The following is a 142,225-nucleotide window of genomic DNA, read 5'->3' on the forward strand; positions in this document are numbered from 1 at the left end:
CAGGCAAAAACTTTCTCCTCTAGGGCTTGTTTTGCATGGTAGTTTTGTTTCTGCACTACTCTTGCTGTGTTGTAGCCTATACTGTATACTTCCTGTAGAAGCTAGAAGAGGAGACAACTGCTTTCATAATGACTAGTTACTATCACCTCAAAGAAAGGTTAATTTGTTGATATTTTTAAAATAAAAGAGGGATTTAAAAGTGCTCCTTTCCTCGACATTTGCTTCTAAGAACACTGTCTGCCTGGACTGTTTTATTATTTCAGAATAAATAGAATAAACCTCCCCCCTCCCCCCACCTCCTTAGTTACTATAGAAAAGAAATTATTTATCAGTCCTCCCAGGGCTTCTGAAAATAATCACTGACATATTAAGTGCGTTTTCGATCTGGTTAATGTGTGATGCGGGGGGGATAGGCTGGGGGATAGCATTGTTTGGTTTGGGAAGTATTCTCTCCGTCGCTGAGCAACCAGCCCTTGGAAACGGGAGTGGACTGTGTCACCCATAGCAACCGTTGTTACTCGACAAACAATGTGGGCCAGTGCAAACAGAGCCAAGACTGTAGGCTCCAGTTTTTAATTGAACATCTGCATGTGTTTTTCTCTGATTAAATGGTGTTTCAGTTTGATTTGTCTGTGACAGATATGCGTGGGCCAGTTTTGTGTGGTTATTTACAAGGTGCATGATTATCTTGTCCAAATTAATACCTTTTGTTTATTCTTATGTGAAGTCGAGAGGGCATTTCTCCCTCCCATCTCCTGCAATCCATAAAAATAGTCTCAAAATAAGAACCTTTTATCTATTTCTACCAAGAAATGTCTCAAGTTTCCTCCTGGCTGGGTATGTATTGCATAATTACTTAAGGTCTGTTAATCAGCTTGATAAATTATAAGCACAATCTTGATATATTAACATTGTGACATATGAAACTTTTATTTCTTTTTTAATCCCAGTTTTATATTGCCCTTTATTGGATATATAAAATGGAAGGGGTTTTGGTTATCCGAATCCCTCTTCCCCTCCACAAATTTGGAACCAGAGAGGTGAATGGGTCAAGGCTCCTCTCGTAACCCACAAAACATTAGCTAGAAGAATTTTTTGCCTGGGTAAATGATACAACACAGTATTTACTTCAAATTCGGTGACACAGTTCATCCTTTTTTCTGTAGACGACACAGCTGTTAAGGGAGGACTGTTAGACCAGTGCACAGTCTCACAGGCCTTGGAATGCAGTCGGTCTTACTACCATCCTAACCCAAAAGGCTACAATGGCTTCTTCTAAGAACTGCATCTCTAGTGTAGCTAAAGCAGCCCTTCCATTCTATCTTCCTTCCACGAAGGATCACATCTCAGTTTATGGCTAATACAATAAATAGCCTTGTATTTTCCTTTTACTTGGGTGGGTTTTGTTTAGCCCTGAGTGTTACAGCATATGCCTAGTTACCAAAAGCCTAATGAACAGCTCCAAGGACCTAAACAGGCTTTAACTTTCCCTCTGCTTGTAACGGAGCAACAGTCTGGAAAGTGATTTCTCTTGTTGCATTATTCGCATTTGGTCCAGCAATGAAACAGGTGAAGTAATTAGCAACCAGTTGTGACTGGTGCCGCTGGGACCACAACACACAACCTGGGACTCTGAGATGAATGCACTTTTAAAAGTGATATGTACTTTCTCCAGCTGAATTTATCGCAGAATTATTATTAGTTAATTTATACATTTAAAAAAAACCCCAAAAACCTCTTACAAGAAGAGTTTCTCTTCAGCATCCCATTGGTCTGGTCTGATACCAGCCCCAATTCCCTGGATGGACTTTACCATGCACTCTGAAATTCTTTTAGTTGGTTGGATGTGTTTCTTTGAACTGGCCCAACCCTTCCCAGTTCCACTCCATAATGGAACTGTCTCTGCTTGGTTTGGGCCACACCTGACAAATGTGTTTTGAGCTTAGTTCAGGCTTCAAGAGGAAGCACATCTATGTCTTATGTGCAAGTGGGTAGGTTGAGAAAGAAGGGACAGAGAAGTCACCCAGGCAATTTAAATGGACAAAGGAAAGAAACTTGCTCCCAGTGTCGGAAAGTAAACAAGACTGCTTACCCTGCCTGGAAAAGGGGCTTTAGGAACTTTTCTCTTAAATAAAGCAGTTCCTTAATTGATTTTATCCTTGCTTAGTCTGCCCTGACTGACTTTTGAAGCTGTCCAGCACAGGCCCAGAGTTTATGTAATAATAATACTGCTGCCATTTGCTCATCCCAAATACCATATTTTTCAAACCTTTGCTGCCCCTATGGTAGAATCTCTCCCCAGAGAGCTCCAGTGTGCTGGGCCAGTTGCTATTTTAAAATCTAATTTGAAGATTTCTTTTTATGAATGACCACAATTTATGTTTGTGGTTTGTTCGCCCGAACTCTGAGCACTCATGAATGGTGCTATATAAATAACAATAATGTGTTGGTAGGAGATACTTCTGTGTTTGTTGTTCACCAGATAGGCATGACAGGGACAGCTGCTGCTGCCCACATCTAAATTGAAATACAGAACTGAGCCTTCCACTTCACACTTAACTTGACCAGGGGCTGGCCAGCTTTCCTGCTCACTTAAAAAAAGATTGTCTGACCTAAACAAGCATAAACCAAGTACAAATGACCAGATAGGTTTAGATCAAGCTGGTCTGTTGGAGTCAAAATAAATAGAGCAGTAGTTGTCAAACTTTTGGACTAGTGACGCCTTTCACATAGGAAGCCTATGAATACGACCCCCCCCCCCTTATAAATTAAAAACACTTTTTAATATATGTAACACCATTATAAATGCTGGAGGCAAAGTGGAGCTTGGGGTGGAGACTGACAGCTCGCGACCCCCCCATGTAATACCCTCGTGACCCCCCGAGGGGTCCCGACCCCCAGTTTGAGAACCCCTGAAATAGAGTGATTACTATTTCTCACAATGTGTAATCATCCTATAGAATTCTCTGCCATAGGAGAACCTAGAACAGCAGGGTTTGAAAAGGGGCTCAGTTTTATAGCCAATATTTGTAGTTATGCCTCCTAAAATGAGGGTAATCAAATTTCACGTTTAAGAGGATAAGTTGACCACCACATGGCTCAGGAAAGAACTTTCCTCACCTTGCTCAATTAGCCAGGGCCATTTTCCCCCTCCCCACTTCCCTTTGAAATATCAAGTACTCTTCACTGCCTAAAGCAGGATACTAGACTTGAAGGCCTGATCTGTGTTCCTGTCCTGTCAATATCTTCTTGTTACATGTACAGTGCTATTCTCCTTTCCCCCCTTTTCTCATTGTGATGTGATAACAGTTCCTGTGTAGTTTGTATTGAAGTTAAATATGATTACCAGTATGAGGATCTGAAACCTAGGGCTGGTCCACACTAAGCCCCCAGTTCGAACTAAGATACACAACTTCAGCTACGTGAATAACGTGGCTGAAGTCGAAGTATCTTAGTTCAAACTTAAAGGTACATACCCCTGGTCCACACGCGGCAGGCAGGCTCCCCCGTCGACTCCGCCTACTCTCGCGGAGCAGGATTACCGGCGTCTACGGCAAGCACTTCCGGGATCGATTTATCGCGTCTAGACAAGACGCAATAAATCGATCCCAGAAGATCGATTGCTTGCCGCCGAACCAGCGGGTAAGTATAGACATACCCCTACTCATTGGCACCTATGTATCCCATGCCCCCTTCCAGATATACTGTATATCCAAAAATAAGGTTTCCCTCCAGGGTTTTAGTAAAAGAAGGAAGGCAAGTCACAACACAGTCTAATTGACCTTTCCAAAGTGGGAGATGTTTAGAAACGTGAGAGGCAAGCCTGTTCAAATTGCTTAGAGTTGGTACTGTGATTCGGGAACGCGGAGGGGCAAATAAGTGTATGTTAATTTCTTTGGGCGAAACCTTGGAGGCTTGGAAAAGGGAAAAAACAACCCGATTACCTAGGGCTTCATTGTTTCTGTAAACTTTCATCCCAATCTATTTACTTTCAATGCAGTATGTGTGGTTATGGTATGGGACACTGTTGAGTAGTTGGGTCCAAAGTTCTACAGAAACTAATCGTTATTAGACATGTTTGCAAGTGTATAATCAATAAATACCATTTGTTTGTATTTAGACATTCCTCTGCAGTATTTGCAACCTAAAATTGTGCTAGTGGAGAAAAAGGTAGAAATTGAGACTGACTAGCTTATTTTTCTTTGTCCAAGATAAGAGAAGCTTAAAGAAAAAGAGCATGAATGGTAAAAAGTGAATTAGATCTTTAAAAATCTTCCAATATGAATACTTTTCAAATGTTTCTCGTAACGCAGGTGAGTAATTTTTAACCTGACAATGTGTCTTAAAGATGTATAAAAGTGTATTTGAAGAGTAATATGTTGATTTATAAACTGCTCTTGATTAGTAGCTGTGTCATTAACATAGATACATAAAGAAACTATACTGAAAAGAAGCTATGTCTTAAATATAAATGTATGGAAACAAAACAAAAAAAATAGTTTGAGACTGCAGCACTTTAGCCATCCGCTAACTTTCTCATTACCAGTAACTACAATTTAAAGGTGAACTGAAAGGCCTAGGCATACTGTAAATCTGAGTGCATGGTTCTGGTTTCCCTAGCTACAGCTGATAACCCCACTGACACCCAGTACAGCACAAGAAGCTGCATTTCTCATGCTACATTAGTTGCCTTCAGTTGTAGCAAAAGAAACCTCTCTCTGAAATCAGGACTTGGCAGACCTATAGAAAAGGAACAGACTTATTCATGTGTTCATTTATCAAGCGTGCTCAAGTCTGCGTATGTATTGTATTAACAATTTGGGAACTGCTTCTGTGTCTATCTTTAAAAAAAATAATTCAATTTTCCTTTAAAATTAGAACCCTTAATTTTCTGTTACTTAAAATATCACTGTAACTTTCTTTTAAGGGCACTTCGTTTTAGTCAGTGGAGTACTGTGGTTGGATGAACGGTTGGACAGCACAGTGGTGAGATAGACAATGAGCGTTTGGCACCTGATCTCTCTTGCAGTATCATTTTTGAGTCTTCTGAGCCCTGGAGTTCAGATAGTTTAGGGTACTGATAGCCTAAGGTTGAAACTCAGCATGGTAGCAAACTGGGTGCTCGTTAGCTTCTGTACTTCCAACAGCCACTGAAGTGGTGTGTTCTGGATATGGCTACTAGAATTCAGGTCTGAAGGAGTTAAGTTCTCCTTCTGACATTTTTAAAGTTCTCGTCCTCAAAAACGAAAAGCATGTAAAATGGATCACTTTGTGTATGGGAACTTCCTTGTGGTTTGACTGCAGCTCATAGTTACTCTCCTTGCATTTAGGTTTGAGATACCACACGTGGGGACTCATCAACCATCCTCTTGGCAGCATATGCTGTTGCTGCTTCTGCCACACATGCAACTGACTCTTAAGGAAACCCCTTTTAAATTATCAACACAAAAAAGTTCCTAGCACTCTTCCACATCAGTGAAAGGGAAACTTAAAGAAAACAATGAAGACCATTAAATTTCCCTGGCTCTATGATAATAGAATATCTATATTGCATGATTCAGTTCCATGAAATTCAATTCAAGACTGAGAGTGTATTTGTAGTATTAACTATTGCTATAAAAAGTCCCTTCCAAGTTTGTATTTTTCCATGAGGACCATGTTCCTGAAATACGGATATACTGCTTGGTGACCTTGAAAGCCTTGAAACCAGTGTTTTGGGTTCATCTGTGTTTCCAGGTAACTGGAGCTCTTACAGAAGCAGTGTTTTGTCTCTTTTAATTTAATTTAACTTAATCAGTGGAAGGTTCTGGTGCCTTCTGTCTTTATAACATTCTGAAGCAATTTAATCAATTAAAAAGCAGCGATTCCAAAATCAGCTCATCATCAGGTTCCTTGCCATTTTCACCCTCCACTTACCTCAGGCTGTTGAAAGAGTAAACGCCATAACCCATAATTCACAAGAGCCCTTGGATGAGCCTGTTTTGCATGCCATGATAATTCCACCTAATTTCTGATTTTGAGGAACAGAGAGGGAAAGATCAGCCACAATTGAGTGAACTATTTCAAACAACATAACAGTGTGCTCGGATACCATAGTGAAGGGCACGTTAAAACCACACAGATATTTATAACTGGCTCCAATCTTCACCCAACTCTTACGGTGAATCAAGGGAAGGATTAAGGAAGAATTGTTGGGACCTGGACCCAGTGGTCAGGGCCGCCAGATGCAACCATAGGTCTGTGAATAGCTGGTGGCACATGAGTGCTTACTGCCGCTGCTGTAGGACTTGCAGACAAGGATCTTGGGTGCCCTCCCACAATACCTCAAGTTGTGTGATCTGATGAAAGTAGAGAAGCACTGGCCAATCAATGATTGTTCACTGCAGACACGGTTGACTGGGCTGGGGTTGGGGTGGCAGATCTTGGCATGGAGGCCAGGATTCTGATGGGCCTAGATTTAGTATGTTCTTAACATACTGCTGCATTTCCTGGTTTTATCTGAAAGGAGACATAGGAGAGGCTATTCTTTCCTGTTTTCTTTTTTTCTTCAGATCTGTCCATAAATCAGGAAATACTGTAGATCTCGTGAGTGTACCTGATCTTAGGATTTTCAGGCACATTGTGTTTTACAGAAACATTAAACCTCAGATGCTTAGCTGCCAGACTTTCAAATATTTTGAGGTGTGCTTATTACTAACAACCATGCTGGGAGCCTTGTCTCTTTATAGGCACCCTCCATGTTCTCTTAAACTGGAAAGTAACCATACTGATTAGCTTTTATAGATTGGATCCATAGGTACAGAGGTTTGGCTTACTTCAGCTGTCAGAAAGTAATAAGGGTTTCGTTTCAGGTCAATAAGCTTTTAGAAGTGGGTAAACTGGAGCCAAACTTTGCCAAAGTTTTGGGGGGGATTTGGCCCTGGATTCTGGTTCAGAGTCATTTGCTGGCAGTTTGAAAGTGTTTGCTAATGTGCTCCTCCTGCTTTTAAGTTCTATGGACTGTGGAAAAACTTTCTTCCCTTGATCTGAATTTTAGGGAAACTCCTTGTATTTTTGTGACTGTGTGCCCTGGAGAAAAAGACAGATGAATGTGTTGGGTTGAGGGTGCAGGCAGGGAATAATCTATTTCTGATGCAGATATCTTACATAGTTCTGCCTTAAACTGGCTTAATTACTTGAACTGATCTTGGTTTCATCCATTGCAAAATCATTGAAGAAGGTTTATCTCCTATACTTTATATGCTTCAATCAAAATGCAATTAATTCAATTTCAGGGCAGTTTTTTAAATAGAGCGCAGGCCAAAAGTGGCAAGTGAAGTGGAAAATATTTGTCCACATGATACCTTCTTAAATAAGTGTGGCATAGTTGCTGTTGGAGATGCATAGTAAGCATTTATTGGTGAAGGAATGGAAAAACAGCAACTCTCTGCTTCCTTCTTACTACATATTTTTGATTACTGTGGAGGGTATTGAGAACTAATATCTTCCATATAGCGTATATATTGAAACTGTTTTAATACTTTTCATTTTTATATATGTACCTGGCTACAGACACACACTTTGGAGAAAATACCCTCTTAATGCCTGTTGAGAACATGATGGCCTGATACTTGAAGTTATTTCTTCTGATTTCGGCTGTTACTGGTTCCTTCTTTACAGAAATAAAAAAAAAAAATGCTCTAAGCAAACTAAACCTGGATAAAAACTCCAGAAGCTGAATAGCTTAGGCTTTTTTTTTGTTCTTTTTAAAATGTACTCTTCCTTAAAAGTTCCATGCAAAGCAAACCCTGGTGTTAGTTTAGATTCTAGCAGCCAGTGTTAACGGTGAGACATCATTCAGGTCAAGTAATTCTAAAAGTTAAGGCTGTAGTTTACATCCGTCTACATATACTTTTAAAATATGATCTTTTAACATCATTTTATGGTATTTGTCAAATGATATGGATAATACAGACTTGGTCTTGCTGACTCCAAGCATTCAATATCCATGAGCCAAGCCCCCTGAAAATCATGATATTGGCTTAAAAATATTGAGATTAAAATATATTATTTACCTTCTGGCTTTTTAGCATGCACTTGAATCACATTTTCAAGCTTTTCTTTGCAACCATAAGGGCTAGAAATCTTTAATATTTTTTTTAAACGAAAGCTGAGATTCTCACATAACCACTTGTTTCCAAGAACTGGGGCTTTAAGTGAAATGCCAAATATTGTGAGACTCAGGATACAACCGGAAATTCTTTATACAACCTTGCATGCAGTGAGCATACTGGACTAGAAGTTTAACTAGACTACTTTAAATTACGCTGGGGCCGTTTTGGTCTCTGGATGGCTCAGACTCAATGAAACAGCACAGGCTCTGCACAGCTGAAAATCTGGTATGTACCTTGCAGTTAGGAAATATTACTTTAAATTAACGAATGTTAATGATAAATACAAAGGTTATGTGCAGCATTGTTTTAAAGAGAAATTGAATATGAGGAGGTGTTCGGAAATGCTGATCTTGACCTTGCATTATTGAATATGGATGCTGCTGAACTATCTTTTTGTTGCTCTGTCATGTCTACCTGTCCAATTTTCCTTCCTAATAATTTTTATTTAACATGGCTTATGTTTTTCCTTGGGACTCTATTGTGAACTGAAATTAAAAATAGGCAAAGGTCTGTGTCTGAGAGCCTCTGCTGTCAGCTACAGGTGGAGTACAGCACTTCATGTGAATAATTGTAATTGGGCTGTTTTCCACTGTTCTATCTTAATTTGAAATCCTCAGATGAAAGGCATGAAGTGAAGACTTAGTATTTTTTTAATATTCTGCAGTTCTAAATATTTAGCTTTGCTACTGGCGCACTGTGTTTCTTTGGGCAAGTTGCTTAACCAACTGCTTTTTATGCCTTAGTTTACCATCTGGTTGTAATAACTTGTCCTCAAGGAGATATTGTGAAGCTTAATTAATAGTTGTGAAGTGCTTTAAAATCCTTAGGAGGAAAGAATGAAATATAAAGTAGTAGCATTCTTTAGTATTCTGTAAAAGTCTCAACCCAAATCTTCCCTCGCACTACTGAATTGTCCTTTATGTGATGTTCCACTTTACAAACTTTTCTTTAAACATTTGCCAAAATGATAAGAAAAGGATTAAAAATATGCTAGAAGTTTAAAGAAAATCTGGTCGCCAAATAAACTTTAACATAAAGGTGAACTGAATTTTTTCCCCACAAAATAGTTTAACATAAATTTTGTCTCCCAAAATGCTCAAATAACTTTCTGAAAAACAATATTAATTCTTGTACTTTATAATGTGATATCTACATTGATTGATTGTTTTGGATTGGGGAAGGGAGACATTCTCTCTACTGCTTGATTATTTTTCCTTATGTATTTCAGGTTAAAAAATAATAGAGAATAAATTAATACCGTTGCTATGGTATATGTCAAATCTGCTATTGGTACTCTGGTTTCCATGGGCATCAGTGTTAGTGCCTCCCAACGATATATAATCCTTGATCTTTTTTGATATTTATATGTTCAGTACAAATGGCAATACCACAACTTTTTTCATATACTTCTTTGTATAAAAATAGTGTGTAAATAGGCACACCATTAAAGGAGTACCACAACAATTCACTTATGCCCTGGTTGCGAAAGGAGCTTAAGCACATGGGACTACTCTCCTGCTTGAAGTTAGTCATGTGGTTGCATATGTTGCTGAATAAGGACCAGAATACTGGAGTTAAGTGAATGAAATATTTTCTCATAGGCAGACTCCCTGCCCTGCCTCCGATCAGCAGTGATATTATATGTTGGAGGCCTCAGCATGTAGCTTAGAAACTTTAGTTTGGGTATTCGGGAGCTGATGCTCTGTTAAAACATTCTGTAGACAGATACTTGCAGTTCTTCTTTAAGGCCCCAATTCTGCAGTTGGGTATCCCCACACAGAGTCCCACTGACTTCAGTGGAGCGCTGTGTGGGTGCTGGGGTGCACCCATAGACAGTCAAGTGTAGGATCAGGGCTAAATTTACCTTTTTGTTTGTTTATTTGTTTTTAAGCCTGGGAACTGGTAGTGAGTGGGGTTTCCCTTGTTACAAAGTTAAAATAGACATGCATGAGGAAAGCTATGTAGTATTTACTCCTAAGCAGTCTATTTTTACTTTTCCTCACTGCAACACTGTGTGGAAAGTATTTTGAAACAGTCATCTTTGTTTTCCTAGCGTTTTAAGGCACGCCCAGACAAGATGGATTAAAATCGACAAGACCAATCATACTAAGGCAGTGTGGTTTATGAATTAAACAGTAAAAATTGGAATGTATGAAATTGCCCTGTGTCAGCAATTTTTGAAGTTTTTAATATTACTAGTCTTTCTCTAATGCCTTTGAGTGTTAACATTCTGAGGTGGATACCGTAAAAACACCTTAGATAGGAAACTAATTATCAGTTTTTTCTTTACAAATGGGAAAATTGAGACATAGGAGAGGGGAAATGACTTGCTCAAGGTCAAAAGCAAGTTGGTGCTAGAACCAGAAATAGAACCCAGAAGTTATTAGCTTTTTCTGTATTTCCTTTCCTGTCACTGCTGTTTGCTTGGATACCAAGATAGCTGTGTGTAAACAGAAGGTTTCCAGAGTACAGCAGCCTCCTGCATCTGCCTTATTCATTTAATGATGTTGCAATCCTTTCCAATCACTTCCATAGTGGGGAACTGTGATGTCACAAGCACTGTATTGTCGCATCACTAGGTGAATTGGACAAGCAGAGTTTTAAAGCTTGCCTTAATCTGAAAATGAATATTTTTAAAAAGGCCCCTTCTTACTACAGAGCTGTGCCCCGTGTGAGTGCTCAGAATCTGGTCTGCTGACTTTACTGACAACAATAATTTACTTCTTTTTACTCTTAGCCATGCAAGAGCCAACACAGCTGAGAGAGTCAGTTTTGGATTCTATTCCTTCTTATGCATCATCAACTGATTGGAATTACAGTTGTTAACAAATCATTTTCACCTGTACAAATCTATTCAGACAAATGGGATTGCATAGGTGTCACTTCATTAGTTGGCTACCAGGGTCCATCGATCACTTTAAATAGTCCTGTTACTCTTTTCTGCTGATAGCTAACTTCAGTGTCCTCCTGATATCAAGATCATATGGCTAATGTGGCTTGGCTGTGTGCATCTTTCTATTCTTTATGCCAAAACTAATAAGGATAGTAGCAAAATTTGCATCATTGAAATATAGCAGAATTTACATTTGAGCAACTGAGTCTGCATTAGGCGCAATTGATCTAGAATGCCATGGAATTGGTGCACCGAGGACAGGTCAGAAACCAGATAGAGGGATAAAGTGAGTCCCTTTACAACTTGTAGCAGGCATCAGTTTCATAGAGGTGAGCAGAATTTCCAAAGTGCTATGTGAGAAGTTAGCAGCTGTACTCCTGTTGACATAAATCAGGGTAGAGCATCTAAGACGAGGCTCTTCCCTTTAACGCTCAGGCTTTGTCTACACTGGGAGATGGTGTTCCGACACTGACAGAAAAATTCCTTCCATTGGTATAGGCTGCGTCTACACTAGAAACATAGAATCTCAGGGTTGGAAGGGACCTCAGGAGGTCATCTAGTCCAACCCCCTGCTCAAAGCAGGACCAATTCCCAACTAAATCATCCCAGCCAGGGCTTTGTCAAGCCTGACCTTAAAAACCTCTAAGGAAGGAGATTCCACCACCTCCCCAGTGCTTCACCACCCTCCTAGTGAAAAAGTTTTTCCAAATATCCAACCTAAACCTCCCCCACTGCAACTTGAGACCATTACTCCTTGTTCTGTCATCAGGTATCACTGAGAACAGTCTAGATCCATCCTCTTTGGAACCCCCTTTCAGGTAGTTGAAAGCAGCTATCAAATCCCCCCTCATTCTTCTCTTCTGCAGACTAAACAATCCCAGTTCCCTCAGCCTCTCCTCATAAGTCATGTTCCCCAGCCCCCTAATCATTTTTGTTGCACTCCGCTGGACTCTTTCCAATTTTTCCACATCCTTCTTGTAGTGTGGGGCCCAAAACTGGACACAGTACTCCAGATGAGGCCTCACCAATGTCGAATAGAGGGGAATGATCACGTTCCTCAATCTGCTGGCAATGCCCCTACTTATACAGCCCAAAATGTCATTAGCCTTCTTGGCAACAAGGGCACACTGTCGACTCATATCCAGCTTCTCGTCCACTGTAACCCCTAGGTCCTTTTCTGCAGAACTGCTTCCTAGCCATTCGGTCCCTAGTCTGTAACAGTGAATGGGATTCTTCCGTCCTAAGTGCAGACACTAGCAGGCTGGGCCAGCAAAGTTATGCCAACAAACCTATGCCAGTTGAGGCTCTGTAGTGTAGACATAGCATTAGCTCTAAATGATGAAGGGGGAGGGAGGGCTTTCAGTGGCATAAATGGGAGTTATGCATCCAGCCTCTATTTACTTTCAGTGGAAATTGGGTGCTTGACTTCTATTTGTGCCTCTGAAAATCTCCTCTTTGTCGCTCGATGCTGTTCTTCTTGCCACTGCCCTGGAACATCCAGCTCCTGTGAGTGCAAATGTCCTCCCAAGATACAGGGCAACATTGTGAACAGCTCTTCAGAGAGTAGGAATCATCACTATGTGTAGGAGTTCTGTTTATGTTCTAGCCTTGTCAGCAGCACAAGTGAATCTTAGCAGCAGGCATCAACATATTTGCCTCTTCCGTTCCCAAGAAGCATGGAACAGCTTTGAAGGAAGGTGGAAATTATCCAAGGAGGTTTTCACTCTGTTAAAAAAAAAATCACTATGTAAAATGTCATTCTGGGGCTCCAAATCACATTTGCTCAGTTTACATATCAATGGTTTTTCTAATGGCCAGTGCTGCAAACTTCACTTGGGATCTGAAAATCCAGCTGGGTTCTCTGTGTTTATGGCATCATCCTCAGTAGTAAAGAGTCTGCAGTTGTAACAAATCTGACAATGTTGATGATGCAAGTGTGAGGAAAATAAGATCCAGCTCCCACCCTCCTTCCTATCCCTTTTGGATGTTCAGGGTCACTGGGAGAGAAAAACTTTTCAGTAAAGGTGAGTACATGTGACTTGAAGGCACAGGGAGTAGCAGATATTTGAGATGGTGCCACTTTCACATGGTTCCTCTTACAACTGTAGCTACACTTTACAAATATTTCTTATAGACCAGGTGCTTCGGGATCTGACCCTGCCAAGGTCCTGAGCATCCCCTGCAAGCATCAGGCCCATAGAGGGCAATTTGATACTGGAGCAATATACTACTACTCCACTTGAGATGTAGGCTCATACAACACTGTGAAAAGTCCTTAGGAAAAATGGAAATGAGATTAAGGTGCAATTCTGATCCTACTGCATTACAAAGGAGCTCACAAATGAGATTGTTTCTTCTCCTTGAGACAGTTTATTCCCCTGTTTATATTAATGTATACATTTATCTTCTTCACCAAAGGTCTTGTGCTGGCCAGCTGTTTACTTGCAAATAACGTGGGCCCCAGGACTAGTACAGATGTGATGCTATTTCGTAACTTCGGAGAGAGAATTATTCTTATATCTATAAATTTGTCACATTGTACTGATGCAACTAGAATCTTTTTATAAATAAAATTTTTTAGATACCTTTCAAAAATACATTCAGCCAGGGAGGCAAAGCAGCCGATACTTGATATAATGGAGTTGTATGTAGGGTTGTCAACTTTCTATTGGCACAAAACCGAACACCCTAGCCCCACCCCTTCCCCTGAGGCTCACTCTCCCCCACCCTCACTCACTTTCACTGGGCTGGGGCAGGGGGTTGGGTTGCGGGAGAGGGCTCTAAATGGGGGTGTGGGCTCTGGGATGGGGCCAGAAATGAGGAGTTCAGGGTGTGGGAGGGGGCTCTGGGCTGGGGTAGGGAGTTGGGGTGCTGGAGGGGGTGAGGGCTCTGGGGTGCAGGAGGGGGCTGGGGGTTGGGGTGCAGGAGGGGGTACAGGCTCTGGGCTGGGGGTGCAGGCTCTGGGCTGGGGCCGGAGATGAGGAGTTCAGGGTGTGGGAGGGGGCTCTGGGCTGGGGTAGGGAGTTGGGGTGCTGGAGGGGGTGAGGGCTGGGGCTGTGGGCTCTGGGGTGCAGGAGGGGGCTCCGGGTTGGGGGGGTGATGGGGGTTGGGGTGTAGGAGGGGGTACAGGCTCTGGGCTGGGGGTGCAGGCTCTGGGATGGGGCCAGAGATGAGGGGCTTGGGGTGCACAAGGGGACTCCGGGTTTGGAGGTGCTCAGGGCTGGGGCAGCTGGCCGCTTCTGGGGCGCAGCGTGGGGCCCCAGGACAGGTAGGGACTAGCCTGCCTTGGCTCTGCAGCACTGCTGACCAGACTTTTAACGGCCCGGTCGGCGGTGCTGACTGGAGCCGCCAGGGTGCCTTTTCAACCGGGTGTTCTGGTCGAAAACCGGACACCTGGTCACCCTAGTTGTATGCAAACCTATTCTGCACACAGTTCCCAAGGAGAATGGAGTGTATATATGATTTGGTGTCTAGGAACAGGATATGAACTATGATCAAGAATATGACTTGGCCATCTCTTGTATCTGCAGTATTTGGTTCTTGGTCCTTTAGCTGTATTTTGAGCAGTGAGCTGAGAATATATTATTCCTGTAGCAATTGTCTTGTCCTGTCCCTGTCCAGGAGAAACATAAAAGAGAAAATGACTCACAAGCTGTTTGGGGCTGGGTGGAGTTGAGAGAGAAAAAACATGATTGCGCAGGGTCAGAGCTGGTTAGAAAAATGGAAAAATAACTCTGAAAAATATTGAAGTTGTTTCTATTTTGCGTGGTCAAAACAGAACAATCTCTTGTTCAGTTCTCCAGCTTCCCCAACTTTTCTGTGACATTTTTGAAAAAAAGAAATTTTTTTTTCATATTAGATATTTTAAAATTTCAGTGTCCCGTCCTCCCCCTTGCTTTCCTTTTTTCCTCTTTGTCATGGAGTGCAATACAATGAATAATATCCAGAGTTTGGGTTTTTTCCTCCATTTTCCTTTTTTTCCTTTTGCCTCAAACTTTTTTTTCCAGAGTTGAGGAAGTTTTGAGACGTTAGTGTCCGACAGAAAGATCTAAATAAAGGGAAAGAATGAAAAAGAGTGTTTGTGTGTGAAGAGACTCTAGAAGTCTTAATTCTGTTGCATTCAGTGGCAAAAGGGGAAGAAGAGAGAAGAAACAAAACCTCAAGATTTGGAATTTCTAAATCTTTGGTTTTGATAAGAAACCAGAAAGGAAATATGAGTGTGGGTTTTTATTTATTTATTTATTTTAAGCTTTCAGTTTAGAGATAAAAGATCACTTTGAATTTTTTTTTTTTAAACAAAATCTGCTCTAGTCAGGGTATCCTCACCATTGCAGGAACATATTACTGTCAAAAGGGGCATGGCTCTAGTACATGTACCCCAGAGGGTACGCAGAGGTCTTCCAGGGGGTCCATCAACTCATCTAGATATTTGCCTAGTTTTACAACAGGCTACATAAAAAGCACTAGCGAAGTCAGTACAAACTAAAATTTCATACAGACAATGACTTGTTTATACTGCTCTGTATACAATACACTGAAATGTAAGTACAATATTTATATTCTTATCGATTTATTTTATAATATGGTAAAAATGAGAATGTGAGCCATTTTTCAATAATAGTGTGCGGTGACACTTTTGTGTGTTTGTCTGATTTTGTAAGCAAGTAGTTTTTAAGTGAAATGAAACTTGGGGTATGCAAGACATTAGACTCCTGAGAGGGTACAGTTGTCTGGAAAGGTTGAGATCCAGTGCTCTAACCCACCGTGTCATTGTTACATTGCTGGGTATATAATCAAATTGTTTGGCACTTGGCTTTGTTTAAACACGTAGAGGTCGCTAAATGTGCTAAGACCGGGTAGGAAAGAAATTGTAGTTCTTGATCTTCGAGTATACTTCTGTCCCAGTGAGGAGTAGTTGCACTTCTGCTATGACACAACAATTTCCCAATGCTATTTTTTGTTGTTGTTATATTTATATTCAGAAACACATTTTCTGCGCCTTCCCTTTCCTTCTCTTTCTGTGGAACAATTGTGTACATTTATCTTAATATAATACAGCAGTAATATAAGAACCCAAACTAAAAAGAATCCTCCAAGTAGGCTGGTAGTTACCTTTCTCTGACAGGTCATAGACCTTCTACTGGGATTTTATTCGTTTGGACTCTGATTACATGAGCTCCTTTTCTTTGAGAACTGCAAATTAGTGAAGTTGTCTCTTCTCTATCTGATCTCCTCTGTGCTCTCTCTAGCAGTGAGCATGCAGAATTCAGAGGGCGGATCAGATTCAGCGACTTCTGTGGCACTGCGTACTTCTGCGTCTGCTCAAGCTCCAGTAGTGCAGCCAGTGCCAGCCTCCCAGCAGGTAATGTTGCTACAGCAGTTAATGCTGTCTCCATGGAAAATAAACCTAATTTTAATGCTGAATATGCTTTAACTCTTGGCTCAAAGGATTTTGTTAAAAAATCAACCTGAAGTGTGTGTGTGTGTGTGTGTGTGTGTGTGTGTGTGTGTGTGTGTGTGTAAGTGGTGATGAAGCCTACCTAGATATTGCATTGATAAATGCCATCGAAATGTTTGTAATAAAAACATACACTTTGATTTAAGGCATGAGACTTGGATTTTAATTTAGCCATGTTGCTAAGAAAACTCTTTCCTGCCAATTTGGGTTTTTGATCCATTGCAGTGTCCTGATGTCATTATTTGATGTGTCAATAAAAGCAATAAAGATGCAAATTGTACCACGTCGTTTAAAAAGGCATCTCCTGGAGTTGAGATATATCAAAATCAGCAGAATTTTGTATGTGTCTGTGTGTGGGGGGAGGGGGGGGAAATCAGAAAAAACCCCATAGTTGGGTTTTTTGGCGGAGAGGGAGGGATTTTGGAGGTATTTTCTTCACTTTTTGAGTGTGTATTGCTTTGACACGTTTACATACATATAACATGTCTGAAAGTTTTTGTGATACTAGAAATATTAGGTTCTAATTTCAATCTGTGAATGAAAATTTTATTTGAAAATATTAAAGGGAAGTGATGAGAAAATTGAGGGTCCACTTATGTCTCTTAGGGAACCATGAGAAAGTTTTTATAGAACTGTTCAGAAAGGATGGGGAACAGGTGGAAGGATGGAGTGATTGATTGGAGAGAGAGGTGTAGCTAGTAGGTAAAATTAACTATCATTGGATGTTGAAGAGGGGAGAGGATGGAGTCGGGAACTGCTTGGACACTTGGTTGGCTAGAATCTTGCGCTGCCCACCTTGCAGAGTATAATGTGGTCCTGTTATGAAGTTGGCTCGCTCATCATATTTTTTGATCTTCAGTGTTGATTTCACCAGAAGGTTGTTTCTCATTCTAACGATTAAAGGATAGGAATATAATTAATGCCATCTACATGATTTAATGGAAAATAGCTCTTGTCAAGCAAACCTGACTTCATTCTTTGAGATTACAGGTTTGGTTGATAAAGGTAACTGCGTAGATATAATAAACGTTTGTATGGCATTTGACATAGTGTCACACAAAATTCTGATTTAAAAAATTAGCATGGTAGAATATCAATCAAGCACACATTAAAATGATTAAGAACGGGCTAACTGACAGATCTCAAAAGTAGTTGTCAATAGGGAATCATCATCAAAAAGTGGGGTTGTTTTCTAGAGGGGTTCCACAGGAATTGGTACTAGACTCGACACTCTTCCGCATTTTCATCAGTTGTGGAAATAAATATAAAATCGATGTTGATAAAATTTGTGGATGACACAAAGACTGGGGGAGTAGTAAATCATGATGAGGACAGGGCAGTCATACAGAGCAATCTGGCTCGCTTGTGGGCCTGTTTGAACAAAATGCGTTTTAATACAGCCAAGGCAAGGGAACAAGGAATACAGGCCATACCTACAGAATGGGGAACTGTATCCTAGAAAGCACTGAACAGGATTTAGGGGTCATAGTGGACAAGCAACTGAACATGAGCTCCCAGTGTGATGCTGAGGCAAAAAGGGCTAATGTGGTCCTTCAGTGAATTAAGAGGGGAATAGTAAATAGGAGTCGAGAGGTGATTTTACCTCTGTATATGGCATTGGTCAGACCAATACTGTTTACACTTTTGCTGTCCATATTTTAAAAAGGATTTTGAAAAATGGGAGGGGGTGGGGAAAAAAGAGCCACAAAAATTATTTGGGGGCTAGAGAAAAGGTCTTAGAGTGAGAGACAGCAGAGTTCAGTCTCTTTAGTTTATCAAAAAGAATGAAGTGACAAGATTAGTGTATAAATGCCTTCACCAGGAGAAAATACTGGGTACTAAAGGGCTCTTTAGTCTACCAGAGAAAGGCAGAACAAGAACCAATAGCTGAAAGCTGAAGCCAGACAAATTCAAATGATAAATAAGATAGAAATTGATGACGGTGATTAACCATTGGAACAAGCTACCAAGGGAAGTGGTGGATTCTCCATTTCTTAATGTCTTCAGATTAAGACTGGATGCCTTTCTGGAAGGTATACTTTAGCCATATGTACGTTATGCCTTAGTCAAGCACAAGTTATTGGGCTCAACACGGGGTAACTGGGTGAAATTCAATGGCCTGTGATATGCAGCAGGTCAGACTAGATGATCTACTGATCCTTTCTGGCCTTAAACTCTATTTGTGTGGAGTGAAGTAATGAAAACAGATGACTCTTCTTAAGTAAAATGTAAACTTTGTCAAGAGTCCAGCAGCAAGATAGAAAAGAATCATGCCTCTCTTGAAAAAGTCTAGTAAATCAGTTTATTCAGATTCATTTAGTGGCCCATTTGACCCTGAAGAAACATTGTTTATTAAAGGATTAGCAGAATATTACTCTGGAGGAGCAGAATATTGAGTTTGATCCTGGAACATTGATTTTGGATGCCACAGATGTCGTCGAAAGATACCCACACTAAAAATTTAAATTCCTCTTCCAGGCCTTCCAGCAGCTCTTCAACATTAGTTTCTTTCTAAAGCAATCTCTGTTCATCATCAACAGTTCAAACATGTCACAGGTCAATCTGTGATTATGCCATTAAGAACAACTGAAAGGCAAAGCCTTAAAGGTTTCAACTTCTTATCAAGTTCTTTTATGCTAACATCACTTTTAATGTAGCACAAAAAGAGCAATTTGAAGAAGTGATTGTCCAGGTCAAATTGCTTCAATCTCCTCCAGACAGACTTAAACTTGCAGACCCACTACTAGATTCTGCAAGCGAATAATAAGAGAAAAAAAATTAAAGGAAGCGGTCGGAAAATCAACTTTGACATTAGTGTAGAATGGCTGTTCGGACATGGCAAATTATGCAATAATGGCTTCAAGGATCCAGAATTAAAAATGCATTTCAATTTAATGTTATTGGCTCTACATCTGAAAAGAGAGAACTCAGAAGGGGTTAGTGCTCATCATGGCACTGAATGGAGATCAATAAATGTATTTGCTTTGTTCCTTGTAGGGATTATGGCAGAAGTGAACTTTGAAAAAGGGTAGTGGCCTGGGGTAGCAGCTTTTGAAGAGTTTTCCCTGCATAGGAGAAATGCAGGCATGGGGAAAGATGCAGAGATTTTCCACGATAGTTGTGGTTGACCTTTTGTTTTAAGACCAGTTTCTGCTAGTCCCTGGGGTGGCTGCTTAAACCACGTTTCACTTAAAGATGGGCCCAACCAAACCATTTGGATCCACATCTGAGCTCTCCCCAAAGTTTAGGGTATTGGGTTTGGGGCCCATGTCCAGTTTAACTGTAGTTTAGACTAAATGGAAAATGTGTGGAGGGAGCGTATGTGGGTAGCCATAAAGTATGGTGGGGCTGCTGCCTTTATTTGGGGATTTGGAGCAAATCCTCTAGTAAGTGTATTGCAGGAAATGGCCTAGACAGAATGGGGTGTTCTTGGTCTAACTGTAACACTGTGTCTAAATGCATATGTCTCATTTATTTTTTCAGAGGGTTTTGGTTCAAACAACAAGCTCTTCTCCCAAAGGAGCACAGATGCAGCAGATCTCCATTCCCAGAGTTCAGCAGGTCTCACAGCAGGTAAGATCAATGGAGTTGGGGAGCAAATGCTATTGCTATGCAGTCATTTGAAAGCAAAAACAACCTGCAGCCCCTCCCTTACCCACATGTCCAGCATGGGCTGCTTGAAACTATATAGGCTATCTCTTTAATCAATTAAAATATGGATTTTTTTTTGTAGAGCAGTGTCTGATCAGAGAACTTGAGATGGCAGGGAGAGCCGTTTCCTCTGTTCTTTCATGTGATCATTCCTTATTTTAGGCTGATGATAAAGGAGATTCTCTCAAGGTTGTTTAAAGTTTAAAATCAAATTCTCCTCGACACCTGTCTTGCATCAGGTTTCACTTTATAGAGTCTAGGGAGAGATTTATTTTAAAATTATTTTTATAAATATTAAAAAATAATTATTTCACTCTTCTGAAAAGATGACTGTCTAGAGCCAATGGTTTTTAAAAATATCCTGACTTGCATACACATAGTAGGCCCAAACAAGCAGTTGTGCTGGCGAAGTGTGTGTTTGCATGTACAGAACGGATGGGTGTGAGAACAGTGTTGTTTGTGCAAAGAATTGTCCGTGTGTATTTTAGTTGTGTGAACTTTGATGTGAAATTTTAAAAAAGAAGGGCTTTAAAAAAATACATTCCAAAAATAGGACAAATATAAAGTTAAAAGTTAATATTCATTCTTAAACAGCTTTGAGTGCCCTTTTAAATGCTAATTGCTTGTGTGTGTAGTGTCTTCCATAACTGCTTGTCAATAATTCATCTATAAACCCAGGATTGTCACATTTGTTTCAGGTGCAAACTGTGCAGCATGTATACCCAGCCCAGGTCCAGTATGTGGAAGGAGGAGAGGCTGTCTACACCAATGGAACCATGTAAGAGTCTCTGTCATTCACATTACTAGGGCCAATAAATGCCACCCTGACAGATGTAAAAGTTCATTTTTCTTTCTTTGAGAGACAGAGCACAATTGTGTCTGCCCTGAACGGTGGAGAGAGAGTACACAAAAAGCCTTATTCTCCACTTCATACACCCACCTTGCAGCTGGGTACAGTGTCGGTCCTTACGCTCGCCCCTGTAGCAAGGTTTGCTCCATTCTAGTGCTGCTGCCGGCACTAGCTCCCGTAAAGGGGAGAGTGAGCAAGAGGAGAAGCAGCACGCACTACCCTATGTAACGGGTGTGGCAGTGGCCATACTGCTTCTTTGATGCTGGAGACATTGTGTGTGCGAGAGACACAATTCCTCAAGGAGATCCCACCCTAAACCACATGGAGCTCACTCTATGGGCTGGTCTCTACTACCGCGGTAAATCGATCTAACTTACGCTACTTCAGTTACATGAATAACGTAACTGAAGTCGACATAGTTAGATCCACTTACCGCGGTGGCTACACTGTGCTGTGTCGATGGGAGAGCGTCTCCTGTCAACTTCCCTTACGCTTCTCGGGGAGGTGGAGTACACAAATCGATGGGAGAGCACTCTCCCATCAATTTAGCATGTCTTCACCAGATCCTCTAAATCGACACTCGCTGCAATCTACTGGTAAGTGTAGACATGCCCTATGTAAATGGATCCTATATTCCTTCTCCAAACCCTTTTGTATCTGTTAGGGAGCTGGGGTAAATAGAGCACCTAAAGGACTTAAAAACTTCAGTCTCATTTTCAAGAGAGACTTAGGCACTTAGGAGCTTCAGGCCAGTTGTACAATAGAAATTTTTGCCAGGACAGTAATGTTAGTTAGGGTTGTGAAGTTTTGTTTGTTTTTTAAAACAACATTTCTATACCAGAAAAAGCCCTGGTATAGATGCAATTTTTGCCAGTTTAGTGTATTTCATTTGGGGAATTGATACCGGAAGAAGCCCTCTTTTGACTTTATATAAACTGTGTCTGCACTGAGGGTTTGTTGGTAGCAAACATTTGTCAGTGTTGACTAGGCCTCAGTCTCATTTAGGCGTTTTTGGAAATTTTCCCCTAATTTCTGAAGAGCCAGGCTGTCAGAAGGCTCCTTCTTGGGCTCTGTGCTCTCTCATGCTGTACCCAACATTCCACCGCTGACAAAGCAAATGTTCCAAAGGGCTCTGGCGTGACGCCTGCTTCAGGGCTGTCATTGGAGAGATTAATGTTGTCAACTGACTTCTATATCTGAACTAAATTTTAGTAGAGCAAATCCCGTCCGCAATGGAGTCGAGGCTTTTTAAAAAACTTACTGAAGATCACAGTGTGAGAGTGAAATTAGATATTTAAGCTCCTCTCCGTTCACGGGTGCTTCACATCCTAACCGTATTGTTCCTTTGACAGCCGAGCCGCCTACTCCTACAACACCGAAGCTCAGATTTATGCCCCCAGCAGCGCAGCTTCCTATTTCGAACCGCAGGGAGGTGGAGCACAGGTGACTACAGCGGCATCCTCTCCTACAGCCATTCCCTCTCACAGCATGGTGGGCATCACTATGGACATTGGGGGAAGTCAGATCCTCTCCAGCTCAGGAGCCTATCTCATTCATGGGGGGATGGAAAACACTAGACACTCTCTGTCACTAACTTCACGCTCCTCTCCAGCAACGGTATGTAGCCCTGAAGGTATTGTCACTACAGGGCCAGGAATTGTTCATGGGAAACTGAAAGGACTTCAGAAAATAAATAAGATGTGTGTGTAATATATATACTATAACATGAATGAGAGGAAGAGAACACATGCTGGTGTGGTGCAGGTGTTTTATTAGCATGAGCTTGGGATGTCTCCTTACTCATGAGATTAAGGGGTAACTTGATTACAGACTCTAAGTATAGACTTGGGGAAGAAATATTTAATAATGGGCCCTTTATTCTGGCAGAGAAATATATCACGATCCAATGGCTGGAAGTTGAAGTTAGACAAATTCAGGCTGGAAATAAGGTGTAAATTTTTGACAGTGAGGGTAACTAACTGTTGGAACAATTCACCAAAGGTCGTGGTGGATTCCCCATCACTGATAATTTTTAAATCAAGATTGGATGTTTTTCTAAGAGATCTGCTCTAGGAATTATTTTGGGCCGTTTGATGGCCTGTACGATACAGGGTGTCAGACTAGATGACCACAATGATCCTTCTGGCCTTGGAATTTGAGTCTATTGGTTTGTTAAGTAGATCATCTCAAACACATGTTGATAATATCTTTATGCTGCCCTGTGCCATCATGTAGTCTGTATATGCCATATAGCAAATACAATTTCAGAATATTTTAGAGTTTTAAAATATTTTTTATTGGGACTATATTTTTTGTGTTCCTCCACCTGTGAAGTCTCGTGCCGAGTTCCCATGAGCCCAGCTGTACTGGACTCAATGGGATAAAAAAGCTTTTTTCTTTAATATTTAAAAATATCAGGGGTGTTATGTCAGAACTTTCCAGTCTTAAACGCAAGTGCTAATTGGGTGCTAATGTCCTGTTAGAACACCGGTCATCTCCTTTCCAAACGGCTGGTGTGTATATATAAATATGTAGATTTTATTAGAAATGTATATGGCTAGCACCCGCTACATTGAGGAAAAATGGGAACTGCTAATTGGAGAACGCTCTTGAAAACATGGCCAATAAAATTCTCATTTCTAGCCCTGCATGGTTTTGAAATAAGACTTTAAATTTTTTGCATTTTCATGCCTAGAAGAGCTGTTGCTGATCCACAGCTGATTTTTGCCTGGTCTGGACCTTGGCAGGGGTAATTTCTTTTTGTTTTTTGGTGGGAATTTCCACATTTCGGGAGAAAGAAGGAGGAATCTTCTCCGGCAGGTTGTTTTTGAGATGAGGGGGGGAAGCCATTGTTGGAAGCTGTTAGAGTAAATGCCAGGTGGAACAGGAATGGTAGGAATTCATTTAGCACATGGATATCACCTCCACCTATGTGGCTTGTAGGTGTGTGTAAATACATAGATTTAATTTCAAATGCATTTGAAAAACAAAATACAGGGCCTTCCACTTATTTTGATCATGTCTGTTCTTGTCATTTTGAGTCAAATAAGTGCTGATCTTGTCACCTGAGTGGGGATGTATTTTAGTCTGCAGAGCAACATGGGATTACTCATGCGTCAGGTGCTCTGATACAATGGTGATGGATACAGTACAAGAACCTTAATAGAATTAAATGTCAATAGTATCATCTCACTGACAGGTCTAATTGCTGTAGCTGTCTTATCTTATGGGATTTTTCTTGGCTTTCTCTCTTCTTTGGCTTCATTCAGGATTTAGGCCCTTTACTGTTGAGACAGACCAGCAGGAACAATTCCTGCTCTAAATAGCTCACCGTCTAAGGACAGATAGACAAGAAGACAGGTTAGCAGTTAGAAGAAACAACAAATAATTTTTAAAAAAGCAAATATCCATGTGAACTAGATTCACTGAAGGTAGCACAGCAGAGGTGGGTCTTCAAAAGGGATGTAAGTGTGGCCAGGATAGGAGCCTTGCAGAGGGGCTTAAGAAGGGAGCACTGCATATGGAGCAGCAAGGAAGAAAGTGCAGAAATGTTCATGTGGATGGTTGAAGGTAGGAGAATGAGTGTAGTGGGTAGATGTGAACAACACAATGTGAGACAAGTGAAAATAAGTGGACAGGACAGAGTTCCCTAGAAGTTTGAAAGCAATGACAAGGAGCTTGGATTTCCTGCAATAGAAGGTGGGGAGCCAGCAGAAGGATTCAAAGAAGGGAGTGACCTGATCAAATTGATTATCAAGGAAAACGACTTTAGTTGCACCATTTTGTATAGACTGAAAAGAAGGCAGCATGGATGTTAAGGAGGAAGATAGGATATCTTAGTCAAGATAGGATTTAATGAGGCCCGGCATAAGAGATTCAGCTGTGGGGATGGAAAGAAAAAGGCAGCTCATGGTGATATTGAAGAGGAGGAAGCAGCAGAATTTGGGTGTGGCCTGGGTGAATGGGAGAAGACCAGGAGGGTAGTGGTGCTGTCAACAGTGACAGAACTGGGGAAGATGAGTGTTTGGGAGGGGAGATGAATGAAGCCGACAGCAAGACATTCAAGAGGAGAGGACAAATTATCTTCATATGTGAGATCTGTGGTCAAGAGCCAGCAGTCCCGAACTGGTAATAGCATAAGGAATGTTTCTGGTCTTAACTTGATCTTTGCTGGTAAAGCCTACTGAAATCCTGGCAAAAGGTTTACTTGTAAAGATTTGTGTGAACCTAAAAAACAAATTAGCATGTAAGCCACTCCCCCTCCCCAACCTCATAAGAGCATAAGAACGGCCATACTGGGTCAGACTAATGGTCCATATAGCCCAGTATCCTGTCTTCCAGCAGTGGCCAATGCCAGGTGCTTCAGAGGGAATGAACAGAACAGGTAATCATCAAGTGATCCATCCCCTGTCGCTCATTCCCAGCTTCTGGCAAACAGAGGCTAGGGACACCATCCCTGCCCATCCTGGCTAATAGCCATTGATGGACCTATCCTCCATGAACTTGTCTAGTTCTTTTTTGAACCCTGTTATAGTCTTGGCCTTCACAACATCCTCTGGCAAAGAGTTCCACAGGTTGACTGTACATTGTGTGAAGAAATACTTCCTTTTGTTTGTTTTAAACCTGCTGCCTATTAATTTCATTTAGTGACCCCTACTTCTTGTGTTATGGGAAGTAAATAACACTTCCTTATTTACTTTCTCCATACTAGTCATGATTCTGTAGACCTCTATCATATCTCCCCTTATTCCTCTCTTTTCCAAGTTGAAAAGTCCCAGTTTTATTAATCTCTCCTCATATGGAAACTGTTCCATACTCCTATAATTTTTGTTGCCCTTTTCTGTATCTTTTCCAATTCCAATATAACTTTTTTGAGATGGGGTGACCACATCTGCACACAGTATTCAAGATGTGGGTGTACCATGGATTTATATAGCGGCAATATGATATTTTCAGTCTTATTATCTAGCCTTTTCCTAATGATTCCCAACATTCTGTTAGCTTTTTTGACTGCTGCTGCACATTGAGTGGATGTTTTCAGAGAACTATCCACAATGACTCCAAGATCTCTTTCTTGAGTGGTAACAGCTAATTTTCATTTATCAACCTCTCTGCATGACTGTGATTATGGCTGGAATAGTGATATTCTCCATGGTCTATAGCTAGAAGCTCTACCAGGTGGGCTGAAAAGTAGGAATCATATGAAGTCATATGATGATGCCTATTCTAGGACAGGGGTGTGTGTGATGTCTGTTGTAGGAGAGGGTGTGTGTGTAATCAGATGTCCAGAGGCAGGAGAGCCTGATATTTTCATATCCATAGCTCCCCAGAACCCTTCTCTTCCTCTGGTCCTTTCTGAGCCCTAGTAATCTAGATGATTTTGCTCTTTGCTCAGGAAATGGGTTTGTACCCATTTTCACTCTCCACCAATTAGTGAGTAGCAGTTAATAGAGAACTGTCGTCACCTTATACACCAGTGTTCATGAAGTGAACCAGCAAAATCTTAAATAATGCATGTCTCTGGCTTGCCGGTTGACCTTTCTTGTTAGATAACAAAGATCTAGCTCCTCTCTGTCCTGGGCTAAAGCTGGGATGGAGGGAGGGAAAGATACAGCAGCCGATTTTCTTAAGGCGCTCTGCTGAACCACATTACCTTACACAACATATTTTTGGGGGCCGCACTATGGCCTCTCTGAGAATTTTTCCTAAAATACTTAATTAACTTTAGGAAAAACAAATAAATATGCACATATACATGTCCAGATCATTGTAATTTATTTATGTAGGTTTTTTTTGCAGACTCAATAATAAAAATAATGTGCAGTTGTCTCTGCTCTTTACTGGACCTAAACAGAATAGAAACAAAAATAAAGTGCTTTGCATGTTTTGATTTTTTTTTTAGATTGCTAGGTAATACAGGTCTGTCTCATCTTACGCTGGGGTTACGTTCTGCGGTCAGCGCGTAAAGCGAAAACTGCGCATAGTCAAAATTACATTGAGGGTAATGGCGGGCGGAATCGCCCGCACTACAGGAACAGTATTTAAATTGTTATTTTTCCCTTTGTTTTTTGTTTTTGCCGACCGCGTAAAGCTGAATTCGCGCATGTTAAATGCGCGTAAGATGCGACAGACCTGTAATTCTGCTACTGTGAAAAGTGATATTTGTATATTTGTTAATATCACTTTTCACAGCACGCTTACTCAGCCCTGGCATGCTGGGGGACAAATTAAGCCCTGGATGAGGAGGTGGGTAAGGAGGCAGGGGGGCCAGAGGCAATGGGGGTCTGGGGGAGGCAGCAGGGGTTGAGGTGATGGCGGGGGGTGAGTCCAGGGATGGAGCCCAAAACCCTGCGGTTGGGGGACAGAGCTACGCCGCCTGGCCAGAGTCTGCCGCCCACCACCCCAGGGCAGAAGCCTGAACCACACCACCCCTGAGAAGGTGGGGAACTCTCACTGGTTGCCTGTTCCTACAGTTTTTGTGGCTCCGGAAGGGGGTAGGAACCAACCCCTGCAGGCAGCCCCAGGGGAGGAGCCGCTATTTTGCTGCCTCCGCCTCCCCATCACAGCCCAGGAGGCTGTGGCTTCAAGAAAAGCCCCTGGTGGCCGCATGCAGCCACGGTGGCATTTGAGAAACGCTGCTTTAGGCCACAAAAGCCCCGTGGCAGCCCAAAGCAATTGATATTTCGAGTTGCCCGAACTTCAGTGTCTCTTCCACTAAAGTAGCAAATCATGGCGGAGCTGTTGTTGCCATTCTGATTAAAAGCATGCACCTTAATGGGGGGCTGTAAATATATTTAGGCACTTCCTACCAGCCTCTTCTTTTATTTATTTTTTTGGAAATGTAAAACGTAGCATGCACACTTCTTTAGGGCTGCGTTTATCACTGCACGCCTATGAGAGAGACTTGCTGCTTGTCTCTGCATTATGTGGGTGCATATACAATGCAGCTGCTCCACTGTCTCCCTGTCTCGAACATGGGAAGGAAACAGTGTCTCCCTATGACATTTTGACTCATTTCCTCAAGGCTACATCAGCAATCTGCCTGTGCTGATGAGTTTTGGTTCTTCCCAGTTATCACAGGATGCTGGAGATGTGTCTTAGAAACCACTGAAGCCTACCAAGTCCTTGAAACTGGACCTTTTTTGAGCTAGATAGTATCTTGTTAAGCTAAGGAGCACAGTAGTCTGCATACTTTGTACTGTATGTCACTGTCTATTTTCTGAGTGGAAACAAAGGAATTTATTCTGCAGGGTAGTGTACAGGAGGGAGGGGAGAACACCTAGGCACAGACATTGTGGAAACCACCTCTTTGGCTACTGAAGTAACCAGATCCATTCTGCTCATTTAGGGCTCTGGCAGATTTTGGCTTTGAAAATGGGTATTGTTCTACTTTACCTTATGGCCCCCTTCTAGCATGCAGTGGGTCACACTATAAACTGCAGCATAGGGAGTAAGCTAACATATATAAAGGAGACCATAAGCTGGGTGATCTCCATTCGGATAACAAATGCAAGGCAACAAATGGAGCAAGTGGGCTGTCAGCAACATGGTAACACTTACACCTGCAGTTTCACCCCAGCGATGTTCTGCATGTGTGATCCTGTAGAATTCTCTGTACCATACGACTGCTAAATGGTGGCAGATGCAGTATGTGTGCCATCTTGGCCAAGTCACCTTTGGGAAAGAGAATTTGGTAATGATGCTTCTTCCCTGGATATGTGTTATTAGTTATTATGATGACGTGTGCCTTCTTAGCCCATCGCCACTAATGGGCCAGGAATAGGGCCCTACCAAATTCACGCCATGAGTAACGCAACACAGACCATGAAAGCTGGTGTTTTGTGTGCTTTTACCCTATACTATACAGATTTCACGGGGGAGATGAGTGTTTCTCAAATTGGGGATCCTGACCCAAAAGGGAGTTGCAGGGGGGTTGCAAGGTTATTTTAGGAGATTGTGGTATTGCCACCCTTACTTCTGTGCTGAATTCAGAGCTGGGTGGCCAGAGAGCAGCAGCTATTGGCCGGGCGCCCAGTTCTGAAAGAAGCACCCTGCAGGCAGCAGCGCAGAAGTAAGGGTGCCAATACCATACCATGCCATCCTTACTTCTGCGCTGCTGCTGCTGCTGGCGGCGGCTCTGCCGTCAGAGCTGGGATCCTGGCCAGCAGCCACCGTTCACCAGATGCCCAGCTCTGAAGTCAGCGCTGCCGCCAGTCACAGCGCAGAAGTAAGGGTAGCACTACCGCAACCCCCCTACAATAACCTTGCGACCCCCCCCCCCCAACTCCTTTTTGAGTCAGGACCCCTACAGTTACACCACTGTGAAATTTCAGATTTAAATAGCTGAAATAATGAAATTTATGATTTTTAAAACCCTATGACTGTGAAATTGACCAAAATGGACCGTGAATTTGGTAGGGCCCTAGCCATGAATAAAGAGTTGCTTGGGCCTTCTCTACTACTGCGCATCTAGCGAGGGAACTGAAGGGTGTGTACCTGCCAAGACCTAAGCTTGGGTCTTATTTGCTTCACTTGTAAACAACCAGAGCCCTCTGTCACTGACAGCTTATACAGCTCAGGGAGCTGCATCCCTCTGTTACCAAGGTCACCAGTTGTTGCAGAAGATCCGAGAGCCCTCTGTCCAGGTCTTGGCCGGTGCATAAAGGGAGGATGCTTTTTGACTATTTTGTTTTAAAATGTATTTATTTGTAATGTTTGGCTACAGTTTACATAGGGGCTTTAGGAGGTCCCCATGTGGCATGCCAGGGCCACACATGTGATGGAGCTGGGCACGTACGCCATCTCTGTGTAGTCTGGGTACATGGGGAGGTGGGGATGTGGCCATGAGGCCCATGATTACATCGATCCAGTGGTTCCAAACCCTCCTGGGCATTCTGGGAACTGGAATAGCAGCTATGGAAGTACGCTGTGATCCCCTGGCAGGCTAGGAGCGGTGGACTCTGCTCCCTGCCCTAAATATCTGTGCCATTCTCCGTCTCCCTCCCTCCCCCCCCCCTGCCCCGCCCTCAGCCTGTTTCTTTGGGATTGGCAGGAGGGGTGAATTTCACCCTCCCTGAACTGGGCTCTCGAGCAATTGTCTTCATTGTTTATTTATTTAAACGCCTTTTCTGTTCCCTTTAAGAAAAGGCCCTTAAAGCAGCTCCAGCCCCACCCCATGAGGAAAAATCCAAAAGGGAAATAGAAAACAAGCTGAAAAGTATTGTCATCTGACACAGAATGAGAATGGTGAGATCTCTGTTGGAGGATGTATACAGGAGCAGCAGCATCGGCCTGACCCATCCCTGTAGGATTGTCTCACGAGGCACTGTAACCATTTGGGATAGGCTGGGCAGATACCCTTAACCCTGGCTGCATTTCAATTCCTGCTTACACCGTGTTCACGGCTAATGGCATCCCTCACCGTTAGGGAGAGCATGGCTACCAACATGGAGGGTTATTGAAAACGTGGGTCCCAATTCTCCATTGTGTAGTCAGTGACACCAGCGCAGAGGTGCTATGAGACACCAGATCAGAACAGCAGCATTGTACGCCCACTTTGCACTGATGTAAATGACTGCACAAGGTGCAAGGAAATGGAGACTCAGACCCGAGATGGTCAAGATCACTGGTTCTCAAACTTTTCAGGTTGACGATTTCCCCTACCCCCCACTTCCCATTGACTATGAAAGTGAGAGTAAAAAAATGTATCCGTGAAATAAGCTCATATCATTTGTATGTATTTTGAGAGATTGACAGATAATACTTGGCCTTGAAGGGCAAGGGAGAGGAGGGAACAAGATTTTATTTGCTTTAGATTGTAACAAATTTTTCAGTCCCTCATGACCCCACCCCCCTTCCCACATGTGCCTTTTGTAACCCCTCTGGGTGTTGCGACCCACCAGTCGGGAAATACTGGTCAAGTGGCTGTTTTCCTTCCCCAAATCCTGAAGAATTTTGTCACCTGGTTGGGGTCTCCCCTTGCAGGAATACTCAGAAAAATGTTCTAGGAGATTTGGCCTCCTCTGCTGCCTGTGGTGGGAAAAGCAAAATACACCTTTAAGTAACCAAATGAAAACTGCAGAGCCGCTGTACAGACAGTGAACCTGAGTATTCCGGTCTATTGCTGGATAGATTGCCATCCCCAAAAGGAGCAGCTCTGACAATGAAAGGTGAATTGGCCTCTACGTCAACTACTGGGGGTCTGCCTGTTCTTGAGCTTAATAATAGTCCCCTATAATTACATAGCAGCTTTCATGCTGAATGCTTTACTACAGACTGTCTAAAGGGGCTCCCCCGCCGTTGGTTTGAAGCCTGCAACACTACACAGCAGTGTATTAAATGAGGAAATGAAGGATAACTTCTTTAATTAAATGTGCATGGACATCAAGGTAGGCGGAATGTAAATATTCCAGGTGGAATATGGTCAGGGTACCAGTGCTAATGTGCCTTCTGGTGGGTAGAGTGCCATGAGATCGTGACCATGGATGGTTGAGACATTGGTTTAAACTCTCACCCAAGGGCTGACACCATTCTGCAACTCTGATTCAAAGGGGAGAGTGCCCCATACAGCACACAGGTCTTGCATCCAGCCACTGACAAGGCCCACTTCTGGTTAGCCAGTAAGATACAATATGGCGTACCACCAGGCTGTATGATTTTAGAGTGACACCTTTTGCCCATTAGTGCATTATCTGTAGTAGCTCTGCTGGATTCAGTATTTTGTTCAACTACTATTCGTTTGTTGTTTCTATTAGTAGTTTAGGAAATGCTAATAAGCAAAGCTATTAATTTGGGTTTCACAGAGATGGGCCTGATGATAAAATGCACCATCTTTATGTGGTTCTCTATTTCATACAATAGCTCATTGCTACCAATGAGAATTTTTGGAGGAGTGATTCGCTATATTTGTGGAGGGAAAGGGGAATTTAAAATGCAAGTTCTGAAATGATCCTAGCTCCGTTCTTTCATCCTTAATATGTGTCCTGGCTGCACAGTTAGTTTGCATGTGTTACAATAACATTTCTCTGCTGCACCTTTAGCCCATAAGGACTGTACCTTATCTACCTTGCATCTTTGTCATGAGCCTATTTATAGAAAGCATTAATCATTATTCAGATTATTAATAAAGACAAATCTTGGCTGTTGCTAACTATCTGATTTCCTTTCTTTTCTTTTTTCTCGTGCACATTTTCTTTAGCTTGAAATGGCGATTGAAAATCTACAAAAAAATGAAGGGATTACATCACACAAAAGCAGTTTGCTCAACAGCCATGTAAGTTACTATTGGACTTTACAACCTCTTCCCTGCTTTGTTAGGAGCATTATTTATAGAGGTTTTGTACACCAGCTAATCTGGGCAAATCAAAGCAGCCTAAGGTTTGGTTGCCTGCACTCCCCATGGCAGCCCTGGTCCATAGAAACAATAGTGTGCAAAAGCCTGCGATGATTTTTATGTATGTTTGTCAAGATGCTCTGGATTCTGTTATCTGTCTCTGCCCCATGTTTGTTTATTTAATCTGCCTTGAAATGGAAACTGCAGGCACTTAAGTAAATGCATTGAGAGGTTTGTCTCCCTTCACTGGAAGTTTGCTGGAAAACAGTTTTGTAACGCTCAGCAGCAACGCTGTATTGAATCCTAACAGATGGCCCCTACACCTGGGTAACAAAAGCATAGTGTGTGTGTGTCTGTGTCTTGGAGTGCATGAGCCTGTATTTCTTCTTTATATAATCAGGAAAGGCCTGGACTGGTGCAAAGCTTTGCTAAACCCACTTGCGGGAACTTTCTATTTCATGCTGATAGCAACCATTTCTTCGCTTTGGGTGAAATTCACCCCAGGCTTCTGGGCCTAGGCAAGGCCTTCTGTGTTATGTCTTCCAGCCTTGATCCAGCAAAGCTTAATTTTTAAGCACATAATTATATGGGGCTAAAAGGCTCTAATCCAAACCATGCTGAAGTCAATAGGAAGGTTCTCATTGAATTCAGTGGGCTTTGGGATCAGGCCCCAAGTGTGGTTCTACATGGAAAAGTCATGGTATAAAAATGGCGCCTTCACCCACAGTCCTGGTCTCTCTGTGCATTTAAAGTCAGATCTGTTGACCCTGTTGGGGAACAAAACTATCCCCCACCAGCCCTGGAGCAGTGGTGTAGCCAAGATGGGACATTTGGGTGGGCCCCGACTTCAGGTGGGCGGGCAGCGACGGGGGGAAGGAGGATCAGGGCCTACCTCCCCCACCACCTCCAGCCGGCCTTGGGGGTGGGGGTGTGTGGATGCTCTGGCCAGGGGATCTCTGGGGCTCCTGGCACACACCCAGCTCTGGGAGGAGATGCCGCTCTGCAGCGGCAACGGCACACCGGGCCTGGCTCCCCAAGCGGCAGGATTCCTCCGTCGCCGTGGGGTCGCCTGAAGCTCGACCTCCTCCCACTGGCGGATTAGCCACTGGGCCAAAGGGGTGTACCCAGGGGCCCCAGCCAATTGGGGGGGCCCTAGAAAGATGGACGCCTCCACCCAGTGCTCCTGCTGGAGAGCGGGGTTGGGGTGCAGGGCTTGCCCCGCTCCCCAGCTGGAGCGCCGGGAGGAGTGGGGCAAGATCCCATGACCCAACCCCGCTCCCCGGCAGGAGCGCCGGGCAGGCAGAGTGGGGCAAGCGCCCGACCCTGCTCCTCAGCTGGAGCACCTGGCAGGCGAGCAGAGTGGGGCAAGCTGGGGCCAGATCAGAGCTGGGGCTGGGGTGTGGGCCTGGATGCTAAGTGGGTGGGCTGTGGCCCACCCAGGCCCACCTGTGGCTATGCCCCTGTCGTGGAGAACCAGCACAGCTCTGCTGTAGTGAACTGGACTTCTTTTTGGTTCACACGTCAATGAAACTGTTAATTTAATGGTCCAGTCCGTCAAGGTGCTGAACTCCACCCTTTCGGCTCTGAGCTCCCTCAACTCTCATTTGAGTCAGTGGGAGCTGAGATCACTTAGCACCTTGCAGGATCAGGCCTTCAAATTCCTGTGTCATTAGATTATATTCATGGTCACACCCATGCAACTCCACTGAAGAGCAGCATAGATGAGACTATGAGAACATTTGCTGTACAGAGTCAGCCTTATTGATGATGGTGCATAAGCTGGAAATAACCCAGCTGTTAGAGCACAGGGTGGTTTAGATGACCTGGCAGTAGGAAAAATACACACTTGTCAACTTGAGAACATTTTGATGTGGAAAAATATTGCAATAAATGTGGAATCCCACTCTGACCAATTTTTAAAATAGTCATGTCTCTGAGTAGAACAGTATTAATTCTGGAGCCTGGGGCCAGGTCTGGCTATTCTGCACTAGGGTGAATTTCACCAAAAAAAATAACAAAAAGAAAATAACTCTACCAGTTTTTTTCAAGTATATCAACTTTATTTCTGAGTTATTGTAGTTAGTGTTCTGTTTGATCAGATACTAGAAGTGTTCTGTTTGATCAGATTTTAGAAAAAATCTTCAGTATTGCCTTCCCTAAGTGATTGCTTTAAACAATCATCAGATTTTTTTTAATTGATTCTTTTTGTTGGACTTTTCGGTTTGAACCTTTAGGAGTCACATTTTTAAGCTTATTTCTGCAACCACAGGGTTAGAAACTTACTTTAAAAAGAATGAAAGCTGAGATTCTCCTGTAATCACATAATTCCAGGAACTGGGGTTTTAAGATAAACACCAAAAATCATGAGACCTGCAATAAAATCATGGGAGTTGGCAACACTGAATCTCTTCTAGTATTTCTGGGAATTTCTAAAGAGCACTGCTGATATCATAATTTTGACTCTATGAAGTGCTGTAGGAGGACAGAAGGCCAAAGGGTCAGAAACTCCAGCTACCCAGCTGTGTCTGGTGATGATTTAAATGTCCATTACCACAGGCATGTTCCTCTTTTTTTCTGTGTGGAGGCAAAAATGCTTCTGACCTCCAACATTAAAAATAAAATAAAATAAATCTTTGAATCAAGAATCCTTTGATAGCTTCCTTGCAAGCAGGTCTTTTTTTTGAAATCCCTGGTAGAGTAGATAAAGTAATTGGCTGGTTTGAGTTTCCGTTTTCCTTCTCATGAACAAACAGTTGCTGTTTCTGCAGAGACTATGTTAAATGGAATTACCGGTACTTTACAGTGTAGAAGTAAAGAACAAGAACAAAGATTTCTTTAAATTGTCTGTAGTTTTATTTAGGTTCTGTTATAAATAAGTTTTTACAAAACCTAATATGTATAAGTGTTTTCATGAAAACCTGTATACATCTTAGTGTTTGCATTACCCTGCTGTTAGAAACCCAAATACAACAGCATTGGGCTTGTGCATGAGAATCAGAAAGTGAAAGGCAAAAGGAGGCAGCGGTCTGTCCAATCTGAATGGGTTGGGAAAAAATGAACTTGGCATAAATCATGCAAATAAAAATAGATTTTTAAAACTCTTTGTTTTGCTTCTTCCAAGCACTGTTAGTATCATGAACAAGGATTGGATTTTTCTCTTGGCAGTTTGCCTTGGGCCCCCTATTTTAGCGAGTCCCCAAACCAAATGGTATTGCAACCTGGTGCACAGAGTCACAGCACCACTCACATTTGGGCTGGCCTCCCCATGGGGAGTGGAGAGCTGGGCCAAACCTGAGCAGTGCAGCCACCCCCCTGCACTATGCTGCAGTGCCTAGAGCGGGGAGTTGGGCCCAGACCTATAGAACAGGAGCGGTCACTGTGGAGCAGTGGTTCCCAAACTGGGGTTCGCGAAATGTTACAGGGGGTTCTTGGGGGGAGGGGGAGAATCCCTAATGGCGGACAGAGCTGTCCCTAGGGACCCCGGGCAGCACGGGGCAAGCAGCCCGGAGCCCCTGGACTTCCAAGAACTAAGCAGATCAAAGAAGCCTATCTATCACACTGAGGAGATTTAAACTTTGAGACTCCTTATATGAAATGGAAAAGGAGGTGGATATTTTTTGCTGTTTTTAAAATTAAATAGGCAGCTAGTATTGTTTTTAAAACGATTATGAAGAACAAGTTTAAGCTTTGTTGTAACGTGCGTTGTTTGCCTGGACTGCTCAACACCTGAATGCTTGTGTAGGAGGAACGATTTGAGTTGGCTTCTTAAATACCTTCATTCTGTTTCACGTCTGATCCTCCTTGATGAAACGTAGGAGCCTTGTCTTATAACAGGCTTATTCAAAGTGATACAAGCTACGAAAGTGAGACCTTGGAAGAGTGTTGCTGTTTTCATAATGTAATAAAAATACTGTAATGATCAATAATCATTAATAATAAATGGTGTGTAATAAGCACGTCATAAAAACAAATTTTATATTTCCAAGATCACTGCTTTTATAATTTATACTCAGGTGAAGGGGAAAATCCCTGGAAACATTCATTTTTAGGAGGGGGTTCGCAAGACTTGACATTTTAGTTAAAGGGGTTCGTGGGTTGTTAAAGTTTGGGAACCACTGCTGTGGAGGGAGCTCACTCTCCACCCTGCCCTCCCAGGGGGCCTCCCCTTAGTGGTAATTTTTTTTGAAGGGCTGGGGGGCCTCAGTTTCAGATTTTGCCCCGGGCCCCCAAAATCTCAGTGTGGCCCTGAGTGTCTCTAACAAGGAAACAAGCTCCCCAGGGAAGTTGTTAGCGAGTGACAATTACAGTATTAGCTAGGGCTTAGTTGCTTTCTTTGTTTCCTCTGCAAAGTTTCATTAAGGTCCTAGAGAACGTTGCAGAGGTTTTCATTAAGTTCATTAAGTATTCTGTTGAGGTTCGTTTTACTTCTTCATCCTTCATGTTACACAAATCTGTAAATTCCTAGGATAAAGATTCCTATATTACCGGCAGCAACTGTATCATGTCAAGATTTCAAAAACCAGTAAGTTTTATTTATCGGGCGATCATTTTATCTACTCACTTAGGCCCATTCCTGTAAAAACCCTTCTTCACACAATTTATGCTATTGAAGTCAAAGACCCTGTTCACATGACTAAGAGCTGCTTTTGGTAGCAAGTCTTTTTGGGATCAGATTTTCAAGTGTGTGTGTCTGAAGTTAAGCACCTAAATCCATATTTAGGCACCAACTGGCCTAATTTGCAGAGGTTCTCATAGACTTTAAGGTCAGAAGGGACCATTATGGTCATCTAGTCTGACCTTCTGCACAACGCAGGCCACAGAAGCTCACCCACCCACTCCTGTAACAAACCCCTGACCTATGTCTGAGCCATTGAAGTCCTCAGATCATGGTTTAAAGACTTCAAGGTGCAGAGAATCCTCCAGCAAGTGACCCATGCCCCACGCTGCAGAGGTTCTGAGCAGCTACAGGTTCTGAACACCCACAACTTTCAGGGTTGTCAACAGGGGATGTTAGTTTTCTGCATCTCTGAAAATCAGGTCATTTCTTTAGGCACCCAAATATGGATTTGCTTGCTTAGTGTCAGCCAACCATATTTGAAAATCTCCTGCTGAAATCTTTAAGGAGAGGAATCACGTAGGGTTCTATAACTGGGTATAACTAATGATGGGATAAAGCTGAGCAATGGAAAATACGCAGTGAATATCTGGAAATGTTTCATGGCCATGAAATTAATCTCCTATGGAAAATGGTAGAAACTGTAATTTTGCCATTGACTTCAGTGGGGCCAGGATTTTACCCTAAATTCCTTTTAAAACTAGACTGGACAAAGACTAGTAAAACTACTTCAGGGAATAATTCTCCATGGATAGAGTAGGAGGAATGCAGTGAGCTAAAGAAGAATGAATCTTCACTTCTGTGACAAAAAAATCAGTAGATCTAGTCCTTGAGACAACGTCTCAGCAAACAATTGCGTAATTGCAGGTTGCCGCCCCCTATTTTCGGTTACTTCTGACACATGAAATAAATGCTAGGACTTTTCAGGAGCTAAAAAAGAGAAATGCACAAAAATCTTTGTAACATCTGCTTCCCGAGGCAAGTCCTTAGAAGTTATTAGCAGCTAACTTCCTGAGTGAGTTCCTTGGAATGGAACATGTTTAGGAGGTCAAACCTAGTTGTGGGGGGAGGGATAGCTCAGTGGTTTGAGCATTGGCCTGCTAAACCCAGGGTTGTAGGTTCAATCCTTGAGGGGGCCATTTGGGGATTTAGTTGGGGATTGGTCCTGCTTTGAGCAGGGGGTTGGACTAGATGACCTCCCGAGGTCCCTTCCAAACCTGATGTTCTATGATTCTAACACCTAGTTGGGCCCACAGGACAAATGGAATTAATGAAGAAAAAGGTTAACTTATGGCCAGTGAATCTTCTAAATACATGGGACGGGCTAAAATGAACATGGATACAGACTCATTTAAAACAGCACTACTTATCTGTGTGCTAGGAGCGCTTGGGTTCATCTCTTGTTCTAGATGGCTTAATCAGTAACTTAATGGCTACAGAATTGTAAGAATTTAGTGTGCCATTCTTGTTTCAGGGATCCATGGAGATAGGACTCCCTCTGCAAATAAGGGTGTGAAGTGATGTAGGTCACCATACTCTCAATATCCTTTTAAAACAGAGCTTGAGACTGAAGGTTTAGATTTTGAAAAGTCTTTATCTGTGGGATGTGTATAAAAGAGCAGATAAGATGTTAATGGGAATGATGTTCCAAGCAGCCCTCCAAAATACAGGGTTCAGAGCAAATGACCCAAGTAGTCTCTTCTGCCCCTGGTATCTAGTGATCTGATCCAAAGCTCGTTGAAATCAATGGAAACGGTTCACTGAATTTCAAAGGCATTTGGGTCAGGCCCTAAGATTTCCTGTTAATATAGAGAAATAAAGCCTAAAATATTGCTTTTACATTTTTCTTGTATGCAGTAGCTCATAATAGGCTGAAGTTTCAAATTTTAGGCACTCAACTTGCAACTACAAAACATGTGCATAGATGCAATTAGCTCATCCCGTGCATAAAAGGAATATGGTGCATACTTCAGGTCTGATTCTACTCTGAGGCTTGGTCTACACTTACCCCCCAAGTCGAAGTAAGGTACGCAAATTCAGCTACGTGAATAACGTAGCTGAATTCGACATACCTTACTTCGAACTTACCGCGGTTCAGACGCGGTCCACACGCGGCAGGCAGGCTCCCCCGTCGACTCCGCGGTACTCCTCTCGTCTAGCTGGAGTACCGCAGTCGACGGCGAGCGCTTCCTGGTTCGATTTATCGCGTCCACACCAGACGCGATAAATCGAACCCGGAACTTCGATTGCCAGCCGTCGAACTACCGCGGTAGTGTAGACATACCCTGACAGAAGCATATGTTGAAAATACCTCTGTTGAAATAAATGGGCCTGCTTCACCACTGCACACTTGAGTTCTGATTTCAGTGGAGTTACTGCTGTAAAACTTGAGTATCAAGTAGTGAATTAGGCTGCTAGAGATGCACTGCTGTAAACCTGCTGTCAGGAAGATACAAGCCTTTTTGTGTGTGAGCAGGTATGTGTTTGTTGAACAGAGACCTGCATGCACAAGTGTACAAAGCACTTGGCATGTGCTTTAATACCATTAACTTCAGGGACAAAGCATCCGCTTAAGGTTAAGCACATACTTGAATGCTTTGTTCTATCAGGGTCATATTTTGCAGCTATGATTTTGGCACACAAGGCTTGATTCTGCTCTCCTGTTAGCTTTACATCAATGTAACTCCATCTGCTTCAATTGAGTTACTCCTGATTCACACCAGTGTAAAGGGAGATCAGAATCAGGCCCTAGTTTTGAAAACGTTGGCCCAACGTTTCATCAGGATTCTCCTCATTTTTATTAAAGGAAGTACCTTATCAATATTTACTCCTGGTTGTACATCTAGCTTTTCTCTTGCTTTTTTTTTATTTTATGAGTCAATATTTGCTTTAAAATTGTACTCTTTTTATTTTTCTGAATCTGCCATTTAGCCAATTAGAGAGGCTTTACATTCTAATTCATGAACTGCAGTTGTGTGACTGACCTGCCCTTTCAAACTGGCTGAACATAAATAATTTATATCTAATTGCAAACTCTGATCAAGGTAAATGTCAAGAGAAGTAAAGTTCAGACAATACATTTTGAAAAATAGCTGGTAACGTGTCAGATTTTAAGGTAGGGTTTGGCAGCCATTTATTTTGTTGTTAAGCGGACAGTTGTAAACATTTCAAGCTTGAAATTAAGATACATTAACTCAAACAAGCTTTGCCTGCTGCATTAGCAGTTGACAATTGTGAATAGACAGAGAAGCAATGTATTCAGATTCCTCTGAGATCTTTCTTTCCTAGTAAATAGCATCAGGAACCATAGCCCTTGTTCTCCTTAACAGTGAGCTCATGAGACTTTTTTGGGCGGGGGGGGCTTTCCATGATTCGTATTCCCCTTGCATTCATGTAACTGAGGGAAGGGAAGACATCAGCTTAAGTGGCAATGTATACTTGGGTGCTGTATGTGACAGCCTTTTTTGATTTCACACTGTTCCTACATCATGGAGGACATAAATATCAGATTGAAACACACAAGAGTTAGCTGCAGTTATGTACTAACTACCAACCACTTAAGTCCTCTTGAACTCTGATCACATCAAGAAGGTTCTCCTCCCTTTTAAATGTTGTCATCTTTTTAAGCAGGCCATTTTAAACATCTTTAGTCTTTCACGTGTGTGGGTTTTTAAAAAATTACATTTTTGTACATAAAGCTCCAGTGGCTGTTGGACAATTATGAGACTGCTGAAGGTGTGAGTCTTCCCAGGAGCTCGCTGTATAACCATTACCTGCGGCACTGCCAAGAGCACAAACTGGATCCAGTGAATGCTGCTTCCTTTGGAAAACTGATTCGTTCTGTGTTCATGGGGCTGAAAACTCGGCGCTTGGGAACAAGGTTGGTACAAAAGGGTTTGAGATTAGGGTTCAATGGTAGCAGAAGCACATTCCCACCTTTCTTTGGCCCCTACCTGTTTCACTTTACCACTGTTTCTGAAAGATCATGGAAAGGCCAATGAGCGGAAATGCCACTTCACTCAATTAGATGCTAAATACCATTGCACCGGACACTCGCTGCATTCAGTGACGTTGCAATGAGTAATGGATGAACGGGCAACGACTTGCCATCTTTTTTATGGTTATCACCATTTTAATAATGTGGTGTGGATTACTTGAGAGGCTTTGTTGTTTAGTGATCTGAGTATCAGGGCCAGCGCTTCCATTTAGGCCACCTAGGCGGTCGCCTAGGGCGCCAGGATTTGAGAGGGGCGGCAATTCGGCGGCGGGGGGTCCTTCCACGCTCCGGGTCTTCGGCGGCAATTCTGCGGCGGGCCCTTCACTCGCTGCGGGACCCGCCGCCGAAGTGCCCCGAAGACCGGGAGCACGGAAGGACCCCCCCGCCGCAGAATTGCCGACGACGACCGGGAGCGCGGAAGGACCCCTGCCTAGGGCGCCAAAAACCCTGGCGCTGCTCCGTCTGAGTATTAGGAGTCATGGATAATTCCCAGCGCTGCCATAGACTCGCTATTGGGGATTTAGGCGAGCTCCTTCATGTGCCTATATATATTTTATCCATCTGTAAAATTGGTTTAATACCTCCTTCAGAGGAGTGTGTGAGGCTTAACTGAAGTTTGTAAAACTTCTGAGAGTCTCAAAAAAGATGTTACAATAATTCAAATATTAGTCGTCATCGTAGTAGTAACTGTTTTCAGTGGTTGCAGATTGTCCTTAAGAACAGTGGCTCTTGACTTTACGTTTTGCAGGAGGGAGAACTACTGCCCTGTTCTGTCGCAATCTATACCACAAAACGCTCCTCCCCTCCTGTCACTGGTGCTGCAGATCCACCCAACATTATTCACCGGTAACAGCCGTTTATTCCTAGGTCTATATAGTAACAACCAAACAATATCTCAAATGGAAAATTGCTATTTTAAGCAATATAAGTAATCTTAACAGGTCATAAGGTAAGAGTCTTCTCTCTGCAGGAATCAGCTGTGTCAGGTATTTGAGGACAAAGTTTAATTACCGTGGTGTTCCTGAATCTGCTCCGAGGTGGAGAGGCAGCCATTTTGCTGAAGAGATCTCATTTGGGATGCCTGACCATGTGGGGAGTGAACAGAGCTCATAGGCCAGTTTCTTAAGCAGTCTTTATTCTGTTTTGAATTTTGGCTTAACAATAATAAACCCCATTGTTTTAGTAGCTAAACAGTCAAGTTCAACTTTGGCTTCATGGTTCAGTGTTACAGCAGATGGGGAAACTGGTTTCCAATCTCACACTCTGTTCCACTCAACCCAATCAGTGTCACAAATGAGGTCCCTTTTCATCAAGATTGCTACCAGGAGCTGGAGACTTAGAGAATCGTATTGCAATTAAATGATTAGATTCTGATCTCACCGAAAGATTACACCAAAAGAATTCTGTTGATTTCAGTAGCGTTACTCCAGGTTTTTACTCCAGTGTAACTGAGATCAGAATCTGAGCCCAAACCTTTAGATACAGACATGCTGCTCAGAGTTTTCTAATGCAGAAGTAGGCTTCTTACCTATAAAACTTCCAGGGTGCTGGGCTGAGTCTCATGAGCGGAGTGTTCTTCTTTTTAAAAAGTGGGAGGACCCTAACTAAAACAGAATAGGTTAACTTGAATATTTGTGTCTAGAAGATAGTTAAAACCCCAAATATGCATAGGGTGACCGTATTTCCCTATACTGAATACGGGACACCTGTAAAATTACTCGTATTCAAGCAAGTTCAATGGCAATCAATCGTACAAACGTTCAAATTAACATCAAGTTGACTGAGCCCCTGTTAAAAGGAAATACTATATAGTTGGATTCTTTTTATTTACCTTCTTATCTTTAAGACTTTAGGGTTCATATGGGAAGGGGTGACACACACACACCCTTACCCCCCCCCCACACACACACTGGGAGAGGTGACACACACACACACTCCCGTACACCTCTCTCACACAGTGGGGGTGACCGACTCACCCTCCCTGCCCAGCGCTCTCTGCCCTCCATGCCTGGCTGTGCCCCCAGGACGGACCCGCCTCTCCTGGTATCTGGCATCACTTCTTCCCAAGGCAACATATGGGCAGGGGGCACACAGGGTCACATGCCCACCCTCCCCAGATTTCTACCAGGGTTCACAGCAGAATGTGGCCAGCAGCAGCCTTTCGGCATTGTGCAGGAGGGAAGGGACGGGAGCTGCTTCCAGGTGCAGGGGAGGAGGAGGAAGGGAAGGGATGACCTGGCCCGTGTCTTTGTAGAGCTCGTCTCTTCCCCCTCCGCCCCAGCTTGTCCCATCCTGCCCGCACAGTGTTGAAAGGCAGCTAACATCTCCAGGCTGGCCACCGACATAACCCAGCCGCCTCCTGTGCCCTGGCTACAGCGTGGGCAGGAAGGGGTTAAGCCCTAAGGATTCATTGTGCACCAGGGCCCAGGGAACCTGACTGCAGAGGCTTCTGTGAACCCGACCAGAGAGGTGGTTCAGCAGAGGAGGGTGCCTAGGGGATGGAGCAGCCCCACAGTCCCTGGGGGCAGGACCTAGGGTGAGGGGTGGGTGCAGAGGGTGCTAAGCCCCTGCCCCAGGGGCTGCTGTGGCACCTACAGGTTTGGGGCGTGAACAGGCTGGAAATTGCTCCCCCTCCCCCCGCCACTCCAGAGCTTAGCTGTGGGGCGGAGAGTCTTCCTCGTGCCAGCGCTGAGCAGGGCTTTGGCATATGCCAGGCGTGGCTCCTCCTGGCCATAGTAGTTCTTTAACTTCGAGTCACAAGTTTAGGTCCACTGCAATGACTCCAATCCCTTTTTAACGGGTTAAGACAATAGCTATGTAAAACATATTACAATAACTAGGCAGATAACACAAAGCTTGCAAAATCCTTCATTTCAGCAACAGAGAGGGCTAAGCATTCCAAAATCTTTCCTTTATAAACCTGAAGAGAATAATTCCTACCCCAAGGAGGGTTCCATGTAGAAAAACAGTTGTCAGACAACAGTTCCTTTCTCTAAATCCTCTGTCTGTGGTTGGGCTGTGAAATCATCATTAAATTCAAGATGTGTTTAGATTCTTCAATACAGTGCAAATCATCACACTTCTGAAGAGCACCAACGCGGGTGTCTCTGAGGCTGTAATGAGTGCTTTCCCAGCCGTTTATCCTGTCCCAGTGAGGACATGCTTGGCCATCATTAGTTACAAATTGACAACTCTTGCTGCAGTCTGATTGACAGAACTACTATCTTTGGACATCCAGGCTGTGTAATTATCATCCTCATTCCTATAGCCAAGCACTGGGTAGATCTAAAAAGAACTCCTAGCTTAATGGGGATACTTTAATTGAGTCATCCATGTGCAATGCTGAAAGCTTAGGAGACCCTACAGATATGCACTGATCAGCCAGAGAAGAACTCCCAGCCATTCTTGCTCTTTCGAAATCTTGTGTAGGCTTAATTCAGCCTCGCAAAACTATCATGAAAATCTAGCCCAGGTATAAAATCCACCTTCTGCCATGGTGACTGAAGATAATTTGGGGGCATGGGGTAAAAGTTGGGGGAACCAGATTTTTCTCACCCCCTGGTGAGGGGTCAATTAGGATGGTTTTATCCAATTTTATGTGCAGAAATCTAACCCCTACAGTGAAGTTCTGTTGCTGTATAAAGCCAATTCAGATTGAAGGGTAGAATGACTCCAAGATCTCTGTGGCATTCTATATAAATAACAGTTTGCATTCTGACACTTACCTCTTATTCTCCAGTTGCCACTGATCACTTAAAGGACAGGTCTCACCGGAAACCACCCTGTAATTAAAATGAAAGAGTCTGTGACCTGAAATGTCAATTGCAATTTTAAAAAAGTAGTTACATTGATATCAAATGTGACACTTTCAGTTCCCAGTTGACACAGGAGCTGAGAAGATCAGAACAGTTCCTTTTTGAGTGAAGAGGTACATTTCAGCATCACTGTGGCTCCAGAGTGCAGGCTGAAAGCCACAGGTGAGGGACCATGGAGGACCACCAGCCAAGAGCATTTCTCACTACAACATTCAACTCCTGGAGTGATATCTTGGCCCCATTTAAGTCAATTGGAGTTTTGCCATTGACTTCAGTGGGGCTGGGATTTCCTTCTTGGTGCTTTAAAGCACAGTATATTTCTGGATACCACTGTGAGGAGCATGTTATACATTTTTATACAGAAAGAAACCTTCACTCTGTCACTACAAAGGGTCATGTCTGGCTACCACTGAAGTCAATGGTAATATTTCCATTGGTTTCCATTATTAAACGTAGATTTGGCTCAAAGTATTTTGACGTGGATGATCCGTTAGCTGCCTGTGAATAAGGTTTTATGACTAGATTGAAAGCAAGGCTGAAATGGGTCTAGGCTGCAAGATTTTCAATGTAGATGTCACTGAACTGTGTTTTGAGACACATGGTACCATATTTTCCCAGAGATAAGTGCCGTGTTCAAACAAATCTTGTAAAAGGGATCCTGGACTCTTGATTGCTTTCAAATTTTGGGGTATAAACCCTCATCTCCAGGATCTTAGTTTCAGCAAGATTTGAAAATAACATGTACACCTCTGAATGTGAAATTAGGTTCTCAATATGCTTATTCAACAAAGTAAATCCATGCTAAATTGGCATCTGGGATTAGACAGAAGTTATAACGCACATTTATGATCCACACACCATTAGCACTGTCAAATGTTTCACTGAAGCCTAAAAGTAAATTGCAATGCTTGTGTGTCATCTCCATTAAATATCTGACATCTATAGATTTTAATGTTATGCTTGCAGGGGAAACTCCAAGTATCATTATTATGGGATCCGTCTAAAGCCAGAATCTCCACTGAATCACTTACAGGAAGACACCCAGTATATGGCGATGAGGCAACAGCCCATACACCAGAAACAAAGGTATGTGCCCAGGGCTTCTCAGACCTGCTAGTTGTGGCAATGGAAGCTGCAAGGAGTGGTTTCCTCAAAAGAGCAAAACACTGGGTCCCACCTCAAACAGCAGCAGCAGGAGCTTGAGGCTTTTAGCGCTGGTTATTTGCAAAGGGACCATATGCTGAGGGATAGCTCATGGCATAAATTAAGAAACTTAGTGATAAGGTAAAGTACATGCTATAGGGAAAGAGGAAGGCACTGCACTTAACAGAGCTTGAAGTGGCCGATACTGAACAAGGATAAAGAAGGGTCAAGGAGAAATTCGGATTCCACAAACTATTCCTCTTTGCCTTTTTTTGTGCAGCAAAGGCTTGGACTTGGGCTGCCTGTTGCTATGGTGAACACTACAGAATATCCTTTTCACTGTATCCCAGTGACTCAACATTTTTAAGACCTCAGCTGTACAGTTATTTGTGTTTAACCAGTGGAAGGGGATCTTGTTTTTCTTTTCATAGACCAGCTAGTGCAAGAGGTTCAGATGGGGCCCAATCAGGCTCGCATCTGGTAATTCTGGGTAAAATTAAATGAAGGTCATGATGCAAAGCAACTCTTGAATTGCCTCTTGGCAGCGTCAGCACTCTTGCTTCTGGTTGGAGTGAAGGCATGGAAAAATCTCAACTTTTTTAGTTCCCAAACAGCAAAAAAAAAAAAAAAAGAAGCTCTGCTGCTTATTCACTGTCTGACCTTGAGCAAATCATGTAACCTTTCTCTCGGCCCCGGTTTCCCTGTCTATAAAATGGGGAGGATGATACTTATCTCAGGTGGATGATGTGAGGTTTCATGAACATGTGTATATAAAGCATTTGGAGAAGGTGCTACAGAGACATGAAATATTTATTGTTTCCATCCTATTTTTGCCTGAAGCTTCCATAGTATTTTTGAGTATTTTGAGTATTGGTATTAGGCCTCATCTGCAGTGAAATCTCACTGCTATTAAAGAACAGTGTTTTTACTTGGTTAAAAAAAACCGGTGTGTAAAACAGTGTTATTTATCTAGAACACTTTTTAAAAAACATTAGCCTACCAGTGTTTGGCTCTCTGTTAGAAACAGGCTTGTGAAACCGTGCTTAAACATTGTTTAAAACACAATTATAAATAAGTGGTAAAGCTCTAATGCAGACAGCCATTAGACTTTTACTGGTCCTGCCTCACTTCTTTAACGGATCATCCTAACGTTTATTGCATGTCTGATACATTAGGAGCAGTGGGGAGGGCCAGCTATCAGTTTTACACAGCCCATTTGTAATATGAAGGAGAAGTTAATGTGCTTCATAGTCTGTCTTGTAAATGGCATCCCAGGCACTTAAGACACATTCCTGATTGTTGACCCTCAGAGGTACAGTAAAAGCAACTAGTGCAATTAACAAAAGTACGTATCCGAGCCCCAGTCCCTTCACTGGAACCAAATGGTTTTATTCATTTTAGCATTTCCGCCCCCCCAAGTAAATGTAGGCAAACCATGAATGCACATGACACAAACTGGGACGTCCGTTTCACATCAGGAAAGTGTAGCAATAAGACGTTAGGCCACCAAACAAGGTTGGCTTCCCCACCCCAATGTGAAATTGATTGGTCATAGGCCATTCCTAGTGGGAGCTGTCATTGTCACCAAACCCCCCACCACAACTTGCTTTGATTGCCCCCTTCCCTCACTAGCAATATCAGCAGAGAAGCCCAGAGCTGCCCAGAGGATTCAGGGGGCCTGGGGCAAAGCAATTTTGGGGGCCCCTTCCATAAAAAAAAGTTGCAATACTATAGAATACTATATTCTCGTGGGGGCCCCTGTGGGGCCTGGGGCAAGTTGCCCCACTTGGCCCCCCCCACCCCCCTCTGGGCTGCCCTGGAGAAGCCAAGAATCAAATAGAGCATAGGAACTGAATTACCCACAAGCCCTAGTAGCTGTTTCTCTGGGTCAGGGGGCTGAGGGGGGAGCATTTACTCTTCTGCTTGTACTCCATGGATAAGAAGACTCCAGGCCCCAGGGCAGTCAAACTAGAGACATCCACCTGCTCTACATTATCTTCAACATCTAACAATTAAAACAAGCAGATACAATGCTTCTCTGAGGTTAGTCAGGAAATGGCCACTACTATTATTTATTATTTGTGTTGGAGTAGCACCTAGGTGCCCCAGACAGTCGTGGATCAGGACCCCACTCTGCTAGGCGCCATACAATTGTGTATCATTTTATTTTAAATGCAGAGCAATATAAATGACACTGTTGCCTTCCTGTTATTAACTCTGTGTAGAAACAAGCTGCATTTGATGCCACTTATACAATCTATTTACCTCTCTGGGATTATTTGAGATGGATAATTTGGCCACATTTTATACTAAGAATACGTTTATAAAGGCTTAATAAATGCTGAATAGATGTCATAAGCATATCACAGATATGAATAATATGTGTTATAGTTACAAGCATATCAGCAGAAGGTTTGCAAACCCCGTGATTATAAACCACCTGTTGATCTAACAATTGATTAACCATTTATCAAAACAATTATTTAGAATTTATTAACCCTTTATAAGCTATTTATAAATGTACGCTGACATTTTAAGCGACTTGTTTGTTTGTTTAATGCAGAAGTGTTATACTGGTATATGACTTTGCCAGGTACCTCTTTCACTGTGTGTGTGTTTGCACATTTTAAATGTGCATACGACCAAGCTGTAGTCTGAGGGTTTTTTATATTCCTAGGTATAGACCTGCACAGAAGATGGATGGCATAAGGGAGAGTGGATCCAACAGTAGCCTACACACTACTCCAGAACAGTCAGTTGCAGCTCAAAGTCAACACCATCAGCAGTTTATAGGTGAGGAAATTCAACTCAAATTCCAGGCTTCCTTTCAGTTTTCTCATTTCTAGGAAATGCTACTGATTTCTAACTTGAAAAGGCTTCACAACCCTGCTCAGCAGGCCCAATCTATTGCCGTTCTAGGTGTCTGTTTATTTTCAATATTTGCCAAAGATATCCTAATAAGTGCTTAATATACCGTATCTTTTATTTTTACCTTTGCAACTTCCCTCACTAACCCTATTACACCCACAATCTGCACAGCTTTCCTCAGGCATGCTGCAAAGATGTCATGTGTCGCATGCTTCGGTTCTTAAAAATAGCATTTATTTATATATATTACTTAGAAATAGCCATCTTTTCTTTAAAATTCTCCCTGCAATCTTAAGATTCTACCTCTGCTGACTTCTGTGGGGCTTCCCAGGGTGGGAAGCACCACAACCAGAAGAATGGAGCCCTTAACTAGTATTTTTTTAAATTATATTTGCTTGCAGCTAGGTTTCCCATTCATTGAACTTTTCTGAGCCTCAGAAAGGCTCCGGTTTAAGATGAGTTGGGGGCAAAGGTTAAGATTAATTTTACTGGAAGTCTTTATCCTGTCCTTAGTGTTGATGTTATGGCATTCAAATCAATAAGCTCCACGTTCTCTTCTGGATCAGGGGATAGCTCAGTGGTTTGAGCATTGGTCTGCTAAACCCAGGGTTGTGAGTTCAATCCTTGAGGGGCGGGCCATTTAGGGATCTCGGGCAAAAATCTGTCTGGGGATTGGTCCTGCTTTGAGCAGGGGGTTGGACTAGATGACCTCCTGAGGTCCCTTCCAACCCTGGTATTCTATGCTTCTATTCCTCTTGATAATGGAAAAACTAGCAGCCCTGCAGAACAAGAGTAACAAAAGTCTTAGTCCTAGCTCTTTCTGTGCGGATGGCTCAAATGAGAGAGTCTCCAAGATGGTGGATTTGTTGTGATTGCAATGCATACACACATGATAGAAGCATGCACCTTGCAAAGTTTGCATTCAATTCTTGGGGAAGCTCATATTTCCTATGACAAAGACATACCATTCAAGTCCCACTACTCTGGGTGAGGATCATGTCCAGCAGTGCACGCATCTATTACATCGAAACCTTAAGTAACCATTCAAGAGATCAACAAATATTTACTGCTTAATGGAGGTGGCCTTCTAATAATGGTGAATCCGAACTGTACTCTGTATACTTTGGGCAATCTTTTAAGAGGGGAGATTGCCTAATAAGGCTGGCCTCCAATATATAGATTTCCGTATGTGTGGGAGGAGAACTGGATGCAAGACACAGTGCCTACTAGTTGCCACAGTTCGCTGCATTTTTTCTATTTAAGGAAAACTGTGTTAAGAATTTGCTGGATACCAGCTCCTCCTTCAAAGGAACCTAAGAGGAATGAAAGTGGGTACAAACAAGTGGGACCAACAGTTTACCCAGTTACTTCCCAGTCCAAACTGTAGGTGTGGGGTTGAGGTTTCCCCCCCCAGTGTTTCTGAGTAATGACACACAAGAACATGGACCTCTCTGAGCAGTCTCTAAAATGCAGTTGTGCCTGTGATGTCTGCCATCCAATTAAATTTTCCATTGTACTCTCAAAATACCGAAAGGATGTAATTCAGACTTCAGAGAAAATCTAATGGGAATGCACATTATAGTGGTACAAAGCATTCGTGTTTCTTTCCTCCTAGTTGCAATAAAAACATTTTCTTTTCGACAATGAATAATTGGGCAGCGGTGTTCTTTTTTGGAAGTGACATGTTGAAGTATTGGACAATCAGTCTCAATTCACTAATCTCATTGTTCGTTATCTGAAATATGAAATGTAGCAACCGTCTGCTGCAAAATTGCATCCTAATTCATAGTCTTATAAAACTATGAATTCCTGTTAAAGTTTGCCATCTTTCCCAACTTTTCTCCTAGATGTAACCCATGTCTTTCCTGATTTCCCGGCACCTGATCTAGGAAATGTCCTCTTACAAGAGGGGATCACCATGAATGATGTCAAGACGCTACAGCTTCTTTACAGACGACACTGTGAGGTAACTATATAGGCTCTGTTTGCTTGATCTAGGATCTGATTCCATAGTGTGCTCCTTCTACCCCAGTCCTGCTCTCTTGAGGCGTGGGTTCTGAACCGGAATGTTTCTGATTGGCTTGATAGCATAGTTCAAGTTATTTCCTCCCTGTGTGATCTGCTTATATTCTGTCTGTTAAAACAACACATTGTAGATTGTTCTACTTTTGTATCTAATCTAATCCAGATGGTAGGGTATTCCACTTAACGAAGAAGCTGTGTGACTGAATGTTATCAGAGCATCTTATGAGCTGTCATCTTTAATTCTTAGGCAACTTTGGATGTTGTAATGAACCTTCAGTTTCATTACATTGAGAAGCTGTGGCAGTCCTTCTGGAGTTCTAAAACACCATCTAGTGATGGCTCTACCACCATGCCTTCCAGGTAAATGGTTACAAACTTACCTTTACTAACCTTTGGATGACCTAACTTTTACTAGTGTTTTACCTTAGAGATCATGAGTGATACTGTTTTCAGCTTCATGATTGTATTGATCTGTAAGAGTTAAGGATGTTAACTACCTACCAGGAGAGGACCCTATCTTAGGGATAGAGTTAGAAGTATACTATTGTAATTGTATACCAGATGCAGAGGATTTTAGTATCTGTTTGTTTGACGTGCTGTCACCTTTGATTACAGACACTAATCTAAAACATGTGTTATTTTGACTAACAGGAATGGGTCACTGCTTTTATAGAAGCCCGGTATAGACAGACATTTAGAACTGCATGTCATTGAATGTTATTACAGAATGACATCAGAGGAAGCCAATAAGAACATAATGACATTCAGCTAAACGGGGACTCGTTCTTAATCAGGTTGCCATGAAAATTAAAAAAAAAAAAAAAAAGCCTTGTGTTCTGGGGCAGATAATGACAAAATGTGCTGCTTTGATCTTTTAATTGTATTCTTGCCTAGTTCGCTGTTATTTCCTATTCTTCTCTGTTTATGCGTTAGTAACCTGCCGCCAAGTGACAGGGAAACGGACAGTGAGTGAAAATAGAGGAAACTGAAATAGTTGGAATGGTAATGAAAGTCCAAATAGTATCCACTTTCACTGACTGTATATAAGGATTTCAGGTCCTAATGTTTTATATTCAGAGCAAGGACTGTACAAATTTGGGAAATGGGGAGAAAATCCCCTCCTTTCTCCTAATAATCTTCAAATTCTAACCCGATTATCCTCCTCAGATAGTGCCCGATGGATGGATCGCTGCAAAGAAACACTGTAACTGCAGGTTTCTTTTCAGATGTTTAGTTTAGAGAGTCAGAGATAGGAAACAAAAATAGGGGTGCATCGTAATTGGGATACAGTCACGGAACATTGAGGTATTGTTAAAAATCTTACACCACCGAGAAAATTATTACAGGTGGGCTGCACAATCAGGGAAGACACAAACATCAGTTTCATGCATTGGGGCTGCAGTCTCGCAAGATTTTACTCCTCAGGAAATTCTGTGCCAAAAATATTAAAAATTCTGCACACAATAAAATTCTACATATTTTATTTGCCAATAAATAAATGTGGAGGCTCCTGCATGGCAGTGGGGAGCACAGGCCACTGGCTGTGGAGGTGAGAGGTCATCCTGCATCCCCCCCCCCGGGACACGGACTTGGCGGTGAGGCTGTATCTGACCCTAACACAGCGCAGGGGCCGAGCCTGTCCCAGAAATCCCCTGGGGTCCTGCCCCTCCGCACCAGGCACACCAAGATCATAGAATCTCAGGGTTGGAAGGGACCTCAGGAGGTCATCTAGTCCAACCCCCTGCTCAGAGCAGGGCCAATCCCCAACTAAATCATCCCAGCCAGGGCTTTGTCAAGCCTGACCATAAAAACCTCTAAGGAAGGAGATTCCACCACCTCCCTAGGTAACCCATTCCAGTGCTTCCCCACCCTCCTAGTGAAATAGTGTTTCCTAATATCCAACCTAGACCTCCCCCACTGCAACTTGAGACCATTGCTTCTTGTTCTGTCATCTGCCACCACTGAGAACAGCCTAGCTCAGGGGTGGGCAACTTTTTGGCCCGAGGGCCACATCTGGGTGGGGAAATCGCATACAGGGCCATGAATATAGGACTGGGGCAGGGAGTTGGGGTGCGGGAGGGAGTGCAGGGTGTGGTAGGGGGTGCGGTGTGCAGGAAGGGGCTCAGGGCAAGGAGTTGGGGCAGAGGAGGGGTGCAGGGTGTACGAGGGGGCTCAGGGAAGGGGGTTGGGGTACAGGAGGGGGTGCACAGTGTGGGAGAGGGCTCAGGGCAATGGTGCAGGGAGGGGTGCGGAGTGTGGGAGGGGGCTCAGGGCAGGGGGTTGGGGTGCACGAGGGGTGCAAGGTGCAGCAGGGGGCTCAGGGTGGGGGTTGAGGTGCAGGAGAGGTGCGAGGCGGGGAGTTGGGGTACAGGGTGCAGGAGTGGTTTGGGGGGTGGGCTCCAGCCCGGCGCCGCTTACCTGGAGAGGCTCCAGGGTGGCAGCGTCACGCACCGGGCCAGGGCAGGTTCCCTCAGCCTCTCCTCATAAGTTATGTGCCCCAGCCCCCTAATCATTTTCGTTGCCCTCCGCTGGACTGTCTCCAATTTGTCCACATCCTTTCTGTAGTGGGGGGCCCAAAACTGGACGCAATACTCCAGATGGGCCTCACCAGTGCCGAATACAGGGAATAATCACTTCCCTCGATCTGCTGGTAATGCTCCGACTAATGCAGCCCAATATGGCGTTAGCCTTCTTGGCAACAAGGGCACACTGTTGACTCGTATCCAGCTTCTTGTCCACCGCAATCCCCAGGTCCTTTTCTGCAGAACTGCCGCTTAGCCAGTCGGTCCCCAGCCTGTAGCGGTGCATGGGATTCTTCTGTCCTAAGTGCAGGACTCTGCACTTGTCCTTGTTGAACCTCATCAGATTTCTTTTGGCCCAATCCTCCCATTTGTCTAGGTCACTCTGGACCCTATCCCTACTCTCCAGCATATCTACCTCTCCCCCCAGCTTAGTGTCATCCGCTTAATAAATGATCCAGCACTCACCATAGCTCCTCTCCCACTAGCAAGCAAGTGGGACAGAGTCTTGAACACATGCCCAGCCCTGGCCCCCGATCCAGGTGTGGGGCAGGCAGACTCAGCCCGGCAGGATCCAAGTGTGGAGGGCTTAGTGTGGGGGGATCCAGGTGTGGAGTGAGAGGGTTCTGCGTGGGGCAATCTGGGTGCGGACAGCTGGGGGCAGATCTGGATGCACAGGGGCTCATTGGGGGCTCTGGGTGCAGGGGAAATGAGACTCTGCGGGGGGTCCAGGTGAAGATGGTTGGGGCTCAGCGGGGGGGGGTCTCAGTGTGGGGGAGGATGGGGGCTCAGCAGGAGGGGTCTCATGTGGGTGTCTCTTGCAGGGGGTCGGGGTGCTGGGGGAGTGGGGCCTAGTGGGGTGGGGGTCGGGTTCGGGGGGCTCGGCAGGGTGGTCCAGATGCAGGGGGGTGGGGCTCGCAGGGGAAGAGGAAGTCCTGTCCTCCCCAGCCCAGCCCCAGCTGGGGCTAGCAGCTGAGCACGGCGCAGGGTCGGAGACACCAGCCAGGGCATCCTCAGCCCCCCAGCGCAGTGATTTCCTCCTCACCTGCTGCTCCAGGTGCCTGAAATGACGTGTCCGCGCCGCTGGGGAGGGGCACGTGACCACTCTTGCAGCTTCCCTTTGCTTCCCATCAGAAAGTCATTTTTCTCACTCTATTCCTTAGATAGGGTCTTGTAATTATGAGCAAGATAATGTACGGTTTCCAGGGTGCCATCTCAGGAGAAATAAAGTTACTTAAAAATACTAAAAAGAAGAGTAAAGACCCTTCTGCCCATGTATAAAGAGATATTGAGGCAGGTTAAATTGACCTCATTCACTTGAAGACAATGCTGTGTCGTTGTCACAGCATGGGACTGGCTTTTCCTCCATGAAAATGTTTTCAGTATTTGTTTCCCGGGCAAATTTGGCACTGCTCGTATACAATACCGGGCAATACAACATGTCACAGCAGTCCGCTCAGTGGCAATGTGATAGTCAAAAGGAGTAGGTTGGACAGCGGAAAGGAGAGGTGTGGTTGTCTGGGAATGGCCAGCCTCACTGTGAGGAACCGGATGAGCCCTTGCTTGTTGAAAGGAGTGAAAAAAAATTGGGTTTTGAGCTGCATTTGTTTTAGAAAGAGGGGAATGGGGAATCACTGAGCCAGAAGGAGGCAGGCAACTGTTGTGGGTGGTTGAGTTGATGGCAATGAAGGACCAGCCTCTGAGAGAGGACTGGAGGAATGAGAGGAGGTCCAGATGGGGTGTGTGGATAGGAGGTCAGATCCTGGCCAGAACTAGTAGAGACATGATACAGAGTGCTGAGCTCCCAGAACTGATGAAGTCCCTACAAATGATCAAGCACCACTTCCTCAGAGAGACTCCAGAGGTTGTCTTTCACTAAAACCCAAAATGTGTTATTCTAATGAGAAATATGGAACAACTGTACGTGCATAAAGTGAAAGGTGCCTTTAACACTACATTACTCTTTGCCATGTAGTGAAGAAGAACACGAAGGGGTCATCCCAAAGGACAAGCTCATCACTCTGTGTAAATACGATCCTATCCTGAAATGGATGAGAAGCTGTGATCACATCCTGTATCAGGCCCTGGTGGAGATCCTCATCCCTGACGTGCTGAGGCCGGTGCCTGGTAAGTATGTTGTGAAGTGATCAGAATGGCATGGGGAGCCCTGACTCTTGACCAACTTTTTTCTTTCTTGTGGTTTTTTTTTTTTTTACTGTTTCACTCCATATTGTGCAATAGAAATAGATGGTTCACTGAGGTTGGCTACCACTTGCCATAAAGGCTGGCGTAGAAGGGTTTTGTTTTGTATTCGAGCCTGTTATGGCAACAGTCGTCTCCTCTATATGGAATGATTCCCATTTGGGCATCGTATCATGGCTCCTAGATGTATTTTTCCGTCTTTTAAAAATTCAGTTAATCACATTATCACAGCCTCAGGCTTTGGCCAGGAACCAAGTTGGAAAATGTAGGCTTAATACGCATAGAATGTGTTTAAGCATAATTAATCTGTGCTGAATGCTTCCTTAGAGATGTGTGTCTTTCTGTTATATCACATCATTCTGGCCCAGACTGCACATTGTAGATTTTTTCTCTCTCTGTATATATTGACACTGGTTTGGGAGATTAGCACAGGATGCAGAGGCTTTTACCCCCAAGGCCCTGATTCAGCAATCACTGAAGTCTCACTGAAAGCACCGAGAGTGAAGCACATGCTTATGTGCTTTGCTGGATCAATTCCTCATTCACTAGCTTAGACTCTGTCCAGGTCAATAGTGACCTAATGGCATCAGTGCAGTCCCTAGTGGCAGAAAACCACCACCATGTGCCCTCCTGTTGGCAGGAGGGTAAGGATGGTCTGGAGGCTTGTGTGCTAAGCTGAGACTCAGGAAACATGAGTTCAGCTCCCAGCTTTGCCACAGACTTCCTGTGTGACCTTGGGAAAGTCACTTGAGGCCAGCTTTTTAAAAGTATTTAGGTGACTAACTCCCATTGAAATGAGTGTGAGTTAAATACCTTTTGGGCCTTTTGTCTCTCTGTGCCTCGGGCCCCCTTCTGTAAAATGGGGATAATAGCACTTCCCTACCTCTGAGGGCGGTGAGGATAAATCATTGTGAGATGCTCAAATACCACCATAATGGGGGCCAGGTAAGTACTTTAAGTGTTCGATTTTAATAGAAGAGGCAAGGACCGAGTGGGCTATAAATGGCCCCTGTATAGGTGGGGTTGTATATGTCAGGATTGATATCTAGGCGGCATGGAGAAAACTCTTGCTGTCACTGCCTTGTCCGGGAATGAACAAGAAGGTTTGCTTCTTTAGAACTGCCAGGCCCGCCCCTTTCACAACGTAAGTTTTCATTTTCAGTAAATGTAGTTTTTTTAAATGCCTCTTTCCTGCCTGTGATTTCTGTTGTTCACCACAAACCCAGCAAAAATACATTAAAAAACATGTTTATTTGCTATTGTGACCTAGTAAATAAAAAGGAACAAGTTAAATTTGTTTTGATGCAAAAACAACCAAAAAGGCACTTTAACAAGGTAGCTTTACAATGGAGACGAGGCTCAACATTTGCAAACCTGGGTACACAAAGTTGGGCTCTGAACTCCATATTTAGGCAACTAAATAAAAGTGACCCAGTTTTCGGAGATGCTGAGAATCTGCAGCTTCCATTCACTTCACATCTCTGAACACTGGGCTACTTTTTGTTTAGTTGCCTCAATATGGATTTAACAGCCTGCCTTCAGGCACCCAGCTTTGAAAATGTTAGCCCAGGTCCTCGGTAAAAGCCTAACTCCACAAGTACCTGTAGCACGGAAGCTTAATTGTCCTTATTGGTCCATTCTGCATGATGTTGGGCCTTATTGCTAATTACTATACTATACAAGTGCATATCAAACAAAAGAGATTCACAGATTCCAAGGCCAGAAGGGACCATTGTGATCATCTAGTCTGACCTCCTGTATAAGACAGGCCACGGAACTTACCCAAAATAATTCCTGTTTGAACTAGAGCATATCTTTTTGAAAAATTATCCCATCTTGTTTTAAAAAGGCAAATGATCGCTTCAGTGCTATGAACTTCTAGTTGTCTGTGATTTTCATATCCTGGCCCACACATGCACTTGAACATTATTATTATAGATGCCAGTGGTCTTAGAAAAGTTTCACATATGCCTCAAATAATAAGAGGGAGCTATTTAATTTGTTGGATAAAAATCACAGCCCGATGAATATATTTCAGTCTCCATTTTTTTTTTTTTTTTTTTTTGCAAGACCCCAATGGACTGCATTCATCTGATTAATCTGTAACTGCACTAGGCTCCCATGGTACAATTTCTGATCCAATAGCTATTATCTTGATTTAGTATCTCCCAGAGTAGTTCTAGGCTGACAGGTCTCATTAAAGCAATTTGGAAAAGCCTCTCTAACTATCCTGACTTCTCTCTTGCAGGCACCTTGACGCAAGCCATCCGCAATTTTGCAAAGAGTTTGGAAGGATGGCTGATGAATGCAATGAGCGATTTCCCCCCACAGGTAGTCCAGACAAAGGTAAACAGTGGGAGTTTGTTACAAACAGGGGGGAAGTGTTTTGTTACAGTTTCGTGCAGTGGTTCCAAGCCACTGGTATTTCAGGCTTTGGTGACTGGCATTCTGGGCCCACCTTAATGACGTGCTTCTGCTGGGCCTTGTTACACCATCACTGCTCACTTGGCCAGTTGGGCATATTCCATGCTCAACTCAGCAGAATAAACAGGCAGTGTTCAGCCAGAATAGCAAGATGTGGGGAGAGGTCCATGTCACATTATCATGGACATGCGGATGGGGTGATATCTCCTCCTGGAATATATGGTCACAGCCACTTCATCTCATGAAGCATGTATGCTGGGGCCTGGATTTGCTATTTCTAACTCCAGGCTTCAAATGCAGTACTCAACAGCGATGATTAATTGTTCAGACACTGTGTTCATCAAGCACTTACCGCACCCTGTAGTCGCAGATAAAACAGTGTGCAATTAGGCATCTGCAGTGGAATGATGCTCTACTGGAGAGAGAGCTGGAATGCCGGCAGTGACAGAGGAGCATTGGCAGGCCTTGTTTAACTGCAGTGTCTCCTCTACTTGTCAGTTCTGCCAGCCTTTGATTTACATAAACACTAAATTGTCCAAGCTGATAAACATGGTCAAAGCTGCTCATTTTCCTCCTCCAGTCATATGTTTCTGTAACACTCTCCCCTGCTGCTGATGTGGAGCCAAGGGTTCCACTCTGGCAAATTGCCTTGGGAGGATCACAGAAATGTAGGGATGGAAGGGACCTTGAGAAGTCATAAAGTCCAGCTCCTGTGCTGAGGCGGCATCGACTATATCATGCCTACTCCTTCTCCTCTATCCATTAGGCCAGTACCCTTTCAAAGAAGAAAATTAGGTTGATATGAGGTAGCTATTACAGTGAGCTATTACAGTGAAGAGTGCTAGCAAAGATTTATAAGTAGCAGCATCAATAGAAGAGTGTTGTGCCTTTACGCAGTAGCCAAGAGTGGCTTAGTGCTTATGTCCTAAGTGTTTTGAAAGGTATGTGTGTAATCTGTATGGCCCTGTGGTGGGTGTACCTTTTACAGGTTGGAGTAGTGAGTGCCTTTGCACAGACATTACGGAGATACACTTCCCTGAACCATCTGGCTCAGGCAGCTCGCGCTGTGCTCCAGAACACCTCCCAGATAAACCAGATGCTCAGCGACCTCAATCGAGTGGACTTCGCCAATGTGCAGGTGACTTTTTGATGTTTCAGTTGTTGAGGCCATATGACGTGGTGCAAGGATTCTTAAACTACAGTGGCCCGCAGAAATCTAGCTGGTCACATAGTGCTAGCACCTGCTTATTTCCAACTACCAGATTGCACCACCAGACAATGAAGCATACATTAAATGCTTTCCCAGGATTGCTTTTCTAGGAAAGCAGTTGCTATAGGTGAGGTCATACAGTGGTGAGCAGGAAAGGAGGTGTCCACAAGACCATCACTTTATAAAATGGGGCTCACGCTATGGACACATTTGAGAAGCCCGGATTTTAGTGCTTTGGGCAGGGTACTGGGAGTCTCCAGAGTGTCAATCCTGATTTTTTTAGCAGGTCACAACCTCTCTGTGCTTCCGTTTCCCACCCAATGAAATGGGGACGCTAGTACTGACCTGCACCGTATGGTGGGTTGAGAGGCTTATTAATGTTGAAAAACCACGCTGATATCGGTTGGTGAAAGGGTTAATGGGTGGGATTTTCAGAAGTGCCTGTGTGATTTAGGAGTATAGGTCCCTTTGAAAACCTACAGGACTTGTGCTCCTAAAGCTTGTAAATGCTTTTGAAAATCTCACACAGGACTAAAGAGTTAGGTGCCCAAATCCCATTTAACTCAGTGGCAGTTTAGAACATAAGAACGGCCATACTGGGTCAGACCAAAGGTCCATCTAGCCCAGTATCCTGTCTACCGACAGTGGCCAATGCCAGGTGCTTCAAAGGGAATGAACAGAACAGGTAATCATCAAGTGATCCATCCCCTGTCATCCATTCCCAACTTCTGGCAAACACAGGCACCATCCCTGTCCATCCTGGCTAATAGCCATTGATGGACCTATCCTCCATGAATTTATCTAGTTCTTTTTTTTAATCCTGTTACAGTTTTGGCCTTCACAACACCCTCTGGCGGAGTTCCACAGATTGACTGTGCGTTGTGTGAAGAAATACTTCCTTTTGTTTGTTTTAAACCTGCTGCCTATTAGCACCTAATGAGGCATCTTTTGAAAATCCCAGATGTTGCTGGGACATACAGAAGATCTAGTCATGGAGTCCCGTGAGCCAGAATGTTATTCTGCTGACTTGGAGTCTTTTCCTTTGCCAGATATATGAGTCAGGATGCACCAAAAGCCATGAGATGGAATGAACAGCAGTTTTGCTCAGGCATGTAAATATCCATTTCTAATTTCCTCTTGTGCCCTTGGCAGGAGCAAGCCTCCTGGGTATGCCAGTGTGAAGAAGGCATGGTGCAGAAGCTGGAGCAGGATTTCAAACTCACGCTACAGCAGCAGAGCTCCCTCGATCAGTGGGCCAGTTGGCTGGATAACGTTGTCACCCAAGTTCTAAAGCACCATGAGGACAGCCCCAGCTTCCCCAAGGCAGCTAGGCAGTTCCTGCTGAAGTGGTCCTTCTATAGGTACAGCTCTTTTTTTTTTTTTTTTTTTTTATCCTGGAAGTGTATATGCACCTGCTTGGGACATCTAAATACCTTGCTGCTAAATTGTATTTTGTTCATCTGCAGGCCAGACTTCAAAAAGAAAAGCCATCCAAGGTCAATATCCTAAAACCTGGCTGCCGAAAGTTAGGGTCCTAAATCACTCTACCCTGGCATGAATGACTACACGAGTGTTTAGGGCAATGGAAAATCAGGCCCTGATTCTCCGTCTTAGTTCCCCATCTGTGAATTGGGGATAATAATCCGAATCTCCTTTGCTAGGGGCTTTGTGAGGCTAAATTAACTAATGTTCCTAAAGTGCTTTGAGATTTTTTGGGGTGAAAGGAAGAATTTAACGATCGCGTATTACGTACTGCACAGTATGACTCAGCATTTCCCATGATTCTTCCCACTCTAGAATTCACACCAGCCAATCTGTGGTTCTAAAATGTGTCCAAAATGTTTTGTTTCCTAACCGTTCTCTAGCTCTATGGTGATCCGTGACCTCACCTTGCGCAGTGCTGCCAGCTTTGGTTCCTTTCACCTGATTCGCCTGCTCTACGATGAATACATGTTTTATCTGGTAGAGCATCGTGTTGCCCAGGCAACAGGGGAGACACCAATTGCTGTAATGGGAGAGGTGAGCACTATTTATGCCCTAGTAACAGAACCCAAACTGAGCAGTGGTTAAAGGGACACCACCAGCACAAGCTACACTGTGCTCTGAACATGTTGTATCAGCCACTTTTTCTGAAGGATTCACTAATTTTTGGCACCTCTGTTTTTGGCACCTAACGTGAGACACCCTGACCTTTCAGTTTCTTCCTACTGAATTACTAGGAGTTGTGAGTGCCCAGCACCTCTGAACATCACACACAAATTGGCTCAAGTTGGGTGCCAGAATATGGAAGCACCCATTTGATGGCACTTTGGGGGAGTGTGTCTAAGACATCCCTGCAAGTTACATACCCAAATCCCATTGGCTTTTACTGGGATGGAGTGCCTAGCTCCTCTAGCCCCTCAAAAACCTCAACCTCTGTGCACAGTCAGTCACTTCCCCTCTGGGTTTTTGAGGGAAAAGCATTTTTACAAATCACAACACTTAGTCATAAACCCCCAAAGATTTGGCGGTGGGCCCCAGACACAAGTGCTACACCTAAAGCCACTTCCAAATCACGTTTTAAACCGACTGGATATCAAGTTGATAGTGTCCCCTTAAAGCTTGCTGTCCACATAGAAAATATTCAGTAAAAAAGTTTCCTTGCTAGTATTAACATGCTAGATTAAAACAAATACATTTAAAAATCTAATTTGCTCTTTGGATTTATACTGTTTGTTACTCTTTCCTTTTCCTGCAACTGACACAGTGAAACTAGACAAATCAAGTTTCACCATCTGTTTAGTTAGTTTCACTTTCTGACTCTGACCCATTAGCCCAGTGCTTAATTTTATTAGGTCCTCAACACTGCAGCAGATTGTCTAAATACACAAAAACTTGTTTTAATTAAAAAAGACTTTTAAAACGACATGGAATTATTTCTGTTTATACTTTTAACGAGCCCTAATTGTGGGCTTTAACTGTTTGATTTTCCTTCATTAGACTCTTGTAAATATTTTTTATGTATGCGCCATAAACTTCAGAAGGAGAAGGATTCTTCATAGCATAAGAGAACTACTCCCATCTTTTCATGTACATCTCCTCAGTATTTTATTGCTCTTACTAACTTATGTTCCTACTACAGCTTTGTTTTTCATGGTCTTACCCATCAGTTCAGCTGGTGCCTCCATTATTATAAAGTAATAAGGCACTGCGAGAAGTCAGAGAGAAGTATGTATCATTCCAGGTGACTTACTAAAATAATAGAGGCAAGCAAAGTAACTAATGCAGCTGACTTAAAGTTGCTCTTTAAAGGCTGTCTAAGCCCTGGTCTACACTGGGGTGGGGATTGATCTAAGTTACACAACTTCAGCTACGTGAATAACGTAGCTGAAGTCGACGTACTTCGATCGACTTACCGTGGTGTCTTCACCGCGGTGAGTCGACTGCTGTCGTTCCCCCGTTGACTCTGCCTGCACGTCTCACCGAGCTGGAGTACAGGAGTCCACGGGAGAGCACTCGGGGGTCGATTTATCGCGTCTAGACTAGACACGATAAATCGATCCCCATTGGATCGATCGCTGCCCGCTGATCCAGCGGGTAGTGAAAACATACCCTAAGTGTCCATGGTAAGGTTGCAAGGCCTCACTGTAACTCTGCTACCTCTTTCAGTTGCTGGATACACACATGCAACGTGAATGCTATTTATTGCAATCCAATGACTGCTGCTAAGAGCGGAGTAGACAGGCAGCAGAGAGGGAAGGTGCCGTGCGTGTGCCTGTGAGCATAGAGAAACCCAGCATCCTGCCATTTGATGCTCTGCACAAGTTTGCTCTTGGTTAGTGCTTCAAGCCTAATTACACAAGGAGCTCACAGATTTGCAGGCTGCGTTTAAGGTCCTGTAAGGTAGAAGTTTGGGCCTCACAGCTAGATACATTCTTTAAAAAGGGATCCTGTCTTTGACAAGGACCAAGCAGTTATCCAATCCAGGATACTCTATCCTGTTGGAGTCAATTCACTGGGGATAAAAAATAGTCGTGTCTGATGTCTCAGTGGCCTAGAGGAGTGGCAATAGGAGATGGAGCCTTTCACCTCTGACGCCACTGCTTTGAATCTAGCCCACGTACATTCGTTCCTGCCCTCTCCCAGCTGTGCAGTGTTGACAATGTTCCTAGCAGACAGATGTCCACATCGCCAGCACCTCAACTGGCACTAATTGGCCCCCTTAATAGATACACCCGAAGAGAGGCCAAGCATTGAATGGGCCATGGAGACTGAACCCTCCTTTCTGTCCTAGTCAGCTGCTTTAGCTCAGCAGTGAGGCACTCTGAGGACAGCACACGAGGAGCTTTAGAGCTCTCAGCACGCGTGGTGCCTTTGCCCAACACTGACTCTCAGCAGCTCTCTTTGTCCAGTAGGTGGCACTGTGGCCATTCCAGCAGAAGAGCACTTTTTAAATGAAAGAAATTGCATTGCCCAGAGCGGTCTGATCCACAGATGTAGAGTAACAATAAAAACTCGAAAGAGGCAAATCTGTTTTGCTTGTTTGTGATAGAGCAGTTTGCTGACTGAGCTCTACAGATGAAGAGCGCCATAAGAGGGCTAGCTATTATTAGCTATTACTGGCGCTAGTGGGAACTACAATAATACAAATAATAATATAATAATGCTCTGGGTATTACATTTTTTTAAAAAACAAAATTTAGGTCCAAGTCTATAATAGTGATGGTCTGCTCGCGATTTCAGAAATGGATAAGCAAGTTTCTCCTCTTACTTTAATAGAGTCAATTTCTGCCTCTTGAGCTGTGTATGGGGCTTTGTGCAGGTTGGATACAAGTTTGGTCATTGACTTAAATGGGAGCTGTGATGGGTTCCCCCCGGGTTGCCACCTGGAACTGGGGTACCACTGAGCCCCCTGACCCACCAGCCTGGGCTCCCACTCCCCCTGTGAGGCTGTGACAAGCTGCACACACGTGTGCTCCCAGTCTCACACTTTCACCAGTGCACAGGTAGAGACACACCCAGCTGTAGTAACATGCAGACAAGCGTTCGGACCAGCCCCTGCATGGAAAGGGTATACAGCTATGGCACTTACCAGCTTCTCAGGCGCACACCCCCTCTGGAGGGTAAACCCAAAATTATACCATCTTGCGCTGCACAGAGAACTGTATAGTGTCAGCGCATAAAATTCGCCCTCTCCCTCAATGTGGAGTAGGGTGACCAGACAGCAAATGTGAAAAATCAGGACGGGGTGGGGTGTAATAGGAGCCTATAAAAGAAAAAGACCCAAAAATAGGGACTGTCCCTATAAAATCGGGATATCTGGTCACCCTAATGTGGAGAGAGATATGTAACAGCTTTCTGCCCCACATTATGATTTCCATACACTGGTTTTAGACCAAACAAAAACAAGTTTATTAACTACAAAAGATAGATTTTATGTGATTATAAGGGATAGCAAACAGATCACAGCTGATTACCTCGCATATAAACAAAAACGCAATCTAAGCTTAATATACTAAAGAGATTGGATATGAGTAGCAAATTCTCACCCTAAATGATGATTTAAGCCGGTTGCAGAGATTCTTAAAGGGCAAGCGGCACTTGCTTGCAGCTTAAAACCCCAGGTATTTCTTTCGCAGGCTAGAAACCCCTCCAGCCTGGGTCCAACCCTTCCCACTAGTTCAGTCCTTGTTCCTCAGGTGTTTCCAGGAGTCTCTTTGGGTGGGGAATCGGTGAAGAACCATGATGATGTCACTCCCCTGCCTTAAATAGCTTTTGCATATGGCGGGAACCCTTTCTCTCCAAACTTGGTTCCCACGCCTTTCAGTGGCAAAACAATGGTATTCTGGGGCCTGGTCCACACTACCCCCCCCACTTCGGACTAAGGTACACAAATTCAGCTACGTTAATAACGTAGCTGAATTCGAAGTACCTTAGTCCGAACTTACCGCGAGTCCAGACGCTGCAGGCAGGCTCCCCCGTCGATGCCGCGTACTCCTCTCGCCGAGCTGGAGTACCGGCGTCGACGGCGAGCACTTCCGGGATCGATCTGGGATCGATTTATCGCGTCTAGACAAGACACGATAAATCGATCCCAGAACATCGATTGCCTGCCGTCGGACCCGGAGGTAAGTGTAGACGTACCCTAAGATAGAGTGCAGTACCGGGTGATCTGGTCACATGCCCCTGTACTGGCATAGTAGCCGTGACTAGGAGGCTGTTTGGAGAGTCCTCAGGAAGGTTCCCTGGTGGGAGATTATCTTCTTTTAAGACCTATTGTTCTCCCTAATGGCCCTTCCCAGCCATTCATCCAGACTGATTGCATTCTGCCTAGTGGGCGTACCCCAGGTGTAAACACCTTTGTAATAGATGCATAAACAATATTCCTAACTTCAGATACTAAAATGATACATGCATACAAATAGAATAACCATATTCAGTGAATCATAACCTTTCCAGTGATCTCTCACATGACCTATCTTGCATAAAATACATTGTAGTTATGCCATAATCATATCATCATAATATTACTGTGAAGAACACCGGGCGTAATGCCACAGGAGCTATACACACTCTTTCATACGAGGCAACCAGGGCCGGAGGGGCCTAAGTATGAATGACATATTGCAAAAAAAATGAAGACGTCATCAAACATTTCTCTACATACACATTTACATATTAATTTATTTATGTAAAATGAACAAGTTTATTCTACTCTCACGACACTCAATTCTTCAAACAGATACTTCTGAGTAAGAGATAGCACGAGGGATGCTACGCTGGCCTTCTCCTGGGCCTCCTTCCTGCTAGGTAGTGGAGTGCTCATTTGTCTGAGGGTGAACACTGCAACATTCCCCATCCTGCTCACCTCTTTCCACCTTGTGCTTCTACCCTCAGCTCTCCCCTGGCACAGTGCAAAGCCAAGCCCTGCAGGTGTTTCCCCCAAGCTATGACCTCTACCCCACACACCCCATCTCACTCTCACTGCAGTCTGGGAGACCACCAGCTTTTATTATGTAAAAGAAAACCACTCCCGTGTAAAATCCAGTGAAGTAGAGGAAGGCGCAGTGGGAAAATGACATTGGGTGGCATTGTATTTCAGCCTGTCTTGCTCTGAAAGCTGCCTCCCAGTGTTGCACTGGCTGAGGACGATGAATTACTGTTTTCACGTTGAACCCAAATATTATTTGTGGGATGATACCCAGTTTGTGTCGTTAATCTCCAGTGATTCACCACATCAGGCCACTCGGTCACCAAGCTCTGCCACAATTAGAATCAACGAATAGAATCGTAGGACTGGAAGGGACCTCGAGAGGTCATCTAGTCCGGTCCCCTGCACTCATGGCAGGACTAAGTATTATCTATTCTAGAATGTGAGATCAGCAGCTGTGACATGAGGTTTTTTAACATTAGTTCTGTCTGCACCAGCCCCGTACGGTTTGCATTTGTTTGTTTTAAACTTTCTGAAAGAAAAAGGTAACAGCTAGAAATGACACAGCTCTTTAGATGGCTGCCCAGTCATGATATTTAGCAAATCTGTACTATGTTAGCTCTTCAAAATCACGATACAAACATTAAACAAAGGATCTAAAGCTTTTCAGCTTTTGAATGACTAGGAGTTGACAAAACAGAGCTATTCCCTGTTGTGTTCTCTGCCCCCCTGAACAAAAAGACTTCATTGAAAATCAGCATCTTAAAAGAACCATTAAGGATCTTTCAAAAGAACAGTCCAACCAAGGCTGCTGTAGTGACACCCTTGTTACATCAGGTCTGGCGTTTAAGGCTGGTGTAGAATGAAGGGAGAGCTTCCTGTTTCGTTTGCATGTGTAAATCAAGCAGTCCTTGCTCATTTCTTTTCCTTCAAGTGCTCAGAGTTTAGGGGAGGAAAGTGAATGAGATTCTGCTTATACCAGGTGTGAAAAAGCAGGAGACACCAGAATCTATTCTTGTGCAAAAATCTGTTCTCCCCGAAGTCAGTAAGACTACACAGGTCTGACAGTCAGCAGGTCTGTGTTCTCATTCCCTTCTCGACTCACACACATTCCATGTTTACCCAACATTTTCCAGTTGGGAAAGAAGCTAGTTTGAGTTGGGGCAGAAAAATGAGGACTAACTTCAGGTTTATTTAGCTTAAAGTTTTTGGAATGAAACTCAAAAGAACTGTAGTTCTGTCTGGAACTGGATAGTGTGTGCAGGTTCTGTGCAAGCTTCCCACCCTACCGCTCTGGTACTGCCTCTTCCCCCCGCTCCCCCCCCCCCCCCAGGCACTCACCAGTTGTCCAGAAATGGGACCCAGCACGCATAGAAGAGGACGGTGATGGGCACTAGGACCAAGGAGGCAGCGTCCTGGAGCTGCCTGCCAGCCTCAGCCCAGGAGAGGGACAGAGGGAGCCTCTTCCCTCTAGGGTGACCAGATGTCCCGATTTTATAGGGATAGTCCCAATTTTTGGGTCTTTTTCTTACATAGGCTCCTATTACCCCCCAACCCCCTGTCCCGATTTTTCACACTTGCTGTCTGGTCACCCTACTTCCCTCCCTGACAGCTAAGCAGAGCTCTGGAGAAATCAGGGGAGGCAATGCCCACTCAAACTACACCCACGGCTGGCACAGGTTCCTGTGGTAACCGGATTTTTAGTGGCCGGTCACCAGTGTTAACTGGATCCCTGGCAATGTGTTCCTGCAGCGTGGGGAGATGCAGCAGGCTGGCTCCCGGCTGAGCTCCTTCCAAGCCACAGGGGGCTGCTTTGCCTTTCCTGCTGGCAGGAGCGCTCCAGCCGGGCTGCATGAGCAAGCTCCCCCCACCCTGCCTGACCAGTAGGGCCTAAAAATAGGAGAGCCTAAGGCTATAGCCTTATTAGTCTAATGGTTCATCTGGCCCTGGAGGAAACCTCTGGCCTGAATGGTCTTGGGCAGCTCAAGTCCGTGACCGCTCAGCACCCCCCTCGGTGCTGCTTGGGAATTAGCTGCCAAGATTTGTAACTTCTGTTAAGTTCTTAAAATCAGCTATTAATTAAAATTGTTTTGAAACAGCGGAGCACTGTCTGTGCATCCAGGGGACTCTTTAAACCTCACTCATCCAAGTTGTTTTCTCTTTCAGTTCAGTGACCTTGCATCCATGTCCTCAACACTGCTGGATAAAGGTATCTTCCAGCTCTATTTTTCTCTCTTTCTCCTCTAGAGGTGGCTCCTTTAAGTCAATGTTCAGGTTCATTTGTTGTGGGGAGGGGAAGCTTGTGGTCTGGGGACACGGTCAGTTTCCAGGGTGCCATCTCAGGAGAAATAAAGTTACTTGAAAATACTTTAAAAAAAAAAAAAAAAAAAAAAGTAAATAAAAACTTGGCGCAAGCCACCTCTGTCCTCTGGTTTAACTGAGTTGCACTTTTCTATCCCCCGAAAATGCTGATACTGGGAATTGTCCTCCACAGATGACATTAGCGACCTTGGAGGTGAGGCAGACGCAGATTCCCGAAGTGTCGGCGAGCCACTAGTGAAGCGCGAACGTAGCGACCCTGGCTACTCGCTGCAAGAGATCTAGAACAGGGACTTGGGTTTCCTCCAGCCAGATGAAATGTCTGAAGACTTTTGGACCCGGGTTTGAAAGTCAAGCCTGAATTGCCTAGTACTCGGCGATATTAGTGCCTCTTAGTTTATCTTAATGTTTACTTCTGTTCGAGAAAGGGTTTAAGGCCGTGTGAGCATGTGTAAAGGATGCCGCGGTTTGTGAAGAGGGTAGCAGTTTGTCCGTACAGGAAGAGCCGATTGGAAGCCTGCTTTCTCCATCTTTCTACATGTAAAAGGAGCACAATTGGTAGGTGAAGGGTGATGGTTCAAAAAAAATTGACAATGAATTGAACTCCCTGGCCTTGGGATGCTCCCAGGACGGGTTGCTTGAGCCCTGTTCACCTGATCAGGTTGCTTTGGAGTAGAGGGGGTCAGATTAGGGGTTAAGGGGGCTTCTGTTTCAGGGGGCGGGGTTTGGGTTTCTTCTCCGCTTTTTCAGACTTCACTGTGATATGAAACTTGCACCAGTCAGTGCCCGAGAAGAACCCTCCTATGCCCTTTTGGGATGGGGCGTCCAGCCTGGCCATTCACACTGTGGGATTACAGTACAACCTTCTCTTGTACCTACCTGGAGAGAAGGGCCCTGTGCTGTGTCTCTATCTGACCCGTGCAGGGTGGTGCGTAGTGTGTAGTTTGGGCTTTGCATGACACAACTTTCCTACCCGATCCTCTGTTACTTGCTGTGTATTGCTGCTTTTAGTCCATGAATGATTCTGTGACCGCCCTGTAAATGGTTCAGAACTCTGACTCTCACGGGAGCGTCTGGGACCCTTTCCGTCTGATTTGAGATACCAAAGGACTTGGAGGAAGCAGCAGCTGGTCACAACTTTTGTTCTTTGCCCTCCATGCTCTAATGCGAACAGTAACTGTAGGGAGACAACAAAAGGAATAAGGCATGCACATCCTCACCAGGATATTTCAGCGTAAGGCAGATTTAGTCCAAGAGCCTCAGCACCTGTTATAATTTTTAAGAGTCAGATCTGCCATGCTGCCAAAATGTTGAATGTAGGGTTTGAGGGGCGGGGGGCAGCTAACCCAGGGCACAGGCCCGTGGCATGAGCATGGATGCTGGGGTTACATTGCAGTGCCTTAGGGAGGACTGGCGCACCTGCTTTCCTCTGCCGTTCCAGTTTAAACTGATACAGTAGTGCCTGTCGCTCGGAATACGAGGTCTGAAAACAGTAAATTAACCAGTTTCCATGTAGCATTTGTGAGCTCCTTGTGGGGCACTTTGGCCAGGTTCATGCTCCACCCCACAGTGGCAACTCCCAGCCTTGTATCATTTACCACTGCAGATCATTCTCATTGCTGTGACCGAACACTGAACATGTGTGGCTTAGAGAATCTGTCCCAAGGTGTTTATGTACACTGCTGTGTCCTGTAGGGCTCATGTTATGTCATTACCTATGCGGTGTGAGACGGGACAAAATTCTAGCATCAAACCAAACGGCGCAAAAAAAAAAAAAAAATGCAAATCTTTGTGAATAAATGCGGTGTCATAACTAGCTTTCATTATTCTTTCTGATTTATGAGTATTTACTGTGAGCTTTCCCCAAACTCTCGTGTGCATTTGCATATCAAAGTAGAATCTATCCCCCATATAATACTCATTAATTCCAAAAGGTACTAACAGTGCCGTAGCAATTTTTTTTTAAAGTGTGAGAGCTAAGGGAAAGTTGTCTAGTGGCAGATCTTCCTACACTAGGCTACAGTACAGTTGTCCATGCGAGGGTGCTGTGTCTCTATAAATATGTCACACACTCAGGGAGAGACATGGGAAAGCGTGACTTGTTTGCAGAACTAAATTTGTAAAGACTGGCACTGTCTAATGTCCTAGCCACTGTCTGAACCTCAGATGCCGCGGCTTAAAAACAACCAGCACAATCTTACATTCCCTTGCTCTTGAAGAATTTGATGTTAATTGCAGCTGTTATTCTTTGCAGCTTGTAACCGCTGAATACATCAAACTTCTGCTTGCCACGTAAGTGCAAATGAGAATACAACGGAGGTAGGCCAGCTATTTTGATAGATGCCCAAAATGGACATGGCACAAAAATCCCAGTTAATACATGTTTATTACTGTTCTTTTTTTAAGGGCTCAGACCTATATAAGAACGAATTCTTATGGCCCCAGTTCCTTCTTTATCTACCCAAACCCTACTGCCGTTGGCTCCTGCTGTAGCTGCTCAAAGGGCAAGCATGGGCTCCACCGAGGCTGTCAGCTTAAAGCAAACCTGATCACCTCACTTTTCAGGCGTGATTTTTGGCATGACACAGCTGCTGATTTGCCTTTGGAGTTATCTGCTTCGGCTAGGTGGTTCTGTGCTGGGGTGCCTGCCGTGAGAGAAGAGGATAGGACCACACAGTGAGTTGGCACCACAGAGCCTTAATTACAGAGAATGCCTTACTGCACCCCCCCCAGCCTTTAATCATTGTCATGGGATGAAAGGGAAGTGGGGGAGAGAGACTGAAGACATGACAGTCCACCCCCTGGAACATATTCTCCTCCAAATACCATATAAACATGGCTCACAGAGGCAGGTGGTGGAGGGAAGGGAGGGGCCTTTGTACCTATATCAAACTATCTTTATATAGCCTCCCATGTGGCATAGGTACAGCTGCAGGGGTTTGGCCCTGTCCAGGGAAGCTTTCCCTCCACATGAGGCTGAAAAACAATAGAGAACAGATGCTAAAAAGTTAGTGATTCTGTGCTGGCCACATGACCAGGGTGCACTGAATGCTCAGGTCCATTTCACGCCTGCTGTCCAGCAAACGTACTCCCAAGTTGCTACTGTGCTGGCCAAATAATGAACACTCTCGGTGAAATGTCCTGTGCATGAGGCTTCCGCATCATCTCAGATGCTGAGGGAATAAACATCTACCTACCTAAATCCTGCTACTGTCATCACTGGAGCCACCTGTGGGAAGGATGAGCTTAACCCCATAATCATCCATAGCCTATGGAGACAGAGCAGAGGGGAGCAGCTGGCTGGGCCTCACCAGCCCTTTCACATTGCCATCAACCTGCCCTTGGGCGGGGACACAGCCCCTAGCATGCAGCTGCGGGACAGGAAGGCTGAGAAGTTTTCTGGACCCTGTGTTGTGGGCCCTGTTTCTAAACCCTTTGTGTAACACCCTAGACCACAGATGCTGATTTGCTCACTTCCAGTAGTTTCTACAGAATACAGTCTTGCTGGCTGTGACTTAATTCTCTTTTATTTGGCAGCTGCTGAAATATGTAGATGAGTTGTTATTAACGATTAAAGTGTCAGAAAAGGCCAAATTTGGGAGTGTGTAATTTTTTTCCCTTCCACAAGGAAAAAGGCGAAAGTTCAAAGCAAAAAGGCTTACAATTTGAATCCTCGAGAAACAAATGAAGCAGCTAGTCTGACAATATGCACAAGTAACTTGACAAGGGAAGGTCCAGTGAGTAGGGGCAGGTTAGCCAGAAGGAGTCACAGCTTCTATTCCTTGCTCTTATTACGCACTAGCTCAGTGACCAGCATCAAGTTATGGCTCTCTCTGCTTCTGTTTCTCTTCGTCTATTTGCAGTGCAAGCTTTTGTAGGATGGAGGGGCTGTAGCTGCAAATATGTTCAGTGCTCAGCACCCATGTACACCCCTCCGCCCACTGGAGCCACTCTCTTGGTTAGAACGTCTAGATGCAACTGTCATAATTAGGGCCCTACCAAACTCCCAGTCATGAAAAACACGGCACGGACCGTGAAATGCGGTCTCCCCCTGTGAAATCTGGTCTTTTGGGTGCTTTTACCCTATACTATACCGATTTCTCGGGGGAAGACCAGCATTTCTCAAATTAGGGGTCCTGACCCAAAAGGGAGTTGCAGGGAGGTCAAGTTATTTTAGGGGGGGGGTCATGGTATTTCCACCCTTACTTCTGCGCTGCCTTCAGAGCTGGGTGGCCGGAGAGCGGCGGCTGCTGACTGAAGGCGTAGCTCTGAAGGCAGCACAGCAGAAGTAGGGTGGCGATACCATACCAGGCCACCCTTACTTCTGCGCTGCTGCTGGTGGCGGCTCTGCCTTCAGAGCTGGGCTCCCGGCCAGCAGCCGCCGCTCTCCAGCTGCCCAGCTCTGAAGGCAGCGCCGCCACCACCAGCAGCAGCACAGAAGTAAGGGTAGCAGTACCACAGCCCCCCTTACAATAACTTTACAACCCGCCCCCCTCACTCAACTCCTTTTTGGGTCAGGACCCCTACAATTACAACACTGAAATTTCTGATTTAAAAACTGAAATCATGAAATTTACAAAATTTCTAAAATCCTACAACTGTGAAATTGACCAAAATGGACCCTGAATTCGTTAGGGCCCTAGTCATCATGAATGGTATTTTCAGAGCACTGCTCACCTGCCCCCTCAAATTCCATCACCCTAATGAAGTCACAGAAATGTTCTGACTTTAAAAAGCACCAAAAGTCAGAAGCCAGGTCTGCCCTCCTGCTGGAGCTCACAGGCTTGACCTGGAGAGGAGAAGAGCATCCCCTTCTGAGACCAAACTGCCTTAGACACGCAGCTGCTGGGCCTATGAAACATGTAGGGGTTGGAAAAGCTGGGGCTATGCAACACTTGGATTGCACGCCGAGTTAGTAAAGGACAAACAGCTAGAATTTCAAAATGCCACTTCCTTCCTTTGAGGCCTTCCTGCTGGTTCCCCATCAGCTAGTTCTCATTCTCACGCTTTGGGGAAGCCTCAGGGCATTTCACCCTCCCCTCCGGGAGAGCGGGATGCAGCTAAATCTTATTTTATAGAGAAAGGAGCCATGTTGGCTTTTTTTCGATAAGCCAAAAGCCTCTTCAAGGGCTGGAGCCTGTAGCTGCCCCTTGTAACCGGCGCTCCTCAAGCGGTTGATTAGGAAGTTGTTCCTGAGTTACCCTGGTTTTAACGATTGCTTGAATGTTCCTTGATCGTTCACCCGCACAGCCGTGAGCAGCATAGATTGCAGCAGTGCCAAAGGTCATTTTCAGCTGGAGCCCACGGCTGTGAAATGCATCCCCAGGAAAGACCTCTGTAGCCATTGCCTTAGAGCCGAGCATGAAGTGTTTGATCTGCAAGGCCTTCCACGTGTTTTGGCCAAATCTCAGTGTCTCAAGAACAACTGAGTCACGGGAGCGGGGGAGGGAGAAGAGAATGTGTTGGCCTTGTACGGGAGTTGGTGTCACGCGGCCCCATTGCTGTTACAACACTGAGGAAACTGTGACCTTCAGGAACCGCAGCTTGCTGCAGGGTGTGACCATTTGCTGCAGGTGCTTCCTACTGCAGAAGAGCTGAATCAGGGTCTTGGGAAAGTCCTACTTACAAGGGCTATGCAAATCTCCTCCCAGAAGTGTGGCTGGGGACTAGGCCAGGGAAGTGGTTTGTATCACTGAAAACCCATTCAGATTTGTCCAGGGTAGCAGCTCTCAAGTCATCAAATCCCATCTCTCTCTGGCGCTCATCACTTGTTCCTGGTTTGCTGCTGCAGGCTACCAGGTCTCCACTCGCACTGCGCAACAAGCCGCTTCCAGTCTGGCATTTCCCCACAGTCACGTGCTTGATTCGGAAACCTTTGTATTCTTTGAAAAGAGTGTGTTTGCGCAAGCGGTGCTAAGTCTGTGCTGCCGTTCTCAAAGCATTCTGTACACACACTGCTGTGGTCTCACAGCCTCATTACCCCATTCTTATACAGATGGGGAAACTGAGTCACAGAGAGAGGCAACTTGCTCAAGTCCACGGCAGAGCTGAGAATAGATCCCAGGTCTCTGATTTAGGGGATAGAGCACTGGACTGGGACTCACTAGAGCCAAGTTCTATTCCCATCGCTGCCACTGGCCTGCTAGGTGACCTTTGGCAAGTCACTTTGCCTCAGTTTCCCCCCCCTGTAAAATTGAGAAACTGACTTCCTGTGTAAGTCACTTTATCACTAAGAGCCAGGGATCATCACCACCACCACCGTAAAACACACACGCAAACCGGGGACTCTGATTCTGACAGGACGTAGGGGCAAAGCTGAAGAGATCGGGCTTGGCATTTTCCCACATTTCCTCCTCCAACTCCTTTTTATTAGACTCCCTTTGTCTCTTATTTAGAAAAGAAAAACCAAACCAAAATGCAGCTGTAAAAAGCAGAGGTGGGGAAGGAAAACCAGGCGTACATAAAGGCCTGGATATACTAAGGGACCTTGGTGGTGCAACACCTAATTTTCAAGCACCTAGCCACGCAGAGGAATCCACAAATCCTGGGTTAGGCGCCTGGGCTGCCCATTCAATACATGGGGAGATAACTCTGAGCCCAGGCGTACGGCCTATCAGTCCTCCTCCTGCACCGGTCCTTTGGTGCAGAATCAGGAGCACTCAGAGACTGCCATGTTTGTGTTCTTCTCTGGCACTAGTTTACTCCTGACACCATATCACATGCACCTTGTACACGCTAGGGTTCAGGGCTGCCTCTAGCAGGTCAGGCTTCTGCACCACCTATGGACTGGCTACAGAGCTTCCTTCGCAGACAGATCACACCAGCCATGTTCACTACAAGATCGTTGATGGACTGCCAAGTATGGCTGAGGTTAGCTTCAATAAGGGTTACACACACAGTATCACCCAGTGGCTGAACCATATAATACAGTTTAGCCTTCCATTACACCTACCTACACCTGCTGTGTGCTGGGTGCCAGGCACTGGGTGCCTGCCTGATGCAGCAGTGGGCTTGCCCAGAGGTAGAAAATTTAGGATTTTAGAGGGATTTTTAGAGGAAAAGTTTAGGTGCCAAGTGAATTTAGGTGCCTACAAGTTTAGACCACAGCTGAGCAGGGGTTTTGTGGATCTCAGTGGTGCCTAGACTTAGAAGCTAAGCACCGAAGTCCCTGTGTGGATCTGGGCAAAAATACCCTTTGGAAAACGGGGCTGGACAGCCTGTGGCTTCTGCCAAGCCAGCTGCAAAGGTGAGTCCTCGGTACCCTCTACTGGGTGTTTGGCCAGCAGGAGATTAACAGGCTCAGGGGCAGCCCAGTGGCATTCTGGGATGCCGCATCATTGGCCACAGTGAACAAGATTTTTCAAGTCAGAGGAAGCGGAGATGGTGAGAGTGTCTGCTGCCTTTTCACAGATGTAGTGGAAAGGTGCGTCACACGAGGCATCATTCCAGTTATGCGGCGGGGTTTGTTTGGCTGTCAGAGACACACAGTCCTCCTTGTCCTGATGATTATCTGGCTGGGAAGGGTACCAAAATCTGGAGGGGGGAAAAAAAAAAAAAACAACAACCACCAAAAACCAACCATGGAACTTTCAGGATCTGTATTTTAGAAACTAACGATGCAGATTTCTCTGCATCTCAGCTCTCCTTCCTGTGATGGGCCTTCCCCCTGCTGCAGCACCCAAGGGAAAACACGGCTCTGTCCCATCCTACAGCATCAGGGTTGTATTGGCCCAAGAGGCCTCTGTACATTCGCACTCGTGGGACTGCGCGGATACTGCAGCCTGCCCCATGCATGGGGATGTGCAGAGGTCATCTCATCGCTTTGGTTACAGGTGAGCAATCGCAATTTTCTGGGTCCAGATCACAAGGATTTAGGGTGGATATTAGGAAAAGCTTTCAAACGACAAGGAGAGTTAGTACTGGAACAGGTTATTTAGGAATGTTGTGGAATCCCCACCACTGGAGGTTCTTAAGAACAGGTTAGACCGTGGGTGAGCAAACTATGGCCTGGGGGCCATATCCGGCCCTTCAGATGTTTTAATCCGGCCCTCGAGCTCCCCGCTTCACATGTGCCGTGGCTCTGCATGGCTCCCTGAAGCAGAGGCATGTCCCTGCTCTGGCTCCTACACGTAGGGGCAGCCAGGGGGCTCCGCACGTTGTCCCCGCAGCTCCCATTGGCCGGGAACCGCGGCCAATGGGAGCTGCAGGGGCGGCGCCTGTGGACGGGGCAGCACACAGCCGTGCCTCCGTATAGGAGGCGGAGGGGGACATGCCGCTGCTTCCGGGAGCTGCTTGAGGTAAGCGCTGCCCGGAGCCTGCACCTCTGACCCCCTCCTGCGCCCCACGCCCCAACCTCCAGGCCTGATCCCCCTCCCACCCTCTGAACCCCTCGGTCCCAGCCCAGAGCACCCTCCTGCACCCCAAACCCCTCATCCCCAGCCCCACCCCAGAGCCCACACCCTCAGCTGGAGCCCCCACCCTCCCCAACTCCCTGCCCCAGCCCGGAGCCTCCTCTTGCACCCTGAACTCCTCATTTCTGGCCCCACCCCAGTGCTCGCACCCCCAGCTGGAGCCCTCACCCCCTCCTGCACCCCAACCCCCAATTTCGTGAGCATTCATGGCCCACCATACAATTTCCATACTCAGATGTGGCCCTCAGGCCAAAAAGTTTGCCCACCACTGGGTTAGACAAACATCTGTCAGGAATGATCTAATTAACTTAATGCTGGGAGGGGGGGAGGGACGGACTAGCCGACTTCTTGACACCCCTTCCAGCCTTACATGTCTAGTCATATTCCTATTTCTCCCTTTTCACCAGGATTACTCCAGATTTACACCTACATAGCTGAACAGAATCTGCAGCATCCCAAGATCAGGCTGAAATTCCACACCCTGTTTCCCCATCAAAAAATAACACCCCAAAACCAAAACACACTACTGTTTGATTTTGGCAACATTTTATATTTTTCAACAGAAAAAAAAAAAATCAAAGACCAAAACTAAAGTGAGCATCTTTAAATTCAAAATGGGCAAATTTTCATTTAAATTTTTTTTCACTCAATTTGCCATTTAAAAAAAAAAATCTAATGAAATAGTTGTTTGAAATTTTTAATGGAAGTAACTTTGGATTTTGCAGCTAGCCCTGGCATCAGCCCAGCCTGCGTTTGGCTCGGGAGCAAGCAGCTGTGGCCAGTTCTGGTGCCCACAGCGCAGGAATGATGCAAGGATTAGAAAACCTGCCTTATCGTGATTAGCTATAGACTGAGCTCCTAGCGTCTAACAAAGAAAAGGTTGAGGGGTGACTTGATCAGTCGATAAGTACCTACATGGCCAATATTTGATAATGGGCTTTTCAAAGTAGCAAGCAGAGGTAGAACACAATCAAATGGCAGGAGGCTGAAACTAAGCAAGTGCAGACTGGAAATAAGGTATACCCTCATTGATAAAATTGACTAAAAAAACCATTGGAACAATTTACAACGGGTCGTGGTGGGTTCTCCATCACTGACCATTTTTAAAATCAAGACTGGAGGTCTTTCTAAAAGATCTGCTCTTATTCAAACAGGAATTGTCCTAGGGCAGTTCTCTGACCTGTGTTATACAGGAGGTCAGACTAGATTGGGGTCAGCAACCTTTCAGAAGTGGTGTGCCAAGTCTTCTTTTATTCACTCTGATTTAAGGTTTCGCGTGCCAGTAATACATTTTGACGTTTTTAGAAGGTCTCTTTCTATCAGTCTATAATATATAACTCAACTATTGTTGTATGTAAAGTAAATAAGCTTTTAAAAATGTTTAAGAAGCTTCATTTAAAATTAAATTCAAATGCAGAGCCCCCCGGACCGATGGCCAGGACCCGGGCAGTGTGAGTGCCACTGAAAATCAGCTCGCTTGCCACCTTCGGCATGCGTGCCATAGGTTGCCTACCCCTGAACTATATGATCTGGTGGGGGGAGGGCAGGAGGAAGAGAGGGGGACATGTTATCCTGTTTGCCCCCCTTTGGTGCAGCTGTTGAATCAATGCACGCTCCCTCCTGCTCCCCTCCAGCGTTTCTTACAGAGCTGCTGCACGGCTGAGTGGGGAGAAGTTGAGCGAGTGTCCTCCAGCCAGAGCGCGCTATGGAGGACCCTGCTGTATTACACTTACTTCTCCATTTGGTTTAAGTCAGTGCCATCCACCCACTTCCAGGAGCCTTCTTTGGCCACATCCGTCAGACCAATCCAATAATTCAACTGCCCTTGCCGCTTGCTGAGGAAGACCTGGAGAAGGTTACAGACAGCGCCGCATCAGAGACGCTTCAATGTTTCTGCTAAGAAGCTCCATTCTGCTCTCAACCACAAATCGCACCAGGCCGCTGAGCTGACAAAAAAGGACCCTTTCCCCAAAGCATCCAGTACAGCAGGGGGAAGAGAACCCAGCTGGCCCTGTTAATCTAGGGGATGAGGGGTTCTTCACTGTGGTACGTGTGCTCCCCGCTTTTCATTCCCAGAGATTTTAGCCCTGTTTTAGTTAGTTGTTTATTATGGGACGCCAGGGATCACGGAAGTCAGAACTGATTCCTCTATTGCAGTGGGTCTTAATCTGGGGGTCAAGAACAGGTGTCAGGGGGTCATGACCGCCCTGCCCTTCCCATGTCTGTCAACGAGGGAAAGGGCACGATCTTGGGGGTTCCTGGTATGGACAAGGTCAAGACTTCCACCAGCAAAGTCCCCCAGCGGCCTCAGAACTGAGGCCGTTTTGCTGCTCAGTGCCTGGGCTGGCGCTCGACCATGGCATTCCCCCACCTACCTCCCTGTGGGGCCTGAGCTGGTAGCCATTGTCAGAGGCCATCTCAGAGCTGGAGGAGTCCAGCTTAGTCCCTTCCTTCAGCACTGGGGCCATGTGAAAAATTCAGCTAGAATTTGGGGCGCACAGGAAAAGCTCCCCCGCCCCGGAACATCAGCCTGGGTCAACAGACCAATGGGGCCCTAGGCTCCTATTCCTCAGGCATGCCCCCACCCCTTGGGGCCATTCAGTGCCTGGGCCACTACCCACGCACAAGGCAGAATGACCAAGTAGCAACCCATGCATTCACCCCCTAGCCTGGAAGGAGATGGAGGCAGGAAGCGGCTTAACCCCTTGCCCCCCAGGGGGAGGGGGGAGGGAACAATCCTGCCCCAGCTGCAGCAGCTCCTGCCCAGAAGTGGCTGCAGCATGCGCTCTTAAGCCCTACTGCAGTAGCTACGGAACACACAAGCCCCGTGCTAAGGGTCATGGGACAGCCCAGGTGGCCAGGGCCATTGACGTGGGGGTCCTCAGCACTTCCTCAAAGGTCAGGCCCAGGGTGGGCTTGCAAAAGGAGGCATAAAAAAAACAAAAAAACAAAAACAAAACAAAAAACCACCAACCAAAAACTCCACAACGTCCCTAGGAGGCTCCATGATCGTAAGTAGCTCACGTTACCTGCTCCTCCAGATCATTAATGACCACTAGATCGGCCTGTTCCCTCTGGCAGCTGCTCCTGCTGGCATCCCACGATAATTCATTTAGAGAAAAGTTGTAGCATCTTCCTTTGTTTGAAATCCATTGGCAGGGGCACAAGGGACAGCTGATGTCTGAGGAGGGAGGAGAGGGAAATTGAGCACAGCTTGGCTCAGAACAGGGGGCCGCGTAAGAACAACCAGCACCTGAACTAGGCCGTTGTGCCCCTCCCGCTGGCTGGGTAGCTGCCGTCTCAGCTCCGGACCTTTGCCCGAGACGGCAGGAGAGAGTGGCCTTCGCAGCTCAAGTGGGCAGCAGGGGCAGCAGCGCATCTGCCCTTTCCTTAAGGCCCATCCAACAGGTGGGCGTTCAGAGCTGAGACTAGGAACCTGGACTCCTGGGTTCTCCTGCCAGCCCCACCATCTTAAGAGTCACTTCCCTGCTCAGGGTTTCAGTTTCACCCTCTGAACCGGGGACAATGGCACCGTACTCACTGCGGGGCTCTGAGGTGTTGGAGGACGGGGACTCCAGGGTGCAAATATTTGTGTGCAATGTCCACTGCAGTAACTGGGAGTATCTCCCTTCCACTTGCTCCATTTTGCTCTTGGATTCCTCTAGAAGCCGCGTGTTGCCAGCCAGGAGCCGGGAATCTAGCAGAGGGAGAAGACACCACGTTTGAGTGGGGGCGGCCCCTTCCCAAAGGCAGTCTACTTCAGCATCTGTCTCAGCACTGATATGAAAGCTAGGCCAACTGTGGCCTCAATCGACGGCCTCTCCTGGCCTTTAATCAAGAGTCTGAGCCGGTCTGAAAGGTCTGTGTGAACACTGTGGACCTTGTGGGAGCTGCCTCTGAGCCCCAGCCTTCACACCGGCCATCTGGTTTTACTGTTGCATTAAACTATTCTCTTTAGGTTGATCTAACTGACCCCTCCAGCCTTGGGGATTTGTGGTGCTCATCAGTCTAGGCACAGATTGGTAGCCCACACTAGAAGCCAGTTACACTTGAGGAGGGTCATTAGGGATGAAACTGGGGAGGTGGAGGAGATGCTAAGGGAAGAGGATGCATTTTCTGGAGAGTTAAGATCTCAAATCTAGGGCTTGGGGGCAGAGATCTTCCTAGGAAAGGAGGTTCACCTAGACTAGAGGGACCATACTTGGCAAGTCAAAAAGTGTTGTCCAACTATGTCACCACCGAAAAGTTGTTACCACATGCCACATGTCGAGTCACCCTGCCAGCTTCTGACACAATAGCTTCCTGGGTACACTGCTCAGAGGCAAGGATGTCCTGCCATCCACTAGCTGACTGTTGGGAACGAGTTGATCATGAAATAGTGAACCAGAGGACTTAGGAGGAGTGTTTCAGGGGGTGGGGAGGCCCAGCAGGCGCAGGCTCTCTGAGCACACTTCAGCGGGGAAAAGCACTGTTCTCTCCATTTAACAGGGCCGGGGGGGAACCAACCCTCATCCTTTCCATCAAAAGTACTTACACAGGATACTCAGGGAAATTAGCACCACCAGGAACAGCACACAGAGAATCATTGCTATCACTAGCCAAGGCCACAGAGACGACTTCTGGGCAGGGGGCTTTGATTCTGGGTGTACTGAGGGAGAAAGGAAAGAAAAAAACAACACATCGGTGTGCATCTGGTACAGACCCTACGCAGTATCCGCAGCAGAAGGGAGAAAGTCATAGGGCAGATCCTCACCTAGCGCAGCTCCTCCAGCAGCATACATTAATTTACACCAGCTGGTCCTTAGCATTCATAAATAGCGACAGCAACCCGTGTCCTGGTGCGACAGGCTGGGCTTGGGAGGCCCGAAGAAAATGTCTTATTTGAGCTTATTATTAGTGTTAGATAGCGTCTAGAGACATCCTCCCCGCCCCCGAGCCCTGGCTCCCAGTGTGCTAGGTGCTGCACATGCACATCGTGAGAGGCAGTCTCTGGCCTGAAGAGCTTCCAATCTAAATAGCCAAAATAGACAGAGGGTGGCAGGGGAAACTGAGGCAGAGAGCAGCAAAGCAAGGCGCTTGCCTAAGGTCATCCAGCAGGACAGTGGCAGACCTGGGAATAGAGCCCCGTCTCTTGGGTCCCAATCCAACGATCCATTCACTGGGCCATGCTGTCGCTATGTAACGTAACACATGGGGACGGTGATATTCCAAGCCCCTCCCCGGGGCTCCCACCCAAGAAGCACCTGTCAGGGGCTCCCTGTGGCTGACTGTTACCTGCTTTCTTCACATCTGTTTGCTGCGATCTGGGAGGAAATTTCAGATCCGCGTAGGTGACCTCATCTTCCTGACCCATCTTTCCTTTTCCCCACAGATCTGGGTTTCAGCTTCCTCCTCCTGTCAGACACTGGGCCGTGGCTAACGGAGACCGAGCACCATGTATCCCTCCAGAGCAAACAGCGAGCTGGGATTAAGGTAAGAGATGCAGTTAAAAGGGCCAGGGTTGCTTATTGAATAAGATGATCAGCCACGTAAGCGACCGACCTCCAGGCCAAGGGGCACTGCTTGGGCCAGGAAGGGTTTTCTGAGTCTGGGAGGGATTGGAACAGGCCAGCTGGTGGACACAGGTGACAGGCCCCCAGGAAACGTGTGTGTGGGAGACAATAGGAGAAGCAAAGTTAGCTGAACCCCCTAACTGCTCATTTCAGCACCTACACTCTGATACCTCAATTCAAGCAGCCGAGGCCAAAGCCTTCCCTCGCACATCCAGATGGGTTAGTAAAAAAAGCCAGCAAACATCAGAGAACTTGATTTAACACCACCACCTCTTAACTAGTGCTTTTCCTCAGTCGATCTCAAAACACTTCACAAAGGAGGCCAGAGACATATCCCCCATTTTACAGATGGGGAAACTGAGGCATAGAGCGAGGAAGTGACTTGCCCCAGGTCACCCAGCAGGCCAGTGGAAGAGCAAGGAATGGGACTCAGAAAACCTGGGTTCTAGTCTAGTGATCAAGGCCATCCTGCCTTCCCTAAGACTAATGGGAGGCCATGTGACCCGGTGCATAGGGCACTAGACAAGGACTTGGGAGACCCGAGTTCTGTGCTGGCTCTGGCAATGACCTGCTGTGGGACCTCGGCTAAGTCACTTTGCCATTCTGTGCCTCAGTTTCCCCATCTGAAAAACAGGCAGACTAATATTTGCCTCCTTTGTAAAATGCTTTGGGATCTCTGGATAAAGAACGCCAGACAAGAACTAGGTAGATCAAAAACTCGACCAGAGAAGAAATATTACAGCAAGAATCCCAAAGAGCTGCCCCCATCACAGGGCAGGAAAAAAAAAAAACCAAACAAACGCACAAACACCCTGCAAAGAAGAGACGCATGTTTAATTCTGCACTCTCCCACCCTCCTCATATCTACGGGGAAGTGAAAAAGGTCAGTCCCGAAGGAGGAACAGAAGACCTCTAAATAAAACCAAGGAGGACAATGGCTCCCTCTTTCTTGAGGGCCCCTAGCAGGTGGCTGTCAGCGGAGCTCCCACCCAGTCACTGGGAACAGAAATCTTGCATGTGGCAGCTCCACCTCGGCAGCTGAACAGGGCTGGAGAAGGAACCCTTCTGAGACCAGAAAGCGGCTGCAGAGTCACCACCATGGTTGCGCCGAGATGGACGGTAGTAACTGGCTGGCATTATTGGCTGGAATCATTTTATTCCCGTTTTTTTTTTCCTTTTTAAGATGGTATTTCTGGAGTCGGTTGAGCTCGAGTCCTGTCACATGACAGGGACATTTAGTCACATGGAGCGAGAAAATAAAGCGTTGGCTTCTTGCCAGCACACCCGGGCCTTAGGTCCTTATTCCACATGGCAAAGCTTGCCATCAGATGGTCACTGCTAACTTCGGCTGGACAGGAAGCAGCGAGTTAGCCAGAGGGAGGCGTGGCCCATCTACCCAGACACTCTGTCAATACAAGACACAGGAGGCAGCCGTTCTGCGCCACTCCGCACCGGCAAGGCCTGAGCGGTGTCCAGCTTTGGGCACCGAACTTCAAGAAAGATGTGACCGAATTGGACACGGTGTCCGGAGGAGAGCAGCAAGAACAAGAAAAGGTTTAGCAAACCTGGACTCTGAGGAATGGTTGAAAGAAATGGACACGCTTAGTCTAGACTCTAGAGCAGTGTTTCTCAACCTTTTTGATTCCAGGGACCTGCTTCGTGCCTTCCTAAACTGTGTCAGGGAGATCTCAGGGACCGGTCGTTGAGAAACACTGGTCTAGAGAAGAGAAGGCTGGGGTGGAGGGACCACACGATAACAGCCTTCAAATATAGAAAAGGTTGATATCAAAGAGGACAGTGATCAGTTGTTCTCCATGTCCACTGAGGGCTGGAGAAGAAGGAATCAACTTAACTTGCAGCAAAGGAGATTTAGGTTGATAAGAGGAAAAAACTGTCTAGAAGGAGAGCCAAGCCCTGGAACAGGTTATCTAGGGAGGTGGTGGAATTCCCATCCTTGGAGGTTTCGAAGAGCAGGTTGGACAAACGCCTGTCAGGGAGAGTTTAGGTTGACTTGGTCCTGCCTCAGAACAGGGGGCTGGACTAGATGACCTCGTGAGGTCCCTTCCAGCCCGGCATTTCTAGGATCATGAAATAGCCTGCGTCTGCCAGGGTGGGAGGCAGTTCAGTGCCTGAGTTATTCAAGGCAAAGAAGGAAGGAAGGAGAACTTTAACTGTCAGTTTCCCCCAGCACCGGAAACCCCGTGCACCCAGGCTCAGCTAAGCGTGGAAGTTGCAGCAACAACCGGTCACGTTGTGAGTTCCCCATGCACCGTCTCCACAGGTGCAGTGGGGTGAATTCCTCTTTCAGTAGACACCCGTCGGGCTGGTTTGTACAGGCCCTTACCGAGGGAAAGCAGTCACATTTCCGACTCTTGGAAGAGTGAAATCTTCCTTTGCCCAAATCCCATCTCAGAGCTGGCTTGGTTGGAAGGTTTCATCTCAGATTTGTACATTTCCTTCATTGGGAACTACAACGTGGTGCTTCCCCACCCCCATGTGCCCAGTGCAGTCCGGTGGCATGGGAGCATCTCAGACACACCCGTCCCAATGCCCCTCAATCCTGTTCTGCAGTGCCCCACTCTGCTCTTCCAGACAAGAACCCCAAAACAGAGAGAGACAAAGCAGACTGCTCCCTAAAACAGAGAGGCATAACTCACCCCACCCACCTTACTAGCCTGGCTGTCTGCAGACTGACTGCTGCTAGCTCAGAACACATGTTTCCCTACAGAGCCTCCTAAGCTGCAAGCAGGGCCAGGAAAACCCTCTGAAATTTAAAGTGACAGCCTACAATTTTAAAACCATTTTCAATGCACTGCAGGGACAAATCCCACTGACAGCTTAAGGAGAGGGAATCTGTGTCCTCACAAGGAGTCCTCTGTCATTGGTTTTTAACAAAGAAGGGGTGGATCTGGGCCATGGGTTTTTATCTCAAGTCTTAGTGGCAATGTTGTGGATCATCACCCCTGGGTCCTGCCCTGAACAGCATGGCCAATCCTTTCCATTATATTGCCAGGATGAACATTAGGCAGGTAGTAAGTGGTGCAGGCTGGGCTTTACCTCGGATCTAGGGGGAAGTGAAGAGTGCAGAATTAAACACGCATCTCTTCTTCGCAGGGTGTTTGTGGGTTTATTTTTTTCCTGCCCTGAAGCAAAACCCAGCTGGGGTCCCATGCCCTGTCTCCACCAAGCAATCAGTAAGACACTACATCTGTAACTGCAATCCCCCCAGACACAGCACTTCCTGACAATAGTGACAACGGGAGGAAGCATCTATTCACTCAACAGCATTAGGAGAACGGTTATAAACATGGACCACTGAAAGCCAGGGCATTAGTATTTAGATCCCATCAACAAGCTGAACTCAGACTCCATATCTGCCCCTCCCACCCACAATCCAGCTTCACCCTCAAGCTGGGTAAATCACGCATCCATCCCCCAGCCTAACTCAGATCCGTTACCGCTTTGGTCCAACCCCCATGCCCACCGTGGCCCAGAGACCGCCCTCCCATTCCAAATGCACAACATGGGTATCTTTCTTACCTGCCAGAAGCTACCACAGAATCAACTCAGCTTTAAACCTCCCCAGCTGAAAGCTACGAAAGGGTTTAAAAGAGGGAACGACTGGGGGAGGCAAGGGGGTGGATGGTTTGGTGGAGGCAGTGTTGTCTAGTGGTAAGAACAGAGGACTGGGAAGCTGGACTCTCAGGTTCTCTTCCCAGCTCTGCTAGAGGAGTTTTGTCTCAGGCCAGAGCGTGCGTGTCTGTGTAAACCAGGACTCCTGGGTTCTCTTCCCAGCTCTGCTAGAGGAGTTGTGTCTCGGGCCAGAGCGCGTGTGTAAACCAGGACTCCTGGGTTCTCTTCCCAGCTCTGCTAGAGGAGTTGTGTCTCGGGCCAGAGCGTGCGTGTGTGTGTAAAGCAGGACTCCTGGATTCTATCCCAGCTCTGCTAGAGGAGTTGTGTCTCGGGCCAGAGCGCGTGTGTAAAGCAGGACTCCTGGATTCTATCCCAGCTCTGTGAGGGAGCCCAGCCATGGGTTAGAGCTTCTTATTCTGGCTGGTTCTGCAGCCCTGTGTGACCCAGCCCACTTCCAGGCTTGGATGTGCTCTGCCCCAAATCCCCAGCCTGAACATCCCTCTCCTTTGGCAGAGCTCGGACCGGGATCTGCCTGGCTTGGACTCAGCTCTACTTTTTAACTGTCGCTAAAATGCAGACAATGGTCAGCGCCTCCTTGTCCGTATGCCCAGAGAACCCCAGCACTTACTTGGCAATGGCGTTCTCCCGTCTTCTGCTGTTGTACGAGCCGCGCAGAGCGAGTACTCAGCGGGGCTCTCTTCCCCCCTCGGTCAGAGGAGCACCCTGAGACTGCAGCTGGCTCTTGACAAGGGCAGTCCGGTCACCCCAGAACGTGTCCTCCTGCTCCCTGAGCTGTGTCCAAAGCACCGCGGGGAAGAAATTGAAGACAGGAGTTCTTGTTTCTTCAGCAGCACAGTTCCTCTTTCCGGAGGCAGAAGGTGAATTACTGATGTGGAAAAGCCCTTGAGTAACCAGCTCTGTCCGACCGCCCAAACGAGCGCTGAGTCCCAGAGACCAAGATGGCAGAGCCAGGGTCACGCAGCTGGTCCATCACCACCAGTCTCATCAGACCAGTGCGGATGATTCCCCTGGGGTCCGTTCCCCCGCTCCCTTGTTCCACAGCCCAGCAGAGCTCAGCGCATGGAACGTTTTCCTGAAGCGCCGCCTCCGTGTCCCCGGTCCGAAAGTCAATGCCTCACTCTTAGTTCTAGCCCCTTCTATTGCTCCAGCTCTGATCCGTCCTGGTCATTGCATCCGGCAGACAGTTCACACGCCCGGCCCCAGCACATGCTTACAGCTACTTAGCTCATTTTGTTATTTTTCTATTAATACACTATCAAAGGCGAGCTGGAACCCAGGCAGACAAATGCACTTGTGTGGCACTGGGGGACAGAGCTGGCTGGCTGGCAATTCCCCGGGCGTAGGGGTGGGGAAGTCCCGTCTGGCATCCAGCTAGCCTGGCTGGTATACAGGCAATAGGAGGGATTACCAAGGGAAGAGGGCCTGGTGGAATTTAGAGCAGCCTGGGTGCTGCTCTGACCTGCTGGGAGATCAGCCTGGGGCCAAGGATCCAGGGAGCACATTTGTGCCCCATGACTGGCACAGGTCAGACTGGGCCCACAACGGTGGGGGTTGTGTTTTTCCTTTCTTCCCCACCCCCTTTCCGTATTGATTCCATCCCAGGGTTTCCCTCCAGCCATCACCCCCAGGACAGGAAAAGGTACCTGCTTCCCATATCTTCACTCCCTGCCCATTAGTGAATGCCTTCCCAAGCTGAAGGCCAACCCCAGCAGGCAGCTGCTACGGAGCGGCTCCTTCTGGTTAAAGCAGGGAACTTCCTGTGACAACAGCATCATCTCAGCTCTAGGAGCTGTGCGCAGGCCTGACCTTTGTAGGTTTGAGCAGAAACCAGCTGCAACCAGGTTTCCTTTGGGTAGGAGGAGATGCTGCTGGAGCTATCGGAGCAGGGCCAGCTCCACTCCCCTGCTCAAGCGCATTCCCTGCCCTTTAATAGCTTGCTTTTCACTGACGGGAGTGGACGCTGCCTGCCCCTTTACAGACAGTTCACGTGCCAGAACCGTGCTGCCAACAGCATCACCCACCAGCCCAGGGGCAAGAAAAGGAAGTAGCCTTAGAACGTGGGGTCCTGCGTCTGTCTCCCAGCCCTTTTCTAGCCTTCACAAAGGGCAAGAGGCAGCATTTCAGCAGCTGATCTAAATTAATCATTTAAATTAGAGCTGGGGATGCAAAAGGCCCCCCCAAAAAAAGTTCCCTGTCCTAGCAGAGTCACAGACAGGGCTCACCAACTTCTCCCGGTCTTGAGCTCAAGGTGCATAACATGCCTACAAAGGTAGGGTTAGTTCTGCAATTCACCCTCCCCCCAGCTCCGGCTCCCCCATCATATACCTGGTGAAAGCCATTAAAAGCTCAGCTCCCAGGGCACACCTGCTAGGAAGCCAAAGGCCTCTCCTCAGGCTGGGGCTCTGCCCTATTTCCTGCAGGAGTCTCATGCAGAGCAGGTGAAGCTGTTTAACCTGACAACACATTTCACCTGGATGCTTGTTTGCCTCCTCTTAGCAGCCAGGGCAGCCCCCAGAGCTCTGCTGTGTGGCTTCCTGGGTGGGTCTGGCTTTTATTATAAGCCAGTGGCCTAGGGGATTCTCTCTTTGTATTGTTAGTAGGGCCAGTTTGTGGGGGGAGGGAAAGGAAATAACGTAGGGGTCTCCACAATGTAGCAGAAGGAGCTGGTGGGCTCTTAGTGCATCTTCACCTGGTGAAACAGGTAAGAAGCTGGTGTTTGCACCTGCTTTCTCCTGCCCTTAGGCCCAACCCTTTCCTAGAGTCCATCATATGCTTCTTGGGGTGTAGTGTTGATCCCTGCTAGGGGAGGGGTGTGTGATATGTGCCCTGGGCTCCCAATCACACTCTCATTGTAGTGCTGAATTTGTAATGAAAGAGGTGCCAGGGCTCAAGCAATTGTCTTATATTCATAACCCATGTGCCCAGCCCGGAGATACTGGGGCTATGAACTCCCAAGCCCAGAGGTGCTGGGGCTTAGTCTGATAGCTAATTAAGCACTGTCTCCTTCAATACGAGGCATTTAAGCTGCTTGTGATTGTCCTCTGTATTTCTTCTACCTTGCCAGATGAAGCACCATGTCGTCTCATGGTTCCTTGGTGGCCCTGGGGCTTGGTTCCCAGCCCAGGTGCAGCACCCCCATGCAAGTGCAAACGACTCCCTTTTCTACTCTGCACTTCCTTCCGCACAAGAGCCAGCCTCTCCCCCCACTCAGCCAGGAAGACTTCTTTGAGAACTTTGATGGGTATGTGTCTATCTATCTATTGTGGGGCTGCCCCTCCCTGATAGCCCTGGAGATAAGGCCTTAGTTATCTCCAGATTCCTAGTAGTGCAGGCAGTGCCCTGCCGTATGCTGCATCTCCTAGAGGAACCAGCTCTAGGAGAGAGAAGGGAGTTGAGGGCTCCCTTCAATTCTCTGCCTCTGCTGAGACTGCAAATAGAGGGGGCAACTGGTGCCCAATGTGAGCTGCTGGGGGTTAGACCAAGACCCCAACACACTTTACATGATCCTCCACAAAGGCCTTTGATATTATCCGCTTCTGTTGGCTATTGATCTGGACTTGAGCTAGTGCTCTCCCCTTGAAAGTTCCCCTCTAACCTAGCGCCAATAGGCTGGAGTTGGCTAGTTCCCAGCCGGCTTGGCTCTGCAGTGTCCGGCTGCTTGGGTAGCCCTTTACCCCAGGGCACAGCGGGTGTACAATGCTCCCATGCTGAGTTATTACATCGCACTAGCAGCTCGAGACCATTGGGGGGGCCCCTTGGTGCTGGGTACTGTCCAAACGCAAGGTGAGATGGCCTCGGGCCTGACACGCCCATTGTCTAAATGGATGAGACCGAGGTGCAGAGCGGGTCCTTGCCTGCGATCGCACAGCAGATCAGTGACCAAGCTGGGCAATGGGGAAATGACCCCATTATGGCTTTTAACCTATGGCTAAAATCCGTACTCTTCTCACCCGGCTTTCTCACGCAAGCAGGGAGCTACCCGCTCAGTGCAGGCTGGGTATTCACAGGCCCCGCTTCCCTGCACTACGCCGGAGAGAGGCGACTATGTTTGTAACTTGGAAGCTCTCAGTGGAACCGATTCTCTGTGGGCTTCTGGTCCCCCTCTATTGTAGGTATGCTGGCCACATGCGTGGACGTGGGGGAGAATCCTGGGGGTGGGGAAGGGAGTTGGTATCAAATAGGAGAAACGTCTTCCCAGCCTCTCCCTTAAAGCGCCTCACCCCACCTTCCCCCAGGGTGTCTCTGCCAGGGAGTTAGATACAAGCAAAGAAATGTGAGACTGGAAGGGACATCCATAGGTCATCAATTCCAGTCCCCTGCACTTGAGGCAGGACTGAATCTGGGACAACTCTCCCATTGCTAATTAAGGTTTCAGAGAAGCAGCCGTGTTAGTCTGTATCCACAAAAAGAACAGGAGTACTTGTGGCACCTTAGAGACTTAGGCCTTGGCTACACTTGCAGCTGTACAGCGCTGTGAGGTAAATCTGTCTGAGTAGGGAAAAGCGCTGCAGTCTGTCCACACTGACAGCTGCCAGCGCAGTGGTGTGGCCACACTTGCGACATTTGCAGCTGTGTTGGGAGCGGTGCATTATGGGCAGCTATCCCAGCATTCGTGTGGCTGCAACGTGCTTTTCAAAACGGGGGTGGGGTGGATTGTGACAGGGAGTGTGGGGGGAGAGAGAGTGCTTTTTGGAGCATGTCAGCTCTCTATTTTGCAAGTTCCGAACTCCCGGCCCCCTCCTCATTCATTTACTCACTCAAAGCAAGCTGCAAACTGTTTGCTTTTCTCTGTGGTACGAGCTCTGAAACCGGCACGTCCGCATTCCTGCAGCCGGTCACAACAATGGAGAGGATTGGCCACTTGACAAGGTGATTAGTACAGCGCTGCAAGCGTTTACACTCACACCCCTGAGTCGTAGCCACTCCACTGCAGCTGTTATTCCTCTCGGGGAGGTGGAGTACCTGCAGCGGTGTACCCAGGGAGATACAGCACTGTAAGTGCCCTGCCAGTGTGGACGGGGAGTGAGTTACAGCACTGGGGGAGGCTTTACAGCGCTGTAACTTGCAAGTGTAGCCAAGGCCTAACAAATTTATTTGAGCATAAGCTTTCGTGGGCTACAGGGCACTTCTTCCCCAGGGCTCTCTTCCTACGACTACAGCAGAGATTCCGCCCCCCAGTGTTACAGGCTGAGAACTGTAACGTGGGAATGAGATCCAGGCCTTATCTCACTCCCCACTCCTTCAAAGTGACCCAGTTTCAGGAGATGGGGGACTGAGGTCATGGAGGGGGAGTTAATCAAGAAACTCGCCCTTCTAGGGATTGTGGGCGGGAGCCTGACTGACGCAACAGCTTGTTCCTCTCAAATTTACCATTCCCTGGGCTTCCCTCCTTAGTCACGTGCTGCCAAAACATTACAATGATGATCTTGCTTGCAGGGTATAATTAGTGGGGAGCAACAGAGTCAGGGTGAGAACAGGTCTTATGGGTAATACACTGAGTATTTGCACCCCAGCTAGCAATCAGCATTTCTTTCAAGAGCTAAATGCTCGAATGTCTGCTTAAACAAAAGCTTAACACTATTTGCAATAGCACCAGCGGCTTGCATCCTAATGTTGCAGTCATTCCAGAGACTATTCCATCCCCTCTTGAAACAAATCCTGGGTATCTCTTGAGCTCCTGTCTAGGGCGTTTGAACGGCCTTCCCCCAGGTGAGCACCTCGACAGCCAATCTGCACAAGCAATAATAATACTTGGAACAGAGCCCTGGTCTCTGGTGTCCCAGTTCTGTTCCTTTTGCTGCTGCACCACACTCACCTCCCAAATAGGTAGGGACACGTGGGTATCTTTCTATGCTCACCCAGTAGTAGCACTTCCAATCCAGAGCTGCGCTGCTGGTCTCTAACCCAGCCACCCCCGTCTCCATGGCTGAGTGATGCTGATCCAGTCTGCAATGCTGGTCCCTTCCAGGAACAGCAGTGGGGAAAGTGCTGTGTTTACCGGCACTGAGGGCTGGAAGCCCCTCTGAGATTTCCTTGTATTCATGAATCCTAAAGGCGTTGCCTCGATTGCAGACACACCGGGGTACCTGGGTGTTTGTCTGTAAGTGGGTAACCCAGCTAGTGACAGGTGCCCACTGTAAGTGATCCAGGCCTGTGTGCTTGTTTATCCCAGCTACAAGTGCAGTTAACCTTGGGCGGGATTCCGGCTGTCTTGCTTGTAGGAGCTTCTACGACCTGAATGACATTTTTGGGGCTGACTCGTTCGAGTGCGACTCCCCAGTGCCCGACGCACAGCTGATCCAGAGGATTGTGTCTCAAGTGGAGTTCTACTTGTCTGACGAGAACCTGGCCAAGGATGCCTTCCTCCTCAAGCACGTTCAGAAGAACAAATTGGGCTTCGTCAGCATCAAACTGCTGACATCTTTTAAGAAGGTGGGTGGTTCCCTCTTGCCGCTCACATCCTGGTGCATGTGACTAGAGCAGTGTTTCTCAAATGCGGCCACCGCGGCTGCATGCGGCCACCAGGGGCTTTTCTTGCGGCCACAGCCTTCTGGGCTGTGATTGCCCTCCCCATCCCTTCCAAAGCAGGGCCTCCTCCCCCTTCCCTCCTCCCTGTTGCTCCTGGATGCCCCGTTGCTCCTTGGTGTTGGTTGCTGGGGCCACCATCAGGGGTTGGGCCCTGCCCCCCTCTGGAATCACCGGGGGCACAACGCTGGAGGAGCAGGCAGCCAGTGAGTCCCCCACCTTCCCAGGGGCGGTGGGGCTCAGGCTTTGGGCTTCAGCTCGGGGGTGGCAGGGCAGCAGGCTCTGGCTGTGGGGCTTTGGGCTCCAGCCCCGGGCACTGGCTTTGTGGTGGCAGGCCCCAGGGTCCAGCCCATTGGCTTCGGGCTCCATCCTCTGGCCCCGTCCTCCAGCTGCGGGACTTTGGGCTCTAGTCGCAGGGCTCCAGCCGTCACTGCCTCCCCCAGCTCCCCACCCTCATCTCCCTTGGCCCTCCCCCAGGGCTTAATTTGTCCCCAGGCTTGCCGGGGCTGAGTAAGTCTGCTGTGAAAAGTGATACTTGTATGTTTGTTAATATCACTTTTCACAACAGACTTACTAGCTAGCAATGAATAAATTACAATGATTTGGACGTGTCTATGTGCATATTTATTTGGTTTTCCTAAAGCTAATTAAGTATTTTAAGAAAAAGTGAGAGAGTGGCCACCAGCCAGAGTTGGTGGCCGCACTGAGGCCACCAAAAAATTTGTCCGGAGAACCCCTGAACTAGAAGGAAGCTAGGACTGGATCTAAGTGCTGTAGCCTTTAAGAGGAAGGACCAAGCCAATATCCTGATCACATGCTAAAGTTTAGCTTGACCTCCTCTGGCCCTTGCATGGCTCAACTTCGACCTGGGTCGTGGCCTGCTCCCTGGCCATTTCAAATGGCTACAGCATTCCCCGCCCCTCCTCATCCTAAACTGCTGTGCAGCCTCGCTCTGTTATCAGTTGTGCTTCACCCCAGAGGTGGCTGCATTTCAGAGGTAGATGGCAGTGGGTAGCTTGTAAAGTCTTTTAGGATCTTTCGGGATGAAAAGTGCTCGATGTAGATGTTAAGATTTAACTGTTTGTTTGGCACAGATTTTCAAAAAATGGGGGGGCCTCAAATTAGGTTCTTAAATTGCGTGACAGGCTCTGGGGAAGAGAAGCAGTCTAATTTTCAGAAGTGCTCAGAAAGAAGCAACATTAATTGCCTGCTCCAGGAGGTAGTGGTTGCCCAGCATTGGTAGAAATGGGGTCCTTTACTTGTGAGACTAACCTCAGGTTCCTATTTTGAGAAATCTTGGCCTAAACAGACACATGTCAGCGGCCTTCTATGGAATTCTACATACTCAAGCTCTGACTCATGTTTAGCCGTTCTTGGCTTGTGGGTGAATATTGTGTGTGCTCTGACTGTACACAATCAGTCTGCTCGAACACACAAAGGCCTATCCAAACTGCTTCAAATTTGGTCAAACCATCCTCTGCTGGCCACAGACTGGACACACTTCACTTGAAGCAGGAAGGACCTCGCTTTTTAAGGGTGGAGTGGTACATCCTGCTGGAAAGCGAGTCTTCACCTTAGCCATACCCAGTCAGCTTTCTGTCCATATTCAAACCAAGCAAAGGCACCTAACAGAGGTGAGGGGGAATCTACCAAGGGGAAGTGTTGGGTTCTTCATAGTCTTCAAATAAAAAAAAAAAAATTCTGGAAGAGGAGGTTTAGCCAAACACGTTACTGGTATCAGTACAGGTGTAGCTGGATGGAAGTTTCTGAGGTGTGTTAGATGAGTCCGACCTCCTGCATAACGGTCCCTTCCAGCCATATCCTCTATGAAACCTCTGCTCCCTTCCTCCCCTTGAAAATAAGTTAGAACCAACGTCCCCAAACTCTGCGCTGCAGAGAGCTGAGCTCTTCTCATTTCTGGCTACTGGTAGGGGGGAACCTAGACTTCTGGGAGAGCAGCTGAGGGCAAAGAGGAGAAGCTTTGTTCCTGGGGTCACTGTGCCATAGTAGGGACAGGAGAGGGGAACAGATGGGCTTTAGAACCTGACGACAGCAGTAGGAGAAGGGAACAAGGAAAGCAGAGGAACAGAGCGGGGGGGAGGAGGAAGACCTAATTGTATTAAAAGACCAGTTAAAACAGATCAACACTCCGCATGTTAGCATGTGCTGGTCTTTCCCCAGAGATGTAACGTGATAACCAGTGGGAGGTTAGGGCAATCCTCTCTGGATGAGGCATGCTATGGAAAAGCTATGAGAGCACCCAAGACTGAATATTTTGTAGCTGGGAAGTGTTCTCCCCCCCCCCCCCCCTGGTCCCCCCACACCCTGTTTCCATGACTGGTGTCGTTTTAAGATGGAGCTTGATAAACCTTTGGGATTCTATGATGGGATTGCCTGCAATGGCAGGGGACTGGCCTCAGTGACCCAAGAGGCCCCTTCCGGTAACTCTCTGGGGTCTCAGGCCCTGTTCCATAGAGCAGCGTGTGCTTCCAGGGCTCTGTCCAAATAACCAAGGGCCAGGCGCATGGGCATGTTCCTCCCAGGCAACATGCTTCAGCTCGGAGCGGGAGGCTCCCCTCCAGCAGGAAGAGGTGGGGAGTCGCTCTCCACAGAGCGTTTGGATCAGGCCAATTTCCGAAGCTCCCACCAGAGCAACATTTTTATTCGTCTCTTTCCCCTGGCGCTTCCTTCCTGGATCTGTTCCATATGCAACTTTCCCACTGCCTGTCTTAGCACAGAGGCACTGGGGGTGAAATCCTGCCCAGGGCTGGGATGGGGATAAAGGAGGCGGGAACACCATTCTGACTGGCTGCTTGGGAGGGGGGGGGGGTGAAAGGAACCGAGGGCATGTGGGGAGCTGTGCCCCTTTCCATAGCTGCACATGGACAGTACCAGAGCTGGTGCAGAGGGTTCTGTGCAGGTACATCCCAAGAGTAGGGGGAGTCTTTGAATATCCTCATGGCAGGAGAATATTGTTTCCCTTCTCTCTTGCTGACAGGTGAAATACCTAACTCGAGACTGGAGGCTCACTCTCTACGCCCTGCAGTTCTCGGAGCTGCTGGAGGTGAACGAAGAAGGGACTAAGGTGAGAAGGAAAATTCCCATCCCGGAGTCTCTCCTGAGCATCCCGCCAAGCAAGCTGCTCCTGGCCTGGAACCTCCTACCCCAGGAACAGGGAGTGTCGCCACCACTCCAGAAGAGCTTCATTGAGACCATCACTAAAATGTTCAGCCCCTTTGGCGCCATCGCCTCCATCCGCATCCTGAGGCCGGGTAAGAAGCTGCCTTCCGACGTGAAGAAGTATTCCTCCCGCTACCCCGAGCTCCTGACCAAGTGCTGCGCCTTGGTGGAGTATGAAAACCTGGAGAGTGCTAGGAAGGCTTATGAGGAGCTGAACCATGGCCTGGGCTCCCCCAGCAGGGAGAGCATCAAGGTGGTCCGTCTCTCCGGGAAGGGCGCCAAAAAGAAGAGCGGGGATGACGTGGAAGAGGTGGAGCTGGTGGACCAGCTGGGCAGGAAGCAGCAGGCGTCGGAGACGCTGGCCTATGCCGCGGGAGACCCTTTCTTCTGCAGCTCTTCGGAGTCCGACAGCATGCTGGCTTCCCCTCCCGTCCTGATGCAGAAGTATCTCTCCACTCCAGTGTGGTCTGCCGGCAGCCTGGGCATGAGCTTCAAACCCGGCTTCTTCAGCAGCCCTCACGCCAGCCCTCTTCTCTCCAATAAAAGTCTGGCTCCCCCCCACTGCCCTTCGCCCCTGGTTGCCGAGCTGGGCAACGGTGGCTCCTCCAGCCCAGACACGAGTCCCGAGTTCCGAAGATTGTCCGATTCCTGCTGGGACAGCGGGATTGGCTTTGGCAGCTCCTGGGTCCAGCGGCGACGGGGGGCTGCCCATAGCCAGTCTCTGGAAACCAGAGCTCTACCCTGCAGCTCTCTGGCACTAAGAAAGATGCCAGATTCCTTTGGCCTTCGACCTGGAGTGATGCGCCTGCCCCATGGGCCGGATGGCACCAAAGGCTTCTACAACAGCATCGGGAGAGGAAAGCTGGTCCTAAGACACTAGTGTGTCTCGTTGTGGTTCTTCTGTGTGTGTTTTTGTTTGTTTTTTCTTCTCTCAAGTAAATTAGCCCAGTGACCCTGGAAAGAGGTTATCTGCTAACGACTTAAGCGCAGCCCTGCGGGAAGCTGGAGTCTGAAGTATTCGCAACTTAGGGTTTAAGAGGGATGTTCAACGACTAGTCGGCTTGGGAGGTGAGATGCTGAGGAAGGGGATGTACCAAACAACCACCATTTCTCTCTCGCTGTAGTGGCTGCTTCTGTCCATGTGCTGTCTAGTATCTAGACTTTCTAAGCCGAGCCATGTTGCTGAGATTTTATTGTAGCTAAGGGTTTTATTCCACTAACTCCCATGCTATCCGCTACCAAATAGTTGCATGTGTATCTCAGCCTGCACCTATCGCTAGCAAGACTCAGGGACTTGTTCCTCTTTCTGATCCAGTAATGTAGCCTTCAGTTCTCAGAGCAGTGTCACCTAGGGGTGAGTTTATACCCTTTCAGAACCAGACTTTCAGGATGTGGTATTCTGTAACGGCCCGGCTTGGCAGCAGATGATGTAAATAGGTTGTTTCTAAATGGAGTATTGTGTGTTGACATGTGAGGTTATGCAGATGGAATGTTAAAATGATCAATAAAGAGAGTTGAAGTATTCCAGGCACCTGCTGTACCATTCGAGCCATTGCTTTCTCCTTGCACATCTTTCCTGGGTTCTCTGCGGGCTGCAAAAATATCTCCCTCTTTGGAAAACTTTCTGCTTTCAAAATGAGTTTCCTAGCAAAGGGAAGCTCATTTCATCCTGTACCTAGGCTGTTTCACTGCCTCCTGCCAGGGATTAAATTCAAGCCCTCCTACCCCAAAGGAATAGACACTTATCCCCCAGACTCGGAGAATCTTCACTAGTGGTATGGGTTCTATGACACAATTAGCAGGTCTGCCCTCTCCAGGATGGAATCAGGACACTGTTTCATTACTGTATCACCCCCAAATTACCTTGCCAGTGGCTAAGAGTCCCTTCCCCACCCATATAGACTTTGTCTCCAAAGCAACTTGTTTTGTTGGTTCAATAAAAAGGTGTCATGTTCTCTTCCCTAGAACCCACATGGTTGTAGACACTACTTCTGTGTCCGCTCTGAATACTGATCTTGGTAAAACTTTTAATAGGAGATCTGCAAAGGGGAAAAAAAACTGGGGGATCTATGGGGGGTTAGGCTCCTTGAGGGGATAGATAAGTACTTAATTATCTACCTCCCAGGGCTATAGTAAGGTTGAAATCACTAGTTTGTAAAACGATGCAGAATCCTCGATTGCAAAGTGCTTTCTACAGCCTGGTCAACACTTAAAACTTAACTTGCCGGAGCTACGTTGCTCAGTGGTATGACCAATTCACACCCCAGAGTACTGTGCCCCTGGTGTAGATGTGGCCAGGCCCATAGAAGAATTCTGTCAATCTAGCTCCTGCCACCCAGGGAGGTGGATTACCTACCTCAATAGAAGAACCTCTTCCATGGCAGAAGGAAGCGTCTACCCTATGGTGCTACAGCAGCATAGGGTAGATAGAACCCTATTTGCACAATAGTGCTTTGTACATAACAATGTGGTTTCCCCAGGGAATTCTAATGCGGGTGCTTCATGTAAGGGCATCCCAGGCTGGGAGCACCAGGGGGGATCGCACCAGGGTGTCTGTGTTGTGAGCCTCCACTACTTAAGCGAAGAGGAAAAGTCCATTAACTCAGTGGTTCTCAGCCTTTCCAGACTACTGTACCCCTTTCAGGAGCCTGGTTTGTCTTATGTACCCCAAGTTTTACCTCCCTTAAAAATGATAACAGGGCCACTGGAACAATGTTCTAGTGTGGGGTGCTGAGAGCTGTTGAACCACACTATAAACCCTTTATATGATGGAAACCACTTCAAGCCGGGGGTGCTGCTGCAACCCCTAGTTCTAGCACCTATGAATGATAGTGTCACCTCCTGATTCAGCGAGGCCCCGGGCTGCTCAAACATAGTGAGAGACCGTTCTTGCCTTACAGACTTTACAGTCCAAACGAGACAAATATTAGTAAAATGGATCCTCTGTTAGACCACATACAACTGCACTGAATGAAGGTGTTTACAAACCCACCCTCTGAGTGCAGAAGCCAGGGTGCATGATGCATGCAATTGCTATTAAACAAAAAAAATTCAATAATTATTTCATCAAAAACCTGGTAAATAATAAAAAGGTACATGGGGGGGGGGGGGGGGAGAAACAGAACTGCATCTGTTTCAAAGCCTGCAACTTGGAAACAACTTCCCACTTTCAAAATGGTGTGTGAATTAATGTTGTGAGCAGCCCTACCATGAACATGACAGTAATTGGATTTGATGCATATCATACAATGGTACCTATTTAAGGGACAGCTGTAGCAGAGCAGGAGAGGGGTAAAGAAGCAGAGGCATCTGAAATGCAATTTTGGGAACAGGTTTGAAAACAAGTGATTTTATTGTATTATACAGTTTTTTCTTGCATTATAAAGCACCTCTCCAGGGTCCTAGGTGCTCGTAAAGCAAAGCTGTATAACGTACATATGGCTATATAAATAATCTTCACATAAACACTTGCCCACTGACCCTGTCTTTTGAAATATAAATCATCCAGTTCACTGACCTTCCACAACTTAATTGGCTCCTCCAACCAACCAACCCTTATCGCTTAACTCGCCCCTTTGAGGAAAAGCTGGGGCACTAGGTAAGTCTTGTGTTTGCTCCGGAGCTCATCCATTCTGGGCTGTTTTGGAACAAAGGAGGAGTAGCGAGTACCTGTAGCTAGGCTCCCTAGATGGAAGATGCCCCCTGCCACCGGCTTAAGCTGGGGGGCTGTTGGCTTCTGGGCCCCCTGCAAATTGCAACGGTGATGGTGTAGCAGGGAGACATTAGGAGCAGGAATGTCCCAAACTGTTCAGGGCTTTACGGATCAAAACTGCCGCTATCAGTCCCACCTAGAAACCAATTGGGAGTCTACATTGCCTTCTGAGTGGCGATGTAGCAGCGTGTCTGCCTGAAGCAGTACTCTAGGAAGGAAGGTGCCAGTGAACCCCTTGGAAGTGGACTGGTTCCTTTAATCTCAGATGGCCCATGGAAACAGGCTCTCACCAAGTGAAGGACCAGTCTGCCCATGACGAGGATGTAACCTCCACCTGCTCTATGAGGGCCAGCTTGTGGCCTGCTCTAGGTGAGAGCCAGAAAATGGCTGGGTCCGCCCCCAGGTTGTCATGGCAGCCCTGAGATACTGAACTAACCCCCACGAGTCCTTATTTGCATGGACAGCGAAGTCACCAAGGACAATGATCCTCATTGGCTCCAACACCGCAGCAGAGAGAAGCTGAACCACCCCTGCCAGGCTCTGCAGTGGGGTGATCTATGCACCAGGCCATCACAGCGTTCACACATTAAATGCACCATCGGTTGCACCCCAGAACCAGCTAGCAAGAAGCAGGACGCAAGCTCAGGCAGAGGCACCTGCTGCCACCTGCAGCCTCTCCCCCAGCCTCCAGGCAGTAGTAGGGTGACCAGATAGCAAGTGTGAAAAATCGGGACAAGGGTGGGGGGGTGGGGGTGGGGTAATTGGCACCTATATAAGAAAAAGTCCCAAATATCGGGACTGTCCCTATAAAATCGGGACATCTGGTCACCCTAGGCAGTAGCAGCGGCAGCTACTTCCTCTTCCTCCTCTTCCCTTTGCCTCCATCTTCTCAACTACCTCTGCTGGGCTAAGAGGGGAAGAAGGGATATCCCCTCCCCACGGCACACACCAGGCGCTGCTGCCTGGCCCAGCACCAAGGATCTGGGGCCTCATTGTGTGCCCAGGGCCCATGAGGTGACCAGTTACATCCCAACTGTGGGGCACGTGGGTAAAGGGCAGTCACAGAGGAGGAGATCCTAGGGGTGGGCATAGAGGAGCTGCTGGGAGCTAATTTACATCCTGAGCCGTCCCTACCCGGCTCCTTTAAACTTCATTCGAAGGGAGCCCTGTAATAGTTACAGAGTCCAATCATCAGCGGCGGCTCCAGGCACCAGCGCTCCAAGCTAGCACCACCCCTGCCAATCATCATGCACTCTGAGACCGTGCCTAGTGCTCCATTTGCTGGATCCACACTCCCACTCTAGCTCGGGTTAGACCCCCACCGCTGGCAATCCACTGCCATGTGTTCCGGGCGGGGCAGGACTGCGGGGTTCCGTGCTTTCATTGAGGGCCTCCTTTTCCACTGCCCAGCACCTTGGATGGTCCAAGGGAGGGTGTCCAATGGGGGTGTCTACTCTGACCATCCTGAGCTGTACTTGACACACCCACTTTGCAGGCTCTTAAGGCACCCACGGCTGGAATAAATCTCCCCCCCCCCCCCCCCCCTTTGCACTGACTAATGTCGGTTTTTGTTGAAACCGGCTTTCTTCGAAGAAGGAAAACCAATTAATTTCCCCAGGGACTTTCTGCACCTCTGAGAATCAGCCCCCAATGCACCCCCGAAAGGCAGTTATGGTAACAGTCTGAATTAGTCGTGCACAGCTAGATATATATTCTAAGAGACCTGTAACTCATTGACCAACTGTAATATCTGGGAATGATGAATGACTGATGTTGGACTCAATCTGCAGGGTTTCATCACCCTTGCAGACACCTGGCCCATTTTCATCTCCTTCCCCTCTCTTGCAGCATGTGGGACACCCTTAGAACCTTCTCTTAAATGCGGGCACAGAGCGGGTTTCCGGATAGATCGCTTTTAATAGAATAATAGTAGGATGGTTCATTAGGCTCAGTCATTAACTGCAATGCCCCAGCCCTGCTCCAGCCCAGTTTTGCTTCCGTACAGCTGCTCCGAATGGGCTAGGCATTCCTGCCTGTCCGACGTGCTGCTCTCCTGTGCAGAGGCAGGCGTATTTTTGCTGTCTGTCTGCTTTCCTTTCTTTATTGATGCACTGCTGTGCTTCTCTTTTCCTTGGGGCTCTTGCCTGGGGTCCTGGAGCGACCCACTGTCCTGGGGAGGCTGCAGCACCCGCTCCAAATCCCACTTGGGGTCCTCAGTGAAAGTTTTGAGGTCATAGAAATAATCCATGCTGGCCACTGTATTTAGGATCTCGGGAACGCTATAGTCAAAAGACAGCAGCTCATCAGGCAGATTGAGGGACCGTATGTCGCTGGACGAGTCGTCACACGGGAAGCCGCAATCTTTGCTTTCGCTCTCGCTGGACGTTAGGGGGCGGCTCAGGTTATCTCTGGAAACCTCCGAGTCCGAGTTAGCTGGAGAGCAATCAAACAGCTTCATTGCATCTTCCAACAAAACCTTCTCAGGCAAATCCAAGGGCTCCTCTGTGTCCAGCCCTTCGCTGTCTTCAGCGACGAGGCTGTCCTGCAGAGGACATGACGCTGCCTCCGCCATCACCTGTGCGTTTGCAACACTGGGACTGGAAAGAGGGGTTTGATCGTCGATGCAAATGTCTGGGATCTGTATATTCACTAGGAGGTTCTGGCTCATGTGATTTTCTTTGAGTTCTTCCCCTTCCACCTGGAAACTATCAAACCCTTGAAACTCTGGGTTGTGGGGACTTGGCCTCCCCTTAAGGTGGCAGTAGGTGCTTATCTGGAGGCTCTGCTCATTCTGGCTGAGTCCAGGCAGCGATACGAGGAGCTGCGGCTGTTTGTTGTCATTGTTCTGACCATCTTCCTGCGGCTGAGGCATCTCAAGAAACTGGGAGTCGTGGAGTGGGTCAGGGACCAAATTACCTTGTTCTGTCCCATTGGCGGGGCCTTCCTGATTGAAATAAGGCATGATGTATTGGGGGTTGCTCGGGATCGGGTGGTAAGGTGGGTAGGGGACTGTCTGGACAGGACTCTTGAGGTATCGGTGGGGGTCCAGAAGGTAAGCGTTTGGTGAACTTGATCCACCCGTGAGTTTATAAACTGACGGTTGCACGAAATTGGTCATTGCCCATTCTATGCGATATATCCGGGGATCGAAAAAGCACCCACAGGGTGCCATCTGGAAACCTGGGCAACGGAGATAAAAACATCATTCGTGGGGACCCCGGAGCCGACGAGTAAATAAATCCTCCGGCAGCGCGTGACTCACCCCCAGCCAAGACCCGCCAAAGGCCAGATCCTCAGCTGATGTAAATTGGTGGGGTAGTTCCCTTGACTTCAATGGGGCTGAGTCAGTGTACACCAGCTAAGGGTCCGGCACAAAGAATCAAGGCTCTGCTGTGGCCCAGGTAGGAGCGTAGGTTACACACTGGGTACACATCTGGTCCGAAACCGGTGCCAGTGGAAAAATAGCGTCACTTGCACCGATCTGGGATTTGGGGCAAACGCAGTCTGGAGTCAGAGGGTGCCGCTCCCAGGGAATCTCTGGGCCCAAGTGAACAGTGTAAGTGACATGTTTAGTGTAAACTGATCACAATGCAGGTGCCGTTGACATCACAGGGTGTGTCTAGGCTACGAAGATGACATGAGCATAGCTAGGTTGCCGTATCTGTGCCGGCCCAACCCCGTAGTGTAGACACAGCCTACACTGCTGGAAGGGTTTTTTCCATGGGTGTAGGAACACCCCCACCCTGAATGATGGTAGCGTTCCTCCATCGAAGTAGCTGCATCTCCACTGGGGGTTAGGTCGGCACTACGATGTTGGTTAGGGATATATTTTTTCACACCTCTGACAGAATCATAGACTATCAGGGTTGGAAGGGACCTCAGGAGGTCATCTAGTCCAACCCCCTGCTCAAAGCAGGACCAATCCCCAGATAGATTTTTACCCCAGTTCCCTGAATGGCCCCCTCAAGGATTGAACTCACAACCTTGGGTTTAGCAGGCCAATGCTAAACCACTGAGCTATCCCTCCCCCAAAGCTATTATGACCTAACTTTTCCATGTTGACTAAGCCACAGTGTAGCTTGCACTGATTTACCATTCAGATGGTGTGTGTGCATGTGCAAAATGTGGGGAGCTTACACGCCAGGGAGGGAGTATAAGGAAGAGCAACCAACAGGAGAGTGGAAGGGAAAGCGGACCTTCTCGCCGGATACCAGGCAGCTTTGTTATCTTTTACAGATGAGATTTGCAAAGGGCATTAGGGGCCTGTCATGGGATGTCCACACCAGCCCCTGAAGGGGTTAAGGTGGCTAAATGGGCCAATTAACTGCCTAGGCTGCACCTGGAGGAGGAGCCAGGGAGCCAGGAGGACTAATTGAAAGCTGAAGCTCACCTGAGCGGAACAGCCAGGGCTTGTATAAAGTCAGACAGCTGGAGGCAGAATGGGGCTGCAGGGAGGAGGTTTGCAGTCACTCCCCCTGAGACTAGGGAGAGAAGGGAGCTAGGCTTGTAGGGAAGGACATGCCTGGAGGAGGGTGGAGAAAGAAACGGATAGAGGCAACATAGGAAGTAGTCCAGGGAAACAGCAGGAAGGTGTGGGACTGTACAGACCTTAGTGGCTGGGTGTAGGGTCCCCAGGCTGGAACCCAGAGAAGAGGGCAGGCCTGGGTTCCCCTACCAGCCAGTGGGGAAGTGGCACCATTGAGGCAGTGAACTGGAAGACTGCCTGGGACAGAGAGACATTGGTATGCACCCGCAGAAAGGGAGAACCAAGCCACGAAGAGGGAACAGTCGAGTCCCGAGAGAAAGTCGGAGTGAGCATCTGCAGGAAGAGGCATCAGATGGGCAGAGCTAATCCTCCTCTATGGCCACAAGAAGGTGCTCCAGTGGTGAGTAGCGCACCCCTGGACAGTGCCCAGGTCTTATGAAAATTCCAGTCTTAATTCTTATGTCTTTAAATCTTATGTGTCCTAAACATACCTGCAGGGGGTCCAGTGAAAATGTCTTTCTCTTGACTTGGGGGATGGTACAGGTTGGATGGTCCTGAAATAGTAACAGAAAAGTCACAACGCCCCATTTTGAAATGATGCTTTATTTGATGAGTATTTTGACAGGGTGTAAAATTATTAACTTCAAAGGATTAAAGAAAATTGGAAGAGAACGAAAAGGAGAGAATCCAGCAGTATATTTCCTGAAGAGAATACCCAGGACTGATGACTCTGAAGGGGGGAATTTAAAAGAGGAATAGACAGCAGAACAGAGAATTAATTCTCTTACCTACTGATGCAGGGTTGTCTGGAAGGACAAATGTTTGAAGTGGCCGGTTTGACTGGCTCTCCGATTGATCTAAGGGTCTGGGACCATAGGCATCATGTTGCTGGTAGAACGGTTTTGGTTGCTGCATAATTGCTGTGTCAGTCTGAAGGACAGTCAGGTTACACGACTGCTCTTTGGATGTATCTAGGAGAATTGGCTCCAGTGTTGCCACGGCTGAGAAGTTCTGTTTTGATGGTTACTCGGGTAACAACTGAGGTTCTAAGACCCCTAAAAGTGCTGAGATAGTCATTACCTTTGGAGTAACCTACCTGAGTTTTATGGTAGGAATTTTTTATTTTTTTTAAATCCGGCAGTAAAAGTTTGATCCTGGGATTGCCTTGTCTGGGGAGAATGGGTGGTGTTGCCATGAGATGTTTCAACAAGGGTTGGTTAAAGTGTGACCTATAGGACATGGAGTTCTTGCAAGATGAGAACTGGTGCCTCATCTTTAATGTGGCGCATGCAAAGCGCCATCTCTTGCAGCGCAGCATAAAACGAATGTGTTGCTTCTTCCTTTAATCCTTCAACACCTCAGCTAGTTCATCAGGTAAATCTCCGCTCCATCTTCTCTCCCAGGCTCATCTGCATGTGCACTCCCACATGCACTCTCTCTAGCTTCTCTCTCAGCTGTATCTGGCACGAGCTTGCATTTTCCCATGGAAAGTTCCCCAAGTGCACAAGTTCCCAGGAAGTGCAGGACACCAAAGGGGTCGGTGGGTGCTAACGATCCTCCATGCTCGCCGAGAGCTCATCTCCAGGGGTGGGATAGTAACCCATGTAGATCGCCCCTGCCCCTGGGAGGGAGCAGAGGCCAAAATGGGCTTAAGCCGCTTCTGAACGAATGCTCCGTAGCGGCCATCTTAGCTCCTTTGCTTTGCCCAAGGCAGCAGGCAAGAGCTTCCTTCCTGGTTGAGGCCACTCGGCGAAGTGGGCAGTGAGATCAGTGGCCCTGACACTGAATACCAGGGGTGTGGTTCTCTGTTCACTTACTCCACTGCAGTCCATGGCATTGTCCTGGTGTGAGTGGACGGAGAATCAGCCCCCCCCGAGTGCTTAGCGTTGCTCTGCCTGAGGTCCAGCAAGCAGGTGGCTCTGCTGTGTTGAGCTGGGAGCTTCCCCACATCCCAGGCCCTCCGGGAGACCTGGCTCACACCAACATCCCATAGGCCTGTGACCTCACAAGGGCTCTGCTTATTCTACAGATGGAACTAAACGACTGCAGAGGGGAAGGGGAGTGGAGGAGCCTTGCAAGGCTGGGAGATGGTGGCCTGACTGTCCAGGGTGAGAGGAGACTTTGGCATAGGAGGAGGATGTAATATTATTACCTTGATGTCTTTAGGGAGTTTTTATGGTGATGTCTCACACACCACACAAGACCTTCTAGCAGCAGTTCCAGCTTCCTGTGTATTTTCCACAGATAATCACTCTTATGAACTCTAAGGAGTCCGGTGGCACCTTAAAGACTAACAGATTTATTTGGGCATAAGCTTTCGTGGGTAAAAAACCTCAAGCTTATGCCCAAATAAATCTGTTAGTCTTTAAGGTGCCATTGGATTCCTTGTTGTTTTTGTGGATACAGACTAACATGGCTACCCCCAATCATATGAACTCTGCTGCAAATGTTCTTAAATGTCTACTCCTACTTTATCCAGCTAGTCTTAGATGCATCAATAGCCTGCCATCACACAGCAGAGAGGTCTGTCCTCTTCGCTGAGGGCAGCTTGGCTTCACTCCCACTACTGCAATGGGAGAGAGAGCGATCACCTTAATTTAGGGCAACTTCTGGTCTCCCTCCACTGAGAGCAATGGCTGATGGCGGCCATTACAAAATAAGGTGAGTTTCTCTAAAGGAGACGTTATGTGCCAGTCTCTGCTTAAGGAGAAACTTTGGTTGCTGAAGAATAACAGCAGAAAAAACAACCGTTCATCCTAAAGAATTAAAAATAAACCACCCAACTACACAATTGCACCAGCTCTACTCAAGATTCACCTCTCTGCTAACTTTTGTGCAGATAGAAAATGCCCAGGGACAAAAAGCTCTGACAAAGTGCAACTTAAAAAAAAAAAAATATTAAAATTACCTGACTAATTAATGGATGAACTCAGAAAATCCACTCAGTACTTACAAAGTAAGTGGTGTAATTTTGGGGAACATACCCTGTACTCTTCAGACTCCGCAAAGAAAACACATCCCTACTCTAAGTGGAAAGTGGTTTTAGATACATTGGACAAGTCTGATATGGTTGGTAGGCTGGGAGGGGGAATGAGAGCCCGATGATCGGGGATGTGTACAGTTCAGAGTGCTTTGATAAAGGGGGCAGTGCATGGCAGTGCTATATTCAGAGAATAATGGTTGGAGTTTCATTTCTCTGGCACCCAATGGGGGCAAGTCCAAGGAAATCTCCGATCCTGATAAGAGGTTTGAAAAATCAAAGCCTCTACCCGGAGAGTGATATTAGCTAAAAACAAAGGCGTGAAATGGGGGAGGTGAGCGTCCGTCAGATCTGCCCAGCCTTCCCTAGCAAGAAGAGCCTCTAGCAAAATCAGGGATTCAAAACTTAAGGGATAGAAATAAAAAAAACACATATTCTCACAAGTAATATTTTTTCCCAAGGTTTGCAGACCACATAAATGTATCCATCAGCTACACCCGGTCACCTCACATAAATTCATCTTGCTAACCGACTTAAACACTGCAAGGGATTTTGCAAATTCTGGTGTTAAGGATAGATTTACAGCTCCTATTTGCCTTCTTTACAAATGTTTTTAAATATGTAAGAGGAATATTAAAATAATTCCTTGACTACACATTGGCTTTATAGTTCAGGCAGCTGGTATTAATTGTTGTTGTAATATGTGGCTCTTATTGTGCGTTTTTATTGAGATCTCAAAGTGTTTTATAAAGGAGGGTCAGAATCATTATCCCATTTTACAGATGGAGACATTGAGGCCCAGAGATGGGGAAGTGCTACAAATGGATCTTTTTTGCATTTCATTATTAATTCTAAATTTGTGGTTTTTCATGATTTTTTGCGTGTGACATTTCCAAACAAAAATGAAACCTTTGAGTGACCTCAATTTCACTGCAAAAAAGAAATGAACAAAAAGTGAAATTAGTGATTTCACCGGTTTGTTTCCAAATCAACTATTTCTGCAAATTTCCCCCCTCAAAACAAAAGATCAGGGGACGTGGAATCAGATGAAATGAGACTGTGGACAATTTTGCAAAATAATTAGTTAAAATCATATCTGCAGTTTCACCCTACTCTGAAAATAACACTATATTTACAACACATTGGACTACCAATATTATCCTCTCTCATGGAGATTACTATTCGGGAGATGCCAGCTATGGCTCTGTAGTTACAGCTGAGTTGAATTTTGCATTTAAAGCAGAGATTCGTGTTCTTTGTATGAAAAACACCCTGTATCCTCAAGAAAGTTGCAGCACTTACTCTGAGTACCAAAAAGAACAAGGAGTCCTTGTGGCACCTTAGAGACTAACAAATGTATTTGGGCATAAGCTTTCGTGGGCTAAAACCCACTTCATCGGATGCATGGAGTGGAAAATAAAGTAGGAAGATATATACAGAGAGAACATGAAAAAATGGGTGTTGCCATACCAACTATAATGAGACTCATCAATTAATTATCTATAATAGCCCACCTTAATTGATGAGTCTCATTATAGTTTTGACATGTTCTACTGGGGGACCAGTCCATTGTGCCAAGAAGTGTCCCTAGTCATATGGGTGGTTTGGAGTGAAGCCCAGAAAGTGCGGGGGATTCTGGGCCAATTTGGGAAGGGAGGTTTAGCAGCAGGTATTACAATTAAAATTGGAAAAGGTACAGAGAAGGGCAACAAAAATGATTAGGGGGATGGAACAGCTTCCATATGAGGAGAGATCAAAAAAGACTGGAAAAGAGACAACTAAAGGGGGATATGATTGAGGTCTATAGAATCATGAGTGTTGTGGAGAAACTGAATAGGGAAGTGTTATTTACTCCTTCACATAACACATGAACTAGTGATCACCCAAAGATATTAATAGGCAGCAGTTTTAAAACAAAGAAAAGAAATTATTTCAACACACAGTCAACCTGTGGAACTCATTGCCGGGGGATGTTGTGGAGGCCAAAAGTATAGCTGGGTTCAAAAAAGAATTAGATCAGTTCATGGAGGATGGGTCCACCAATGGCGATTAGCTAAGATGGTCAGGGACGTAACCCCATGCTCTGAATGTCCCTAAGCCAGGGGTAGGCAACCTATGGCACGGGTGCCAAAGGCGGCACGTGAGCTGATTTTCAGTGGCACTCACACTGCCCAGGTCCTGGCCACCGGTCCGGGGGGCTCTGCATTTTAATTTAATTTTAAATGAAGCTTCTTAAACAGTTTAAAAACCTTCTTTACTTTACAGACAACAATAGTTTAGTTATATATTATAGACTTAGAAAGAGACCTTCTAAAAGCGTTAAAATGTATGACTGGCACGCGAAACCTTAAATTAGAGTGAATAAATGAAGACTCGGCACACCACTTCTGAAAGGTTGCCGACCCCTGCCCTAAACCTCTGAGGGCCAGAAGCTGGGAGTGGATGACGGGATGGATGACTTGATAAATTGTGCTGTTTTGTTCATTCCCTCTGAAGCACCTGGCATTGGCCTCTGTCAGAAGACAGGATACTTTTGAATCCCTTTGAGCCCCACCACTTGCTCTCCAGGATGGCTCATTTGAACAAACACAGCCTCCAGCCAAATCACTGTTTTCCACCTGGTAAAAAGTCTTGTCTGCTTCCTTCCAGCAATGACCGGATTAAACCTGGCTGAGTTATTAACGTAGCTGAATTTGCGTACCTTAGTTCGAAGTGGGGGGTTAGTGTGGACCAGGCCCAAGGCTTTCAGACATGTGCTCTTGGCACTGGCCTTTTAAAACAATCCAATTTGAGGAGTCTAAACAAATACCTGTTGCTTAGTACTGCTTGGCATTACATTAGGCTGGGATGGTTTCCTATGCTGCCTCAGGGGTAAGTGTCATGTGATGAGATTAGGGTTTTACTGCTCTGTTGCCTATGAATAACTAATTTGGAGCAATTGGCTTGCAGTGACATATGTGAGTTTGATGATATTTCTGTAAGTGTCACAGGAAGCTTGAAGTCCCAACTTTCTGGTGTGTTGGAGGAATTGAATTTTGTCAGCATTAGTGGAGGAGACGGGGGTTCAAAGGGTTAAAATCCTGCCGTTTATATTGCTGGAGGGTTTACTGGGTAAGGACATGAATGAGAACTAGCATTCTTTGCAAGAGGTGTGTGTGTGTGTGTGTGTGTGTGTGTGTGTGTGTGTGTGTGTGTGTGTGTGTATAAAAAGCCACTGTCCTGGATGCACTCCAACTGCTCAGCTGTGTCCCATAGTTCCCTGCACTAAGAGCTAGCAGAGAGTCCCCTTCAGTTCAGTTGACAGAGGCCTGTGCTTTTTGGGAATAGGAGGATGGCAGTTACATGCAATTGCCACAGTATATGGCTGGGGTGACCAGATGTCCCAATTTTATAGGGACAGTCCTGATTTTTGGGTCTTTTTCTTATACAGGCTCCTATTACCCCCACCCCCCACCCCACCCCCATCCTGATTTTTCACATTTGCTGTCTGGTCACCCTATATATGGCCTAATGGAGCCCTAAAGTGGTCATGAATTTGGTCCAGCCTCACGGTGCTGTGGTTGGCTGTCAATATGAACACCCTCTCGCAAGCCTCCTAGGATATAACCTGGATTACTTCCTTTTTAAAATGAGCCTTTTCGCACAATATTGTCAATCATCAAGGACTAGACACCCAGAGCCTGCTTCTCCGTTGCCCTGGGCCTTATGCAATAGGTTACACCAGTGCAAAGTGGTGGTGAGAGGCTGCCGTTCTGATCTGGTAGCCGTTCGCACCCCACTTTGCACTGGGGTAAATGACTGTGCCCGGTGCAGTGCAGCGGAGAATCGGGTCTACAGTCACAGGGTGCGGGCGCAGACAACGCGACGCTTCGAGGGCTGCCCCAACCACTGGGTAGGGATTCTGGTGGGGTAGGGATTCTAAGAACCCTTGTTAAGCATCCCCTGCCCTACTCAGTTGGAACTGGATTTTGACACATTGGCTGGTTCCAATCCATAGGCTTCATTTAGCTGCACCACACACACAGACACAAGTGTGTGCCTATCCAAGTATCCGTAACATGGTCTCCGCCGTGACAGTATTTTAATGCAACCAACCACCAAGTCTCTAATAGGATCCTTTCCTCCCTGTATCGTTTCTCTGTCCCTCTGGACCCTTGTGATTGTATCGTTAACCTGAACGTGTACAAACCATTCTTCCCGCTGAGAGCAGTTCTCGCCGTGCATCCCTCCATGCTGTCAGGCTCCCCCTGTCGGCCTCTACTTGCTGCTGATGTTGCGGGCTTGCTTCAGGAAGGTGAATTCTCATGGTGTAACTTCCCCAACTGGCTTGAGAGCAGGCACACATCTGCAGGTAGTTTTCCTGGACCTCGTCGCTGGGTGACATGGAGATAATGTGGCAAGGGGAAAACTATTATCCCGCTGATCCGAGGCACGCACAAGGATTTCCATGGCGGCTGTGTCAGAGAATTCTCGTTCTGCGATCCACAATGCTACGGGTTTGTCGTGCCGGGGAGGGAGCACAAATTTCACCCCATCAAAGGCTGCATTGGTGACTTGCTAAGAGCCTAAGGGGCTGCACCGAATGTCAACTCTCCTCCGGTACAAAGCTCCTTCCACCTTGAAGAAGACTGGCCGCATTGCATGCTGGGATCTACGTATGGTCCTGGTTCTCTGTCTGTTTGCACTAGTGCAAAGCAGGAATAACTCCAGAGAAGTCCGTGGCATTCAGATCAGTGTGAGATCAGAACCAGGCCAGTCAGGTAGCAGGCTCACTGTCCCTGCAAGCTGCCACGCCATATTAAGGGCGATGGTGCCCATAAGCCACATGGTAGAACTTTATGGACGACGTTTTGCCAGCCACAAGCTACGGTGGACTTTGCATTTGTAGAACTGCTTTCCATCATTGATCTCAAGGCAGGTAAATGTGATTCCTATTGTACTGAGAAACCTAGGCAGCTGGTGGTTCAGGCCTGACAGTGAATTAGTGGGAGTTGGGCACAGAACCCATGAACCCTTGCACTTACTCCCCTGGTCTAACCACTAGACCGTGCTGCTTGCCTGTATACATACACTTAGGGCAGGTCTACACTACTGCTTAAGTCGATCTAACTTACCTCGCTCGGGCGGGCTGTGTGTGGAAAAAGCCCCCTCCCAAGCGACGCAAGTTTCATGCTGTCCACACCGGCGCAGACGCTCTCCTGCCGACATAACTTCCGTTTCTTGCCGAGGTGCAGTATTTATGCCAATGGGAGAGCGCTCTCCTGTCAGCCCAGCCCGTCGTCACCAGATGTGCTCCAGCAGTGCAGCTGTGCCGATGTAGCACTGGAATGGAGACGGGCCCTCGTTTAATGTACTGATCAAACCTGCGTGCAGTGCCTTAGCCTGATTCTAAACTTGAGAACTGCAATCTTAAAAAAACCTAGAATTAGTTCATTAATTATTTTTCAAGTCACCCGGTTAGCATATTCTCCCACTGCAGGAGATACTGCATCGGGGAAAGACGGGTTTCTTTTTGCCACCTTTTTCATTTTAGAAATAACACTCCCCCCAACCCAATTTACATCTCCCAGCAGTCTGGATCTACCTGACCCCATCAGGTCCTGCTCTCTCCCACACATCTTTCCTGCTTCCTGTGAACCTGGGCCACTTTCCAGCTTCTGGTTCTGTTCAAGAGTCTATGCGGGGAGCTTCCACAGCTGCTTTCCTGCCAGCAGGGAAGCCAACTGATGCCATTAGTGATGGGAGCCAGACTGAGATCCAGCAATACATTTCACGTAGACCATCAAGTGGTAACCGCTAACCGGGGCCATGTCTGAGTCCGTATCTCCTAAAGATGGATCTCTCCAGTTCCCTGCTGCATGTGTGCGCAGTTCAGCTGCCAGCAAATATGCTTTTCCATGGCACAGAAGCTGCGAACGAAGATACTAAGGCAGTCCCTTTCCTCCTCTGAGTAGCTGCATTAACCCCTTCATCTCCTCAGGATGCCCAGCGAAGGACTGGGGTGAAGCTCTCAGAACGCCCTTCGGACATACCTTATGTTCCTATAACTTCGGACTGCCATTGACATGGTCCTGGTGTGTCCATGGACTCAACGATCTAGAGAGACCTAGGCATCCCTTAGTATTGGTTCAGGTAGGGCCAACATACAACTGTTGAACTTGAAGGAGCTCTCGAATTCCCTCCACGTGGCTGGAAAGCTCATTTGCAGCGTAAGCCATTTCAAATGCAGGTAGTGCTGAAATGCCTTACCGGGTCCTATCCACCCGAGTGATTCACAGACACGGCCAAGGGATGTGTCAAATGGAAACACCTGCAACGTGAAGAGCAAATTGCTACCAGATGGAGCGTGCTCCTAAGGGAGGAGAAAGGCCAAGTTAAAGGATGCCCAACTAGGAGAGGAGCAATTTCTCCTGTACTCTGAGCATGGGAGGGGAGTGGCTGTAATGATGTCTGGAAAGAAGGGGAACAAACGGTCTTGTGGTTGGATGCAAAGCTCAGCTTGCATGAGAATTGTGGTGTGTTTTTTTGTTTTTGTTTTTGTTTTTTTAAGGAAGGAACAGAGTTGAGGGTTTCCCCAGGATCTCCAGATCTCTGTGTGAACTTCACACAGTTTCAGGAGCTGTGAACCTCTTGAGCGATACTTGGTGTCTGTAGGGGATTTCAAACTACCCCCTGCTGTGTAATAGGGATGGAAGAGGCCTCCAGACCAAACTAATTTAGCACAAGCAGATGCCCCTGTATATACTATAAACTGTGGGCCCGATTTCCCCATTGCCCTGTACCTTGTTCAGTCAGTGCAAAGTTGGCATGAAACACTGCCCTGCTGATTTGCTAGCGTTTTACGTAAGGTGCAGGGCAACAGACCATCAAGCCCCATGTGTGTCTATATTTTCATTCAAAACTCTCCTCTCCCCTTCTCTCTGCTCCCTTCCTCACCTGATTGAAATGCGAACCATGAACACGTGACTCTGAGTTCAAGTCTGGAACCTACATTGGTTAGTACAGGGGTTGGCAACCTTTCAGAAGTGGTGTGCCGAGTCTTCATTTATTCACTCTAATTTAAGGTTTTGCATGCCAGTAATACATTTTAATGTTTTTAGAAGGTCTCTTTCTATAAGTCTATAATATATAACTAAACTTGTTGTATGTAAAGTAAATACACCTCTACCCCGATATAACGCTGTCCTCGGGAGCCAAAAAATCTTACTGCGTTATAGGTGAAACCGTGTTATATCGAACTTGCTTTGATCCGCTGGAGTGCGCAGCCCGCCACCCCGGAGCGCGGCTTTACCGCGTTATATCCGAATTCATGTTATATCGGGTCGCATTATATCGGGGTAGAGGGGTAAGGTTTTTAAAATGTTTAAGAAGCTTCATTTAAAATTAAGTTAAAATGCAGAGCTTCCCTGCCCCGGACCGGTGGCCAGGACCTGGGCAGTGTGAGTGCCACTGAAAATCAGCTCGCGTGCCGCCTTTGGCACACGTACCATAGGTTGCCTACCCCTGGGTTAGTAGGTAAAACAAGTTTGCCTAGCCTCTACCCCATGCCTAAGGCATGTTAGGGTAGCGTGGGAGGGGGATGCAGATTGATTCCACTTCCCACTCTAAAGGTGGGGGTCCCTCTGAAGATGCAGACCCCACTCTTCCAGGGGAGCCCCTGAAGTTTCACTTAAGGAGGCAGACTCAGAAGGCTGGTTCTGCAGGAGAAAGCTCTTGCAGGCCTACAAATATCTTAGTAGCCAGCAGTGAGTCAGGAAGAACTTTCTCTACTGGACAAGCTCAGGGAAACAGACGCTGGGATAAGTGAGATCATCTCATTATGTTGAAGGGCTGATCCAGCAAACACCTACTCATCCATGGAATCCTTTGAACTCGCACACAATGGGCCTGCACGCGTAAGGATTTGCAGGCTCGGTGCTTTTGTAGTGTTGGAAGTGAGCTGGATCTGAGACTCACGACTGGGGCCAGTCGGGCTCGGACAGCAGGACTGTCACAAATGGCCACTGATCTTGAGTGCCTGACTGCACACACCTTAAGGGGTCCCCAGTCAGGGCACCCCAAATCAGAGGCACCCACAGGCAGTGGACTGATTATTATCCCCATATTGCAGATGGGGAATCCAAGGCCCAGAGAGGAAGTGACTTGACCCCAGTTCTGCGGAGGGTCAGTCCACTGTCTTTTAGCAACAACCCAATCGCAGCGTTTGCATCTTGTAAATATTACTACAGAAATCCCGCATCTATGTCCCACCCCACCCACGTTCCTGTCTGGGACTTGCCTTGTTGTACGACAGCAAAGGAGCAGAGCGCTGGGGCGAGAGGCGGGAGTTTGGACTCTCCCTCGCCCATGAAAATGGGCCAAGGTGAACACAGTTGTTCCATATGAATCTACTTGGAATCAAATGCCTTTCAGGAGAACCCTTCTTTCTGAGGCATGAATGCTCATTTCCCTGCTATTGCAGTTGGCTTTGGGTCTATTCTCTGCCTGTGGCACATGTCTAGGCTCCTGTGGGCTGTCATACTTTGGTCACTGGGTTTAGTGTGTAGGTGTTGGGTGGCGGAGGTGGCCTGAGATATATAGGAGGTCAAACTAGATGATTTGGTGGCCCCTTGTGGCCTTATATAGCAGTTACCAGCTCCGTGTCATGTCAGTGTGGAGGACTGGATTAGTTCTGTGGATAGAAATCTTTGGCCTCTAGTCTTGTCATGCCAATCAGCACATTTATACAACCTTTTATTCTGCATTGGCTTCTGTGGACCAGAAAGGCGCATGCAGCCCTACCAGAGACCATGCGCTTTGAGGAGCGAGAGTCTTGCAAAGGTCAGAGCCTTTTATGTTGATCATCATCCTTGTGCATGGTCCCCTGCTGTTGGAGTTGTATTTAAAGGGACTTAGGGGCAGATTTAAAAAGGTATTCAGGCACCTAAAGGTGCAGAAAGATACGTAGTGGGATTTTAAAAAGCACCCAACTACGTTAGGCACCTCGTGCCTATTGATGTCAATGAAAGTTAAGCACCTAACCTGCAGACTTACATTTACAAGTGTTATTTCTGTATCTGAAGAGACTTCTGCTTCGGTAAGTGTTTTTTTTTTTTTTTTTTTTTTACCATTGTACTCTTTCTTCTGATTTCTAAAAGACAAAAAGCTCCTCTCCATAGGCCGAGGTACCCTTATATCAATTTACCAAGGCATTTCATGGTTAAAAGCTCAAGGGCCCAGCCCGCAGAAAATACCTCCACCTGGCTCAACAGTTTAACCTAGGAGCCCCCTGTGTAAAACCCGTCATCTCTAAGAGCCCTTGCAGATACACGAATGGAGCTGTGACATATCCAAGCTGGCTGCATATTAACAAAACCAGTGCAAAGCTGAGTCTACTATAGTTTCTCTCCCCTGCCGTACAAGCACCAGCATTGCTTAGCAGTTTTGCTGTATTATACAATATCTGCACAGGTGCAGTTTCAGCAGCATTTTTATGAACTCATTGCCTTCGAGGCAGTTGAGAAATTGACTTTTAATATTAAACACTAGGAAATTATTAAAAAGGGGGAAAGGGAAACCCCCTATTCAATCTCACACCTTTGATTCGTGTCATTAACTTTTCATGCTGCCTCATCGCCTTTTCTTGCCCGAGCTGCTTTTATGCAAGATTTATGATGTGCCTGTGAAATGCTCGAAGCGTATTGTGTTTTTCCCCTCTCATGACCGACTACAATCTAGTCACCATGGACAATGATTTACATTTCATTTCCTTGCCTGAAAAGGATATGGAAATATGCCCGCTCATGAGCTGCTGGAAGACCCTAGAGAACAGGGAAACAGTTTATTTAGATAACTCTACAGGTGAACACGGTCATAATTTCAAAAGTGCTAAGTACCCCGAACTCCAATTTAAGTCACTGGGAGCTGCAAGTGCTCAGGCCCGCTGGAGAAACAGACTCACCACTGTTTAACATCTGCATGTGAATACTATGGGCCTGATTCTCTACTTGCTTGCATATGTTGTCATTTGTCTGTACAAAGTGAGTGGAAAAACTCCAGACTTCTGAATGTGGAGCATTTTTACTCTAGCTTTGCACAGGTGTAAGCCATGACATATGACAGACAATGGAAATATCAGGTCCACTGTTTCATTCACAGACTTACTCAAGGTGAGAAGTGACTGACAGGTGTGGAGCTAGCCAAGGTATTGTGCAACTGTTTTATGGTGTTGAGTCTTGGGGTGGGATTTTTCAGAAGCACCGAGGAGTCCAGGTCTTGAAAGTTAATAGGATTTAAGTGACTTGGATTTTCAAAAGCATTTAGGCTCCCAACTTTTTATCTTAACAGGGCACAGGAACATCATTAAAACCCAACGCTTGTTGTTGTTATGGCTACTGTCTGAACAGGTCCATTTTAGGTATTCCCATCTCTGCAGTGAAGAGTGGCATTCTTAAATGTAAATTCTCTGGTCCAAATATCTTTTCTGTACACAGTGATTAAATATGTACTGAGGGTAATCTGTTCAGCTGTAGTTCTACTTGGAAAAGGGGCATGTGAACACCCTTCTAGAAGTAACTCTAGAAAGGCAGAGGAACCCAGAGGGGTTAACACCACGTGCGAGAAGGAACAACTGCATCCACATTTGTCGCCCTATTCGTTGCCATTTCTGCATCAGCATGGCACATGGCTTGTATGGACAAGAGAGGGACTGGAACTGCACCCTCCTTTTCCCACTATAATCCAATCACCGTGCAAGTGAGCCAGCACCGCAACACTGATTCTAGAGTGTTTGCTGACACCTTGTATATAAACATCAATGTGAGACTCCTACCTCACTTGGAAGGGATGTAGGTAAAAGTGGCACCTTCTGAATTAACAGATCTGCTCTAGATATGTATTTAGGGTCATATGTGGCAAACTGACTGGCTAGAATCAATTTCTATGGCTTTTACTCATGGTAGACCTGCAGACCCAATGACAGATATGGGAGAATGAGCTCGATTTTGTTCTTGCCAATACATCTTTGACAGATCTGTTCAAATCCCAAGCGCAGAATCTTTATTGCTGTACACCAAGTGCAGTTGGGAGAGTTATTTGTATCAGGCTGGGAGTTTGTGCAATGTATTTATTGAATGTGTCAAAATAATATACATCTGAATAAAACCTGGAGAGACTAAGGGGAAGGCTCTCCTGGGAGACCATGTAGGGTTATTTAATGGTTTGTATTAATCCAGCTGCCACTCAGACAAACCACAAAACAAACCCTTCAACCACTGCACAATTGCTTTCTTTTTCAGTAAAAATGTAAATTGCCTCAGCAACTCTAGGTGTCCACTATCGATGTGAAAAAAAATCTCTTCCCCTGACTGAACACCTAGAGGAGCTGAGGCAATTTAAATTCTTACTGTAAAAAAGAAAGCACTTGTGAAATGGTTGAAGGAGGGTGTCGGGTGTGTGTGTGTCCGGCTCTCTCTCTCGCAGCTGGACCAAGCAAGGTTACATTGATGCTCGTGCTCACACCCTCAAGGTCTTTATCAACCCTTGCTACAGAAGCACCTACACAAGAGATGTACAATGTGCACATGTAAAAAAAAAAAAAAAAGCTCATGTGGTGAATTGAGGCAAGCCACTGACCAACAAGCACTTTATTTTTTTGCACCAAAGGCCCTGAGAAGGCTTTGGAGAAAATGTAAAAGTTACACAGAGATGATGGTCCAGTGGTTACGGCACTAGCTTTGGGCCTGAGAGATCCAGGTCTCTGCTCTGCGATGGACTTCCTGTGACAACCTGGGCAAGCCACTTGGCATCTCTGCCTCAGTTCCCCCACCTCTAAAATGGGAATAAAAAACCAAAACACTACCCGCCCTCCTGGGAGCTGAGCACATACACACATTTAAGATTGTGAGGTTCTCAGAAACTATGGGTAATGAGGACCACAGAAGTATTCTAGCTAGAGAGATCCTTAGATGGAAGATGGGCAGCTTTCTCAGCCAGAACAGGCTGAGTTGTGACACTTGTCCAGTTATCGGATTGTGTAATGACAAACATTAACTAGACATTAAAAAACCATAAAATTTTATTTAATTCCCAGCAGCCAGAGGCAGATAATCCATGTCTCACCAAATACAGCTCTATTGCCTTCTCTTGCTGTGCCTGTTTAAGGACTCTTCCAACCAGTCCTATCTGTAAGAATTTGCCTTGTGTTTAGGCAGGAAGGTAAAGTTTGTAGGTACAGGCCCCAAAAGCATCTCACTGCAACAAAACAGATTTGTATTCAAATGCATTCAGATTCTGACAATACCTCAGACTAACACACAGTCATGCAACATACACTCTGTGGTAGGCTGTGCTCTCTTTGCAGTAGGGACTAGGGGGTAGATTTTCAATTTAGATGCCTAACTCCCACGGACTTTCAGGTGCCTTATTCTCACAAAGTTGAATTTGTGTCTTGAAACTCCCCATTCCACCTCTCCTTCTGCTTACGCTGAGCTCGAGACACAGTTGGTGCTCCTATGTTAACGACCCGATCCCTCAGTGGGTGTATCATGACATAGCTGGTGTAAATCTGTGTAACCCCACTGACTTCAATGGAGTTGAGGATCTGTCCCATCAATATTACAGAACTCAAATAATATATTTAAGTACTAAAAGTTCACATTAAGGAATATTCTGGTTTGTTTTGTGTATATAAAATGTTTACAACCAAAATTCCTAAGAAACCAATGTTTTATTAATGCAGTATCATTATAATTTTCCACAAGACAAGACATGTAGGCAGTGAAATCCAGTAGAGTGAGCAACTATGTACCAACAGACTATAGACCTTCGGCATGAATATAAAGCTATCTGAATGCAGAGCAGACACTGTATACATTATAACCACACTTCTGGAAGCAGGCTAGTACTTAATTTCTTTTTTTACCTTGAAGGTGACAAATATATTTTATTAAAGTGCAAAGAGACTTTATATTTTAAGTTTTAAATGTTTTCATACTTCCAGTGAACAGTATAGAACAAAGGAGCTAACTGGATACTGAAGTTGCAAGGCTCTGCTTGGAAAATGGCATTTACAAAACTTGGCTGAAATGTATAGTTCTAGTAACTTGGTTGTAGGCAGCTGTTTCCAATACTAACAAAATGGACAAGGATTAGCTGCTCCGCCCCCACTCCCCCAAAAGGACAAGGCTGCAGCCATGTTCCATTTTTGCTTCTTTTCTGTTTCCACGGGATGGGACATAGCAGCTGGCTACACTCTCAGAATGCCATTTCAGTTGGGGCTGAAAGTCTGCAGAGTCATTTTTCAAGCAGTGTCTGTAGACTTTTGGATGCAAGAAAAAAAAAGTCTCCTGAAGTCTAACATTAATTCTGAAAACCTGCAGTGGATTGGAGAGGGGAAAGTCCAGCAACTCCCCAAGCTGTGGAATTACCTAGACTGGAAGCTCTTTGGGCAGGGGCGGTCTTTTTGTTCTGTTTTGTACAGCACCTAGCACATGACGGGGGTTCCTAGGTGCTACTGCAAGACAGATACATAATATACTGGGTACTGTGCAGTCAGTAAACTTGAAAAAAACCACATTAATTTTCCTCCTTGGTAACAGCCTTCAAATCATGGTCTGGGAAGCACACTAAGTGTCAATTCCTCTAGGTTTATATTGGCATCTCAGATAAGACTTCTCACAGTATAGGCATCTGTGGGCACGTACAAACACTGAGAGAGTAATATGGCAATACAAGGCTTAACTGAAAACCTACTGAAGTGAGGGTATTGCACCATTCTAGTCAGTCTCTTACTGTCACTTACTGTGTTGGGGAAGTATACCACGATCCTAACCAACTCTACAGCATTCTCATATTGAGTTGGGAGGTGGGGAGAGGAGGCAGGATAAAATATGAAGTTCCCATGATCTTTCCATGCCAGTATGATTGTGCATCATCTGGTATTTGAATATTAGGTTGCAGGATGAAATCACTATGACCAACTGTCTATTTTATGACAACTGTTAGCCATTTACCTTATTTTAATCCAGTCGTCCACGTTTTGGCTTGCCATTAAGGTCTCCAAATAGTCTCTTCCCATGTAGTAAGGAGGCCGCTCATTGATTTTCTGAGGTAGGTACTCCAATAAGCCAGCTGGAATATACCTCACAATGCAAATACATATATTAAATGTCACTGAATTTTATTATTCTACAAAATACTACAGTAGAGGCAGAGACCCAGCAAGAAAAAGGTTTCTACCAAAGATGTTTGCGAAAGCAAGTTACCTGCACAAAAATGACAGCCATTCCAGCATGAACTTCCTGGTTTTCTCCACCCCTTGGGTATCTGAACCCCAGTGTTCAAGGCCATAATTGGTGAAGTCTTTGAGAATATCAAATCTTTCATTGGAAGAGATGTCCCAGTGTCGCTGTTCTTTAACTTCAGTGAAAATCCAAGGTTTGATCAATGCCCCTCTGTGGTCAGACAAGATTGGATCAGAAAGGAAAATGGTTGTAACCAAAGACAGGGCTTTCCAGCTATAAGACTGAAGTTTAGCTACAGACTTGTATATGTGAGACATGGGATGACTCCAGCCAGACAGCATTTGTGTTACTGAGTTACCTCCCCGTGGGCACAGTAAGACTGCATTTCATTTTCTAGTTAAAGCCTCCTACAAACACAGCTCTGGCAGGAGGATCTGACCACTAACAAGACAATCCAGCCTTTTCAGGGAATCTGCTGGTTTTCATTTTGACCTTTTAGGGCTCAATTCTGTACTCTTATATGATCAACTCCCATTGATTTCCCTGGACACTGCACCCCGGCAAGTGAGAGAATAACTGAGCCCCAACTATTGTTTTTTTCCCATGTGCCCTATTTATTTATACTCCAGGAGCCTGCCTAAAGCCAAGACAGAACATGAAGTAATCATGTACCAGCATCTATTTAACCTCAGGGATAACAGGAGGTGTGGGAAATTGACTAATACATATATTACACACCTGAGGGATGAAAGGCATTAGGAAGTCTGTTTCTAAATTACTTAAGCCTCAGAAAATTCCACCCAGAGAGGTTGTGACTGAGCTAATGTCACACAGGAAGCAGATGCCAGAGAACTAGATCAAGGTTTTATTCCCTACTCAGGTCTGTTCTTTAACCACAAGAGCCCATAGAAGTGAGAGTCAGGGCAGAGCAAACAGAAGGTTAATCATCAGGATTACTCTAAGGCTGGGATCTGAGAAGTGAAATTGGAAGTAGCTTCCGAAGGGGGAACAGGGTCAATTCTCCAACAGATAAGAGATAGGCCAGTGGGCCAAATTGATCAGGGATTAGACAAAAAGGTCCCCAGGCCCCCAAATCACTTGTGCTGTGCTGTCCAACGTCAGAACCAGTTTAATCTGTATTGCAATATCAGAAAGGGAGATCATCAAGGCTGGAGCTTTGGATCTAAAGAGACTTGCGTTTTTTTAACCCGCTAGCTGATTAAGCGTTATGCCAACCCTAGGAGCAGCAGCTTCTATCCCAAAGATTAAACAGGAGTGTCACCCAAATCATGTGCTCAAGAGCCTGGTTTGACTGCGAATCATTTGCAATACCATGCACTTCCGCTTACAATTCTCTGTAAGCTGATGGTGCCCCCTTTAAAGGCTACACCAGAAGTAGCAAATAGTGCTGTAGCTTTCAACTCCCATGGGAGTCCTCTCTTATACCAGATACACTGTAACAAGCCTCCAAGAAAAGCCTTGCCAAGGAGGAAACCCTTGTCGTTTTGTTGTTGTTGTTTTTTTTTTAACAACCTATATGCCTCCAGCTTCCATCCAGGACACACCACACGATCCATTGTCTACAGCCAAGCTCTAAGATATAACCGCATTTGCTCCAATCCCTCAGATAGAGACAAGCACCTACAAGATCTCTATCAAGCATTCTTAAAACTACAATACCCATCTGCTGAAGAGAAAAAACAGATTGACAGAGCCAGACGAGTACCCAGAAGTCACCTCCTACAAGACAAGCCCAACAAAGAAAATAACAGAACACCACTAGCTGTCACCTTCAGCCCCCAACTAAAACCTCTCCAGCGCATCATCAGAGATCTACAACCTATCCTGAAAGATGATCCTTTACTCTCACAGATCTTGGGAGACAGACCTGTCCTCGCTTACAGACAACCCCCCAACCTAAAGCAAATACTCACCAGCAACCACACATCACTGAACAAACACTGACCCAGGAACCTATCCTTGTAACAAAGCCCGATGCCAACTCTGTCCACATATCTATTCAAGTGACATCATAGGACCTAATCACATCAGTCACACCATCAGGGGTTCGTTCACCTGCACATCTATCAATGTGATATATGCCATCATGTGCCAGCAATGCCCCTCTGCCATGTACATTGGCCAAACCGGACAGTCTCTACGCAAAAGAATTAATGGACACAAATCTGACATCAGGAATCATAATACTCAAAAACCAGTGGGAGAACACTTTAACCTGTCTGGCCATTCAATGACAGACCTGCGGGTGGCTATTTTACAACAGAAAAACTTCAAAAACAGACTCCAACGAGAGACTGCTGAGCTGGAATTGATATGCAAACTAGATACAATCAATTTAGGATTGAATAAGGACTGGGAATGGCTGAGCCATTACAAACATTGAATCTATCTCCCCTTGTAAGTATTCTCACACTTCTTATCAAACTGTCTGTACTGGGCTATCTTGATTATCACTTCAAAAGTTTTTTTTCCCTCTTACCAACTCTGAGAGGCCAATTAAGTAAGACAACTCCCACCTGTTCATGCTCTCTGTATGTGTGTATATATATCTCCTCAATATATGTTCCATTCTATATGCATCCGAAGAAGTGGGCTGTAGACCACAAAAGCTTATGCTCTAATAAATTTGTTAGTCTCTAAGGTGCCACAAGTACTCCTATTATTTTTGCGGATACAGACTAACACGGCTGCTACTCTGAAAAAAGTAAATAGGAAAGGCAGCCACTTACCTTGCAATCATAATTCCTGAAACTCCAGTCTGCATGGCTCGATTAGCATCTTCGTAGGACAAGATATCTCCATTTCCTGTGTTGGAGAGGAGAGAATCCAGGAGGTCAGAGTGGCGCACAAGATCAGGTCAAAATGAAATGGCACAGGATGAAACTCAAAAGTGCCCTTATACTCTGAAAAGTGATCCTGTAAAATGGCATTGGGGGCTCCATGTTTATTCTCTCACAGGTACTACAGATTAAATTTATTCTTTTTACAAAAGGATTTTTTCTAACTGCCAATCTTGAAAATTCAACCTGGGACCTGAGGGTCACGACAGGTTTTTTGCCTTGTGTGTCACTGCCCAACAATTCAGAGATGCCAAGCTTCCTTTGAAACATTTAGAACGTTTATTTAAAAAAAAAAAAAAAAAAAAAGTAGGGAGGTTTCTTGGACCTCTCTCCCCCCTCTGATCTCCCTGCAGAAAACAGGACCTCCCCCCTCCCCCAGAGAAGCCAGGAACAGTTCCTCCTCTCCTCGCTGTCTATGGCCAAGGGGAGGGCAAGGATCCCCTAGCCCCCACCCTCAAACAGGGAGAAGGGGAGGATCAACTCTAGGAAAGCTGCCCTCCTAGGGCCCTTAATTACCTTGGCAGTGCTGGGCCTGAACCTCCTTCCTGGATGATTCTTCTCCTTCCTCTGGTACGTTCCCTCTTTTCTGCCATTGTCTCCTTCTGCCCCTCTGGCTTCTCTTCCTACACAGACTGAGCAGTGAGGGTCTGAGAGGAGGCAAGCCGCAGTGATTGTTAGTAGGGCTTGGGGCGCTGGATTCACTGCCCAAGCCACAGGCTGTGTTGCGCTCTGACTGCCCTGCGTGAATCCTGCTGACTTGCTCTAGATACCTAGAGCATGTTAACACAGTCCAGCAAGGTCTGCATGGGGCAGTAAAAGTGTAGTACACAGCCTGTGGCTGGGGCGGTGAATCCAGCAGCACCCCAAGCCATGCAAAATCACTATGACTCACCTCCTATCGGACCCTCACTGCACAGTCTTTGAGTGAGGGGGCGGAGAAGAACGCCCTTCACAGCTGCAGCGCAATTTGTTGCGTTTCTCAGACCCGAGTGGTGGTGACTGACATGCACACACCTATTTTTGTGTGTGTGTGTGTAAGTAATATTTTACAGGTCAAGTTCTATCGTCAGTAACTTTCAAATTCTGCTGTTACACCTGTGCAACCGTATTATCTTGCCCTGGGGTTTCGGAAGCATGAGGATAGAACGGTGTTAGACAATAATTCAACTGACGATTCATGAACAGGAATGAACTACAGCTCACCCCGCCCAAGCCCTCATGGTTCCACAACGCTAACAGGAGTTTAATGGTAGATGAGACTTGGAATACACAAGGGGACTGTGGGGGAGATTCATCTGTCAGTTCATTGACCTGAATGGAGTTATACTACAGTAGAACTGTTGGGTAATTTTTCAGACCAGAACTGCATTTTAAGCTAAGTGGCCAACCACTACTGGTGACAGCCGATCTATCACCTCTCTGACATCACTTTAGGGACTTGTCATTAGTTCTCTCTCTGCTTCACTCTTCCCTGCCAAGACTGAATGTGCTCAGGTCTCAACTTCCCCTCAAACAAATAATGAAGACAATCTCACTGAAGGAGATGCAAGTTTGGGGGGGGGGGGGGGGGGGAGAGGGGAAGACAGATTTTATGTTAATTGGATCCGTAATATTTTAACCATACACAGATCACATTTCAGAAAAACAAACTGTTTTAAAATAACCAAATCATTAAAAAGCTAAAAAAATAAAATCAGCAGAGAGAAACATACCAAATAGAGGCATTGGGCTGGCTAATTTAGCACACTCTGCTATGTACTCCCAGTCTGCAACCTTTGTGTAACGCTGTTCTCTAGATCGGCCATGAAGCTAACAGAAAGAAGTTACAATTAGTACCTCACCAAGTAATCTAAAGCAGCTAGGTCGAGATACTACAAGAAAGGCAACAAGTTCAAAATGGATAAGAGTGAAATGCTTTGATAGCACAGAAGCTAAGCATTCGGCAGAGGTCAGTACTGCAGTGAACAGTAGGGAAACTGGTTAGCAGAATTCAAAAAGACATCATGAACAAACATAACATTGTCAGTGCTGCAAGCTAGAGCAAGAAGCCATAGGGATTATCAATGTGGACAGAGACCAAGGTGGTATTAATGATAATGTGTCCCTCACTGTAGTATCTCCTCCCCTCAGAATACAACTTTGCACAGATGTCTGGGTTCATGCCTCTATCCTGATGCATCAGGCACAGGCCACTACCAAAAAGGATTATTGGACTAGATGCACTTAAATGATGACAGACAAAGCATCATGGACTCTGGCCAAATTCCTGACATCAAACACAGGAAGGGGCCCATACCGTGACCATGGAAGCTCCCCACTTCCGGATGTTGGGGATTACTTTATGAGCTAGGTTGACTTTTTCTTGCACACCAGTCCTTATCTTCACTGTCAGAGGAACATCCAGTACCTGCACAGAGGGAGGAGTAAAGCTAAACCAGACAAAAGAGCTTTGTTTGGAAGCTCGTTCTTCTCAGCCAGGGGATGCCTGGTACTCACCGAATTCATTCCTCTGACTATCTGTTCAAACTTGTTGGAACGGTTCATTAAGGCACATCCACCCCCCTATGGGATAAAACAGGCACAGTCAGAGATCCTTGTATTTTCACCTAATCCAAGAACCTTGCTGAAATTAACCAGACAGCTGCTTTTCATTTGTATAAACTAGAGAAGATTTGCACTTTCATCTTGAAGTGCAGTCAAGATTGACAGTGCAACTGCATGCTGTAGCTTTGGGGGACTATATTGTATGATGTATATGAATGGTTTATGTATTATTGTGGGCCAGGGATTGTATGTAGCTTAGGGTGGGAGCATTACCACAGTTCCTCCAGGAACTAAAAACAGTGGTGGATAATTAAGACGAAATTAAAACAACCCCAGAAAGGTTGGACTATCCCTGCAAGTGGCTCTCACACACTGGCTCAAACTGGGTTTTCCAGAGACCAACAGACAAAGAAAGGGCTTTTGGTCTAAAAAGGCTGAGTTTAAACTGACACAGGGCTTTCTTTTTGATTCAGCAAATGGACAGGACCTTCTGTCCACAGGGGGTCCCCAGCCTTGTGGAAGGGTTAGAAACACTTTGCCATGCCCCAAGAGTCTTGTGGTGGCTGACCTCTGGTAAGCCTTTTAAGATGCGGATAGGGACTTATTGTTTTTTTTATGTTTTCTCTGTAATGCTTTTGCCCTAAGAATAAATGTATTTTGCTCTGTAAAGGTTGGTTGCTTTGACAACTGGTCTACACTGTAGAAACACCTGGAGAAAGGCTAATCACAGGTGCTGGACCCCAGCCAGACCTGCTGGGGAAATCACAGTGAAGTGCAGAGGGACTGCAAGCCTAAACACCCATCTGGAGGAAAAGAGACACAGGTCTCCACATGAGAAAGGTGACAGCTAGGAAGCCTGAAACCTTTAAGTGGAAGTCCTGGAGGAAGACTGGGGTGGAGGGGTGTCAAAGGTGCAGTTAACCCTGAAACTGTGACAATGATCAGAAAGGCCACTCTACAAACTGCACCTCTCTCTTCAACAGATCTGCCCCTGATGTAAAATTTAGGGCTGTGGCTGCTGAGGTCATTGACAAAATAAGCTCTCACTGGGGTGTTAGGCCTGCAGAGCATGAGCTGCATTCTGGCCTGGCTTGCACACCCGCAACAGAACTAACTAGTGTTAATTGTTAACACAAGTTACTGGGCTCCCTACAAGAGTAACTGGTTGAAATTCCATGGCCTGTGCAGTACAGGAGGGCAGATTAAATGATCTAACGGTCCCTTCTGGCCTTATTTTCTATGACCTAGGTTCCAGTTGAAGATGATTTGTTGCTGAGATGCTGCAGGATTCAGAATAAACCTAAGCTTGACTTTCAGATCCCAGGCTGAGTTTGCAGTGCTGACAGTTAGAAAAGCCATCTTATTATTTGTAAGATGAACACATTTGCTATGAAGTCATTGAAACAAGCCTTGGAATAGAGAAGGTTACTCTGTGTGTAGAAATAATGGTCCTTAGACTGAACAGGCAGTGGCGACATTTAAGTTGTGTTGTGAACAGACAAGGGATTGGGAGGAAAAGCAAAGGAAAGACACCTGCTCAGAGAAAGGATGGAGGATATTGTTAAATGTTACCTTCTTATACACCAGATCTATTGGGCACCCAACATTGATGTCTACAAAATCCATCTCAATGGTCTGGTTCAGAAGCTCTGCACATCTGGTCATAGTGTCTGGAAATGCTCCCTCCAGCTGAAAGGGAAAACAGGACAGATTCAGCCAAAATGAGCTGAACTCTCCAAAAGAAATGCCCGAGTCTCAGCTTAAAGACACAAGGGCAGTTCACCCACAGGGAAAGTTACTCCCTGCAGATGCCCAGTGGACGATGTTTCCCCAAGTAAGAAATACATGAGTTGTTTCTGGATTCCCTCATGGCTGAAGTGACAATACTGGACCTGCACTCCAAAGAGATCTTCTGTGTAGTGTCGCTTCAAGAGAGCCCATTCAGATGACTGGCCTTGGAGCAAGTTTGTGCACACAGCCATTTCTCCACAGGTGACATCCGCTCCAAAACGCTTGCATATTCTCCGGAAAGGGAGGTTACCACACTGAAACCCAGAGCAACAGGAGAGAGTTGGCAAAAGTTTTGACCTGCACCACTCACGTGAGGAACTTGTCCCATCAAAGTGGTTTTACAGCCAATTTTCACAAGTGGAAAAAAACAAATTCTGTTAGAACTATTCTACCTACCGTTGTTAAGGGAGCCAGGTAGAGTTTGCCTTGGATATCCAACTGGAAAACAAAGACAGGAAAGGCATATTAGAAGAGCTAAAATAGTGAAGGCCAAGTGGGGAATTTCAGTTACACACACACCCTGGGAGTTTGGCTTTTACAGAATTTATCACATTTCCTTTTAGTTTCCATGAAAACAGTATGTTTTTAAATTAAGCATTCCTCTGCAGCATTTGAAACCCCACACTGCAGCACTGCGCTAGGGCAGGAGGACTAGAAAATTAAACTGACTCATCTATTTGCATTGCCCAGCTGAGTGAAGTGAAAAAGAGCTACAGAAATGGGGAAAACAACATTTTAGTAATAGCAGGTGGTACGAGAAAGAGAGACGGGAGCTAGTTTTTCTGAAAAGCAATGATTTTTTTCTTAGCCTGACAGCCTTTCTGGGTACATTTCCTCTTAAACATCCTGAAGCATCTGCCAGGTGAGTTCAGATCAGGCAGAGCTAACAACACCTACAGCTAGGTGGGTTTCACATGAGCAAGACAAAAATATTTTTCTGAACAGCGGACCTGAAAAGCATTTATTACAAAATGACAATTAACATCACAACCTTCAAAGATCCAAATCATTAACTGTCTAACCATGGTTGAGAACCAAACTTGGGGGAAGCGGGTAAAGGGATTTTGGATAAGCAGGAGAGCAACGTATGATGCAAGCTGCAGCACATGGGGGTGGCAGCCATTTTCTGACTTTCAGGCTGGATAATTGGGTTTACTCTTTTTATAAAGAGAGAATAACTGAAATACATTTTAAACCAAAGGCTCAGACCGGAGACCTAGGAGTTCTCTAATCACAGTAGACAGCATCATTAGATAGCTGTGTACTGAGGCCTCTCCCCTCACTAGGGGTCTGAGATACCAACCTCCACTGCAGTATGACCCCACAAGTAAAAACCTTTTTCTTGTTTAAATGCAGAACCAGAAAGACTTCTCCTCCACCCAAGAACTAAGGGCATGTACACGAGGAATACTTCACCAGCACCTCAACTACACTCACCTCAGCCAAGACTGCCAGTCACCCTGGCTGAGGCTTTTCAAATGCAGCTTTAAAACTACCTGATTGTTGCCCAGTACCACATGCACCCACGGAATAGGACCCCATCCTCAGCTTTAGCACTTACTCTTTTTTTCTCACACAGCCGCAGTTTTATAACATCTTCATCTGTCACCGGGCCTATTGTTTTGAGAGTGGAATCCTTTGATGCATCCGCTAGGCAGGAACTCTGCAGGACCATTGATTCAGGAGCTTCTCCCTTCTCTGACACTGCGAGACATTCTGGTGCCTCCTCTCCAGGAGGTAGGACATCCATGCCCTCTGCATTCCCTTTGGATGCTGTGCAGTTTGTCATCCCTTTCTCCCCCATTGAGTTGCCTGCTGCCTTGTTTCCCGCATTGCCTGTGCTGCTGGGCTTGCCCAAGTGACTAAGGTACTCACTGGATTTGTCAAAGCAAACTTTTTTCTTGCGCAGTCGCTGCTGGAGCTCTTTGCTGAGGCTGTTTCTCACCAGTGGTTTCCCTTCCCACTGCTTTACAAGGTCCTCATTAATGATGTTCCTGTAGTCCTCCCCCAGGTGCGCCCTAGCAAAGCGGCATGTGACTCCATAAACGCACTTTCCGAAGGTCTTGAAGAGTACGCAGCTATCCCCGAGGTCTGAGGGCTTCACAGCCATGTACTCCCCAACATCATGCAGGAAGCGGCACTGTGAGCCAAAGTAGCACTTCTCTGCACATTCCTTCAACGACAAAACACACTTTCAATGTAAAACCATCACCAACCCTTCTGTGTAAATGGGCTCATTTTTACTGTGCGTGTCAGCTTTGTTTCCAGGAGGAGTTCCATGGACTTCAGTTACACACACACACACACACACACACACACACACTCTGACCATTCCTGATCGCTTGTCTAGTTTAGAGAAACTAGCATCAGTGTAAAACATCAATGCAACTTCGCCAATGCAAGCTCCTAATGTAGACACACTGGACCAGTGCAAAATGGGGCTTGCACTCATACAACTTACCCGTGACTTATGGGGATATGTTGCACTAATGCATATTCCGTATTACCCTCTTGCAGTACATCTACACTGGGGGGTGCAGGAGTTGTGCCAGCACAAAAACTACCAGACTAGACAGGGCCTAAATAAAGTGCAAGCTCTCTGAGGCTTTATAGCTGAATTACCCCCTCCTGAGAATAAATAACATCCATTCCATAGGTATGTAGATGGCTCATTCATGACATATTATTAGGATTCCAAATGCATGCTAGGTGTTTTACAGCTAAAGATATTCTTATCTAAAGAACCTGAAGTTGCCAACCATAGCAGGCCAGCCACTTACCTGGATTACTGATTGGCACAGCCTGTCCTTTTCATATTGATTTGGCTTCATACATGGCCGACTCTTATTCTGGCCTCTGGCTCTCTTCCGTTCCTGGGGTTTCTTCTCCTCCTCTTTTACAGCTTCCTCTTGGCTTCCTTGCTTCCTAACTTGATCACCACCATCTAGCTTCATCTGTTTTGCTGGCGGCTCTGTCTGGTCATTGCTACTAGGATCTTCCTCCCCATCATCTTGATTGTTTTCCTGATTCCTGGATTCCCTTTCTGCTTTGAGATAAGCATGGAACTGTTCTTTCGAGGTGAGATACCTACAGCGCAGGAGAGTGCTCTCATTAAACTTCTGACTGATCATTTGACATGTGCTACGTTAGACAGCAAAGTTTACTGATGAGAGAACAGGCAGACTGAAAGAAGCATATTCTACACAAAGGAAATTAAAACCAGCATTAACTTTTCTGACCACAGGGATGCCACAAAGCAAAACGTGAAGTAGGATCATTCTTGAGCTAGTCTTTTTGTCTGCTCCACAGACATTGGGCTTACAGGGTTATTGAAAACCAAGTTAAGGCCCCAGTTCTCCACTACACTGAGGCTATGACAAGACACAGTGGGCAGTTAGAGGGGTCCTATTCTAACTTGCACTGCGGATGCCAGGTGATCCAGCAGAAGGTCAGGTACAACAGAGCTCAGGTCCCCCCTTTCACTGTATTCTTCCCCTTATACCAGAGTAGGGGGATAGCTGGCAAAGGAAATAGATCCACTGGGAATCCCCAACTGTGCAAAAATAGGGTGGTTTATAGCTTGCCTCATGTTCAGTGTGGACATGGAATCTATGGACACAACAGCTCCCAAACCACTTGGATTAAGGCAGTGTGATGTAGGCTGTCGCCTGTAGCATGTATACTGCCTCTCTGCATTAAAGATGAGGCCTGATGTACAGTGTATTCCTCATCTCCATGGTAGATCTTTGGGGCTGGAAAACTGGGTTGGAAACCACTGAAACTGAGGAAGCACCACAGGCACCTTTATAAGTAGAACAGCCAGCCTTTATTACTAGCATCTTCTAAAGAGAGCAGCAAAATACAGTGAAACTTGTCGTAAGTGACCACTTATGCCAACTTTATCGATACCTCCTCCTCCCAGTTTGTCCATTTCTTCCACTTATGATGTTTTGTCATAATCCTTGATTATGAGCTTACTGGGGCAGAGACTGTCCATACAGTGTATAGCACCACAGGACCCCAATCTTTGACTGAGGCCTCTAGGCTACACTGTTCATACAAAAATTTATTCACAAGACTGACAAGAGACTGATTGCTTAATGGAGGTGGGGCAGAATTATAAACCGAACATTTGAGGATACTTTAGGATGGTTTCCTAAAACAAAAGGGTGGACCAAAAATCCATCTTTAGGCACCTAAATAAAAGTGGTGTGATTTTCAGAAGTGCCAAGCGCCTTCAGCTCTTGCTGACTTCAATGATAATTGTGCGTGCTCATGACCTCTGAAAATTTAGCCACTTTTATTTAGGTACTGACTTTTAAACATGTAACTTCACAAAGCTTGCTGTGGTCTCTCACACAGGTTTCACTAACTGACTGGTAAGCTGAGGACAGTAACTTAACTCATCCAGGGCAACAGTCACAAGGCCAGTAACGTTTTCCAGTTCTCCCATATTTGTACTCTCTCCGTAGTTTGCAAGGCATCTTATGAGCCTTCCTGCAAACTGATACGGTCTCTGCCAAAGGCACCTGTTGATATTTGCTGGGTGTTGAATGGCCAGCTGCTTTAACTACCTCAACCCACAAAGTCATGCAGGATGAGTGGAGGGATGGGGACTCCAGGGGCCATCTGTCATGGGAGCAGCCTGGGGAAAGACACTGTGGTATTTTAACAAAGCAGCAGGTCCTCTGTTGCTGATTCTTTTCTTTTAAGTACCAAGTAACGAATAACTGATTTTCTTTCAAGAGAGGTGAGCGATGCGGCCTTCCAAGCGCGTCACCCCAGCCCGGGAAACCAGAGCATCCGGTCCAAAGCCACCCAAATTCTGCGGCCCGAAGGCTCCGTGGACCACGCATCAGGCACCCAAAGGCCAGAACCAGATTGCATGAAGGGAGCGGGGGGGGAGCGGGGGGGGGGGGGTGGAGAAAGGATGCTGGGGATGGGGGGGGCTCCTGGGGTAGCACAGGAAAGGGGTGCTGGGAAGGAGGGAGGGGGGCTCCGGGGGAAGCAGGAGGGGGGCTGGGAATGGCGGGTGTCTCTGGGGGGGGGGTCCCTGAGAAGGCAGGGGAAGGGGACCCTGGGGAGGGGGGCCCTGGGGAGGTCTCGGGGGGAGGGGTGTTCCCTGAGGGGGCGGGGAAAGGGGACCCCGGGGAGGGCGGGGGGGGGGGTAAGGGGACCCTGGGGAGGGGGCGGCGGGTTCCCCGAGGGGGCGGGGGAAGGGGACCCCGGGGAGGGCGGGGGGGGGGTAAGGGGACCCTGGGGAGGGGGCGGCGGGTTCCCCGAGGGGGCGGGGGAAGGGGACCCCGGGGAGGGCGGGGGGGGTAAGGGGACCCTGGGGAGGGGGCGGCGGGTTCCCCGAGGGGGCGGGGGAAGGGGACCCCGGGGAGGGCGGGGGGGGTTCCCCGAGGGGGCGGGGGAAGGGGACCCTGGGGGGGGCTCCCTGGGGAGGGGGGCTCCCTGAGGAAGGGGGCCCTGGGGAGGTCTGGGGAGGGGGCGGGGGAGGGGGTTCCCCGAGGGGGCGGGGGAAGGGGGCCGAGGCGAGCCCGGCCGAGTGAGGGGGCGGGGGCGGCCCGTACTCACTGGGCTCTGATGGGCGCCACGCCGGCTCCCGCTGCCTCCATGCCGCGCGCCGCGGGGAAGGCCCCGGCTCGCTCGCTGGCTCCACCCACGACGGCGGGCGCGAGCACTGAGCTCCTAGAGCGAGCGCGCCCGCCTGGGTCACGCGCACGTGAGGGCCGAGGCCGGGGCTGGCTTGAGAGGAAGGTAACAAGGGAGAAGGACCGTACCATGTAGTCTAGGGGGGGGGGGGGGGGACCCAGGTCATACCATGTGGCCTGGATAGTAAGAATGGCCTGGCCTGGTGGCTCAGAGTTCCAGGCACAGGCATGGGGCAGCAGCCCCAGACCAAGCTAAGGGCTTGGAGCAAGGGGCGAGCCTGGGGCAAAGGGCCTGCCCAGCAGCCAGTGGGACGGAGGGTGACCCTGGGACATTGCCCCAGCTGCTGGCCTTGCAGCACACACCCTGGGTATTGCCCAAACTCCCTGCTGGGGTTTGCCTTTATGCAGCTGTTTGGGGCTGCACCCTGGCCATGCGGGGCTGGCTCTGTCATTTGGCTGGCCCACTGGGTTCTCCAGGCACTGGCAGGCAGGGTCCCCCCTGCTGTCGGGAAGGGCACTCAGTTCATCTGTACTGGAGCCGACAGACCCCACGGTGCTGCCAGCTGGTGTGGGTCCGCCACGAGGCTGGTGATATTTGGGGTTTCTCTTAAGGCCCCAGTCCCTGGAGTCATGTGCTCCTGGGAGACTCCGCTTTCATTCCATTTTTAAAAAAAATAATTGTCTAGCCCTTATGGTTGTGGGGGAAGAGCTTGAAAACATAATGCCTAAGGACTCAAAAACCAGAAAGGGGGGGAGTCCCAACATTCTTTTTTTGGGTGGGGGGAAGATCATGATTTTTAAGGCAATCTCTTGATTTTGGGGGGCCTGACTCATGACTTTGGATGCCTGGGTTTGGCAAACTGAGCAAGGCAGCCCTGCCTCTCTGTGCAGCATCCTAGCACCTGCTGACATCTTGTCCCAGGAAGGTAGAGGTGGGGAGTTGATGGGGCTAACCTGCTCTTTGTGGGTTTCGGGGGCTCAGTGGTTGGATGCGTCCATTCAAGAGGCTACAGTGTGGGTTTGTGAAAACTCTGAAAAGGTTGGTGTCCTGGAAGAGCTGTGGTCCTGTGGAAAGCACACAGTGGGGCTGTCTTCATTATGAGTATGTCGGCACCACTGGTATTTACCCAGACGGGGATGACTGCTGCCTTTGAGGGCTGAGAATAAATTGGTTGAGGCTTAACTCTTAAACTCAGAATCTCATCTCCATCCCTGAAATTCATTGTATTCTAACAAGAGCTCTGAGTACCTTGAAAGCTGTTCTCTTTCACACAGGCGCCGACTTTCCAATGTGCCAGGGTGTGCTCGACCCCTGGCTCTGCCCCAGGCCCTGCCCCCACGGCCCCACCCCACCCACCTCTTTCCACCCCCGCCCCGCCTCTTCCTGCCCCATTCCGCCCCCTCCCCCAAAGTGCACTGCATCCTTGCTCCTCCTCCCACTGCCCCAGAGCCTCCTGCAAGGCACGAAACAGCTGATTGTAGCGGGCGGGAGGCGCAGAGAGAGAGGAGGAGAGGTGCTGATCTGTGGGGCCGCTGGTGGGCGGGAGGTGCGGGGAGGGGGAGGTTTTGATAGGGGGCTGTTGGTGGGTGCTCAGCACCCACCATTTTTTCCCCGTGGGTGCTCCAGTCCTGGAGGACTCTGCTCTTTCACCAGCGGAAGTTGGTCCAATAAAAGATATTACCTCGCCCGTCTTGTCTCTCTAATATCTAACATGGCTAGAACAACACCGCAAAGATAATTGGATTGTTGATTAAAACCACTGGCCCAAGTAGGAGGTGGAGGATGGGTGGCTGTATTGATCGCTGGCAAGGAGTTAAATAGTTGCCTGTTTTCCAAAAAGTGGAGCAAAACGCAGTCAACCTCCTGTTTAATTCAGAAGGGATGCTCAGGCAGGGTTGGAGGAGGAAGGGGACCCTGGGGAGGTCCCTGGGTGCAATGTTCTCTCCACAGGCTGCTCCTCCTTATTAAATAATAATGACATTTCCCTCTTCTCTACAACTTACCAGCTAAGGATCTCAAAGCCCTTGATGCTTCCTAGCACTCTTGTGGAGCGAGGCAGTATTATTTATCCCCATTTAGTTCAGGAGAGGTGGAATAACTTGCCCCATTTCATACAGTCAGTAAATGGCAGAGTGGGGAATAGACTCTCGGTGTTCTGCTGGAGCTGCAAGACTCCTTCCCCTCTATCCTTCAGACTGTATTATGGAGCTCCTCGCTAACCCTGCCCTAAAAGACGCTTTGCTTTTTAAGGTCCTTTCCCAAATTTCTATGCATCTAAATTTGCTTATGCTACATCGATCATTCTCTTTAAGGGGGCAAATGCAAGACATACTCCAGTTGCTAATCATTTATCTAAACTGAGGGTATGAACTATCCCACGTTGAGCAGAAAAGTAAATCCAACTCTTGAGAGTTCCCATGGACAGGATTTCACCGCCCGTTGATCTGCTAACAGATTTTTCCATATTACCATTTAGAAACATTTTCCATTTCAGTCCAAGCAACAAGCCGGGAAGGTTTCGTATTTCTGTCCCTGATGGCCAATGGGAAGAGGTCATCTGCTCTCCGCACGCTCCCTTCAATGACCTGTATGGCTTAGTGCTTTCCTCCTAGAGATGGCTCCCAAAGTGCTTAGGTAATAGGATACATTGAGAGGTCACAAGATAATACCCGCGGGCCCTGGGAATCAGGATCATCTTCTCATGGAGGTTTGAGCCATCACATAAATTGGTTACAGTTCTGTGGTGCTGCCAGAAATCCTAAAGACTAAGGCTCAGATCCTCGAAGGTATTTAGGTACTGAAATCAATGGGAGTTAGGCACCTAAATACCTTTGACAATCTGGGCCTAATACATTATACACTTGCCCAATCAACAGGGCAGGAAGGCACTGAGACTCTTCTCAGACCAGCTAAAGAGTCATTTCTAACATCGTTTTTGGCCTGCTGATGTCAGTTCAGGATGCAAAATAAAAATGATCAATGTTCTCTATTTCTCCCCTGAGCACTGAGTCCCGAGAAAAAGGGCTGGACCTGCTACTGAACTACTGAAATCACATGCTGCCCATTGACTTCAGTGAGTGCTGGAAATCAGGCCCCAAACTACAAATTCATCCCTGTGCCGGTGCAGGCACCAGTACATGGCTAGAGAGGAGGCATAAGAACATAAGAGCTGCCGTACTGGGTCAGACCAGAAGTCCATCTACCCCATATCCTGTCTCTGGCAATGGCTAGTACCAGAGTTACAGGGAGAATGTACAGAACAGGGCAGGAGTTTTCCAGCCCAGTCTTCCATTCCTGGCTTCTGGCAGGCAAAGGTTTAGTATTGCCCCGAGCATGGGGTTGCATCCCTGACCATCTTGGCTAATAGCCATTCGTGGACCTATCTTCCATGAACTTATCTAGTTCTTTTTTGAACCCAGTTATACTTTTGGCCTTCACAACATCCCACGGCAATGAGTTCCACAGGTTAGTTGTGCATTGTGTGGAAAAAATACTTCCTCTTGTTTGTATTAAACCTGCTGCCCATTAATTTAATGGAGTGACCTCTGGTTTTTATGTTGTATAAAAGGGTAAATAATACTTCTCTAGTCACTTTTTTCATGCTGTTCCTTATTTTACAGACCTCTATCATATCCCCCCTTAGTCACCTCTTTTCTAAGGTGAACAGCCCTAATCTTTTTAGTCTCTCATAAATACCCAAAATATAAGACCTAGTAGTAATGTGGGACTTTAACTACCTAGACTTCTGTTGGAAAAGTAATACAGATGCTCTCCGACTTACGCAAGCGTTCCGTTCCGGAAGGCCTTATGTAACTTGAATTTTGCATAAGTCGGAAACGTATCTCCGACCATTATGCAAAAAAACCTCCAAAAAACAAAAAAACTCCTATTTCTAGCTTACAGAACTTTTTCTCTAAGCTTGGATTTGCGTACGTCAGGTTTACATAACTCGGGGAGCGTCTGTATGGAAAACACAGAATTTCCAGTAAGTACTTGGAATGTATTGGGAACAAATTTTTGTTTCAAAAAGTGGAAGAAGTAACCAGGGGGAGAGCAATTTTAGACTTGATTGTGAGCAATAGGGAGGAATTGGTAGTGACACTAAAGGTGGAAGGCAATTTGGGTGAAAGTGATGATAAAATGGTAGATTTCACGATCCTAAGGAAAGGAAGGCATGAGAGCAGCAGAATAAGGAAAGTGGACTTCAAAAACGCAGACTTTAACAAACTCCAAGAACTGTTAGGTAAGGTCTCATGGGAAGAAAATCTAAGGGAAATAGGAGTTCAGGAGAGACAATATTAAAGGCATAACTGCAAACTATCCCAGTGCAAAGGAAAGAGAGGAAGAATAGGTAGAGGTCAATATGGCTCCATCAGGAACTCTTTAATGACCTGAAAATTAAAAAGGAATCCTACAAAAAGTGGAAACATGGACAAATTGCTAAGGAGGAGTATAAAAGAATAGCAAAAGATGTAGGGACAAAATCAGGAAGGCAAAGGCACAAACTGAGTTACACCAAGCAAGGGACATAAAAGGCAATAAGAGGAGGTTCTTTAAATACATTAGGAGCAAGAGAAAGATGAAGTAAAGTGTAGGTCCTCTACTTAAGAGGGGGAGGAGAGCTAATAACAGATGACATCAAGACAGCTGAGGTGTTTAATGCCTATTTTGCTTCACTCTTCACTAAAAAGATTAATGGTGACCAGATACTCAACACAATTCATATTAACAACAAGGGGGAAGGAATGTAAACCAAAACAGGGGAAGAACAGATTAAAGAATATTTAGGTAAATTAGATGTATTCAAATTGGCAGGACCAGATGAAATTCATCCTAAAATACTTAAGGGAACTAGTTGATGCAATTTCAGAACTGTTAGCAATTATCTTTGTGAACTCCTGGAGGATGGGTGAGGTCCCAGAGGACTGGAGAAGGCCAAACATAGCACCTGTCTTTAAAAAAGGGAATAAAGAGGACCCGGGAAGTTATAGACCAGTCAGCCTAATATCTGGAAAGATACTGGAACAAATGATTAAACAAGCACCTAGAAGTTAATATGGCTATGAGGAATAGTTAGCATGGATTTGTCAAGAACAAATCATGACAAACCAACCTAATTTCCTTCTTTGACAGGGTTTATTGGCCTAGTGGATGGGAGGAGGCAGTAGATGCGATATATCTAGATTTTAGTAAGGCTTCTGACACAGTCTCACATGACATCCTCATAAGCAAACTAGGGAAATGCGGTCTCGATGAAATTACTATTATGTGATGTGACGGGGTGTATAAACCCCTCACTGGACAGGTGGGGGTTAAGAAGCAACTCTGGGCTCAGGAGGCCCCACCCCTCCGCCCATGCTGAGCATGCTCAGGTTGGAGGTGGGGTTTAAAAGGCCACCGGACAGCTCAGTTAGGGGTTGGCAGGCCAGAGAGAAGGATGTGCTCTGGGAGCTCCAGGCCAGGATGTGACTTAGTGGAGAAATCAAGCCTGGGGATGGAGGAGCCACAGCTCCTGGAGACTGGGACCAGGGTTGGAAGCCTGGAATGCAGTGCTACCCAGGGATGGACGGCAGCCAGCTGGGATGCAGAATGAAGTAGGAATTGACCTACGGAAGCTGACCTGAGGCTGATGCAAAGCACCACTGAGTGAGTGAAGCTGAACCAGCCTCCCAGGGCCCTGGGTTGGAACGCGGTGAAGTGGGAGGGCCAGCGAGGTAGAGCCGCTGCCTGCGAGCCTCCAGATCTATTGGGGGTGTAACTGCTGCCTTGGGGTCTAATCACTTGGCAGGAGATTCTGGCTCCCACCCACAGGTGGGTGCACAACTGGTTGAAAGACGACACTCAAAGAGTAGTTATCAATGGTTCGCTGTCCAACTAGGTGGGTGGATCTAGTGGGACCCCACAGGGGTCAGTCTTGGGTCCGGTACTATTCAGTATTTTTGTTAATGATTTGGGTAATGAAGTGGAGAGTATGCTTATAACATTTGCACATGACTCTTATCTGGGAGGGGTTGCAAGCACTTTGTCAAGTTTCTTTTGGATTCTAATCCTGTCCCCCAAATTGGAGAATTGATCTGCATTCAACAAGATGAAATTCAATAAAGACAAGTGCAAAGTATTTCTCATAAGGAAGGAAAAATCAAATGTACAACTACAAAATGGGGGGAAAACTGGCTAGGCGGACATACTGCTGAAAAGGATCTGGGAGTTATTGTGGATTACAAATTGAATATGAGTCAACAATGTGATACAGCTGCAAAAAAACAAGTAATATCATTCTGGGGAGTATTCACAGAAGTGTTGTGTGTAAAACACAGGCGGTAATTTTCCTGGTGAAGCCTCAGCTGGAGTACTGTGTCCAGTTCTGCACGCCATGCTGTAGGACAGATGCAGAACAAATTGGAGAGAGTCCAGACGAGAGCAAGAAAAATGATAAAAGATTTTGAAAACCTGACATGATGAAAGGTTGAAAAAACTGGGTATGTTCATTCTTGAGAAATGAAGATTGAGGAGGGGGACCTGATAACAGTTTTCAAATATGTTAAGGGCTGTTATAAAGAGGACGGTGATCAACTGTTCTCCATGTCCACTGAAGGCAGGACAAGAAGTAATGGGCTTAATCTGCAGCAAGGGAGATTTAAGTTGGATATCAGGAAAGGGTACCTTAACTATGAGGGTAGTGAAGCTCTGGAATAGGTTTCCAAAGGAGGTTGTGGAGTCCCCATCATTGGAGGCTTTCAAAAACATGGGCAAACAGCAGTCAGGGATGGTTTAGGTTTATTTTATTTTGTCCTGCCTCAGCACATAGGACTCGACTTGATGACTTCTTGAGGTCCCATCCAGCCCTATATTTCTATGATTGTGGTGTTATATTTTCTGTCTTATCTTTTATCCTTTTCCTACTAGTTCCTAACATTCTTTTAGCCTTTTTAACCACTGTTGTGCATTGAGCTGAAGTTTTCATGGAACTATCCATGGTGACTCCAAGCTCTCTTTCTTGAGTAGTAACAGCTAATTTAGAATCCATCATTATATAGGTATAGTAGGGATTGTTTTTTCCAATTTGCATTACTTGCACTTATCAATGTTGGATTTCATCTGCCATTTTGTTGCCCAGTCACCCAGTTTTGCGAGATTCCCCCAGTAAGTCTTTGCAGTCAGTTTTGGACTTCTCTAGAATAATTTTGTATCATCTGCAGACTTTGCCACTTCACTGTTCATTCCCTGTTCCAAATCATTAATGAATATGTTGAACAGCATAAGTCCCAGTGCAGATCTTTAGGGGACCCCACTGTCTAACCCTCTCCATTGTGAAAAGTGATCACTTATTCCTACGTTTTCTTCATATCTTTTAACCAGTTACTGATCCATGAGAGGACCTTCCCTGTTATTCCATGACTACTTAGTTTCCTTAAGAGCCTTTGATTAAGGATCTCGTCAAAGGCTTTCTGGAAATCCAATATCAACTGGATCACCCTTATCCACACACTTGTTGACACCCTCAAAGAATTCGAATAGATTGGTGAGACATGCCTTCCCTTTACAAAAGCTGGGTTGACTCTTCCCTAACCAGACATGTTTGTGTCTGATAATCCTGCTCTTTACTATACTTTCTACCAATTTGCCTGGTACTGAAGTTAGGTTCACTGGTCTGTAATCGCCAGGATTGCCTCTGGAGCCCCTTTTTAAAAAAATCAGTGTTCTATTAATCACCCTCCAGTCACCTGGTACAGAAGCTGATTTCAGTGATAGCTTATATATTGTGGTTTTGCAATTTCGTATTTGACTTCCTCCAAACTCTTGGGTGAATCTCATCTGGTCCTGATTACTTACTACTATTTAATTTATCAATTTGTTCTAAAATCTCTTCTATTGACACATCCGTGTCGGACAGTGTTTCAGATTTGTTACCCACACCACAGGGATCGTTTTGGGGCATCTTCCCCCATCCTTTGCAATGAGCACCGATGCAAAGAATTAATTTAGTTTCTCTGCAATGGCTTTGTCTTCCTTGAGTGCTCCTTTAACATCTATGTCATCTAGTGGCCTCATTGGCAGCCTTCCCACTTTGGCTATACTTCAACAATTTTTACTGTTAGTTTTTGCATCTTTTGCAAGTTGCTTCTCAAATTCCCTCTTGGCCTGCTGTATTATAGTTTTACACTTAACCTGCCAGAGTTTGTGCACCTTCTTCTTATCCTCATTAGGGTTTGACTTCCAAATGTTAAAGGGTGTCTTTTTGACTCTAACAGCTTCCATTACTCT

General features: G+C 46.4%; 5 protein-coding genes across 6 annotated transcripts; 2 read left to right on the forward strand and 3 right to left on the reverse strand.

The window, feature by feature from the left end:
• Nucleotides 1-16,303: 16,303 nt before the first annotated feature.
• On the forward strand, nt 16,304-68,669 carry RFX2 (regulatory factor X2). 2 transcript variants are annotated; one of them, XM_065422125.1, is made up of 17 exons: nt 16,304-16,408; nt 19,988-20,077; nt 20,854-20,933; nt 22,358-22,622; nt 32,203-32,277; nt 40,651-40,832; nt 45,731-45,850; nt 48,585-48,700; nt 50,623-50,741; nt 51,048-51,160; nt 55,295-55,446; nt 57,770-57,867; nt 58,934-59,083; nt 60,308-60,516; nt 61,021-61,174; nt 68,232-68,274; nt 68,560-68,669. In XM_065422125.1, exons 1-17 carry the CDS (start codon nt 16,304-16,306, stop codon nt 68,667-68,669), a joined length of 2,181 nt encoding a protein of 726 aa, XP_065278197.1. The 2 variants fall into 2 exon arrangements, with proteins under 2 accessions (XP_065278197.1, XP_065278198.1); XM_065422126.1 differs by lacking the exon at nt 32,203-32,277.
• A 7,049-nt stretch (nt 68,670-75,718) lies between these two features.
• On the reverse strand, nt 75,719-81,405 carry LOC135894266 (hepatic lectin-like). Its single transcript, XM_065422330.1, has 5 exons — nt 81,330-81,405; nt 80,337-80,492; nt 79,825-79,976; nt 78,529-78,641; nt 75,719-75,917 (listed from the first exon to the last, which is right to left on the reverse strand). Exons 1-5 carry the CDS (start codon nt 81,379-81,381, stop codon nt 75,719-75,721), a joined length of 672 nt encoding a protein of 223 aa, XP_065278402.1. The 5' UTR covers nt 81,382-81,405.
• A 7,670-nt stretch (nt 81,406-89,075) lies between these two features.
• Nucleotides 89,076-96,586, forward strand: LOC135893972 (la-related protein 6-like). Its single transcript, XM_065421929.1, has 3 exons — nt 89,076-89,242; nt 92,223-92,433; nt 95,525-96,586. Exons 1-3 carry the CDS (start codon nt 89,076-89,078, stop codon nt 96,584-96,586), a joined length of 1,440 nt encoding a protein of 479 aa, XP_065278001.1.
• Nucleotides 96,587-101,366: 4,780 nt separating this feature from the next.
• Nucleotides 101,367-104,819, reverse strand: PRR22 (proline rich 22). The gene is made up of 3 exons (XM_065422331.1): nt 104,693-104,819; nt 104,396-104,458; nt 101,367-102,598 (listed from the first exon to the last, which is right to left on the reverse strand). Exons 1-3 carry the CDS (start codon nt 104,817-104,819, stop codon nt 101,367-101,369), a joined length of 1,422 nt encoding a protein of 473 aa, XP_065278403.1.
• Nucleotides 104,820-118,958: 14,139 nt separating this feature from the next.
• On the reverse strand, nt 118,959-133,941 carry DUS3L (dihydrouridine synthase 3 like). The gene is made up of 13 exons (XM_065422185.1): nt 133,883-133,941; nt 131,083-131,389; nt 129,864-130,475; nt 128,699-128,740; nt 128,404-128,556; nt 128,084-128,200; nt 126,464-126,529; nt 126,264-126,374; nt 125,680-125,776; nt 123,857-123,932; nt 121,128-121,316; nt 120,876-121,004; nt 118,959-119,115 (listed from the first exon to the last, which is right to left on the reverse strand). The coding sequence occupies exons 1-13, from the start codon at nt 133,921-133,923 to the stop codon at nt 119,043-119,045; spliced, it is 2,013 nt and encodes a 670-aa protein (XP_065278257.1). The 5' UTR covers nt 133,924-133,941; the 3' UTR covers nt 118,959-119,042.
• Between the last annotated feature and the right edge of the window lie 8,284 nt (nt 133,942-142,225).

This window comes from Emys orbicularis, chromosome 24 (assembly GCF_028017835.1).
Source record: "Emys orbicularis isolate rEmyOrb1 chromosome 24, rEmyOrb1.hap1, whole genome shotgun sequence".
In the NCBI taxonomy this organism is placed as follows: Eukaryota; Metazoa; Chordata; order Testudines; family Emydidae; genus Emys; species Emys orbicularis.

Excerpts from the sequence above, each read along its gene's own strand:
- LOC135894266 (XM_065422330.1), bottom strand. The coding sequence starts at position 81,381 with ATGATTCTCTGTGTGCTGTTCCTGGTGGTGCTAATTTCCCTGAGTATC. Across the intron at positions 79,977-80,336 it reads CAACACCTCAGAGCCCCGCA|ACATCAGCTGTCCCTTGTGC; the intron begins GTGAGTACGGTG and ends CTCCCTCCTCAG. Across the intron at positions 75,918-78,528 it reads GACTTAAACCAAATGGAGAA|ATTTTGGTACCCTTCCCAGC; the intron begins GTAAGTGTAATA and ends TCCCCCCTCCAG.
- RFX2 (XM_065422125.1), top strand. The coding sequence starts at position 16,304 with ATGCAGAATTCAGAGGGCGGATCAGATTCAGCGACTTCTGTGGCACTG. Across the intron at positions 20,934-22,357 it reads GTCTACACCAATGGAACCAT|CCGAGCCGCCTACTCCTACA; the intron begins GTAAGAGTCTCT and ends TTCCTTTGACAG. Across the intron at positions 48,701-50,622 it reads ACACCATCAGCAGTTTATAG|ATGTAACCCATGTCTTTCCT; the intron begins GTGAGGAAATTC and ends CTTTTCTCCTAG.
- PRR22 (XM_065422331.1), bottom strand. The coding sequence starts at position 104,819 with ATGCAGCAACCAAAACCGTTCTACCAGCAACATGATGCCTATGGTCCC. Across the intron at positions 104,459-104,692 it reads AGACAACCCTGCATCAGTAG|GACCATCCAACCTGTACCAT; the intron begins GTAAGAGAATTA and ends TTACTATTTCAG. Across the intron at positions 102,599-104,395 it reads TTTCACTGGACCCCCTGCAG|GTTTCCAGATGGCACCCTGT; the intron begins GTATGTTTAGGA and ends TCCGTTGCCCAG.
- DUS3L (XM_065422185.1), bottom strand. The coding sequence starts at position 133,923 with ATGGAGGCAGCGGGAGCCGGCGTGGCGCCCATCAGAGCCCA. Across the intron at positions 126,530-128,083 it reads TAGATCTGGTGTATAAGAAG|GGGGGTGGATGTGCCTTAAT; the intron begins GTAACATTTAAC and ends TTTATCCCATAG. Across the intron at positions 126,375-126,463 it reads TAGTCAGAGGAATGAATTCG|GTACTGGATGTTCCTCTGAC; the intron begins GTGAGTACCAGG and ends CCCTCTGTGCAG.
- LOC135893972 (XM_065421929.1), top strand. The coding sequence starts at position 89,076 with ATGTCGTCTCATGGTTCCTTGGTGGCCCTGGGGCTTGGTTCCCAGCCC. Across the intron at positions 89,243-92,222 it reads TTCTTTGAGAACTTTGATGG|GAGCTTCTACGACCTGAATG; the intron begins GTATGTGTCTAT and ends TCTTGCTTGTAG. Across the intron at positions 92,434-95,524 it reads TGCTGACATCTTTTAAGAAG|GTGAAATACCTAACTCGAGA; the intron begins GTGGGTGGTTCC and ends TCTTGCTGACAG.